General features: G+C 45.3%; 1 protein-coding gene across 3 annotated transcripts; it reads right to left on the reverse strand.

Moving 5' to 3' along the window:
• Positions 1–30,564: 30,564 nt before the first annotated feature.
• On the reverse strand, positions 30,565–106,146 carry slc22a15 (solute carrier family 22 member 15). 3 transcript variants are annotated; one of them, XM_068052426.1, is made up of 12 exons: positions 106,053–106,146; positions 79,165–79,311; positions 74,150–74,282; positions 72,018–72,182; positions 70,702–70,831; positions 63,062–63,283; positions 61,905–62,045; positions 54,946–55,031; positions 54,494–54,617; positions 41,513–41,585; positions 36,364–36,528; positions 30,565–35,504 (listed from the first exon to the last, which is right to left on the reverse strand). In XM_068052426.1, exons 1-12 carry the CDS (start codon positions 106,107–106,109, stop codon positions 35,484–35,486), a joined length of 1,464 nt encoding a protein of 487 aa, XP_067908527.1. In that variant the 5' UTR covers positions 106,110–106,146; the 3' UTR covers positions 30,565–35,483. The 3 variants fall into 3 exon arrangements, with proteins under 3 accessions (XP_067908527.1, XP_067908526.1, XP_067908525.1); XM_068052425.1 differs by having other exon boundaries at positions 54,494–54,614; positions 106,000–106,145; XM_068052424.1 differs by having other exon boundaries at positions 106,000–106,145.
• Positions 106,147–117,301: the final 11,155 nt, after the last annotated feature.

Below are 117,301 nucleotides of genomic sequence, written 5' to 3' on the forward strand. Positions count from 1 at the left end.
TGTGATGTGTATCAGTGTCTGGATAAAGTGTGATGTGTATCAGTGTCTGGGTACAATGTGATGTGTATCAGTGTCTGGATAAAGTGTGATGTGTATCAGTGTCTGGGTACAATGTGATGTGTATCAGTGTCTGGATACAGTGTGATGTTTATCAGTGTCTGGGTACAGTGTGATGTGTATCAGTGTCTGGATAAAGTGTGATGTGTATCAGTGTCTGGGTACAATGTGATGTGTATCAGTGTCTGGATAAAGTGTGATGTGTATCAGTGTCTGGGTACAATGTGATGTGTATCAGTGTCTGGGTACAATGTGATGTGTATCAGTGTCTGGATAAAGTGTGATGTGTATCAGTGTCTGGGTGCAGTGTGATGTGTATCAGTGTCTGGGTACAATGTGATGTGTATCAGTGTCTGGGTACAATGTGATGTGTATCAGTGTCTGGATAAAGTGTGATGTGTATCAGTGTCTGGGTACAATGTGATGTGTATCAGTGTCTGGGTACAATGTGATGTGTATCAGTGTCTGGATAAAGTGTGATGTGTATCAGTGTCTGGGTACAATGTGATGTGTATCAGTGTCTGGGTACAATGTGATGTGTATCAGTGTCTGGATACAGTGTGATGTGTATCAGTGTCTGGATAAAGTGTGATGTGTTTCAGTGTCTGGATAAAGTGTGATGTGTATCAGTGTCTGGATAAAGTGTGATGTGTATCAGTGTCTGGATAAAGTGTGATGTGTATCAGTGTCTGGTTACAGTGTGATGTGTATCAGTGTCTGGTTACAGTGTGATGTGTATCAGTCTCTGGGTACAGTGTGATGTGTATCAGTGTCTGGATAAAGTGTGATGTGTATCAGTGTCTGGGTACAGTGTGATGTGTATCAGTCTCTGGGTACAGTGTGATGTGTATCAGTGTCTGGGTACAGTGTGATGTGTATCAGTGTCTGGATAAAGTGTGATGTGTATCAGTGTCTGGGTACAGTGTGATGTGTATCAGTCTCTGGGTACAGTGTGATGTGTATCAGTGTCTGGGTACAATGTGATGTGTATCAGTCTCTGGGTCCAGTGTGATGTGTATCAGTGTCTGGATAAAGTGTGATGTGTATCTGTCTGGTTACAGTGTGATGTGTATCAGTGTCTGGGTACAGTGTGATGTGTATCAGTCTCTGGGTACAGTGTGATGTGTATCAGTGTCTGGATAAAGTGTGATGTGTATCAGTGTATGGATAAAGTGTGATGTGTTTGGATAAGGAGTTCCGAAGAAGGGTCACTGACCCGAAACATTAACTCTGCTTCTCTTTCCACAGATGCTGCCAGACCTGCTGAGTGAATCCAGCATTTCTTGTTTTTGTTTCAGATTTCCAGCATCCGCAGTATTTTGCTTTTATTATCTGGATAAAGTGTGATCTATATCAGTGTCTGGGTGCAGTGTGATGTGTATCAGTGTCTGGGTACAGTGTGATGTGTATCAGTGTCTGGGTGCAGTGTGATGTGTATCAGTGTCTGGATAAAGTGTGATGTGTATCAGTGTCGGGATAAAGTGTGATGTGTATCAGTGTCTGGGTACAGTGTGATGTGTATCAGTGTCTGGGTGCAGTGTGATGTGTATCAGTGTCTGGATAAAGTGTGATGTGTATCAGTGTCTGGGTGCAGTGTGATGTGCATCAGTGTCTGGGTGCAGTGTGATGTGCATCAGTGTCGGGATACAGTGTGATGTGTATCAGTGTCTGGATAAAGTGTGATGTGTATCAGTCTCTGGGTACAGTGTGATGTGTATCAGTGTCTGGTTACAGTGTGATGTGTATCAGTGTCTGGATAAAGTGTGATGTGTATCAGTGTCTGGGTACAGTGTGATGTGTATCAGTGTCTGGATAAAGTGTGATGTGTATCAGTGTCTGGATAAAGTGTGATGTGTATCAGTGTCTGGTTACAGTGTGATGTATGTCAGTGTCTGGGTACAGTGTGATGTGTATCAGTGTCTGGATAAAGTGTGATGTGTATCAGTCTCTGGGTACAGTGTGATGTGTATCAGTCTCTGGGTACAGTGTGATGTGTATCAGTGTCTGGGTACAGTGTGACGTGTATCAGTGTCTGGATAAAGTGTGATGTGTATCAGTGTCTGGGTACAGTGTGATGTGTATCAGTGTCTGGGTACAGTGTGATGTGTATCAGTCTCTGGGTACAGTGTGATGTGTATCAGTGTCTGGATAAAGTGTGATGTGTATCAGTGTCTGGATAAAGTGTGATGTGTTTGGATAAGGAGTTCCGAAGAAGGGTCACTGACCTGAAACGTTAACTCTGCTTCTCTTTCCACAGATGCTGCCAGACCTGCTGAGTGAATCCAGCATTTCTTGTTTTTGTTTCAGATTTCCAGCATCCGCAGTACTTTGCTTTTATTATCTGGATAAAGTGTGATGTATATCAGTGTCTGGATACAGTGTGATGTGTATCAGTGTCTGGGTACAGTGTGATGTGTATCAGTGTCTGGATAAAGTGTGATGTGTATCAGTGTCGGGTGCAGTGTGATGTGTATCAGTGTCTGGATAAAGTGTGATGTGTATCAGTGTCTGGGTACAGTGTGATGTGTATCAGTGTCTGGGTGCAGTGTGATGTGTATCAGTGTCTGGGTACAGTGTGATGTGTATCAGTGTCTGGATAAACTGTGATGTGTATCAGTGTCTGGATAAAGTGTGATGTGTATCAGTGTCTGGGTACAGTGTGATGTGTATCAGTGTCTGGGTGCAGTGTGATGTGTATCAGTGTCTGGATAAAGTGTAATGTGTATCAGTGTCTGGGTACAGTGTGATGTGTATCAGTGTCTGCATAAAGTGTGATGTGTATCAGTGTCTGGGTGCAGTGTGATGTGTATCAGTGTCTGGATAAAGTGTGATGTGTATCAGTGTCTGGATAAACTGTGATGTGTATCAGTGTCTGGGTGCAGTGTGATGTGTATCAGTGTCGTGATAAAGTGTGATGTGTATCAGTGTCTGGGTGCAGTGTGATGTGTATCAGTGTCGGGTGCAGTGTGATGTGTATCAGTGTCGGGATAAAGTGTGATGTGTATCAGTGTCTGGGTGCAGTGTGATGTGTATCAGTGTCTGCATAAAGTGTGATGTGTATCAGTGTCTGGGTGCAGTGTGATGTGTATCAGTGTCGGGATAAAGTGTGATGTGTATCAGTGTCGGGATACAGTGTGATGTGTATCAGTGTCTGGGTGCAGTGTGATGTGTATCAGTGTCTGGATAAAGTGTGATGTGTATCAGTGTCTGGGTGCAGTGTGATGTGTATCAGTGTCTGGATAAAGTGTGATGTGTATCAGTGTCTGGATAAAGTGTGATGTGTATCAGTGTCTGGATAAAGTGTGATGTGTATCAGTGTCTGGGTGCAGTGTGATGTGTATCAGTGTCTGGATAAAGTGTGATGTGTATCAGTGTCTGGATAAAGTGTGATGTGTATCAGTGTCGGGTACAGTGTGATGTGTATCAGTGTCTGGATAAAGTGTGATGTGTATCAGTGTCTGGATAAAGTGTGATGTGTATCAGTGTCTGGGTGCAGTGTGATGTGTATCAGTGTCTGGATAAAGTGTGATGTGCATCAGTGTCTGGATACAGTGTGATGTGTATCAGTGTCTGGATACAGTGTGATGTGTATCAGTGTCTGGGTACAGTGTGATGTGTATCAGTGTCTGGATAAAGTGTGATGTGTATCAGTGTCTGGGTACAATGTGATGTGTATCAGTGTCTGGATAAAGTGTGATGTGTATCAGTGTCTGGGTACAATGTGATGTGTATCAGTGTCTGGATACAGTGTGATGTTTATCAGTGTCTGGGTACAGTGTGATGTGTATCAGTGTCTGGATAAAGTGTGATGTGTATCAGTGTCTGGGTACAATGTGATGTGTATCAGTGTCTGGATAAAGTGTGATGTGTATCAGTGTCTGGGTACAATGTGATGTGTATCAGTGTCTGGGTACAATGTGATGTGTATCAGTGTCTGGATAAAGTGTGATGTGTATCAGTGTCTGGGTGCAGTGTGATGTGTATCAGTGTCTGGGTACAATGTGATGTGTATCAGTGTCTGGGTACAATGTGATGTGTATCAGTGTCTGGATAAAGTGTGATGTGTATCAGTGTCTGGGTACAATGTGATGTGTATCAGTGTCTGGGTACAATGTGATGTGTATCAGTGTCTGGATAAAGTGTGATGTGTATCAGTGTCTGGGTACAATGTGATGTGTATCAGTGTCTGGGTACAATGTGATGTGTATCAGTGTCTGGATACAGTGTGATGTGTATCAGTGTCTGGATAAAGTGTGATGTGTTTCAGTGTCTGGATAAAGTGTGATGTGTATCAGTGTCTGGATAAAGTGTGATGTGTATCAGTGTCTGGATAAAGTGTGATGTGTATCAGTGTCTGGTTACAGTGTGATGTGTATCAGTGTCTGGTTACAGTGTGATGTGTATCAGTCTCTGGGTACAGTGTGATGTGTATCAGTGTCTGGATAAAGTGTGATGTGTATCAGTGTCTGGGTACAGTGTGATGTGTATCAGTCTCTGGGTACAGTGTGATGTGTATCAGTGTCTGGGTACAGTGTGATGTGTATCAGTGTCTGGATAAAGTGTGATGTGTATCAGTGTCTGGGTACAGTGTGATGTGTATCAGTCTCTGGGTACAGTGTGATGTGTATCAGTGTCTGGGTACAATGTGATGTGTATCAGTCTCTGGGTCCAGTGTGATGTGTATCAGTGTCTGGATAAAGTGTGATGTGTATCTGTCTGGTTACAGTGTGATGTGTATCAGTGTCTGGGTACAGTGTGATGTGTATCAGTCTCTGGGTACAGTGTGATGTGTATCAGTGTCTGGATAAAGTGTGATGTGTATCAGTGTATGGATAAAGTGTGATGTGTTTGGATAAGGAGTTCCGAAGAAGGGTCACTGACCCGAAACATTAACTCTGCTTCTCTTTCCACAGATGCTGCCAGACCTGCTGAGTGAATCCAGCATTTCTTGTTTTTGTTTCAGATTTCCAGCATCCGCAGTATTTTGCTTTTATTATCTGGATAAAGTGTGATCTATATCAGTGTCTGGGTGCAGTGTGATGTGTATCAGTGTCTGGGTACAGTGTGATGTGTATCAGTGTCTGGGTGCAGTGTGATGTGTATCAGTGTCTGGATAAAGTGTGATGTGTATCAGTGTCGGGATAAAGTGTGATGTGTATCAGTGTCTGGGTACAGTGTGATGTGTATCAGTGTCTGGGTGCAGTGTGATGTGTATCAGTGTCTGGATAAAGTGTGATGTGTATCAGTGTCTGGGTGCAGTGTGATGTGCATCAGTGTCTGGGTGCAGTGTGATGTGCATCAGTGTCGGGATACAGTGTGATGTGTATCAGTGTCTGGATAAAGTGTGATGTGTATCAGTCTCTGGGTACAGTGTGATGTGTATCAGTGTCTGGTTACAGTGTGATGTGTATCAGTGTCTGGATAAAGTGTGATGTGTATCAGTGTCTGGGTACAGTGTGATGTGTATCAGTGTCTGGATAAAGTGTGATGTGTATCAGTGTCTGGATAAAGTGTGATGTGTATCAGTGTCTGGTTACAGTGTGATGTATGTCAGTGTCTGGGTACAGTGTGATGTGTATCAGTCTCTGGGTACAGTGTGATGTGTATCAGTCTCTGGGTACAGTGTGATGTGTATCAGTGTCTGGGTACAGTGTGATGTGTATCAGTGTCTGGGTACAGTGTGACGTGTATCAGTGTCTGGATAAAGTGTGATGTGTATCAGTGTCTGGGTACAGTGTGATGTGTATCAGTGTCTGGGTACAGTGTGATGTGTATCAGTCTCTGGGTACAGTGTGATGTGTATCAGTGTCTGGATAAAGTGTGATGTGTATCAGTGTCTGGATAAAGTGTGATGTGTTTGGATAAGGAGTTCCGAAGAAGGGTCACTGACCTGAAACGTTAACTCTGCTTCTCTTTCCACAGATGCTGCCAGACCTGCTGAGTGAATCCAGCATTTCTTGTTTTTGTTTCAGATTTCCAGCATCCGCAGTACTTTGCTTTTATTATCTGGATAAAGTGTGATGTATATCAGTGTCTGGATAAAGTGTGATGTGTATCAGTGTCTGGATAAAGTGTGATCTATATCAGTGTCTGGGTGCAGTGTGATGTGTATCAGTGTCTGGGTGCAGTGTGATGTGTATCAGTGTCTGGATAAAGTGTGATGTGTATCAGTGTCAGGATAAAGTGTGATGTGTATCAGTGTCTGGGTACAGTGTGATGTGTATCAGTGTCTGGATAAAGTGTGATGTGTATCAGTGTCAGGATAAAGTGTGATGTGTATCAGTGTCAGGATACAGTGTGATGTGTATCAGTGTCTGGGTACAGTGTGATGTGTATCAGTGTCTGGATGCAGTGTGATGTGTATCAGTGTCTGGATACAGTGTGATGTGTATCAGTGTCTGGGTACAGTGTGATGTGTATCAGTGTCTGGATAAAGTGTGATGTGTATCAGTGTCAGGATAAAGTGTGATGTGTATCAGTGTCTGGGTGCAGTGTGATGTGCATCAGTGTCTGGATACAGTGTGATGTGTATCAGTGTCTGGGTGCAGTGTGATGTGCATCAGTGTCGGGATACAGTGTGATGTGTATCAGTGTCTGGATGCAGTGTGATGTGTATCAATGTCTGGATACAGTCTGATGTGTATCAGTGTCTGGATACAGTCTGATGTGTATCAGTGTCTGGATACAGTCTGATGTGTATCAGTGTCTGGATACAGTGTGATGTGTATCAGTGTGTGGATACAGTGTGATGTGTATCAGTGTCTGGGTACAGTGTGCTGTGTATCAGTGTCTGGGTACAGTGTGCTGTGTATCAGTGTCTGGGTGCAGTGTGATGTGTATCAGTGTCTGGATAAAGTGTGATGTGTATCAGTGTCAGGATAAAGTGTGATGTGTATCAGTGTCTGGGTACAGTGTGATGTGTATCAGTGTCTGGATGCAGTGTGATGTGTATCAATGTCTGGATACAGTGTGATGTGTATCAGTGTGTGGATACAGTGTGTTGTGTATCAGTGTGTGGATACAGTGTGATGTGCATCAGTGTCTGGGTACCGTGTGATGTGTATCAGTGTCTGGATACAGTGTGATGTGCATCAGTGTCGGGATACAGTGTGATGTGTATCAGTGTCTGGGTACAGTGTGATGTGTATCAGTGTCTGGATGCAGTGTGATGTGTATCAATGTCTGGATACAGTGTGATGTGTATCAGTGTGTGGATACAGTGTGTTGTGTATCAGGTGTGGATACAGTGTGATGTGTATCAGTGTCTGGGTACAGTGTGATGTGTGTCAATGTCTAGGTACAGTGTGATGTGCATCAGTGTCTGGGTACAGTGTGATGTGTATCAATGTCTGGGTACAATGTGATGTGTATCAGTGTCTGGATAAAGTGTGATGTGTTTCAGTGTCTGGGTGCAGTGTGATGTCGCAGCATCTGGGTACAGTGTTGTGTAGCAGTGTCTCGATATCGTGTGATCTATATCAGTGTCTGGGTACAGTGTGGTGTAGCAGCATCTGGGTACAGTGTGATTGAATCATAGAAAGTTTAAGGTACAGAAAGATGCCACTTGGCCCATCATGTCCGTTCTCTTCGAGAAACGATCCACCTATTCTAATTCCACCTTTCAGCATTTGGTCCGTAGCCCTGCAGCTTCCGGCACTTGAGGTGCATATCCAGACTCCTTTTGAATGAGTTGAGCGTTTCTGCCTCAACTACCCTTTCAGAAAGCGGGCTCCAGCCCATCACCACCCTCTCAGTGAAAAAGATTTTCCTCATTTCCCCTCTAATTGATCTACCAATCACTAAATCTATGCCCCCTTGTCACTGACCTCTCTGCGAAGGTGACTAGGCCCTTCACCTGCACTCTGTCTAGGCCCCTCAAAATTTTGTACATTTCAATCAGATCTCCCCTCAGCCTTCTCTGTTCCAAGGAGAACAACCCCAGCCTATCCAATCTTTCCTCGTAGCTGCATTTTTCAAATCCAGGCAACATCCTCGTAAATCTCCTCTGTACCCTCTCTAATGCAATTACATCCTTTCTGTAATGAGGTGACCAGAACTGCACACAGTACTCAACTTGTGGCCTAAGCAATGAGTTCTCCAGTTCCAGTATAACCTCCCTGCTCTTGTATTCTATACCTTGGCTAAGAAAGGAAAGGATTCCATATGCCATCTTAAACACCTTATCGACCTTCAGGGATCTGTGGACATTCACTCCAAGGTCCCTCACTTCCTCTACACTTCTCAGTATTTTCCCATTAATCATGTATTCCTTTGCCTTGTTTGACTTCCCCAAATGCATCACCTCACACTTCTCCAAATTGAAGTCCGCTTGCCACTTTTCTGCCCATCTAACCAGACCATCAATATCTTCCTACAGCTATCCTCGCTATCTACCACATGGCCAATCTTTGTCTAATCCGCAAACTTCTTGACCATGCCCCCTACATTTACATCCAACTCAATAATATACACCACAAAAGGCAGGGGACCCGGTACTGAGTCCTGCAGAACGCCACTGGAAACAGCCCTCCAGTTGCTGAAACAGCAGTCAACAATTACCCTTTGTTTCCTGCCACTGAGCCAATTTAGTAGCCACCTTGCTGCATTTCCCTGGATCCCATGGGATTTTAGTTTTTGAACCAGTCTGCCGTGTGGCACCTTGTCAAAAGCCTTGCTAAAATCCATGTAGACCACATCAATTGCATTACCCTCAACGATCTTCCTTGTTCTCTCTCAAAAAATTCAATCAAGTTCCTTGAACAAATCCATGCTGACTATCCTTGATTAACCTGTGCCTAAGTGACAGTTTATCCTGTCTCAGAATAGATTCCAATAATTTGCCCACTACTGAGGTTAGACTGACTGGCCTGTAATTATTCGGTCTATCCTTCACTCACTTTTTAAACAGAGGTACAGCGTTAGCAATTCTCCAATCCTCCATCACCACACGTATCCAGTGAGGACTGGAAAATGATGGTCAGACCCTCTACTATTTAGAAGAATGAGAGGGGATCTCATAGAAAACTATAAAATTCTAACAGGACTAGACAGGCTCGATGCAGGGAGGATGTTCCCGATGGCTGGGGTGTCCAGAACCAGGGGTCATAGTCTCAGGATATGGGGTATGCCATTTAGAACCAAGATGAGGAGAAATTTCTTCACTCAGAGGGTGGTGAACCTGTGGAATTCTCTACCACAGAAGACAGTGGAGGCCAAATCATTAAATATATTCAAGAAGGAGATAGATATATTTCTTATTGCCAAAGGGATCAAGGGATATGGGGAGAAAACGGGAACAGGGTACTGAATTAGATGATCAGCCATGATCTTTTTGAATGGCGGAGCGGGCCAGAAGGGCCGAATGGCCTACTCCTGCTCCTATTTTCTATGTTTCTATGTTTATTTCCTCTCTTGCTTCTTTTAACAGCCTAGGATATATTTCATCAGTCCCTGGTGATTTATCAACTTTCAAGGATGCTAATCCCATCAATACTTCCTCTCTCCTTATGTTTATCACATCCAATACTTCACACTCCTCCTCCTTAACTACAATATCTGCATCGTCCCCCTCTTTTGTGAGGACAGATGCAAAGTATTCATTAAGAACCATACCAATATCTTCCGCTCCTACACATAGGTTACCTTTTTGGTCTTTTATGGGCCCTATTCTTTCCTTAGTTATCCTCTTACTCTTAATAGAGTCATAGAGAGTCATAGACTTTTACAGCACAGAAACAGGCCCTTTGGCCCAGCGCGCCTGCGCCGACCATATTGCACCCGTCCTAACTGATCCCATTTCCCAGCACTTGGCGCATAGCCTTGTATCCTATGGTGTTTGAAGTGCTCATCTAAATATTTCTTGAATGTCGTGAGTGTTCCTGCCTCTACCACTCCTTCAGACAGTGTGTTCCAGATCTAACCACCCTGTGGGTGAAAAAATTCCTCCTCAACTCCCCTTTAAACCTCCTGCCCCTTAGCTTAAATCTATGCCCTCTAGTTATTGCCCTCTCTGTTAAGGGAAAAAGTTTCTTCCTATCTATCCTATCAATACCCCTCATAATTTTGTATACCTCAATCAGGTCCCCCCTCAGCCTTCTCCGCTCCAAGGAAAACAACCCCAGTCTATCTAGTCAGTCTTCATAACTGAAATGCTCCAGCCCAGGCAACATCCTGGTGAATCACCTCTGCACCCTCTCCATTGCAATCACATCCTTCCTGCAGTGTGGCGATCAGAACTGTGCACAGTACTCCAACTGTGGCCTAACCATCGTTTTATACAGCTCCATCATAACCCCCCTGCTCTTATATTCTATGCCTCAGCTAATAAAGGCAAGTATCCTGGATGCCTTCCTAACCACCTTATCTACCTGTGCTGCTGCCTTCAGTGATCTATGGACAAGCACCCCAAGATCCTTCTGTACTCCCTAGGGTCCTACCATCCATTGTATATTCCATTGCCTTGTTAGACCTCCCAAAGTGCATCATCTCACACTTCTCAGGATTAAACTTCATTTGCCACTACTCCGCCCATCTTACCAGCCCATCTATATCGTCCTGTGGTCTAAGGCTTTCCTCCTCATTATTTACGACACCACCAATTTTCGTGTTGTCTGCGAACTTACTGATCATACCTCTTATATTCACGTCTAAATCATTAATGTACACTACAAACAGCAAGGGTCCCAGCACCGATCCCTGCGGCACACCACTGGTCACAGGCTTCCATTCGCAGAAACAACCCTCTTCCATTACCCTCTGCCTCCTGCCACATTTTGAATCCAATTTGCCAAATTACCCTGGATCCCATGGGCCTTTACTTTCCGAGGAACGTTGTATTTCTCGGAGATACCTATCCGGCCCATTTCCCGTACCTCTACCCTCACTCCTTCCCCTCCACCCTCACTCCTTCCCCTCCCTCCCAGAACCGTAATAGGGTTCCCCTTGTCCTCACTTCCACCCCATCAGCCTTCATATCCAAAGGATCATCCTCCGCCATTTCCGCCACCTCCAACGTGATGCCACTACCAAAGGCATCTTCCCCTCCCTTCCCGTCAGCATTCCGAAGGGATCGTTCCCTCCGCGACACCCTGGTCCACTCTTCCATTACCCCCACCAGCTCGTCACCGTCCCGTGGCACCTTCCCCTGCAATCGCAGGAGGTGTAATACCTGCCCATTTACCTCCTCTCTCCTCACTATCCCAGGCCCCAAACACTCCTTTCAGGTGAAGCAGCGATTTACTTGTACTTCTTTCAATGTAGTATACTGTATTCGCTGCTCACAATGTGGTCTCCTCTACATTGGGGAGACCAAACGCAGACTGGGTGACCGCTTTGCGGAATACCTCGGCTCAGTCCGCAAGCAGGACCCTGAGCTTCCGGTTGCTTGCCATTTCAACACTCCCCCCTGCTGTCATGCTCACATCTCTATCCTGGGCTTGCTGCAGTGTTCCACTGAACATCAACGCAAGCTCGAGGAACAGCATTTCATTTTCCGATTAGGTACACTACAGCCTGCCGGACTGAACATTGAGTTCAATAATTTCAGAGCATGATGGGCCCCCCATTTTACTTTTATTTTTAGTTGTTTTTTCTTCTTTTTTACATTTTTTATAATTTTTTTCTTTTTATTTCTTTTCATTGTAGTTTGTTCAGTTTGCTTACCCACTGGTTTTTTTTCATGTTTGTACTCGCTGCTGTTCAATCTTCAGTTCGTTAACACCCTATCTGTACTTATGCTTTGTCTTTCAACACACCATTAACATATTGTTTGCCTTTGCTCCATGACCTCTTGGTCAGCTATGTGGCCTTGTCCAATCTACACCTTCTCCTTTGTTATCTCTTGCCCCAACCCCAGCTCACTTGCTTATAACCTTTGACATTTCTAATATTTGCTCGTTCCGAAGAAGGGTCACTGACCCGAAACGTTAACTCTGCTTCTCTTTCCACAGATGCTGCCAGACCTGCTGAATGGTTCCAGCATTTCTTGTTTTTATTTACCTCTATATCCCTTGACATCCAGGGTTCCTTGACCTGTTGGTCCTACTCTTCACCTTTACAGGAACATGCTGTGCATGAACCCTCACAATTTTCCTTCGAAATGACTCCCACTGGTCAGATGTGGACTCTCCTGTAAGAAGCTGCTCCCAGTTCACTTTGGCCAGATCCTGTTTCATCATATTGATATCTGCCTTCCCCCAACTCAGTACTCTTATTTCCGGTCCCTCCATGTCCTTTTCCATAACAATCTTAAATCTTAGAGTTATGGTCACTATCTCTGAAATGCTCCCCCACTGCCACTTCTACAACTTGTCCGGCTTCATTCCCTAGGATTAACTCCAGTACCGCTCCTCCTCTTGTAGAACTCTCTACATGCTGGCACAAAAAACTCGCCTGAATGCACTTTAAGAATTCCGCCCCCTTTAAGCTTTTTGCACTAATACTATCCCCTCTAATATAGGGGAAGTTGAAATCCCCTATTACTACCCTATTATTATTGCACCTCTGAGATTTGCCTACATATCTGTTCCTCTATTTCTCCCTGACTGTTTGGAGGCCTGTAGTACACTCCCAGCTAAGTGACTGCCCCCTTTTTGTTTTTAAGTTCTACCCATATGGCCTCATTAGAGGAACCTTCTAAGATATCATCCCTCCTTACTGCAGTAATTGTCTCTTTAATCAACAGTGCAATGCCACCTCTCTTTTACCCCCTCCCCTATCACGTCTGAAGATTCTATACCCTGGAATATTAAGCTGCCAGCCCTGCCCTTCCCTCAACCATGTCTCAGTAATAGCAATAATATTATATTCCCATGTGTTAATCAATGCCCTCAATGCCTTACTATTAAGACTCCTTGCATTAAAATAGATACAATCCAGCCTTGCATTATTTGCCTGAGCCTTAACAGATCTACATTTACTCTGTCCTCTGGACTGACTTAGCTTCACAATAATATTTGATTGTACAACACCCCCTACTGTGCATCCACTCTGTATCCCATCCCCCTGCCAAATTAGTTTAAACCCCACCCCCACCCACCAACAGCACTAGCAAACCTCCCAGCAAGGATGCTGGTGTCCCTTTTTGGTTCAGGTGCAATCCGTTCATCTTATACAGATCCCACCTTCGCCAGAAACAAGCCCAGTGATCCAGGAATCTAAAGCCCTTCCTCTTGCACCATCTCTCCAACTATGCATTCATCTGCTCTCACCTCCTATTCATATACGCACTAGCCCGTGTCACCTGAAGAAACCCAGAGATTACAACCTTTGAGGTCCTACTTTTTAATCTGCTGCCTAGCTCCCTAAATTCTTTTTGCAGGACCTCATCCCTCTTTCTACCTATGTCTTTGGTACCGTGAACCATGACCTCCAGTTGTACACCCTCACCCTCCAGAATACTTTGTAGCCACTCAGTGATATCCAAGACCCTAGCACCAGGGAGGCAACATACCATCCTGGAATCACGTCTGCGACCACAGAAACGCCTATCTGTTCCTCTAACCATAGAATCCCCCACCACTATTGCCCTCTTGTCCCTTTTTTTCCAACCCAGCACAGCCAAGTCAGCCATGACATTCCAGTCATGATTCTCAGTGCAGTCTCCAGAGGAACCCTCTCTCCCATCGATACTCAGAACTGAATACCGGTTAGAAAGTGGGATATCCTCTGGTGTCTCCTGCACTATCTGCCCTGACTTCTTTGTCCGTCCAGCAGCCACCCAGTCCCCTACCGACTGTGCTCGCCTAGGCACCGGCTTGACTACCTCCTGAAACATGCCATCCATGTAGTCCTCCACCTCGCGGATGTGTCACAGTGACTCCAGCCGCCGCTTGAGCTCTGAAACCCGAAGCTCAAGCCTCTGCAACCAGAGACACTTTCTGCAGACATGTTCGCCAAGGTCACATGGCACATCCACGACTTCCCACATTGCACAGGAGGTACATTCCGCTTGGCCAAGCTGCCCTGTCATTACTAACTTAACTTACCAGCTATTTACAATCAACTTTTATCCCCTGTACCTTTGAGGCTGAGAAAGAAAAAGAGCACCTTCCACCGCCCCCAGCCAATGAAAATACCCACACTTAACTTACAGCCTCACCCCATGAAAACAGCACTAGTATAGCCAGTAAATACTAAAAATCTACAAATAACTATCCGAGGGCTTTAATTTAAAAGGAACCTGTTTTTTAACTCCAATCAATCACAGTTTTAACAGCTGCCACCCACCGACCAATCAGTGCACAGAATTACAGTGAAGTCACTTTTTTTTTCACTAAATCCAAATAGACCAGTGCGCAGAAACAGTCAGAGGGCCTAATCCCGACGTCCCCGACTATAGGTTAGTGAAGCGCCTCGAGCCCCGTTCTTTCTTTGAGAGGTTTGACTTCACTCTCCACTCCTTTCAGGTCCGCTGCCGATGTCCCCAACTGCAGGTTAGTCAATGTATTGATAAAATATATTTGGGTTCACCTTGACTTTGCTTGCCAATATTCTTTCATGCCCTCTCTTTGCTTTGCTAATTTCCTTTTTGATTTCACCCCTCCACTTTCTATACTCCTCTCGATGAGGAGAAATTTCTTCTCTCAGAGGATGGTGAACCTGTGGAATTCTCTACCGCAGAAGGCAGTGGAGGCCAAGTCGTTAAATATATTCAAGAAGGAGATAGATATATTTCTGAATGCCAAAGGGACAGAGGGATATGGGGAGAAAACGGGAACAAGGTACTCAAATAGATGATCAGCCATGATCTTTTTTGAATGGCGGAGTAGGCCCGGCCGACTCCTGCTCCTTTTTTCTATGTTTCTATGTTTCTTTCTGTAGTATTGAGACATAAGCTTTTCTTTTCTGCCTTACCTTACCCTGTCGGCTCCTTGACATCCATGGAGCTCTAGATTTGACTGCCTCACCCTTTTTCTTTGTGGGAACATGTTTACCCTGAACCCCTTGCATCTCCTCTTTCATTGCTTTCCACTGTTGTGACACTGATTTACCTTCAAGTAGTTGTTTCCAGTCCACTTTCGCTAAATCACTCCTCAGTTTAGTAAAATTGGCCTTGCCCCAATTGAGAACTCTAACTCCTGTTCTATCTCTGTCATTTTCCATATTTATGTTAAAACTGACTGAATTATGATCACCATCACCAAAATGCTCTCCCACTGCCACTCCTTCCACCTGCCCATCTTCATTTCCTAAAACTAAGTCTAAAACTGCGCCCTCTCTTGTTGGATTTGCTACATACTGGGCAAAAAGATTTTCCTGAATGCACCTCAAGAATTCTGCTCCCTCAATTCCTTTCACACTAAAACTATCCCAGTTAATATTGGGGTAATTAAAATCCCCTATTACTGCCCTATTGTTCTTGCATGTCTCAGAGATTTGCCTACATATCTGCTCTTCTATCTCCCTCTGACTGTTTGGAGGTCGATTGTACACTCCCAGCAGTGCGATTGCCCCTTTTGTGTTCCTTAGCTCAATCTGTATGTCCTCATTTGATGAACCTTCCAACATATCATCCCTCCTCACAGCTGTAATAGTTTCCTTGACCAAAATTGCCACTCCACCTCCTTTCTTATCCCCCTCCCTATTGAGCCTGAAAATCCTGTAACCAGGAACATGGAGCTGCCATTCCTGTCCCTCCTTAAGCCATGTTTCTGAAATAGCTATGATATCACACTGGCATGTGCCTATCTGTGCCCTCAGCTCATCTGCTTTATTTGCTATATGCCTTGCATTGAAATAGATACCCTTGACCACTGCCAAAGTTTTTTTTTTAATTTTCTAACCCTCGTTTCCTCTGTCTTACAGACTCATCCAATAATTTTCTACCTTCCGTTTTAATTTCTGATTTTGTCCCAGCTGAGTCGACCCTCAGGTCCCCATCCCCCGCCAAACTAATTTAAACCCTTCCTAACAGCACTAGCAAAATGCACCAGCAAGGAATCCAGTTCCGGCTCTGTTCAGGTGCAGCCCATCCAGCCGGTATAGGTCCCATCTCCCCCAGCGCCGGTCCCAATATCCCAGGAATCTGAAGACCAGCCTCCTGCACCATCTTTCCAGCCAAGCATTCATCTGTCTTATCTTTCTATTTCTATACTCGCGAGTGGCACTGGGAGTAATCTGGAGATTGCTACTCTTGAGGTCCTGCTTGCCAATTTCTTACCTAGCTCCCTAAATTCTGACTGCAAGACCACATCCCTCTTTCTACCTTTGTTGTTGGTTCCAATGTGGACCACGACTGCTGGCTGTTTACCCTCCCCCATCAGGATGCTCTGCAGCTGCTCAGTGACATCCTTGACCCTGGCACCAGGGAGGCAACACACCATCCTGGATTCACATCTGCAGTTACAGAAACGCCTGTCGGTTCCCCTGACTATTGAATCACCTATCACTATGGCTCTTCCAGTCTTGCCTGTACCCCGCTGTGCAGCTGAGCCACCCGTTGTGCCATGGACTTGGCTCTGGCTGCACTCCCCAGATGAAGCATCACTTTCCTCAGTATTCAGAACTGAATACCTGCTGGAGAGTGAGATGCACTCAGGGGTCTCCTGCACTACTTGCCTGATTCTTTTTGAGTGTCTGGATGTCACCCATTCCCTCGATCCCTGCATACTCTTAAGCTGTGGGGTGACCACATCAATAAGCATGCCATCCACATAGCTCTTATCCTCATGAATGTACTGCAGTGTCGCCAGCTGCCGTTCAAGTTCCAAAACCTGGAGCTCAGTCTGCTTCAATTGACAACACTTACTGCACAAATAGTTCTCCAAGATACGCGAAGCATCCTGCAGCTCTCACAAAGCACAGGAGGTGCACTCTCGAGGTTGAAGCAACCCTGCCATTCCTTTATTTATTAATTGAAGTGATATATCGTGTCTGGGTACGGCGTGATGTGCATCAGTATCTGGGTACGGTGTGATGTGCATCAGTGTCTGGGTACAGTGTGATGTGCATCAGTGTCTGGGTACGGTGTGATGTGCATCAGTATCTGGGTACGGTGTGATGTGCATCAGTATCTGGGTACGGCGTGATGTGCATCAGTGTCTGGGTACAGTGTGATGTGCATCAGTGTCTGGGTACAGCGTAACGTGCATCAGTATCTGGGTACGGTGTGAGGTGCATCAGTGTCTGGGTACAGCGTAACGTGCATCAGTATCTGGGTACGGTGTGATGTGCATCAGTGTCTGGGTACAGCGTAACGTGCATCAGTATCTGGGTACGGTGTGATGTGCATCAGTGTCTGGGTACAGCGTGATGTGCATCAGTATCTGGGTACGGTGTGAGGTGCATCAATGTCTGGGTACGGCGTGATGTGTATCAATGTCTGGGTACGGCGTGATGTGCATCAGTGTCTGGGTACAGTGTGAGGTGCATCAATGTCTGGGTACGGCGTGATGTGCATCAGTATCTGGGTACGGTGTGATGTGCATCAGTGTCTGGGTACAGTATGATGTGCATCAGTGTCTGGGTACAGCGTAACGTGCATCAGTGTCTGGGTACAGTGTGATGTGCATCAGTGTCTGGGTACGGCATGATGTGCATCAGTATCTGGGTACGGTGTGATGTGCATCAGTATCTGGGTACGGCGTGATGTGCATCAGTGTCTGGGTACGGCGTGATGCGCATCAGTATCTGGGTACGGTGTGATGTGCATCAGTATCTGGGTACGGCGTGATGTGCATCAGTGTCTGGGTACGGTGTGATGCGCATCAGTGTCTGGGTACAGTGTGAGGTGCATCAGTGTCGGGGTACTGTCACGGTCCTGTAGTTTTTTTTCCAGAATATGCGGTTTGCCTTTAAATCTTGCAAGGGATCAGTATTGCTTTAAGAGCCGGCAAGCCTCAGGAGTTATAGAAAGGTGCATTTTCGTTGCCTTAGAAACAGCCATTTGGAGACTACGATTCAAATGGTGCAATCTTGACACCATGGAAACAGCCACTGGGAGTGAGCCTGATGCACTACATTTGTTTCAATTCAGTTTGAACTGGCTTTTAGTGAAACAGAACTAACAGAACACACAGACAGCTGTGATGAGCACACCTGAAAAAGAGCTCTCAACCATTTAAACTGAAGGAAGAGGAATTTAGTCTGTTTAATTATTATCTCTCAAAATTCTATGTAAAAGTCAAGCCAAAACAGAGATCTCTGGTAATTTAAATTGAAGAAAGGGAAGTTTGACTGTGACAATCTTTTATCCCTCAAAAACTCTAAAGTCAGATTGATTCCATTGAAAGTATTTGCAAGTTATTAATTGTTGAAATTCGCTGGAGAAGGAAAGCAACATCCTGCGAGGACTTCGAGCAACATTGGACTGTAAATTTGCAAGGAGTCTAATTTTTTCTATTTTAAATGTTGTTTATACCTTCATAATGTTTAAGAATTTAGTTCTTTTAATTAAAGAGTTAATGTATTGATTTAAAGACACCTGGTTTGGTTAGCCTCATTCAGGGGTTAATAGATGGTACAATTTGGCTGGGTCTTTCTTCAATTTGGAAAGTTTTAAATGATATGTTAGCTGATCTGTGGAGCGACGGGATTGAATTACCAGTGCATTGGTCCCACCACAATCAGAATCGTGTATTTTGATTGGAGGTTTTGACAGGAGCAGTCGGTTGTAACAGTACAGTGTGATGTGCAGCAGTGTCTGGGTGCAGTGTGATGTGCAGCAGTGTCTGGGTACAGTGTGATATATATCAGTGAAAGCTTACAATATGCTGTGTGTCAGTGCCATAAGAGCAAAATACTGGAAATCTGAAATAAAAAAACAAAACGTGCTGGAAATACTCAGCAGGTCTGGCAGCATCTGTGGTGGGTACAGAGTTAACGTTTCACGTCAGTGACCTTTCATCAGAACTGGCAAAGATTAGAAATGTAATATGTTTTAAGCAAATAAGGTGGGGGTGGGGCAAAAGAGAACAAAAGGGAAGACATTGATAGGAAAGAGAGTCACAGAGAATAACTGACAAGGAGGTCATGGGGCAAAGGCAAAATGTGTGTTAATGGTGTGGTGAAAGACAAAGCGTTAGTGCAGAGGAGGTGTTAAATGACAGAATAATGAAAGCCCTAGCCAAAAGCACAAACATGAAAAAAAACAGTGGACAGGCACATGGTTAAAAAAAAATTGAATGATGAAACAAATTAAAACAAAATAAAAATAAAAAATAATAAAAAGTGGGGGAACCAGTTATGCTCTGAAGTTATTGAATTCAATGTTCAGTCCAGTAGGCTGTAACGTGCCTGATCGGGAAATGAGATGCTGTTCCTCGAGCGTGCGTTGACATTCACTGAAACACTGCAGCAAGCCCAGGACAGATCTGTCGGCATGAGAGCAGGGGGAGTGTTGAAATGGCAAGCGACAGGATGTTCGGGGTCATGTTTTCGGACTGAGCCGAGGTGTTCCGCAAAGCGGTCACACAATCTGCATTTGGTCTCCCCAGTGTAGAGGAGACCACATTGTGAGCAGCGAATACAGTATACTACATTGAAAGAAGTACAAGTAAATCACTGCTTTACCTGAAATGAGTGTTTGGGGCCTTAGATAGTGAGGAGAGAGGAGGTAAAGGGGCAGGTAGTACACCTCCAGCGATTGCATGGGATGGTGCCTTGGGAAGAGGACGAGGTGTCGGGGGTAATGCAGGAGTGGACCAGGGTGTCGTACAGGGAACGATCCCTTTGGAATGCTGACCGGGGAGGGGAGGGGAAGATGTGTTTGGTTGTGGCATCATGCTGGACATGGCGGAAATGGCAGAGGATGATCCTTTGGATATGGAGGCTGATGAGGTGGAAAGTGAGGACAAGGGGAACCCTGTCACGGTTCTAGGGGGGAGGGGAATGGGTGGAGGCACCGGTGTGGGAAATGGGCCAGGCACGGTTGAGGCCTCTGTCAACCATAGTAGGGGGAAATCCTCGGTTGCGGGAAAAGGAAGACATATCAGAAGCGCTGTTGTGGAAGGCTGCATTATCAGAGTAGATGCGGCGGAGATGTAGAAACTGTGAGAATGGAATGGAGTCTTTACAGGAGGCAGGGTGTGAAGAAGTGTAGTTGAGGTAGCTGTGGGAGTCTGTGGGCTTATAATGAATATTAGTAGACAGCCTATCCCCAGAGATGGAGACAGAGAAGTCGAGGAAGGGAAGTGTCAGAGATGGACCATGTAAAGGTGAGACAAGGGTTGAAATTGGAAGCAAAGTTGATGAGGTTTACTAGTCCGGGGCGGCCGCTGGAAAATGCACCAATACAGTCATCAATGTACCATGTGTCTGCCCTCTTTTTTTTCATGTTTGTGCTTTTGGCTAAGGCTTTCATTATTCTGTCATTTAACACCCTCTCTGCACTAACGCTTTGTCTTTCACCACACCATTAACACACTCTTTGCCTTTGCCTCATGACTACCTTGTCAGTTATTCTCTGTGACCCTCTGTCCTATCAACTTCCCTTTTGTTCTCTTTTGCCCCACCCCCACCTTATTTTTTCAAAACCCATTACATTTCTAATCTTTGCCAGTTCTGAGGAAAGGTCACTGAAGTCTGCTTCTCTCTCCACATGTGATGTGTCTCAGTGTCTGGGCGCGGTGCGACGCGTCTCAGTGTCTGGGCGCGGTGCGACGCGTCTCAGTGTCTGGGCGCGGTGCGACGCGTCTCAGTGTCTGGGCGCGGTGCGACGCGTCTCAGTGTCTGGGCGCGGTGCGACGCGTCTCAGTGTCTGGGCGCGGTGCGACGCGTCTCAGTGTCTGGGCGCGGTGCGACGCGTCTCAGTGTCTGGGTACATAGAAACATAGAAAATAGAAGCAGGAGTAGGCCATTTGGCCTTTCGAGCCTGCTCTGCTATTCAAACAAGGTCATGGCTGATCGTCTATTTGAGTACCTTGTTCCCGCTTTCTCCCCATATCCCTTGATCCCTTTGGCATTAAGAAATATATTTATTTCCTTCTTGAATATATTTAATGAATTGGCTTCCACTGCCTTCTGCAGTAGAAAATTCCACAGGTTCACCACCCTCTTGAGTGAAGAAATTTCTCTTCATCTCAGTTCTAAATGGCATACCCTGTATCCTGAGACTGTGACCCCTGGTTCTGGACTCCCCAGCCATCGGGAACATCCTCCCTGCATCTAGCCTGTCTAGACCTGTTAGAATTTTAATGGTTTCTCTGAGATCCCCTCTTATTCTTCTAAACTCTAGTGAATATAGACCTAGTTGACCCAATCTCTCCTCATATGTCAATCCTGCCATCCCAGGAATCAACCTAGTAAATCTTCTTTGTGCTCCCTCCATGGCAAGAACATCCTTCCTCAGATAAGGAGACCAAAACTGCACAGAATACACCAAATGTGGTCTCACCAAGCCCTGTATAACTGCAGTAAGACATCCTTCCTCCTGGACTCAAATCTTCTTGCAATGAAGTCCAACATACCATTTGCCTTCCGAACTGCTTGCTTTCAGCGACTGGTGTACAAGGACACCCAGGTCTCGCTGCACCTCCCTAGTCCCAATCTATCACCATTCAGATATTAATATGCCTTTCTGTTTTTATAACCAAAGTGGATAACCTCACATTTATCCACGTTATACGGCATCTGCATTTGCCCACTCACCCAACTTGTCCAAATCACATTGGAGCCTCTTTGCATCCTCCTCACAGCTCACATTCCCCCCCCCCCCACCCCCCTCAATCCCATGTGCTTTAATTTTGCAGAATAACCGCTTATGTGGGACCTTATCAAAAGCCTTCTGAAAATTCAAATACACCACATCCACTGATTCTCCCTTATCTATTCTACTAGTTACATCCTCAAAAAACTCCAGTAGATTTGTTAAGTATGACTTCCCTTTCATAAACCCATGCTCACTTTGCCCAATCCCATTTATGCTTTTCAGGTGTTCTGCTATCACATCCTTTTTAATAGACTCTAGCACTTTCCCCACTACTGATATAAGGCTAACTGGTCTGTAGTTCCCAGTTTTCTCTCTCTCCCTCCTTTTTTAAATAGTGGGATTACATTTGCTACCCTCCAATCTGTAGGAACTGCTCCAGGGTCTATAGAATTTTGGAAGATGACCACCAATGCATCCATTATTCCCTGGGCCACTTCCTTTAGTACTCTGGGATGTACATTATCAGGTCTTGGGGAATTTGTCAGCCTTTAACCCCATTAATTTCCCTAGCACTATTTTTTTTTACTAATACTGATTTCCTTTAATTGCTCCCTCTCATTAGACTCTTGGTTCCCTAACATTTCTGGGAGGTTATTTTGTGTCCTCCTTTGTGAAGACAGAACCAAAGTATGTGTTTAATTGTTCTGCCATTTCTTTGTTCCCCATTATAATTTCTGGGTGCAGTGTGATGTGCATCAGTGTCTGGGTGCAGTGTGATGTGTATCAGTGTCTGGGTGCAGTGTGATGCGTCTCAGTGTCTGGGTGCAGTGTGATGCGTCTCAGTGTGTGGGTGCAGTGTGATGCGTCTCAGTGTCTGGGTACAGTGTGATGCGTATCAGTGTCTGGGTACAGTGTGATGCGTATCAGTGTCTGGGTACAGTGTGATGCGTATCAGTGACTGGGTACAGTGTGATGTATCAGTGTCACATATATTGTGATGGGTATCAGTGTCTGGTGCCATGACCAGTAAAGATATATTTCTACTCTTAAGATACAAACTCTATTCAAGGTGGACCCTTAAAAATTGACTTTGACTTTTTAAAATAGGTGGACAATGCTGCAAAAAATGGCCACCGAAGTTTCGATGAGCTGACTTGTGTATTCAAACATTGCCTCACTGTCTCTTAAGGACAAAAAGATACATTCCAGGCTAAGTGGTGTCAATTACACTCATCCAGAAACTTCAACAGACATTCCTGAATTGAATGAGTCTTTCTGAAACAAAGGAGGTGTGAAGTAGACAGATGATAACTGGATTATACACATCCTGCCATTAATGGATAGCCATGGATTTCCACATCCTGATCCATTGTGTGGTCACATCAGGAGAGAGGGCCATGCATCTCCAAACAGAAGCTATTGAGAGACTTTTTTTAACCTTAAAAGATCTTTCTCTGGAAAGAGACTTCACAGCGACATCACAATAGGCAGTCGAGCCAGGGGTTTTGGAAAGATCCAGCCATAACAAGGAAAGAGCCCTGCTGCAAATTCTACACTTCAACCTGTTGCAGCAGAGAACTAAAAGTGACCCGTCACCTCCAATCTGAAATCTTAACCACCAGAAATCTACAACACTTCAAGTCAAGACTACAAACAACCCAGGCCTGCATCTTTAAAAGACTGTTCTACTTAGTAGATTCAACAGGTTTACCGTAAACCACGAACACCTACCATATCCTCAACCCTTACCCTTTGACTTCTATTGAGAGTGCATTTGAAAGTGAATGCATGAGAGTGGTATTGCTAACATTTCAGGGCATGAATATTGTTCAATAATAGTTAATCTTCTGTTTTAACCCTACATGAAAACCTGTCACTGTCTGGTTATTTGACAAGTAAGATACTCGGGGCCTGATATCATTTTAAACAAATTACAATTGCTTTCAGTTGGGAGGTGAACAGTAGGAACCACCCACATTGCTTACCACCTGGCCCTAACACTGGGTACAGTGTGATAGATGTCGGTGTCTCAGTACAGTGCAATGGGCTGTATTTGTCTACTGTTGTGTACAATAGGAGTTGCTCTCCTTCTGTGTGCCATACATTTTTATCCATTGTTCAATTCCATGTTCTGTTTTCTGTAGAAATTGAATTGTGGGAGGCCAGTAATTTACATTAAGCATGTTGATGTTGAGTTTCTGTTTTTGTTTCGTGCTGTATTTGGACCTGGATGGTAATTTTCCAACACCACTCATCCACTGGTGCCTTGCTCACTATTCACATTGATTGATAACCACTCGTCTACTATCTTGGTTTTGCTGACTTACAGTGAGGAAACTTCTGTGTTAGTGTTTATCGTCAATACACGTCCTAATCCTGTGTGCACGCCCTGTCCACATATCCCTTTCAACTCTCTCCTTCAAACACTGATCCAACCCATTCTTAAATGTTGACATGGTCTCTGCTTCTATCATTAACTCCAACAGTGCATTCCACAACCTCATGGTCTTACGTTTAATCCTATATCTACATTCCCTCATTCTGGACCCGAATTATTGGAAACAGTCTGCTTCTCTTTATGCTGTCGGATCCTTTCTAATTTTAAACATCTCTAGGTAAATCATCTCACAATCTTACCTGTTCGAAGGAAAGCAGCCCCAGTCTCCCTATTGTGGGTTTCCATTTGTTGGGATTGTTGACCCGGTTTCTCCTGATTGGGATTATGATCAAGTGGAAATTGGCACTTAATGCATTTATCTCATCAGGCCATTACCCTCGTATGGTTTATATGTAATAACTGGGTCATATTCATGGATACTTGTGCTTTGTCCGTGCGGTTTAACTTTACATTACTGGGCTTTATTATTTTTGTTGATTGTTCAATGGAACAGTGTCAATACCTTGAGTGCAGCAACAAAGTAATTGCTAGATGAAAAAGACCAAGACTTACCCATCTCACCTCTTATCATCCTGGTAGCCACGAGACGTTGACTAAATATGTGTTAGCTGTGATTCGGTGGGTAGTACTCTCGCCTCGGAGTCAGAAAGTTGTAGCTTCAAGTCCACTCCAGGACTGAAGCACAAAAATCTAATCTGACACTTCAGTGCAGTACTGAAGGAGTACTGCACTGTTGGAGGTGCTGTCTTTTGGATAAGACGTTAAACCGAGGCCTTGTCTGCACTTTCAGCTGGAGGTAAAGCATCCCATGGCACTATTTTGAACAAAAGAAGGGGCGTTATGCCCTATGTCATGGATGATATTTATCCCTCAATCAACATTAACAAAAACAGGTTCTCTGGTCATTAACACACTGTTTACAGAAGTTTGCTGTGTGCAAATTAGCTGCTGCGTTTTCTACATTACAGCAATGACAGTATTTCAAAAGTACTTCATTATCTGTAAAACGCTTTCAGACATCCTGTGGTTGTGAAAGGTGCTTTATAAAGTCAAGTTTTTCTTTTGAATTGTGACATCAGTATCACACGCCCCACTTTGTTCACTGACACGCCTCATATTAGAACCATATATGGAGGTTTGCCAGAAACCATTAACATACTGAGCCACATAGGTTCTGCTTGGACAGCAGATCAATGCTTCTTTTAACAATATATTTACAATAATATATTTGCATATTTTGCATGTCTCCCTGTTCAGTTCACATTGTAAAATTATTTACAGGGAACTAGAGTATTTACCAAAGATAAAGGAAAGAAAACTTGCTTCTATTTCGGGCCTTTTCACAACTTCAGTCCATCCCAAAGAGATTAACAGCCAAGTAAGTACTTATGGAGGTACAGTCACTGTTACTATGTAGGCAGCCACAGCAACCTGTTAGTATTTAGCAAGGTCCCACAAAAAAACAATGAAATTAATAACCAGTTGATCAGAGTTGGGGGTGGGGGTGCAGAGATTAAGTGACATTGGTATTGGCCAGGACACCAGCAACATCCCGCTGCTCTTCTTCAAATAGTGGATAAGATCTTTAAACCACCTGAACGCAAACTAGGCCTCATTTTAACATCCAATGTGAAGGACAGCACACCCTCAGTACTGCATACATGTCTCTGGAGTGCAACTTGAATCCACAATCTTCTGATGTAGAGGCAAGAGTGCTACTGAGACAAACTGACAAATTAGGTAGGCTCCTTCACTCTTTGAATCAAGTTCAACCTCTAAATAAGTTGAGGAAATAGCCAATGACCAACTAGGGTTGCTGTCTACTAATTAAAACTCACATTTGGATATTACATTAGCTCTCCCACACTGTTGTTCAATAAGAGATGGGAGGTATAACTAATTATAATGGAAGTGTAAAAATTCTAAGACATGCACAAAATCTCACAACAGCTGTTCGCCACTTCAAATTAGAAATAGAATGAGGCACAGGAGGTCTATATGTAAACGATCTAGTTCACGGAAATTCAGCTGTGTCAATGTGCTTTGCTACTCCGTAACATTAGCCTTCATTTTCACGGCTCAGAAATCCTGCTTCTGCCAGCATTACTGCTGCTGCCAGCATTACTGCTGCTCTGATGGTGTATCTCTCCTTACTGCAATGAAAGACAAGAACTAAACACAACTCACCAGTTAGCCCCAAGATGTAGTCATGTCAGTGTAGTTCTTCAATCGTAAATCATTCAGCTCCTGCTGCCACGTCCTTAAAATGCAGCAGCCACCCACTATAACCTATTCTCATCACTGGCACTTGGCCACGTTACTGCTCCAATGTGCTGAATGGCACTAATGCAGACTGCTTGGTTCATGTTTATCTGTTAGCATTCTTTTCCCTCAAAAACCTTGGAACATTTTTTTGTGACTAAAAAGAGTTGTTCTTGCATTCTCTGATAAGGTCCTTGATCTACACATTCCTCTCGTACAGATCCATTGGTAGCTTCAAGGTTACAACATAAGATATTGCTACTCATCATAGTTCATCCTTCTAGAGAAACACTGAACTTCAATCATCACATGTGGCTACTTCTTAAATTATTCCATCATTGCCCTACCTCTGGGTCTATTCCTGGTTAAACAATCTGAGGGAACAACTTCCTGACATCAGTTCTAGATTAACCTTTTACCACTTTGAACCCGTACCCCTTCTCCCACTGTCAGCTTTAGCAAAGCAGCGTTCTAGATTTACATTTAACATTGTTTTATTTACCTCTCAGCTGCCTCCTCTCAAGGATGTTGAGCCCAGTCTTCCCTCTGATGCTGGTGACCATCCTCGTGGCTCTTCTTTGCACCATCGCCAGGGCCCGAATGTCTCCCTCATGTCTCGGTGACGCGAACTGAATACATTACTCATGATGCGGTCTGACCAGAAAATGCACAAATTTAACTCAGATGCACCGCATTGGCTTTGTTGATTGCTGTTCCACAGTGATTGGACATGTGGAGTATAAAGTCTATTAAAACCCCTAAACTTCACCCATAGCTGTTTCAACACCATTCAGTGAGTACTTATTTCTTCCTACCTTTTCTTCCCATGTGTGGGACTGTTGGCCTTGAGCCATACACATTTAATTGTGTGTGTACTCTTAAGCAAAAATCTGAATCTACTAACGAAACAACAAATTTAACTTCCCCACACCTTTGATTTTAACACATGGTGCTTGGGAAACAAGTGCTCTATTTCCTTGCCCCTTCTAGGAGATTGCCTGTTTGTGGATATGGGTGGATGTAGGAAGTGTTTAGTCATGATGTTCCTGCCATCATGAGTGTAAGGCAAGCTCGATGGACCAGCTGGTGTTTTCCTATTGGTCATTTTCATATTTTTGGAAGTGAAGACTTTTTACTTCATTAGCTAGTCTGATGCAGGGTGCAAAACTTAACTCAGTACTTCTCAAACTGTTTTGGGTCAGACTCCAGAAAAATAATCTCACATCCACTCATACTAGATCACTGATGAGTTTTTGAATTGATCATTTTACAAAGTTTGAAAAACTTGCATTATTATTTTCCCCTCTCCTTCACTTTTGTTCTTTCTTGACAGTTTCATTTCAGTTCTTTCCTCTAGTGAATGGTAGCCAAAATGCTGCTTTGCCACAGATAATGTAATTGGATGAAACAAACTGAGGCCCAGTCTGAATGTTCAGGTGGATGAAAAATTGCCATAGATCTTTAACAAAGAGCAGGAGGCTCCCAGTATCCTGGCCAACATTTATCCCTCAAACAATATCATCACAGATTGGTTGGTCATTTATCTGCAGTTTGTGGGAATACGCTGTGAACAAATTGCCTGCCGTGGTTGTAAATATTTAAGTGACTGCACTTCAAAAGTAATTTATTGGCTGTGAACGCTTCGGTATGCTAAAGACACGAATGGTCCAAATTCATTCTTTATGCATAAATTCCAGTTCTTCATTTTTGCTTTTCTTCATTCACTCCTCTTTCCTCCATTCATTGAGCTCCATCCTCCTCATTCACTTGTGTCTCTCCCTTCTCTTCATTCCCCTTCACTTCCCATATCCAGTTCTTCAAGTTTCAGAATTCCTCCTGCGTTTGCCTTCTCACCTCCCCAATTACATCTTTCCTCCTTTCTTGCGCTCTCTCTGTCCTCTGCTTCTCCCTCGCTTCCTTTTTGATTACTTCTCCCTGTTTCTTTATGTACTGAGTTATGATGATCTGGAATGCCTGCCTGAAAGGTGGTAAAAGCAAATTCAACAGTAACTTTCAAAAGGGAATTGGATAAATACTTGAAAAGGAGGAACGTTCAGTTTTTAAGAGATACAGCACTGAAACAGGCCCTTCGGCCCACCGAGTCTGTGCCGACCATCAACCACCCACTTATACTAATCCTACACTAATCCCATATTCCTACCACATCACCACCTATCTATACGAGGGGCAATTTATAATGGCCAATTTACCTACCAACCTGCAAGTCTTTTGGCTGTGGGAGGAAACCGGAGCACCCGGAGAAAACCCACGCAGACACAGGGAGAACTTGCAAACTCCACACAGGCAGTACCCAGAATCGAACCCGGGTCACTGGAGCTGTGAAGCTGCGGTGCTAACCACTGCGCCACTGTGCCACCCTTTAGGACTGTGAGGAAAGAGCGGAGGAGCAAGCCTAATTGGATAGCTTTTTCAAAGAGCCAGCACAGTTGCATTGGACCAAATGGCTTCCTTCTGTGTTGTATTATATGATTTCTCTCTCTCTTCCTCCCTCCTCCACTTCTCTATCTGCATCCTCTGGATCTGACAGGGTAGCTATGTATTTACAGTACTTTTTCTTTGTTGTAAAGGTAGATAAAGGATCTAAAAGCAGTCCAACACAAGCTTCAGGTTTTCTCCAATAAAGACAAACAATTAAAAAAAAATCTTCAAGCATTTGCTTGTTTCTTAAAATGATGCAGTTTCATAGGTTGAAACCTTTGCTCCTGGTAAACAGAAAGTAGCCTTGAAGTGTACCTTGGGGTAGAGATATTATACATGGTGAATGGGAAGCTTAAATGGTCTTGATTTTATAAATCCAAATGGAATTAAGCCCTTATTATGAAACCACTGAATTATATAATTTAAATATTTAATTCAGCAACTTGCACCTTTAATGTAGTAAAACTGTTTCCACAGGAGCGGTAATCAAACAAAATGTAGCACCAAGCCGCAAAGGAGACAATAGGACAGATGACCAAAATCTTAAAGGAGGAGAGAGGAGGAGGGGTTTAAGGGAGGAAATACCAGAGCTTAGGGCCGAGGTGGCTGAAGACAGGGGAGTCAGTGATGAAGCAATTAAAATCAGGAATGTGCAAGAGGCCAGAATTGGAGGAACGCAGATATCTTGGGGGGCAAAGGGGTTGCAGGGCTGGAGACCTACAACCCCTTTGAAAACAGGGTTTCACAGGACCCTATATTTCAGGTGTTACTAGATTTTGATCGCACATCTACACTTGTAATAAATTAGAGTTATACTGTCTGGTCAAGTGTATTTCGCCATCAATATACTACAGCTGTAAACAGAGGACTGTAATAATAGTGCCATCATTCCGTCTGGCGTATCAATTTAAATTTGTTTTAAAGAAGCTTTTTTTTAATGAAGTTCAAACTGTTACAAATTTACCATCTGCCTTAGTGCAAACCTGCCATGATGGTGGTGTAGAAGGTCCTGGAATACAGAAATACAGGATGGCAGCCTTTTTCAGAGCTGTACACTGAGCCAGTAAGATTACCTCAATCTTCACAATTGGCAGCATGTGTGTGCTGTAAATTGACACACTGCAAACTGTATTGTCACTTCAACAAGACACTGTTTAAACAGACAATGAAAGGACTTACGGTGTTAGCTGTGGCTCAGTGGGTAGCACTCTGACCTGAGTCAGAAGGCCATGGGTTCAATTCTCACTCCAGAGGCACAAGCACAAAAATCTGAGTTGATACTCCAGAGAAGTACAGAGGAAATACTGCACTGCTGGAGCAGCCATCTTTTGGATGAGACGTTAAACCGAGGCTCCGTCTGCACACTCAGGGAGACATACAAGATCCCACTGCAATATTTCAAAGAGCAGGGAAGTTCTCCCAACTGTCCTGGCCAATATTTATTGCTCAACCAAAATCAATGAAATAGATTATCTGCTCATTATCACATTGCTGTTTGTGGGAGCTTGCTGTGTGAAAATTGGCTGATCACATTTACTATAGTAAAACAGTGACGACACTTCAAAAGAAATTCATCATCTGTAAAGCACTTTGGGATGTCCTGGGTCATAAAAAGTACAATACAAATGGAAGTTCTTGCTTTCTTTAACTGTTGATCAACTACAAAGCCTACAGCAGCATTCCAAATTATACTCAGTTCATGTATTTATCATCAGAACATGTGAGTCACATATTACAAATTAATAACAAGAGCTTGTCTCTTTGAAAATACTGACAGAACATATTTTGGACAATGAGAAAATAAGTGAACATAACAGCAGCGCAGCGGGTAATTATTTTATTTGGTGTCACACATCATGGTACAGCTACACACATGGCAGATTTTCACCATATAAAAATGAAGCACAATGCAATCTGGATTGACGGACACCAAGCTCACAAAATTAGCGTGTAAAGACCTCACATTTGCGAGGACTGGCCAAACAAAATAACCCACAATAGCTTTGAAACAGAAGGACATGAAGCTGTCAAGAATGTTCAAATTATTAGCAACGTCAGTGAGAGAACGAGATTCCCAGCTTGCCATCAAAGGATGGTGTCTACAAAGGGTGGCCCTTCCACGACGCCAGTTTAACATCCAGCCAACATTTGAAAGTCCACCCCCACCCTGTTGCAAAGCAAGATCTGAATTGCTGCTTTATTTGGCTAGTAGGGAGGCGTGGAGATCTTTGATGATTAGTTTGGTTAATGTCTCCCTTGCACTGCCACAAAGACCCTACTCAAGGAACAAAAAGTGACAACCCACATTTTGGGTGTAAGTTATCAGGGCCAGTATATACACTGCAAATAACAGTGTGACTGCTTGGATACAGCTGCACATTATAGAGATCAATGGTTAACCGCTGATGGAGTGGAATGCTCTGCTAAACAGCTACAGTACTTCATGCTCTAATTTCAAACAACTAACAAGTTCAGGGAAACCTCCTGCTTCCCTGAAGTGACTTTTTTTTTCATTTTCAGCTCCCACATGGATACTGAAACACAAGTTACAGTAATAAAATCACTAATAGTTTTATTACAGTAACATTTACTCTAAACTACTGAAGCAGATATGTGCAAGATAACATTTGAATAAGAAAACACTTTGCCTGCACTTGTCCAGTTGTTCCCTTTTTCTCCTATTCATATTGTTCTATTTTTATCAAACGTGGCATCATACTCGTTCCTATTAATTCCAACCTGATTCTCCTCCTTGTTTTGACTCCCATTTCCTCCCTATTGCTCTTCTGTCCTATCCTGGAAGTTCTGACTCTTGGACTACAGGGTTGTCAGGTCAAGCAGTCTTCCATCTCCCCACCCAAGTAGCTATCAGGTAAACGATCATCACTGGTAAGCTCAAAAGGTGAACACTGGTCAGCTGTTCAGTCATGAAAGGCTTCACAGTTGCGCCCAATTCCTGTCCACAACCAGTGTCTGCTCGTGCAGTTTTCACCAGGAATCACTGAATAGCATTCAGGATCAGGAACCATGGCTAATTTCCCCTTTCCCTAGACCATTTATCACCACCTATTGTTGCCCTAGCAGAGATTAGCCACATTAGCTCAGGCTGAGATTTTCCACTCTCACATCAGACTCTGCCTCTCGTCACTATCTTTCTACTTTTTTTAAAGATCAAAATCCTTCTTTTGCGAGCTCCCACTCTCTCTTTTCAAGATCATTGTGCCTTTTTAAAAATAAAAGGTTTCATTGGCTCAGAGAGGTTCTTGCCACAGAAAACCCACATAATTCACTGCTAATAACTCAAAGTCTTCCTTGCACCTTAAAAAACAATGTAGCAACCTTGAGTTTTATTTTTAAAAAAAACAAAAATGGAATTATGCAATGGAAATGACAGCAAGCTAGGAGTTTAGTGCAAAGATACTGAATAATCAGTAGGATTGAGTGAAGCAACTTTGAATAATGAGTAGACTGCATCTGTGTTAATACACAGTGTAAAATGAAAGCTACATCCAAAACTACAAAGTCTCGTCATTGCCAAGGCAACTGCAGCCAAGCAACACCTGGATGATCAAATCCATCCATGCAGCTGGGGAAGTGTTAAATTTAAACATAAACTATGTGTGTTTAAATAATCATTTTTTGATTGAACCCCAGCAAAATGCAAAATATCAGGGGTGGGTGGTAATGTGGAGAAATCAGTTCTGCCATGATCTTATTGAACAGCGGAGCAGGCTGAAGGGGCCGAGTGGCCTACTCCTGCTCCTAACTCGTACGTTCGTAAAACATTCAATTTATTTGCATCATCCCTTTGAATAGCGTTTTGTACAGTATTATGATTATTCTAAATAACTACAAACACCTGACAACACTGGCATGAGGGCTCTGGGCCTCACCAGCTATGCAGCAGCGGCCCTTGAACTTTCCTACCATCCAACTGGATCATTCTGCTGGAGTTGATTTTTGGCAGGGGTGGGCAATGGGAGTTTGTTCAACGGCTCCAGAGTTCGGAGGAGGCAGTCTGGTCACTTAAACATCCTGCCAGTTGGCAGGAGAGGGGGACTGGGTCACTGGATCCACCTGCTGGAATGTGGGGAAACTGGATCATCCTGCCAGAGTCGGGATGTGGGCGAGTTTGGTCACTTGATCATCCTGCCAAGGTCGGGACGTGGTGAAGTTTGGTCACTGGATCATCCTGCCAGAGTCGGGATGTGGGGGAGTTTGATCACTGGATCATCCTGCCAGAGTCGGGATGTGGACAAGTTTGGTCACTTGATCATCCTGCCAGAGTCGGGATGTGGGCGAGTTTGGTCACTGGATCATCCTGCCAGAGTCGGGATGTGGGGGAGTTTGGTCACTGGATCATCCTGCCAGAGTCGGGATGTGGGGGAGTTTGGTCACTGGATCATCCTGCCAGAGTCGGGATGTGGGGGAGTTTGGTCACTGGATCAACCTGCCAGAGTCGGGACGTGGGGGAGTTTGGTCACTGGATTATCCTGCCAGAGTCGGGACGTGGGGGAGTTTGGTCACTGGATTATCCTGCCAGAGTCGGGACGTGGGGGAGTTTGGTCACTGGATCATCCTACCAGAGTCGGGATGTGGGCGAGTTTGGTCACTGGATCATCATGCCAGAGTCGGGATGTGGGGGAGTTTGGTCACTGGATCATCCTGCCAGAGTCGGGATGTGGGGGAGTTTGGTCACTGGATCATCATGCCAGAGTCGGGATGTGGGGGAGTTTGGTCACTGGATCATCCTACCAGAGTTGGGATGTGGGGGAGTTTGGTCACTGGATCATCCTACCAGAGTTGGGATGTGGGCGAGTTTGGTCACTGGATCATCCTACCAGAGTTGGGATGTGGGCGAGTTTGGTCACTGGACCATCATGCCAGAGTCGGGATGTGGGGAGTTTGGTCACTGGATCATCCTGCCAGAGTCGGGATGTGGGGGAGTTTGGTCACTGGATCATCCTACCAGAGTTGGGATGTGGGGGAGTTTGGTCACTGGATCATCCTGCCAGAGTCGGGATGTGGGGGAGTTTGGTCACTGGATCATCCTACCAGAGTTGGGATGTGGGCGAGTTTGGTCACTGGATCATCCTGCCAGAGTCGGGATGCAGGGGAGTTTGATCACTGGATCACCCTGCCAGAGTCGGGATGCAGGGGAGTTTGATCACTGGATCATCCTGCCAGAGTCGGGATGTGGGCGAGTTTGGTCACTGGATCATCCTGCCAGAGTCGGGATGCAGGGGAGTTTGATCACTGGATCATCCTGCCAGAGTTGGGATGTGGGGGAGTTTGGTCACTGCGTCTCAGCACACTCTCAAACACAGAATCTGAAATGTTCCACAATGCATCACGAACAAAATGTGTGAGCACAGAACAGGCTTTTCTTTCTGTATAAATAGTTCCGTGCACCGTCCTTGCATGTCTGATGGTTGTAAACCAATCCCACCTGCCATCAATCCTCAAGAAAATTCACAACGCAAAGAACAGGAGCAGAGGAAATGAAAACATATTCAGACAAATCATCGGCAACACTGAAGTGAGTTCGCATCCTGTTGCTGGGTGGTGTTATTCAACTGCAGTTAAATGCTGCAAACTAAACATTTTACATACATTTCCACAATAAATATTGCACATCAAATGTGGACCATTAGCAAATCTATTAAAATACATTCGACATCTAAAGGGACACATGTGAAAAGGCATCACATGTTGGTGTGCACAGCGCACTAAAGGGAAAGTGTAACAATACACAGCCTGAATACAGAAATTTGATGGTTTATGGTTTCAGAGATGAAGTATAGTTGAAAAGATTTCATCTCATCAATAATTGAAGCATTACAGATTTATCTTCTGGTTTTGTTAAAAATGTTGGAACAATAAGTCATTCAAATTGGACATCACAATCCAATCCGCTTGAATCTACACCATTTCTGAGACGCAAACGGCAAAGGAATGAGTAAAATGCCAAGACACACATTGCACCTGCAAGACAAAGTAAATTTTATCCAGGGACGCTCTTCTATAAACTACAGAGCTGTAGCATTTAGGGCTTCTTAATACGAAAGTTCAAGATTGAAGCAGAGCAGAATGAATGGAAACAGAGATCCTTAAAACAACATCCTTTCAGAAATGACGAATGTGTAAACAGGGAGTCTTCAAAGAACAGAGAGATGAAAGTATGTCCAATACACACAACTCATTATAAGGCTCTCAGTCATAATGCAAGTTGTATTAAAAGGTTAATGGAGCTTAGCTCTCAGGTTTCAAAGTTACTTTTTATGTTAAAGGTCATAACTTGTCACCGAAGGTCTTATGAAAGTGAAGGCCTGTGAATAAATCCAATGTATCAAAATTTTGCCGAGAAGATTAAATCACTCAGATAATGCAGCACTATTATACTTTGAACGGTAGGTCGCCAAAGGTAAAAATACTTGTAAAACTGTACAATTAGAAATGTAAATAACAGTAATTCTCAGTTCCTTGTTATCCAAAAAACGTTTGTAAATCTTTCTTGCTTAAGGAAGTTTTCCCTTAGCCAGCAGCTGTGTGCTGTCACCTTGAATAACCAACTAATCTTAAAATGCACCATTTCAAAGCTTCTTTGAACTAGTTACAAATCTCTCATAGCAGCTTCTAAAATTTCGATGTGCAACTCTGAGGACTCATCTCAAAACACTTCCCTTACACCTGTTGGATTATCCTTTTAGCTCCAGCAGTCCTTCGTTAAGCCTCCGATCTTCATGACTGTGATACAACTCCCTGTCAAATTAATGGAAAATATGCCGACAAATCATTCACAAAGCACAATTTGACAAAGTTTAAAATTATTACTTAATTACAATAACTTGCATTCATATTAGATCTTTAACGTAGTAAAATGTCCCAAGGTGCTTCACAGGAGTGTTATCAAACAAATCTAACTTCAAGCCACAAAAGGAGCTATGAGGACAGGTGATGAAAAGGTGGTTTTAAGGGAGGCCTTAAAGGAGGAGAGGGGTAGACAGGCAAAGGGTCTTGGGGAGCACATTTCAGAGCTTAGGGCCTAGGTCTAGAGAACTGAAGGTCGCTAATGGTGGAGCAAAGAAAATCAGAGATGCGCAAGTGGCCAGAAGAGGAGTGCAGAGATCTCGAAGGGCTGTAGGAGAGCTGCAGCTTACAGAGATAGGGAGGGGCAACCCTATAGATGGATGTGAACACAAGGATGACAATTTTAAAATCGAAGCTTTGTTGGACTGGGAGCCACCGTAGGTCAACGATCATAGGGGTGATGCTCAAAGGCCCTTAAACAAGTAAAATTAGTGGAAACGCGCCATGGTGATTAATTCAATTTGGGGCGTGGCCAACTTAGTGGGCGGGGTCTGCTTCTAGCAGGCCATTCTTGAAACCAGCGCAAAAGATCGTGGAAACACGGTATCAGCTGGACATATCTTGCGTTTGATATTCCACAATCTTTTGAGCTGGTTTGAACAATTTTGGGTGAATTTTGTGAGCAGAAACTCTATCCCTCTGTGTTGAGAATAATATGGTTAATAGATTAGATCCAGAGGCAGCTAGAAAAGAAAGTTTCACTTTGTCTAAAATTTGTCAAAATGAAATGTAAGTACAAACTTGAACTCACTTTTTTCCTTTTGTCTTCAAGCCTCTGGTAGGCTGGAGTGTGAAGATCCTCTATTGACTCTGCAATTGGTTTATTTAATGTTTCTGGGAGAAGGAGTCCCAAGAATCCTCCTGACATTCCAGCAATCCCAAATACGATGAATGGCATAGATGGATTCAGAGACCTCTGTAACACAAGAATCCTCACTTCAACATAAGCTTGAATGCATAGTGTTGCAGAAAGACATAGGAATATAGGAACAGAGGTAGGTCATTTAACCTCTCGAGTCTGTTGCACCATTCAGTGATATCAACTGCCATTTGTGGAAGAGTGTTTCAAACTTCCACCACCTTTTGTGCGCAGAAGTGTTTCCCAATTTCACTCCTGAAAGGTCTGGCTCTAATTTGTAGACTATGCTCCCTAGTCCCTGATCCCTAACCAGCAGGAATAGTTTCTATCTACCCTATCTGTTCCAGTTAATCTTGAAAACTTCGTTCATATCACCCCTTAACCTTCTAAATTTCACAGAATACAACCCTGGATGTGTAATCTCTCCTTGTAATTTAACCCTTGGAGTCCAGGTATCAAGATTATGACAGGCTCAGGTGTTAGACAAGGAAAAACTGCTCCCATTAACGAATGGTACAGGACTAGGGGACACAGATTGAAGATTTTGGGCAACAGATACAGCAGAAATATGAGGAAGAACCTTTTTACGCAGCGGGTGGTAATGACCTGAAGCTCAGGATCCACAAGGGTGGTGGAAGCGGAGACAATCAATGACTTCAAAAGGAAATTGGATGGCCACTTGAACAAAATAAACTTACAGGGCTACAGGAATTGAGTGGAGGAGGGGGACTGACTGGATAGCACTGTGGAGAGCCGGCATGGACTCGATGGGCCGTAAATGACTCTATGACTCTAAATCTACACTGTATACCTTCCAAGGCCAATACATCCTTCCTAAGTTGTGGTGCCAGTAACTGTCCTACATTAATGACTTAGACTGTAGCTGTTCCAGTACAGCTTCAACACTGGCATCTACCTGGTAATGTAGAAAATTGCCCAGGTATGTCCTACTGTTTGAAGAGAGTTTCAAACTTCCACCACCCTTTGTGCTCAGAAGTGTTTCCCAATTTCACTCCTGAAAGGTCTGGCTCTAATTTGTAGACTATGCTCCCTAGTCCCTGATCCCTAACCAGCAGGAATAGTTTCTATCTACCCTATCTGTTCCAGTTAATCTTGAAAACTTCGTTCATACCACCCCTTAACCTTCTAAATTTCACAGAATACAACCCTGGATGTGTAATCTCTCCTTGTAATTTAACCCTTGGAGTCCAGGTATCAAGATTATGACAGGCTTAGGTAAGTTAGACAAGGAAAAACCCTCCAGTATTTGGCAGACGTTTACAAATGGTACCTAGTAAACGATAAGCCGCAAGGCAACTTCAGGAGGGGGGGGCTGGCAGGGTGATGGGTATGGGAGGGTTTTACTTTGAGTACCTGTCGCTTGATGATTGGGCAATTGGAATTGAAGTGATTGACATAGAACACTCACCAGCCCCTCGAAATAAAGTATAGAAACAGGGGCTGGTTAGCTCATAAAAACTGAAGCCCCCGAGACCAAAGAGACCACCAACAGTATCGCGTGCCTCATTTGTCGGGAAGACTGTCACCACCGTTCTGCCCCACTATATGATTGGGATCGGTAAACCGTTCAACCTGTCATGGGTCATGTGTCTTTTTTGTCTATTTAGCTTATGCATCATCATATTTAAACTGCTGCTTCTTAATAGACTACTTTAAAACCACCTATGACATCGACCCTCTTCTTTGGGTATCTGTGACTCCCGAACCTAAAACGTACAGTAGCAAGAATAGAAAAGCAGAATTTTGTTTTAAAAAGGCATGAAGTTTCTATATGCGGATGTTCAGAGGGACTTGGGTGTACTCGTACAAGGAACACAGAAAGTTAGCAAGCAATTAGGAAGGCAAATGGCATGCTGGCCTTTATTGCAAGGGGACTGGAGTACAAGAAACGGGAGGTCTTGCCACAGTTGTATCAGGCTTTGGTGACACCACAGCTGAAGTACTTTGCACAGTTTTGGTCTCTATATCTAAGAAAGGATATATGTGCACTGGAGGTGGTACAGCGAAGATTCACTAGATTGGTTCCTGGGATGAGAGGATTGTCCTATGGTGACAGGCTGAGTAAACTGGGCCTGTATTCTCTGGAATTTAGAAGACTAAGAGGTGACCTCGTCGAAACAAAAGATTTTGAAGAGGTTTGACAGAGTAGACAGAGAGATTGTTTGCACTGTCTGGGGAATCTAGAACACGGGGGCACAGTCTCAGGATAAGGAGTTGATCATTTAGGATTGAGATGAAGTGAAATTTCTTCACTCAGAGGGTTGTGAATCTTTGGAATTCTCTACCCCAGAGGGTTGTTGATGTTCCATCTTTGGGAATACATTCAAGGGTGCGATAAATAAATGTTCGATCTCTCAGAGAATCAAGGGATATGGGGAGAAGGTGGGAGAGTAGAGTTGAAGCAGAAGATCGGCCATGATTGTACTGAATGGCGGCACAGGTTCAAAGGGCCGTGTAGTCTACTCCTGCTCTTATTTCTTATGTTCACAGTATTCCGGGTATGGTCTACCCAAGGTTTTTTTTTTATAGCTGAAGCAAGACTTCCACCCCCTTGTATTCTAGTCCTTTAGATATCAGGGCCAGCATTCCGTTCATTTTTTTGATTATTTTACATTCCCGTTCATGACATTTTAATGATTATGTATCAGGAGCCCCAAATCTCGAAAGGCCTCCACCGTTTCTAGCTTTTCACCATTTAGAAAGTACTCTGTTCCATCGTGTTTAGGTCCAAAGTGGATGATCTCAGATTTGCCAACAGTGAAATCCATTTGCCACAGTTTTGGCCATTCATTTAATTGATCAACATTTTTTTGTAATTTTATGCATCCATCTACACTGATTACAATTCTTATCTTAGTGTCATCTGCAAATTTGGACATGTAGCTTTCTATCCCATCTAAGCTGTCAGTGAATACAATGAATAGTTGAAGCCCCAACACAGATCTTTGCAGAATACCACAGTCACATCCTGTCAATTAGAGTACCTGCCCACTATCCCTACTCTCTCCTGTCACTCAGCCAATTTCCAAACCAGGTCAATAATTTGCCCTCAATTCCTTGAGCTTCAACTCCAGCTAACAGTTTCTTATGAGGGACTTTATAAAATGCCTTCTGGAAATCTATATAAATTACATCCACAGACATTCCCCTGTCCACTACTTCAATCACCTCTTCAAAACATTTAATCAAATTTGTCAGCTGTGACCTACCTTATACAAATCCATAATAAAAACAGAAAGTGCTGGAAATGCTCAGCCGGTTTGGCAGTGTCTGTGGAGAGAGAAATAGAGTCTGTGACCTTTCATCAGTTCTGACATTAACTCTGCTTCTCTCTCCACAGATGCTGCCAGACCTGCTGAGTATTCCAGCAATTTCTGTTTTTATTTCAGAATTCCAGCAACCGCAGTATTTTGCTTTTATTTTACAGAGCCATACTGGCTTTCTCTGATCAGCTGAAAGTTTTTAAGGTATTCAGTCACCCTATCTTTAATGATAGACTGTAGCAATTTCCTGACAACAGGTGTTAGGTTAACCGGTCTATAATTTCCTGGTTTCCCTCCGTCACCTTTCTTAGTGGAGCGACATGAGCAATTTTCCATTGTAAAGGAATGGTTCCCGAATCGGGAGAACTTTGGAAGATTATAGTTAGAGTACCTGCAATGTTCTCACCTACTTCCTTTAAAACCCTGGGATGGAAACCATCTGTTCCTGGGTCTGAGATGTTATTAATATAACATGCTGAAGGTCGCAGCTGCTACAATATTTTGTCAGATTACTTCGTATGGTATTAATAGAAAATAATTCTATCACTAATGCTTTAAAGGGGACATTTCTATGACAATGCAACAATGAAATATTACATCAGTGGTGTTACAAAACTCTTTACAAGAAGAATTAAACCAGAGATCACAGAGAAATATTATTGCCCAGTGAGATTAAAATCTAGTAACAATTATAAGACAAATATACCATAAGCATTTATCAGCTGAATGGAACATCCTGCCCAATAATACTGGTCAGGAACACATTGCTGAGATCAGAGAAGGACCTTCTACAGATGGTATGATTCCAGGATTTTTTTTTAAATAAAGCTGTGAGTGGAAGCGAGTACAATGAAATAAATCTGCTGTCAAGCATCATGTTCAGGTGGAAAAAAACTGCTGCAAGTTCACTCAAGCTGTTTACCATGTTATCCAAACCACATGAGATGTACACTGAATTACATTATCTAATTAAATGGCAGCAGTTAACTTACGATTAATTTGTTCTGATTTTAACAGATCTCCAGTAAATAGGAAAATTGCATCAGAATAGCGCACCTCACAAAAGCTACAAAGTCTGTGAAATTACACTGTGGCATAAATGGGTATGAACATAATGCATTTTTATGATATTCTTTGCTACTTCAACAATCATAGAATCACAGAATCTTACAGGAGGCCATTCAGCCCATCATGCATGCACCAGCTCTTTGAAAGCTAACCAATTAGTCCCGCTCCCTTACTCTTTCCCCATAGTCCTGGAAGTTTTTGCACCACCTTTTCAGGCAGCACATTCTGCGTCTCTCTGCTTAACATAACTCTTCCATTATTTCCTTCATGGTTCTTTTGCCAATAAAATCTGTGTCTTCTGGTTATCGACTCTCCTGCAGAGGAATCAGTTTCTCCCTGTCTGCCCTATCAAAGTCTTTCATACTTTTCAACACTTCAATGAAATCTCCCCTTAATCTTCTCTGCCCTAAGGAGAACAACCCCAGCTTATCTATAAGTCTCTCCACATATCTCAAGTCCCTCTACCCAGTACCAATCTAGTAAATCTCCTCTACACCCTTCCCAAGGCCTTGACATCCTTCCCAAAGCGTGGTGCCCAGGATTGAGCATAATACTCCAGCTGAGGCCTAAACACTAATCTATTTATTTTAAAAGGAATTTCATACTGAGTTCAATGCCCATATGCTAAGGTCCCACAGAGCAAGTTCAAGGCAATGTCTGCATAAAAAGAAAAGTTAGTTGAGACTAACCAGCGATGGTACAAATGGAGCCAGAATCCCACCAATTCTGCATGACATTGAGCAGATTCCTAATCCAGCATTCCTGTATGAAAGAAACCACATGTGTTCATTGCAGGCTTAAAAATCAAACTGTACAAAGTTTGAGAGCTCAATTGCAAATCAGATGGTAGAGAGTGCTGCCCTCCCCAACGTCGAAATATCTCAACCTGGAGGACAATACATCAACGTTCTGGCTTCAAAATCTAAGTTAGAAATCTGATCAGTAATTTATGTTCTAACCACACACAGATACTTACTGCAGATCCTGTTTCAGACATCTGGGTTTGGACCTCTGTATGGAATTAAAAGATAACTAACTACCTCCCCTAGCCCGTACACTGCAGAGAAAAACACCAGCTTAAAACCACAGATGGGGAGGGGTTTGTCACATGACAGTCACTCAGTGATTCAAACATAGCAGTTAGCAATATTTCTCTGCTTGCTGAAAAGAACAGGTCATTCCTTTAAACTTCCCGGGTCTTGTTCTTGCTGGGGAATTAAGAGACATTTTGTCTCCCTCCTCACAAGCATTACAGTGTTGAAAATTAGGTAGCCATCTTAAACTGCCAGCAAAATCATCCTTTTAGCTGGTCTTTTAAAATGTGTTTTTAAAAAAAATATAAATTCACATCTCCAGTCAGTGGATTAAAGAAAATTATCATTCAACGAAGCACATTGCCCTAACAACTCTAAGCCTCTTCGAAAATGCGCCCCCCCCCCCCCCCCCCACTTGGAGGGTAGGGTTGACAAATTGGCCATTTAAATCCCATTCCAGTCTCCACATGAAGAAGCCACAGAGTAAACACTGGGGGGGGGGGGGGGGGGGGGGGCGGGGGGGGAATGGGAGGAGAAGGGGTAAAAAATTGTCAGATTGTTCCTTCAAGACCATTAACAAAAGCTCTGTCTATTAGTGAAAACTATGCTGTTTTACCATTTAATACCCTTTTTAAAATTTTCTACAGAATTGTGGGAAACACTGGTTTCTTGCAGTATGCAACCGAGCTAGATCACAGATGCAGCTGAAGAACTGGTTTCCCACTCAAAATTGTTCAGAGAGAGAGAGATCACAGCAGGAGCAGAGCTTTAAAAAGCGCGCCAAAGAGTCGGAGGACAGAGAGAGGGAGGGAGGGAGGGAAGGACAGAGGGGGGAGAGCGGAAGGGAGGGAGGGGGGAGAAGAGAGAGAGAGAGAGAGAGAGAGAGAGAGGGGGAAGGGCAGAGGGGGGAGAGCGGAAGGGAGGGAGGGGGGAGAAGAAAGAGAGAGAGAGAGAGAGAGTCGACAGAGAGAGCAGGGAAACAGAAAGCGGTCGGGGTGAGTTTACCGGTAAGCTTTTCATTTAATTTCATCTAAAGCAATCAAATATAAAATAAGACTTGGTCAATTCAATAGTATATATAAACTAAAATCTAAAGCGGATTTGATAATTTATCATACTGAGTGAGAGAGACCAGGAGGGAGTGTACTTGCTCAAATTCGGACAACTTAATACATAAGCTGCATTAAGTATTATTTGGGTTTATCAGTATCCCTAAGGTTTACTAGTAGTAGTAAGGTTTATTAGAATTGGCAAGCTTTATTAGCATTGGTAAGGTCTATTACCTGTAGGAAGGTCTCCATATCTGTCTAATCAAGAAACGTATAACTTTATTTGAAGGTGGTACTAGCATTTAAAAAGCACAGTAAAATTCTACAATACGTAGGAATTAATCTCAGTTAATTAAGAAAGTAATTAAAGTAAATTAACTAACAACAAAATAAGTAATAATGGTGGGACAGGTGTTATGTTGCAGCTGTGGTACGTGGAAGCTCCCGGATGCCAAGGCCATCCAGGACAAACACATCTGCAGAAAGTATAAGCAGCTAGAGGAATTCCGGATCAGGATTACTGATCTGGAAGCCACACTGCAAACACTGAACATAAGGGAGGGGGAGAAATACCTGGACACTTTGTTCTGGAGGACAGTCACACCTCTTAGAACAGGGTCATCTATTTTGGTCTGCAGTGAGGGACAGGAGGATCTGACCGTCAGTGAGGCAGGTAAAGGGATCCAGTAGTGGAGGAGCCTCGGACTTTACAATTGTCAAACAGTTTTGAGGTGCTCTTAATCTATGTGGATGAAAGCGAGGTCTGCAAGGTAGATGAGCAGACTGGCCATGGCACTGTGGTACGGGAAGCCATTCAAGTAGGGGTGGGGGGGGGGGGGGGGGGGGCAAAAACAAATGTAGTGGTAATAGGGGATAGTATAGTGAGGGGGATTGACACTGTTCTGTGCAGCCGAGAGTGAGAGTCCAGAAGACTGTGTTGTCTGCCAGGTGTCAGGGTTTGGGACATCTGCTCAGGGCTGGACAGGAATTTGGAGTGGGAGGGGGAGGATCCAGTTGCTGTGGTCCGTGTAGGTACCAACGACATAGGTAGGACTAGGAAAGAGGTTCTGCTTAGACAGAATGAGGAGTTAGGCAAGCGAGTTAGAAGAGCAGAACCTCAAGGGGAATAATCTCTGGATTATTACCTGAGCCTTGGTGAGATCGATGAAAGCAACGTATAAGGGCATCTGTTGTTCGCGGCATTTCTCCTGTAGTTGGCGAATGGAGAACAGCATGTCAATGGTGGATCTCTCTGCTCGAAAGCCACACCGTGCCTCAGGGTCGACACACTCAGCCAGCTTCTGGAGCCTGTTTAAAACGACTCGAGCAAAGACTTTCCCCACTATGCTGAGCAGGCAGATTCCACGGTAGTTGTTGCAGTCACCGCGGTCACCCTTGTTCTTGTAGAAGGTGATAATAGCGGCATTGCGCATGTCCTGTGATACTGCTCCCTCATCCCAGCACAGGCAAAGCAGTTCATGGAGTGCTGAGAGTACAGCAGGCTTGGCACTCTTGATTATTTCAGGAGTAATGCCATCCTTCCCAAGGGCTTTCCCACTGGCTAGAGAATCAATGGCATCACTGAGTTCCGATTTTGTTGGCTGTTCGTCCAGCTCATCCATGACTAGCAGAGACTGGGCTGCATTGAGGGCGGTCTCAGTGACAACATTTTCCCTGGAGTACAGTTCTAGGTAGTGCTCCACCCAGTGATCCATTTGCTTGCATTGGTCAGTGATCGTGTCCCAATTTAGACTTGAGGGGGGCGATCTTCCCAATGATTGGCCCAAAAGCTCTCTGAATGCCATCATACATTCCACTGATGTTTCCGGTGTCGGAGGCCAGCTGAATACGACTGCATAGGTGTTGCCAGTAGTCATTTGCGCAGCGCCTGGCTGTTCTTTGTGTAGCGCTTCTGTCTACTTTAAGTGCTACGGATGTTAACTCGCTGGGGGATTTCTTGTAGTTCAACAGTGCAATGCACTTAGCGGCTATGACAGGTTCCAGCTCTTCAAAGTGAGATTGAAACCAGTCTGCATTCTGCTTCTCATGTTTGCCATAGGTGGTCTCTGATGTGGGCCCACTTGGTCTCTGCATCCCCTGCAGGAGTGTTTTGAAGGGCTTTTTCAAGTGAATTTTGAAACTTATGTAACAGCTGTGGATAAGAAATTCTGTTAGTGTTGATGCGTGGGCGGCCCTTCTGCTTGGAGTTATGCAGCTTCTTTGGTTTGAGTCTAACTTTGCTGCACACTAGGGAGTGGTCAGTGTCGCAGTCCGCACTGTGGAAGCTGCGTGTGATTTGAACGCTGTTTAAAGAGGCTCGCCTTGTGACGATGAGGTCCAGCTGGTGCCAACGACGTGATCTTGGGTGTCTCCATGAAACCTGGTAACAGCGTTTAGTATGAAAGAACAAGTTGGTGATGCAGAGGTTGTGATAAGTACACAACTCCAGCAGTCTCTGTCCATTCTCATTCATCCTTCCAATGCCAAAGCGCCCAAGGCAGGAGGGCCATGAGTCATGGTCGGCCCCAACCCTGGTATTAAAGTCCTCCAGCAGGAACAAATGTTCGGTATTGGGAATGCTACTAATGATATTATGGAGTTCCTCGTAGAACTGGTCTTTAACTTCAGGTGGGGAGCACAGTGTTGGAGCATAGATGCTGAGTAGGTGTACTGGACCAGAGGCGGTGAGCAGTCGGATGGGCAGTATGCGTTCCGAGCCATTTGAAGGTGGCTCTATCATGCTGAGCAAAGAGTTTCTGATGGCGAAGCCCACTCCATGCTGTCTTGGTTCTTCAGGATTCCTACCCTGCCAGAAGAAGGTGTAGTCTTGCTCTAATTTTCCTCCACACAAGATCAACCTTGCCCGTCTAAGAACGAAGACCAAAGTACGGAAGGTCACCAGGGAACTCCTCTTTGCTGACGATGCTGCAGTAACATCCCACACAGAAGAGTGTCTGCAGAGACTCATCGACAGGATTGCGGTTGCCTGCCATCAACCTCAAGAAAACGAACATCATGGGACAGGACGTCAGAAATGCTCCATCCATCAATATCGACGACCATGCTCTGGAAGTGGTTCAAGAGTTCACCTACCTAAGCTCAACTATCACCAGTAACCTGTCTCTCGATGCAGAAATTAACAAGCGCATGGGAAAGGCGTCCGCTGCTATGTCCAGACTGGCCAAGAGGGTGTGGGAAAATGGCGCAGTGACAAGGAACACAAAAGTCCAAGCGTATCAAGCCTGTGTTCTCAGTACCTTGCTCTATGGCAGCGAGGCCTGGACAACGTATGTCAGCCAAGAGCGACGTCTCAATTCATCCCATCTTCGCTGCCTCCGGAGAATCCTTGGCATCAGGTGGCAGGACCATATCTCCAACGCAGAAGTCCGCGAGGCGGACAACATCCCCAACATATACAACCGACTGAGCCAGCGGCGCTTGAGATGGCTTGGCCATGTGAGCCGCATGGAAGATGGCAGGATCCCCAAGGACACACTGTACATCAAGCTCGTCACTGGTATCAGACCCACAGGCCGTCCCTGTCTCCACTTTAAAGACGTCTGCAAACGCGACCTGAAGTCCTGTGACATTGATCACAACTCATGGGAGTCAGTTGCCAGTGATCACCAGAGCTTGCGGGCAGTCATAAAGGCGGGGTTAAAGAGTGGCGAGTCGAAGAGACTTAGCTGTTGGCAGGAAAAAAGATAGATGCGCAAGGGGAGAACCGACTGTGTAACAGTCCCGACAACCAATTTTATCTGCAGCACCTGTGGAAGAGTCTGTCACTCTAGAATTGGCCTTTATAGCCACTCCAGGCGCTGCTTCACAAACCACTGACCACCTCCAGGCGCTTACCCATTGTCTCTGAAGACAAGGAGGCCAAAGAAGAAGAAGATTAGCTGAGCCACGTGTCAATTGACAGAGGGCACATAAGATTAATGAAATGAATACGTGGCTCAAAGACTGGTGTGGGAGAAGTGGGTTTAGGTTCATGGGTCTGCACCGTTGGGACCAGTCTTCTAGCAAACCGTATAACTAGGCAAGTAGAGAGGGCTTTACACTAAACAAGGGGGGAGAGGGATCAAGCTTGGGTAGATGTAGCAAATCAAGGAATGGAATCAAGGCAGGAGAGCAGAATAGTTATATGGGAAATAAAGGTCAGAGAATGGCAGGAAGGGACAGAGAGTAAAAAACCTAAGAACACAATAACAGTTAAGACTAGATGTCACAAAGATAACAAAAAGACTAAAGGCTCTGTATCTGAATGCACATAGCATTCATAACAAAGTAGACAAACTGATAGGACACACTGAAGTAAATAAATACGATCTGCTAGCCATTACTGAGACATGGCTTCAGGATGACAAGGATTGGGTCCTCAATACTGAGGGGCATATAACATTTAAGAAGTATAGGAAGCTAGATAAAGGTGGAGGGGTAGCACTGTTAATCAAAGATGGCACTGGTGCAATAGTTAGAGATGACCTTGGTTCAGGAGATCAGGATGTAAAACTGATTTGGGTGGAGATGAGGAATAGTAGAGGAAAGAAGTCACTAGAGGGAATGGTCTACAGGCCCCATAACAGTAACCACAATGTAGGACAAAGTATCCAAGAAGAAATATTGTATGCTTGTGATAAAGGGACGGCAATAATCATGGGTAATTTTAATCTACATATAAACTGGAAAAATCAGATTCGCAATAGTAGCCTGGATGAGGTGTTCAAAGAATGCTTTTGAGATATTTTCTTACAACAGCACGTTCTGGAACAAGAGAGCAGGTTATATTAGATTTGGTATTGTGTAATGTGACAGGATTAATTAATGACCTCAGAGTAAAGTCACCTTTAGGTAGCAGTAACCACAATATGATTGAATTTTACATCCAGTTTGAAAGAGAGAGGAGTGGGTCTAAGACAAGCATTTTAAACTTAAATAAGGGCAACTATGTGGGCTTGAAAGCTGAGCCATCTGAAGTGAACTGGGTTACTACGCTAGGAGATAGGTCATCAGAGAAGCAGTGGTAGACATTTAAGGGGATATTTCAGAATACTCAGAATAAGTATATTCCTACAATAGAGAAAAATCCTAAGGGAAGGATCCACCATCCGTGGTTAACTAAAGAAGTTAAGGAAAGCATCAAACTTAAGGAAAAAGCATATAATTGTGCAATGATGAGTGGCAGGTCAGATGATTGGTCAGAATATCAAGAACGGCAGAGAACAACTAAAAGGTTAATCAGGAGAAAGAAATTTGAGTATGAGAGGAAACTAGCTAGAAATGTAAAAATGGATAGCAAGAGTTTCTATAGGTATTTAAAAAGGAAAAGAGTTAAGTGAGTGTTGGTCCTCTGGAGAGTGAGAATGGGGAGTTAATAGCAGATAAGGAAATGGCAGATGAAATGAATAAACATTTTGCTTCTGTCTTCACTACAGAGGATACAAAAAAAATTCCAGTAATAGCTGTAAATTAGGAGGTGGAAGGAAAAGAGGAACTTGGTGAAATTACAATCACCAGGGAAGTGGTACTGAGCAAACTAATGGAGCTGCGGGCTGACAAGTCCCCAGGTCCTAATGGGCTTCATCGTAGGGTCTTGAGAGGTGACTAATGAGCTAGTAGATGCATTGGTGTTAATTTTTCAAAATTCACTAGATTCTGGAAAGGTTCCATCAGACTGGAAAGTAGCAAATATAACCCCTCTATTCAAGGCGGCAGGGAGGCAGAAAACAGGTAACTATAGGCAAGTTAGCTTGATGTTTGTCATGGGGAAGGTGTTAGAATCGATCATTAAAGAGGCTATAGCTGGGCACTTAGAAAAAATCAAGGTAATAGGGAATAGTCAGCATGGTTTTGTAAAAGGGAAATCATGTTTAACCAATTTATTGGAGTTCTTTGAAGGAGTAACATGCGCTGTGGATAATTGGGGGGCACGTTTGACAAGGTGCCACATAAAAGGTTATTGCGCAAAGTAGGAGCTCATGGTGTAGGGGATAACATATTAGCACGGATAGAAGATTGGCTGGCTGGAAGAAAACAAAGAGTATGCATAAATCCTTTTCTGATTGGCAGGATGTGACAAGTGGAGTCCCGCAAGGGTCTGTGCTGGGGCCTCAACTTTTTACCATTTATATCAATGACTTAGATGAGGGGAGCAATGGCATGGTAGCTAAATTTGCAGATGACACAAAGATAGGCAGGAAAATATGTTGTGACATGGACATAAGGAGCTTGCAGACTGACATAGATAGGTTGAGTGAGTGGGCAAAAATCTGGCAGATGGAGTATAATGTGGGAAAATGTGAAGTTGTTCACTTTGGCAGGAAGAATAAAAAAGCAGAATATTTCTTAAACGGAGAACTACTGCAGAATTCCGAGGTGCAGAGGGATCTAGGTGTTCTACTGCATGAGTCACAAAAGGTTACTTTGCAAGTACAGCAAGTAATAAAGAAGGCTAATGGAATACTATCCTTTATTACGAGAGGAATTGAAAATAAAAGGATGTTATGCTTCAGTTCATTGGTGAGGCCACATTTTGAATACTGTGTGCAGTTTTGGTCTCCTTATTTAAGGAAGGATATAAATGCATTGGATGCGGTTCAGAGGAAGTTTACTAGACTGATACATGGAATGAGGGAGTTGTCTTATGAGGAAAGGTTGGACAGACTGGGCTTATTTTCACTGGAGTTTAGAAGAGTGAGGGGAGACTTGATTGAAGTATAATATATAGTTCAGGATCTTTTATTTATATATATATAAAAATATAGATAAAAGATCCTGAACGGGCTTGAGAGGGTGAATGTGGAAGGGATGTTTCCTCTTGTGGGTGAGTCCAAAACTAGGGGGCACTGTTTGAAAATTAGAGGTCGCCCTTTTAGGGCAGAGACGAGGAGAATCTTTTTTCTCAGAGGGTTGTGCGACTTTGGAATTCTCTGCTTCAGAAGGTGGTGGAGGGAGGGTCATTGAATATTTTTAAGGTGAAGGTAGATAGATTCTTGTTAGGTAAGGGAATCAAAGGCTAGCGGGTGTAGATGGGAGTGTGGAATTCAAGACAGAAACAGATCAGCCATGATCTTATAAATGCCAGAGCAGGCTCGATGGGCTGAATGGCCTACTTCTGCTCCTAGTTCGTATGGTCGTATGGCAGATGCTACACAGTGATGCCACTGAGCTGCTTCAGAAACAAAATGTCCTGATCATCCTAAGACTTTCCGGTTGCCTTCACTTTCTACTTTCTTTGCCTCCACAGTGTGAAGCAGGTGATTGAAGCTCCTTAAGAAATAATCTTACCTATTTACCAGCGACCATGTGTCTGATGAGCTATAAGTTGTGCAGTTACGATTTGTTTAAGAATCAAACCAGCTTGTATTTAGTGCGAATTTGGTCAGTGCACTGTACAATGATTTTGCTGCTTCTATGGATGAGGAGACCTGCCTGGTATAATGGTGAGGTAATTTCTACCTCTGAGCTGATGTGGTGGGAGTGGGAATGTGTATACCTCGTTGTCCTGGGCTGTTTGTGGGATCAGCACACGATGAGTTTAAAGAGCTTTCTGCTGAACAGGGATGCATTATGAAGCAGGTTAAAGCATGGATGAGGAGCTGAAGGAATGCGCAAAGAGCAGTCATCTGTTTTTGGGAGATACTGGTCTGGTCACTGTGCTTATATAATAAAGTGATTAAAAGAGCTTAAATGCAACATATAAACATGGTAACAGAATGATTAGGAGTGATTGAGAAGATCTAAGTGCATTTTGCTGGCTCCGTGGTGTTATCCTGATGTCACTTCTATGTGTCTTTTGATGTATTGTGATTTATTGCTCGTATGCATGGAAGATCAAAGGTAGAATTGGTATAAGAGTTTTGAGTAAACCACTGTATGTTGTAGTCATGTAGGATTGTGGAATGTGATATGCTGAGTACACATGTAATGAAAGTGTAATGAGCTCATTAAAGACCCGATTCTGCATTGTTACAACTGATGTCTGTGTACTCCAATGTTCAAATTCACAAAACAAATTAGAACAAGAAAGCTGTTCCCATAGTGGGAACCCCACCTGTTCTCCAGTAATCACCTGACTATGATTCAGAGCTACGAAAACCCAATCATGGCTAGAACAAAGATGGGTTTTAGTTCACAAAAGACTCAGTCTGCCAGTGGAAAGTATCACCCAGACATCAGGCATCGGTAAAAGCATTGAAAGAAAGTCCAAGTTGGAATGCCCAGAACAGCACAATTCTCTCATTGTTAATCAAGTTCCCTGCTTCAACAAGGGGACAATAAGTTTACTGCCTTTATCTCGCAACAGATACACCTCGAGATTGAATTTTTACTTTTGTTCTTTTGTCATCTTTCTTTGACACAATTTGGCTATATCTCACATGTACCAAGTTAACAAAAAGCGTTAACTGACCTGAAACGTTAGCATCTGTGGAGAGAGAAGGAGAGTTACCAGACACTGAGTATTTCCAGCATTTCTTGTTTTCATACCATAACAAAAAGCAGATTGTCTTCACTTTACTAACACGGTTCTTTAGTGTTGCAAATTGAAAGGTCATTCGGGAGCAAGCACCAAGGTTCACTGATGCCTCCCTGGAGGTTGCACTGTCAGAGGCAAGGGCAAGGAGGAATATTCTTTCCCTCAAGTGGGAAATTTGCCATTACTGACTCCAAACTCCTTGAACATGTTGGCGCCTCCAAAACCCGTGTCCATATTTCCCATTACTGCATGTTTGAACCCCTCTGATCAGGTTTCTGCCATTGCCACGGTACTGAAACAGTCCTTAACAAATGACATCCAATGCGGATGCGAAAAACTATCCCTCCTCATTCTTCTCAACCTGACCTGTCTACAGCCTTTGACACTGTTGACCATACGATACTCCTCCAAAGCCTCTTCTCTGCAATCCAGCTGGGTAGGACTGCACTCACCTGGTTCCATACTTACCTATGCAGTCATATCCAGAGAATCTTCTCACTTCCACACCGTTACCTCGGAAATCCCCCCCCCCCCCCGCCCACCAAAGAATATATCCTTAGCTCCCTCCTATTTCTCATCTACATACTGCCCCTCGGTGATATCATCTGAAGACAAGTCAAGTTTCATATGTATGCCGACGCCACCAAGCTCTACCTCACAACCATCTCTCTCAGCCCCTCCACCATCTCTGGTTTGTCACACTGCTGGTCTGAAATCCAGTACTGATTGAGCAGAAATTTCCTCTAACTAAACATTGCCTTCAGTCCTAGCCACAAACCCCATTCCCTGGCCACTGATTCCATTCCTATCCCTGGCAACTGTCTGAGGCAGAACCACTTTTCGCAACCTTGGTATTGTATTTGACCCCAAATTGATCTTTCGACCACATATCAACTTCATCTCTAAGACTGCCTATTTCGACCTCTAACATCACTCGTCTTCATCCCTACCTCGGCACATCTGTTGCTGAAACCCTCATCCATGCCTTTATAACTTCTAGACTATACTATTCCAATGCTTTCTCAGCTGGTCTCACATCTTTCACCCTCCAGAAACTTAAGCTCAACTGAAACTCTGCTGCCTGTATCCTGACTCCGAATAAATCCCATTCACCCATCAACCCCTATAGTCACTAATGTACAATGGTTTCCAGTCTGACAAAGACTCAATTTTAAAATTCTCATCCTTGTTTCCAAATCCCTCCATGGCCTCACCCATCTCTACCTCTGCAGCATTTTGCAGTCTACGGTGGAACACAAAGCCATCTCCAGCAGGAAGCTGAGGAACCCACAGTTTTGATGCAAGTTCGAGCAGCTGCCATTCTGATCATATAATCCGAACAGCACTGTTGGTGTAACTACACCCCAAGGTCTGCAACAGTTCAAGAAGGCGGCTCACCGCCACCTTCTCAAGGGCAATTTGGGAAGGGCTATAATTGCAGGCCTAGCCAGCAACACCCACATCCCATGAACAAATTTTTAAAAAAACTGAGTTCCTGCACCTGACTATCCCTTGAAATAATGCTCCCAAATGGCCTCTAAAACCAATCCCTTGAGGTGTCACTGACTGTGGGAACTCCAGTTTTTCAAAGTCGGGGTCCTAATAACATCATAGGACCCCCAATTTGCATATATTCCCAAGGTGCCCACTTGCTTTGAGTTTGGGGGATGACAAGGCAGATGGTAGTACAGTGGTAATGTTACTGGACTAGTACTCCAGAGGCCTGGACTAATGCTCCAGAGAAATGAGTTCAAATCCTACCATGACAGCTGGTGGAATTTAAACTCAACTAATTAATAAATCTGGAATAAAATGCTAGTCTCATTAATAACGGTTATGAAATTACCTGATTTTCGTAAAAACCCATCTGGTTCACTAATGTCCTTTAGGAAAGGAAACCTTACCTGTCCTGACCGACAACAATGTGGTTGATTCTTAAGTGCTCTCTGAAATGCCTAGCAGCTTTGCTTTGTACTGAAGGTATGAGAATGACTAAAATTAGGCACCCAAAAGACAGCAACTGCTATAGCTCACCACTGAGGTCCACGTTGCATAACCACAGCTGAAGGACTCTGCAAAAAGGACTAAGGATCTCCAAGCAATCTGGTATGTTGAACACAGCAGAAGGTTTAAAGTTAGGTAATGACTGATTCTTATTTCTACATAATTTTTCGTCTTACAATAAACCTCAACTAGCAGTTTTAGCTACACTACATGACTTGTCAGCTTGATGCCTTTCTGCTGATTCAGCATGGCCAGTATTCTTTATCCCTTACAGTATGAGGGATTTCCATCTAGCATACTATCCCATGTATGGTGTGTGGTCAAGTTTCAATTCAAAGGAAGTGCAGAGTTGTCTGTGTTAACTGACTTGCAGAGAACTTGTATATAAAGTATTGGGGAAAGGAGTTGAGATGTAACAGAGGCTATAGGAGGTAAATACTAGGAGCAGCAAACAAGAAGTTAACCTGGATGGCTATTTGCACAACCATCAATTTTGAAACTAGTCCCACTTCCTCAGTGGAGCCCCATTAGCTCTATAATTCTTCAGAGAGAAGACCGAATGTGCTTTGCAGCGTCCACTAAAAAGGTTTTGCATTGGAATACATCCACTTATCAGTGTTCTCCGGATGGAAATACTGTTTAACTCTCAGTTTTGGCGAGACAAGAAAGCCTCGGTGAAAACTGGGTAACGATAGCAACCTATGATTAGCTGCAAATCAAGATGGATTGCAAAATGTTTCTCTGACATAGCTGATATTCCTGTCAGTAGCCTGAGGCAAATCTTATTTTCTCAAACTCAACAACATTCAACTTATAACCAAAAGGAGTTCTACCCAGTGTCCTGGCCAAAATGCATCCCTGAACCAACATCACTAAAACAGTTATCTGGTCATTTATCTCATTATTTTTTATGGCATCCTACTGTGTGAAAATTGGCCGCCATGTTTTCTACATTACAAGTACTTTAAAGTATTTCACTGGCTGTAAAGCAGTCTAGATCATCAAAGCTCATGCATGAAAAGAGCTATATAAATACAAGTCTTCCTTTTAAGTGACAATGAAAAATAGACTCGATTTGCGCAATCACCAAGAATGAAATGCATTTACCTGATCACAGTTGGGTAAAGCTCTGCAGTAAAAACGTAGACAATATTAAAGGCAGCACTGACAGCCAACTTTCCACACAGTGCTAATGAAGTGACATTCACCAAGAATCCGATGTCAAAGTCTGCTAAGAGAAAAAAATATATATTTAGATATGGGGAAAAGGCAGGTATGTGGAATTAGGTCACAGATCAGTCATGGTCTCATGGAACGGTGGAACAGGCTCAAGGAACTAAATGGCCTACGACTGTTCTGATGTTCATCGTATGACAGTGGTGAATGGAATAATTACATTTATCTTTCAATACAGTACAGCAATACATAATACCTTAAAGACCAGATACAGAATGTCAAACCTATTGGTAAAGTTCTCAAGAGAATCTGATCAAATTTTAATGTTATATTTTATTCTGGCCATTAGATGGAGAGAATGGAAATCATGGATATCCTCTTACCTAGCTGCCTAGGCAAGAACATGGTACTTATGCAGGCAACCCCTGCAAACAACAGGAATGCTGTCATCGTCTTGCGTCTTCCTGACCTTGGAATTGGGGTGGGGGGAGGGAGGGAGAAAGTGGAATTATTATGCTATAATAATCAAGCAATGAAATCATAATGCAGGAGGAGGCTCCTGTAATGGAAAGATGTACACAAGTTTTCACAGTACTAAATATATTACTTCAACTGAAAGCACTGTGCAGCAGTCATACTCAGAACTAAACTTCAATTTTCAACTGGTTCCATCAATCCAAATCCTTTAAAATCTTGGTGCATAGCACAATACAACACAAAATTAGCCACATCGGTCTGACTCTTAGATTAAGCACCTTAACTTTTAATTGGCACAGTTAAAATCATCGACTGGCTCAGTTGGTAGCATTCTCATCTCTGTCAGACTACCGTCGATTCAAGTCCCACTTCAGAGACTTGAGCACAAAATCTAGGCTGACACACCAGTGAAGTACTGAAGGAATGCTGCACTGTCAGAGGGAGCCATCTTTCAATGAGATGTCTAACAAAAGCCTCATCTTCCCTCTCAAGTGGATGGAGAAGATCCCATGCCACTATTTCAAAGAGGAACAGAGAAATTCTCCCTCACAACCTGGCCAATATTTGTCCCTCAATAACAGATCTTATCAGATTATCTGGTCACTATCCAAGTGTACTTGTGGGTACTTGCTGTGCACAAACTGGATACAGCATTTTCTATGCTACAACAAAGTCTACACTTCCAAAATACTTAATTGGCCGTGAAGTGTTTTGGGATGTCCTGAGGCATTGAAAGGTGCTATAGAAATGCAAGTCCTTCTACTCTTCCTTGCTCATATGCGCCAGACATAGTTATTACTCAAAAGGTGGGGGGGGGGGGGTGGTAGTCATGGACAAAATTTTCAGTTCAAAATTCTCTCCCTTATCAAGGAACGAAAAACATAGTCTCACCATTAACTTCTTATACTTTTTTTTTTAAACTGTGAATTTTCTTGCCTACATTACCCCCTTCACCAATCACCCCTATGGTCACTGATGTACACTGTCTTCCGGTCCCTCAATGGCTCCAATTTAAAATTCTCATCCTTATGTTTAAATCCTTCCATGGCCTTACCCCTCATCACTGTAACCTCCTCCAGTTCTACAACCCTCCTACCCCGTGAACCCTCCATTCCTGACTCCAGTCTATTCTGCATCCCCTCTGCTACTTTCATCCACGCACTGGCAACAATGCCTTCAGCCTCCTAGGCCCCACTCTCTGGAGTTCCCTCCCTCCACCTTTCCACCTCCCTCAAACCCAATTCTTTGATCAGGTTTTTGGTCACCACTTCTAAAATCTCAACCTTGGGCTCAGCACCCACGTATCTTTGATTACTCCTCTGTGAAGCACCCTGGGATGCACTTCTTAATAGTGCTGTATGAATATAATTTGTTTGTATACAGAGCCCTTTTTGAGTAGGACCTCCTTCTTGCTCGACTGCTCCAGTGACATTTAAAGGAATAACCCAGAGCAACCCGACTGTTAAAAGCAAAGGCCATGATTGCAAAACCTGTCTTAAGAGCAGTTCAAGCCTTGTATGACCACCCCCTCCACTGAAAATCAAGTGACAGCTTGTAACATTCACAGTTGCAACCACCACTGCTTATGCCAGTCTTATAACTGGTATTGCCAGAGCAACTAATTTAGCATATAGGGAGGGTCTCACACGGTGGTAGCACCCTCATCTCAGTCAGAAGGTCTGGGTTGAGGCCTAAAGAGTATCCATAAACACAGAACCAATTTTATGGCAGGAAGCAGAAATTATGCCTGGTTGCCCACAGTCCTGCTGCACTGCAAAGTAACTGTTCAAGAGCTCCACCATGTGGAAACCAAGATTATTGCTGCTGCAAGACTTGAAAATATAAAACAGCTTCTTGGCAATTAGCTAAAACTGCTGGATATTTTAAAAGTGTACAGTCAATTTCAAACAGATTTCTCTGCATTGTACTCGACTGATAGAAGGATAATCTGAAATATCACCTTGTAGTTCCACCTTTTAACATCCCAAGGCGCTTCACAGAAGCACAATAAGACAAAAACTGACAGAGTCAAAGGAGGAGCTATTAGGAGGGATGACTAAATATTTGGCCAAAAATACAGGTTAAAAGGAAAGAAAGAACTTGTATTTATAAAGCCCCTTTCACAACCTCAAAATACCAAACCACTTCACAAGCAAAGAGATACTTTGAAGTGTAGCCACTTTTGTAATGATAGCTTACAATGAAGGAGCATCTTCGAGGAGAGAGATTGAGATGTTTAGGGAGGAAATTCCAGACATTAGGGCCTAGATGACTGAAGGCACAACTGTCAATGTTAGGGCAAAGTGAGTGGGGGATGCACATGAGGCCAGAATGGAGGAATGCAGGATTTTTGGGGGTTATGGGGCTAAAGATTGTGACAGAGGTGGTTGCATTGTGCCAGTTGGATTTTAATGCAAACTGCTGAATAAGCAACTCATTCCTTTCACTTATAGAAACCAGGAGGAATGTTTATCATTCTTACTGAAACACAACTAGTAAATCACTTGGATTATTGCCCGAGCCATGTGCAAACTGGCATAGGAGCAGACAGATCAGGAGAATTAACATGTCACTAAAGGGCTGGTGTGGGAAAGAGGGATTCCTTTTAATGGGACACCGGTACCAGTTCTGAGACAGGAAGGAACTGTACTGATGGGAGAGGCTTCAACTGAACTGGGATAGAACCTGTTGTCACAAAAAACGTGCTAGGATGATTTTTAAATCCACTGGCTGGAAACCTGATTAAACTGGTGGAGACAATCTACTCAAACTTGCAAGCTTCAAACTCTGTATGCTGACTGTGCTTATTTACTTAAGCCTGAGGAGGAAGCTAGAGAAAGCAAACTTTCCGGAAAGAACAGACAGAGATTTCCCTCGAAGGAACTCAGTCATATTGCTGTCTCCCAGAGAACCACTAAATCAGTGTCCACTGGAAGCTTCAGGACCACCGAATTCAGCCTGAAGCCAGCCGAGTCACAAACCTCCACAGACTGCATACCCCTTTTATTCTCTGGACTCAAATTTGACCAATCTATCCTTCCCCACTCTGTAACCTATTAGTGTGTGTGTGTGTGTGAAAGTTGGAGTGTACCTTATTATTTTACTTAGATTGATTTAAGTACAATATAGTTAAACTCTTTGGCTAAACTTAAGAAAACCTGTCTGATTGGTTCTTATGATCATGGCGCATAAACATGTAAACACTCACTGAATTAGCAAGTGCATCCGCTTAAAAAAGAAACAAATCTGTTGCAGTCAAACAAGTAGAGGAAAAGAGAGGAGCCCTTCAATCCCTCCTCACCTGATCGTAACACCATGTCCTAGTGGAAAGGGTAAACAGGGAGATGGCAAAGGCTTCAAACTAGTAAGATGGGGGGAGGGAGCTACAAGAAACATAAGCAGACTAAATGTAAATAAAACAGGGAAGAAAAGCACAGGAAAGAATAAAGCAAGGCAGGACACTGATGGCAAGAGAACAAATAGTGTTACAGAACAGAAGTCTCAAAAGATGGTTAAATATAAAGTGCAAGTCCTATTAAAAATTAGTTAAAATGTCTACACAGAAATGCACACAGTCTCCAGAATAAAACAGGGGAGCTGGAGGCAATCATGCATTGGAAGGAATCAGATATAATAGGGATCACTGAGACACGACTACAGAAAAATCAGGACTGTGAATTAAACATTGCAGGGTAGAACACATTTAGGAAAAGATAAGGGGGAAAAGAGGAGGTGGAGTAACTTTACTTATTAGTAACAACATAATAACAGTAGAGAAAGGGACACAGCTATCAACAAGACAAAAACAGAATTCATATGGATGGAGATACATTATAGTACTAATCACGCTAATAGTCTACAGACCACTTACTAGTGAAAGGGAGCTGGAGGAAGAAATATGCAGACAAATTAGGGAGTTGAGTAAAAAACATGGAATAATAATCATGGGGTTTTCAACTACCTAATATTAATTGGACAGAAGAGGTAGGTAAAGGGGATAAGGGAATGCAGTTTCCATAATGTGTACAGGACTCCTTTCTAACCCAATATGTAAAATGTCCAACAATGGGGGGGGGAATCACTACTGGGTCTAGTAATGGGGGACTGAACCAGCAGATAAGATAAGTAAAAGTAGGGGCGCATCTAGGCAATAGTGATCATAACATAAAACATATTATGATAAAAAAAACCAGGTGACTAGATTGGGGGAAAAGCTGATTGAGGGGCTGAGAATAGAACTTGGGAAAATAAAATGGGCAACAATACTGGCAAACAATGATGCAGAACAACAATGGGAAACATTTAAAACAATGTTCAACAGAGGGTAAGAAAAATATATTTCACTGAAAAGAACAAACTAAACACGAGTAAGACTGCATGGATCAATAAAGACAAAGAAAAAATTGAGGGTTAGGAAAGAAGCATACATTAAGTACATAGACATCAGAGAGAATACAAAGGGATTAGGAGAGAAGTCCAAAACAAAAATTAGGAAGGCAAAGAGGAACTATGAAATTAAATTATCAAGGAACATAAAACAAAATAGTAAAATATTTTACAGGCACATCAATAAGAAAAAGGGGTCTGGAATGGGAATAGGGCCATAGGCAGGTAACGATAGAGAAATGGCAAAAATATTAAATAATTATTTTGCTTCAGCTTTTACCAGAAAGATAGAACAGGAAGACATGACATTGAATGGTGAGGTGAGCAATGAGAAAAGTGCATTTAAAATAAAAAGGGGCATGAATTGAATTAGATTTAGATTAGAGATACACCACCCATTTATACTAATCCTACACTAATCCCATATTCCTACCAAACATCCCCACCTGTCCCTATATTTCCCTACCACCTACCTATACTAGTGACAATTTATAATGGCCAATTTACCTATCAACCTGCAAGTCTTTTGGCTTGTGGGAGGAAACCGGAGCACCCGGAGAAAACCCACGCAGACACAGGGAGAACTTGCAAACTCCACACAGGCAGTACCCGGAATCGACCCGGGTCCCTGGAGCTGTGAGGCTGCGGTGCTAACCACTGCGCCACTGTGCCGCCCTTTCTAAACTAATCAAACTGAAGCAGGACAAATCCCCTGGTCCAGATGGACTGTACCCATGCATTTTAAAAGGATCCAGGGAAGAGATAGCAGAGGCATTACTACACATATTTCATAATTCGTTATAAAAATTTGTTGTGCCAGATGACCGGCGGATAGCTAATGTGATTTCTATACTTAAGAATGGGGATGGAACATTCCCAGGGAATTATTGGCCAGTCAGCTTAACATGTGGTAGGAAAAATATAGGAATCCCTACTAGAGGGGAGAATAGACCTACATCAAGAAAAGAAAAAATATTATAATGAATAGTCAGCATGGATTTCAAAAGGGAAAACCTTGCATGACTAACTTTATTGAATTTTTTGAGGAGGTAACAGAGAACAGATAATGCCAATGCAGATGATGTAATTTATCTGGATTTTCAAAAGGCCTTTGATAAGGTGCCCCATAATAAACTAATAAATAAGGTTAGAGAATGCAGAGTCGGGGGCCAAGTGGCAGAATGAATTGCAAGTCGACTTCAAGACAAAAAGCCGAGAGTGGGAGTAAAGTGTAGTTATTCAGAGTAGCAGAGGGTGGGAACTGGAGTTCCACAAGGATCAGTACTGGGAGCACTGCTACTCACAATTTACATTAATGATTTGGACTTTAGAAACAAAAACACAATTTCTAAATTTGCGGATGACACCAAATCGGGGGGGGGGGGGGAGGGGTGGAAATAGTCAACACAGAGGAGAACTGCAACAAATTACAGAAGGGCATTAACAAACTTGCAGAATGGGAAAATAATTGGCAAATGAACTTCAACACAGATAAATGTGAGGTTGTACATTTTGGTAGGAAGAATAGGGAGGTCACATATAACTTGGAAAGTGGGGTAGAGGGACAAAGCAATCTCAGAGTATAAAAATACCAATCACTAAAAGTTGCACCATAGGTTAGCAAGGCCATAAAAAAAAATAATTAGGCTTTATTTCTAGAACGATAGAATTGAAAAGTAGGGAAGTTATGCGAAATCCATATCGAACCTTGATTAGACCACACAGAGTACTGCGTGCAGTTCTGGTCGCCATATTATAGGAATGATATAGAGGCACTTGAGAGGGTGCAGAGAAGATTTATAAGGATAATATCAGAAATGCGTGGATATAAATATCAGACTGGGTCTCTTTTCTCTTGAAAAAGGCTGAGGGGTGACCTGATAGAGGTCTTTAAAATTATGAAAAGTTTTGATAGAGTGGATAGAATGTTTCCACTTGTGGGGAAGAGCATAACTAGAAGTCATCAATGTAAAGTAATCACCAAGAACTCCAATAGGGAATTCAGAAGAAACTTCTTTACCCAAAGAGTGCTGAGAATGTGGAACTCGCTACCACAGGAGTGGTTTAAATGAATAGTATAGATACAGTTAAGGGGAAACTATGAGGGAGAATAGAATAGAGGGTTACAAGGATAGATTTAGATGCAGAAAGGTGGAAGGAGGCGCAAGTGGAGCATAATTGCTGGCATGGACTGGTGGGGCCAAATGGCCTCCATCTGTGCCATCCATCATATGTAATCCTATGTATCGTGAACGGCGCTGACATTAACATAAATACCAAGTTTTCACGTTCCTTGTATGTGTGTAAACACAGGGAATTAAAGCCCACTGGGCCCTGCTTTTCCCCCTCACACTACATATATTTACCAAGGCTGTAGAGGATCTGTTCCATTGTTGAAAATTTGATACATGTTGGAGGCAATGAATGGCAAAACTCACAATTAGTAATTCAAAGGTTTGGTGGACTGTTTAATACTTACCAGGATTTGTCAATGAAGTAGAGACAGAGGGGGAACGCTGGCACTTCCACAAGGCCATACAAAGCGATGTTCAGGTAGCGATTGCCTTTCAACTCCCCCGCATTCAATGTTAGGCCATAATACACGAGGCTACAAACATACCTATTCGAAGAACGAACAGAAGCCAATTACTTTCTTTTCTAACAAACGTTGCAAACATTTCAAACACTGGCTTCATTAAAACAGGGGGAAAAAATAACTGACCAAACTACCAGTCAGCATACAGCTGTATGGCTAAGACAGTGGGTTCCAAACTGAGGCCAAGATCAGTGGCAGGCAAACCAACTGGGAGCAAATTCTCCAGTTTTTGACTTGAGGATATGGTGGGAAGGGGGCAGGCCAGCAAGAGGGTGGGGGTGAAGAGGGAGCAGGAAGGGGGGGATGGGAGAGGGAGCAAAGGGGAAAAGATTGAGGTGGCAGAGGAGGTGGCCGGGGAGGGGTTGGAGGGAGCTGGAGAGGGTGGAGCAAGTTGGAGTGGTGAAGAAGGGATGGTTAACACTGAGGTGAGTGACAAGATTGCAGTGGGAGTGAGCATACAGATGTTAAGTGGGTGATTCAGTGGAAGAGGTAGTACAGTCAAGGCATAGAGAATGACAGAGTGGGGGAAGCACAATTAGAAGGGATAGGAAGTGAGCCATTGGGTGTATTTTCTTGCAAGATCCCCCCCTCTTCCACCAAGCACAGTCTGCAGTTGCTCCTTTCCCTCCACAGCACCCCCACCGAAAAGAAAGCAAAGACAAAGAGGCAGAAGTAAGGAAGGAAAGGAGAGAATGTGGAACATGAAATCAGAGACAAGTAGGAGAATGCAATTCCTTTGGTAGGAGAAAGGAATATCCAACAGCATTATTTCTTCCACTGGTTGCAATATGCTGGCAAGACCTTATTTACATTCAATAGAAGATTACTTAGACTTAATGCAACCTTAATGCAATTTTCCCCTGCAACGGTATTTATAAAAATGAAAAAAGAGGGGAAGCTGCAACCTGATAAATGATTCTCTTGAGAACAGTAGATCATGATGCTTTTGCATTTGAAGGGTTTAAGACATACTTCAGATCCACTTGACTGCACAATGAATCTGCAAATCTCTGCACCAAGTCCTTTTAATGATCACTTACCACACATACATCAAGATGGCAGTTCTCCAGCGTAATGTCGGATACCTCACCAGGTCCAGAACTCCATGAGCTGACTGACCAATTTTTGGTATCCCAGCACAAGGTTTTAACTGTATGAAGATCTTCTCGTTTCCATTCCTTTGCGCAATATATTGTAGCACCTCCTCTGCTTCCTGAGTCCTCCCCTGAGAATATAACCACCTTGGCGATTCTGGAAGTGTACTGCAGCAGAAAATTGGCACCATGAAACATGATTCAAATCACTGAATTTTACGTCACTTAGAGCTACTAGGAATCCTGAAGATAAAAATGGAAAATTACAAACAGGATTTACCAGGTCAAAAAAATTTACACTTAACTAAGTGCAAAGCAGCTCAAAAGCAGTTACCGTCCAAATGTACCACCGGGAAATGTGATTACTGCCCTTCATACCCACTTTTTTTTTTAATTCTTTGACAGGATGTGGGTGTCACTGGCTAGGCCAACATTTATTGCCCATCCCTAATTGCCCTTGAGAAGGTGGTGGTGAGCTGCCTTCTTGAACTGTTGCAGTTTGTGGGGTGTAAATACACAAACAGTGCTGTTAGGAAGGGAGTTCCAGGATTTTGACCCAGTGACAGTGAAGGAACAGCAATATAGATTCAAGTCAGGATAATGTGTGGCTTGGAGGGGAATTTGGAGGTGGTGGTGTTCCCATGCATCTGCTGCCCTTGTCCTTCTAGGTGGTAGAAGTCACAGGTTTGGAAGGTGCTGTCAAAGGAGTCTTGGCAAGTTGCTGCAGTGCATCTTGTAAATGGTACACACTTACCACTGTGTGTCGGTGGTAGAGGGAATGAATGTTGAAGGAGGGGGATGGGGTGCCAGTCAAACGGCTGCATTAGTTAGTGTCGAGCTTCTTGAGTGTTGTTGGAACTGCGCAGTCAAATGGAGAGTATTCCATCACACTCCTGACTTGGCCTTCTAGATGGTGAACAGGCTTTGGGGAGTCAGGAGGTGAATTACTCACTGCAGAATTCCCAGCCTCTGACCTGCTCTTGTAACCACAGTACTTACATGGCTGGTCCAGTTCAGTTTCTGGTCAATGGTAACCCTCAGGACGTTGTTAGTGGGGGATTCAATGAGGGTAATGCCATTGAATGTCAAGGGCAGATGGTTGGATTCTCTCTTGTTGGAGATGGTTATTGCCTGGCACTTGTGTGACACAAATGTCACTTGCCATTTATCGTCCTAGCCTGAATGTTATCCAGGTCTTGTTGTATATGGACACGGACTGCTTCAGTATCTGAGGAGTCGGGAACAGTGAACATATATCCCGCTTCTGACCTTATGATGGAGAGAAGGCCATTGATTAAGCAGATGAAGATGGTGGGGCATGGGTCACAACCCTGAAGAACTCCTGTAGTGATGTCCTGGGACTGAGATGATTGGCCTCCAACAACCACAACCATCTTCCTTTGTGCTAGGTATGACTCCAACCAGCGGAGACTTTTCCCCCCCGGTTCCCATTGACTTCAATATTGCTCAGGCTCCTTGATGTCACACTCAGTCAAATGCTGCCTTGAGGTCAAGGGCAGTCGCTCTCACCTCACCTCTTGAGTTCAACTCTTCTGTCCATATTTGGACCAAGGCTGTAACGACATCAGGAGCTGAGTGGCCATGGCGGAACCCAAACTGAGCATCAGTGAGTAGGTTATTGCTGAGCAAGTACTTGATAGCACTGTTGATGACACCTTCCATCACTTTGCTGATGATCGGTCATAGATTGATGGGGCGGTAATTGGCCAGGCTGGATTTGTCCTGCTTTTTGTGTACAGGATATACCTGGGCAATTTTCCACATTGTCGGGTAGATGCCAGTGTTGTAGCTGTACTGGAACAGCTTGGTTAGGGGCACAGCCAGTTCTGGAGCACAGGTCTTCAGTACTATTGCTGGGATGTTGTCAAGGCCCATAGCCTTTCCAGTAGTCAGTGCCTTCAGCCATTTCATGTGGAGTGAATCGAATTGGCTGAAGACTAGCATCTGCGATGCTGGGGACCTCAGGAGAAGGCCAAGATGGTTCATCCACTCGGCACTTCTGGTTGAATATGGCTGCAAATGCTTCAGCCTTGTCTATTGCGCTGATGTGCTGGGCTCCCCCATCATTGAGGATGGGGATATTTGTGGCACCTCCTCCTCAGGTTAGTTGTTTAATTGTTCACCACCTTTCATGACTGGATGTGGCAGGACTGTGGAATTTAGATCTGATCCGTTGGTTGTGGGATCGCTTAGCTCTATCGCATGCTGCTTCCGCTGTTTGGCCCACATGTAGTCTTACGTTGTAGCTTCTATAGGTTGACACCTCATTTTTAGGTGTACCTGGTGCTGTTCCTGGCATGCCCTCCTGCCCTCTTCATTGAACCAGGGTTGATCCCCCAGCTTGATGGTAATGGTAGAGTGGGGGATATGCCAGGCCATGAGATTATAGATTGTGGTTGAATCCAATTCTGCTGCTTGTGATGGCCCACAGCATCTCATGGATGCCCAGTTTTGAGTTGCTAGATCTGTTCAAAATCTATCCCATTTAGCACAGTTATAGTGCCACACAGCACGATGAAGGGTATCCTGAGTGTGAAGACGGGACTTCGTCTCCACAAGGACTGTGCGGTGGTCACTTCTACCAATACTGTCACGGATAGATGCATCTGCAACAGGTAGACTGGAGAGGAAGAGGTCAAATGGGGTTTTCCCTCTTGTTGGTTCCCTCACCAGCAGCTACATCCTTTAGGACTCGGCCAGCTCGGTCAATAGTGGTGCTACCGAGCCACTCTTGGTGATAGACATTGAAGTCTCCCACCCAGAGTACATTTTGTGCCCTTGCTACCCTCAGTGTTTCCTCCAATGTGTTTTTCAACATGGAGCAGTACTGATTCCTCAGCTGAGGGAGGGCAGTAGGTGGTAATCAGCAGGACATTTCCTTGCCCATGTTTGACCTGATGCCATAAGACGTCATGGGGTCCGGAGTCAATATCGAGGACTCCCAGGGGAACTCCCTCCTGACTGTATACCACTGTGCTGCCAACTCTGGTGGGTCTGTCCTGCTGGTGGGACAGGATATACCCAGGAACAGTGGTGGTGCTGGCTGGGACATTATCTGCAAGGTATGATTCCGTGAGTATGACTATGTCAGGCTGTTGCTTGACTTGTCTGTAGGACAGCTCTCCCAATTTTGGCACAAGCCCCCAGAGGTTTGTAAGGAGGACTTTGCATGGTTGACAGGGCTGCATGTGCCGTTGTCGTTTCTGGTGCCTAGTTCAACATTGGGTGGTCCATCCAGTTTCATTCCTTTTAAACCTCTTTCTCGCAGTTTGGTACAACTGAGTGGCATTCAGAGGGCATTTAAGAGTCAGCCACATTGCTGTGGGTCTGGAGTCACATGTAGACCTGGCCAGGTAAGGACAGCAGATTTCCTTTCCTCAAGGACACTGGTGAACCAGATGGGTTTTTACGACAATCAACAAAGGTTTCATGGTCATCATTACTGAGACTAGCTTTTTAATCATCTCCTATTTGGAATAGAGAGACACAAGTGCTGCTGCTGATCATGTTTATTAAAACAAATTGTAATCTGATCATTGACTTCACTGTTTAATAAATCAATAGCAACTTGCATTTATATAGCACCTTTAATGTTGTAAAATGACTCAAGGTAGGCTTCAAGGAGCATCTTTAAGGTAGAGAGGCAGAGGGGTTTAGGATGGAAATTCCAGAGTTTAGAGCCAGACCTAAATGATTGACCCTTTTTCCGGAGTCTGTGCCGCAGCCAAGGGAATCAACCTCTCAGTGTCTAACCTGTCACGTCCCTTCAGAAACTTTTATGTTTCAATTAGACCACCTCTCATTCTTCGAAACACCAAAGTCGAGAGGTTCAATTTACACAGCCTATCATAGGACAACCCTCTCTTTCAAGGAACCCAATATCGTGAACCTTTGCTGTACTGCCTCCAAGACAAGTATATCCTTCCTTAGGTATGGGAGGCCAATACTGCACACAGTACTCCAGGTGTGATCTCACCAAAGCCCTGTGCAATTGTAGCAAGACTTCCTTATTCTAGTACTCCAATCCCTTTGCAATAAAGCCAATATGCCGTTTGGCTTCATAATTGTTTACTGTACCTGCATGCTAACTTTGTGTTCCTTGTATGAGTACACCCAAGATCTCTGAACATCAACATTTAAAAGTTTGTCTTTTGAAAATATTCTGCTTTTCTGTTATGACCAATGTGAATAACCTCACACTTCTCCACATTGTACTCCATCTGCCAACTTGTTGCCCATTCACAACCATCTATATCTTTTTGCAGCCTGTGTCTTCTTCACAACTTACATTCCCACCTGCAAACTTGAATACATTGCTCTCAGTCTCTTCATCTACGTCTTTAATATAGATTGTAAATAGCTGAGGCCCCAGCACTGATCCTTGCGGCACTCCCCTAGTTACAGCCAGCCAACTTGAAAATGCCCCGTTTATCCCTACTCTCTGCTTCCTGTCCGTTAACCAGTCCTCTGTCCATGCTAATTTTTTAACCCCAACTCCAAGCCCTTATTTTGTGTATTAGCCTTTAGTGTAGCCCCTTATTGAACGCCTTTTAGAAATCCAATTATATGGCATTTACTGGTTCCCCTTTATCTACCGTACTAATTGCATCCTTAAAAAACTCTAAACTTTTCTAACACGATGTCCCTTTCATAAAACCATGTTGAACTTTGCCTGATCATATGATTTTCTAACTGTTAAAACTTTCTTCATAATAGATTCTAGCATTTTCCTGACAACTGATGCCAGGCTAACTGGCCTGACCTGACCTGTTTTCTCTCTACCTCCTTTCTTGAATCGCAGTATTACATTTGCTTACTTCCAATCTGCTGGGAGCATTCTAGAATCTGGGAATTTAGGAAAATCATAACCAGTGCGTCCACTGTCTCTGCAGTTACCTCTTTTAGAACCCTAGGATGTCGGCCATCAGGTTCTGGGGATTTGTCGGCTTTTAGTCCCATAAATTTCTCCAATATTTTTTTCTGCTGATGTTAATTACCTTAAGTTCCTCACTCTCACTAGCCCCTTGGTTACCCTTTATTTCTGCTATGTAATTTGGATCTTCTACACAAAATATTTGTTCAACGTCTCTGCCATTTCGAATTCCCCATAATTTTGTCTGTCTATGTCTCTAAGGGGAAAACGTTTATTTCAGCCACTCCTCTTTGTATATACTTGTAAAAGTTCTTATAATCTGTTTTTATATTGCTGGCTAGTGTTACGACCAGGTGAGAAAGAGGTCTAGGGTTCCCTTTCAGTCTTCACCTGGTCTTACTGTAACAGGGTTTATTTTATAAACACACTGTTTTCAGCTCCCCTTTAATGAATCCCTGTTCACCGCTTTCCAATTATGAGGCAAAAGAAACGAGCACAAACAGGGTTTCTTAGGTTTAAAGAAAAGTTGAAATTTATTAAACTTAAACCCTAATTCAGTTGACGGCTACGGATACATGACGTGCCCACGCTAGCATGCATTCGCAATACACACATGCAAATAGAGACAGAAAAGAGCAGAAGAAAAATAAAGTGGAAAAGTATGAGGCAATATCTGAAGAGTTTTTGTTATGGTTCCGCGAGCTCACTGTAGTGTCCTTGATTGTAGGTAGATCTTGCTTTTCGTTGGGGCCCAGTATTCTTCATAAACCTTGTTTTTCTCTCTTGGGGTTCATGTGTCTTCAGTGGATTCAGAGGCTTGTGAGAAAGAGATGGGAGCAGACAGGAGAGCGATCTTCTCAGTCCAGGAGCAAAAAGATACTCTCAGTTCAAACTGTTTGTACAATTCAGAAAAACTCAGGTTGCCAAGCAGGTTAGTCATGTGACTAATTGGTCTGACCACGTCTTGGATTGTATCACTTTAGCAGTCTCGGGAATGCTCCTCTTACACACAATACCTGATCAAGGTCCATTGTGGGTTGAGTGTGTCAGCGAATGGGCCTTTGTCATTTCAATCACCATCTGTTAATATGCAAATGTCTTTTCCAGCCAAGGCTCATCCTTTTCACAAGTCCTTTCTGCACTCCAGTAACAGTTTAAAATCAATGTTCATGACAAAATTAACGTGCCTCATTCTTGGCAGGTGGGGGCCTAGCATGACACTCATTTACTCTCATTCTATTTTTTTCCCTTTATCATTAACTTTTTGGTCCCCCTTTGCTGGTTTCTAAAACACTCCTAATCCTCAGGCTCACTACTATTCTTATCAACATTATAAGCCTCCTTTTTAATCTAACAGTATCCTCAACTCCCCTAGTAAGTCACAGATGGATCTTTCTTGCTGCGTTTTTTGATTTTTTTTTTAATGGAGTGTATTTTTGTTGAACATTTTGCATTGTTTCTTTAAATGTTTCCCACTATTTATTTACTGCCATACCTTTTAGTCTATTTACCCTATTGACCTTAGCCATTTCTCCCCTCATACCTAAGTAATTGGCTTTGTTTTAGTTCAAGATTCTTGTTTGGGAGTGGAGTATGTCACTTTCAAACTTAAAATGGAATTCAACTGTATTATGACTTTTTCCCAAGAGGATCGTTTACTATGAGATTACTAATTAAAACTGCTTCATTGCATAATACTAGATCTAAAATGTCTTTATCCCTAGTTGGCTCGACAACGTATTGATCCAGGAAACTGTCGCAAAAGCATTATACAAACTCATCTTCCAGACTACCTTTGCCAATTTGATTTGTCCAGTCTATATGAAGATTCAAGTCACCCATGATTATTACATTGCCTTTGTGACAAGTTCCAATTATTTCTTGCTTACTGCTCTGTCCAATGGTATGACTACTGTTAAGGGGCCTATAAACTACTCCCACCAGCGTTTTCTAACCCTCTTTATTCCGAATCTCCACCCATACTAATTCTACCTCCTGATCTTCTGAACGAAGACCCTCTTAATTTCTTTTCTTATTTACTCACATTTTTTGAGTCCCAATCTCTGCAAGTCCTCAGCGGAAGGTGCCAAGTTCTTTCCTCTCATCCCCGTTTTGTAAAGGTGGGAAGAGAAAGGAAAACATCAACCAGTCACTTTTTAATCACTGGCTGCAGAGCAGTGCTGGTACAGGCCTCAAAGCAGGTCTTCAGCACTCTGGCCTCCTCTCACACAGATCTTCTCACTTCAGTTTGTTGCTCTTCTTCACATTCTCAAATGTGTCTCAGCATCAATCTTACAGGAGCTGACAAAAGCTAAGAGGCACGGTGAAATCTGATAGTCCTACACTACACACTGCAAATCTCCAATCCGCTGGCTTCAACACCCAATGTTATAGGCAAACCCCTCAATGATACTGTCCCATTAATATAGAGACTTGACTTGGAAAGCAAGCTACCAATTACTTGATGTTCATGATATTGAAACCAGTGCAATCCGAACAAGCATGACACCCATAATTTCCTGAACTGTGCCCAAGATGAGAAATGCCACTTCTTACAAGGACTTTAGGCTGAATTATGTAAATATATTCTACCAAAAATCAAATTTACTCCAATTGTGCTGATATGCAATTCACCAAAGATATACAGAATATTAGCTAGGCTTCTCAGTTTAGGATTTAAATAAGAACTTACATGAAAAGAAGGGAAAACAGCACTCCGGGACAATTGGCTACGGCAGCAAGGGTACGCCAATCTCTTATGTAATAGCCAACAACGGAGAAAGCAGCAATTCCAACTGCGAACACTAAATTGGTGAGGGACCCTGAATAAAAAAACAAAATTTGGAACACAATGAATCATAGAATGGTTACAGAAAAAAAGGGGCCATCCGGCCTGTCATGTCCATGCCAACTCTCTGCAAGAGCAACTCAACTTATTCCACTCCCCTGTCCTTTCCCCTTGGCCCTGAAAATTTTCTCTCTTCAGGTGCTTATTCAATTACTTTTTTAAAGCCAAGACTGAATCTGCCTCCACCACACACTCAGGTAGTGCATTCCAGATCCTAACCACTCACTGCATAAAGAAAGATATTCCTCATGTTGCCATTGGCTCTTTTGCCAGTCACCTTCAGCAAGTATACTCTAGTTCTCAACCCTTCTGCCAATGGGAACAGTTACTCCCTATCTACTGTCTAGTTCATGATTTTGAACACCTGTCAAATCACCTCTGAATCTCCTCTTCTCTAATGAAAACAACCCCAGCTTCTCCAATCTATCCACATAACTGAAGTCCCTCATCCCTGGAACCATTCTTGCAAATTTTTCTGCACTCGCTCTAAAGCCTTCACATCCTTCCTAAAGTGCAGTGTCCAGAATTGGACACAATACTCCATTTGAGGCCGTACCAGTATTTTATAAAGGTTCATCATAACTTCCTTGCTTTTGTACTCTGTGCCTCTATTTATAAAGCCTAGGATCCTATATGCCTCTTAAAGCACTTTCTCAACCTGTCCTGCCACCTTCAGCAATTTACTCACATATACCCACTGCGATTCTTTTCCGATATGAACTATGTACCAAGTCCTTTGGTCACTTTTGATGATTTAAGAACAAATCTATCAGAGCTTCTGCCTTTTACAACATTGCAAAGAAATAATCCTCCCCAATAATTATAAAATAAGAGTGATCTATAGTGACTCATCAAAACATAAATACAACATGGAATGCACTGAGTAAAACAAATTCTTCATCTGTTAGATAACCCAATGTGTTCTCCAGATGTTCAGAGAAAATAGATAATGTCCAACTGCAGCACTGCAGGTCATTTCACATCCACTGCTATAGCATATGTCAGTCTGCACACCTTCTAAGGAGAAAAAGTTAAGCTGTGAGGTAAAAAGCCATCAGCGAGACAGAAATGAGCCACAACAACTTCATCACTTCTACAGTTGAAGGAGATGGTAAGAAGCTAAACTATGGAGGTACAAACTGCGCTGAAAGGGCACCCACCTGTCAAAGCCCAATAGGATTTTCCCACAAATTCCTGCGTTAGTACAAAAGCCACCAGGGACATCCCACCATTCACAAGTCCAACAAGAAGTCGTGTTACAGCAAAGACTTCATAGGTTGGAGCGACTGCTGTAATAAACCCGAACACCACATCAAGAAACAAGCCTGAAAGAAATAAAAAGAAAAATGGTTAGAAACATTTCTTTAAAGGAGACCAGACCATTCAAGAATCAAGGAACCCATTATTATGCCACCGGTCCAATTACCCTCCAGCTGTAGATGGTTGTATTGACCTGTGCTCAGTACATCATTTCCCAATGTGTGCCCGCAGAGGGTGTAATGGCTGAACCTAGTCTTGGACATTGTGAGTAGATCAATGGAGTGATGGGCAGCAGAAAAGGAGTCTAGCAGCACGTCACCCACTCCTGACTTCTTGTGAAAGGAGCACTGGTTGTAATTAACTCAACATTATGCAATCATCAATAAACCTGCATTTTTTATATGCTTCCAGCGGATGTGGGCATCGCTGGCTCGGCCAGCATTTATTGGCCATCCCCAATTGCCAGTGAGAAGGTGGTGGTGAGATGATTTCTTGAACCGCTGCAGTCCATGTGGTGTGGGTATACCCACTGTGCTATTAGGGAGGGATCTTTGGTCTCTCAGGGAATCAAGGAGCAGGCAGGAAAGTGGAATTGAAGCCCGAGATCAGCCATGTTCTTATTGAATGGTGGAGCAGGCTCGATGGGCCATGTCATCTACTTCTGATTAAGTTTAATTGGATAGATGTGTATCGGTGTACAAATTTCAGAATAATCCAAGACAGATCTCAATCCATCCCTCTAACTCACTAATATCAAGAAATGTGAGACAACTCTCAAGAACATATTAAATATTTTTTTTTAAATTTAGACAGCTAGCATGGGATTCCTCCTCCTTCTCACATACCTACAATCCAAAAAGTTAGATATTGTATGTAAAATGCTTTGGTATGCATGAGACACGTGACCAGGTGCAGCACAATCCAAATCTTACTTTCCTTTTTCATTAACAGATAGCAGAACTCTTCAGAGCAAGCAGACTTATTTTCATATCCGTAATATCGCCCATCTCCAACCCTGCCTCAGCCCATCTGCTGCTGAGAAACTCATCCATGCTTCTGTTACCTTTAGACTTGACTATTCCAACACGGTCCTGGTCAGTCACCCACATCCTACCTTCCGTAAACCTCACCTCATCCAAAATGCTGCTGCCCAAATCCTAATTTGTACTAAGTCCTGCTCACCCGTCACCCCTGTGCTGGCTGATCTATATTGGCTCCTGGTTAAGCAATGCCACAATTTTAAAATTTTCATCCTTGTTTTCAAATTCTTCCATGGCCTCACCTCTCCCTATCTATGTAGCCTTCTCTAAACCTACAATCCTCAGATATCTGCGCTCCTCTAATTCTGGCCTCTTGAGGATCCCCAATTTAATCACTCCACTGTTGGTTGTTGTGCCTTCAATTGCCAAGCCCTAAGCTCTGGAATTCCCTTCCTAAATCTCTCCACTTCTCTCTCCTCCTTTAAGATGCTCGTTAAAACCTACCGCTTTGACTAAGTTTTTGGTTCTAATGTCTCAGAATCAGAGAATCACACAATGGTTACAGCAAAGGTGGCTGCCACTTGGCCAGTTGTGTCCATGCTAGCGCTCTGCAAGAGCAACTCAGCCAGTCCCACTCCCCCACCCTTTCCCCATAACACTGAAAAATTTTCCTCTTTAAGTAGTTATCCATTCCAGATCCTAACTATTTGTTGTATAAAAAGGTTTCCTGACCCAACTGTCAAATTGTTCTGGCTAACACTCCTGTAAAGTGCCTTGGGACATTTTATGTTAAATGCGCTTCATAAATGCAAGTTGTTGTTGAAATCCTAGTCCTTACATTTAATTAAATTGATTGAGTAGTACAAGTGAAAAAAATCTCATTTGTATACTCCTACATGGTATAAATTAAAATATTAGGTTTTAATGTGGTTGACTCTTAGGGCAATTAGGGATGGGCAACAGATGCTGGCCTTGCCAGCGTTGCCCATATCCCATGAAAGAATCAGAAAAAAAAATTAGGACATATTTAATACAATGACATTAATGCTTACCTGTAAGGAAAATTGGCTTCCTGCCAAATTGGTCAGACAAGGGACCAAACAAGATGTTTCCAATGAGCAGTCCCACGAAGAACAAGGATCCAGCCAAATTCACTTTGTATGCTTCCTGTCCAATTAAGTACCACTATTGATATACAAAAAGAACTGCAAGTTATTCTTCTTGAAAGTAATCGGTTTATCAGCAATTTAAATCATGAATTCCTAAGTTACTCCAAAAAGGATTGTAGCAGCGGGGAGGAAACAGTCACAAAAGCAAACAGCAGCCTATCTCAGCAGAAATGTAAAATTACCGAGAGATTCCTAGAATGTGCCTCACACAAGGATGTAAGTGCTATGTAGACTCAAACAGGCTTATTTAACCATCCCCATCCACCCATTCTTGCCAGCAGAAGGCTTGAGATATTTAGAGACCCAGGCAGCACCTATGTTGCCTTGGCAACTTTTGGGTGCCAAAGAGCACCCCACTGCTGCTCGCACATTCAACACTGCTCCAACCTTAGTGTGACAAAGGCACATGTAGCATTGCAAAGGACAAGTGAACACAACACATCACTGGACACGCCATAAGAGAACCAGAAAGTTCAGCAACACGCAGACAGTAGCATTCGATGATCAGACTTTTATCTGCACGGCCCGAAGCTATTGGAAAAACATCAATGCCACCACTGACCTTCAGCAGCAAAGGTATTTAACTCTTTAGGAACACAGGAATAGGGGTAGACAATTCAGCCTCACGAACACGTTCTATCAATCAATTAAATGATAGCTGATCTGCATCTCAACTCCTTAGCTCTATAATCCCTCGATACCCTTAGATAACAAAAATCCATCCCTTTCAGTCTTGATGGCTCCTACTGCCACAGCCTTTTGGGAAATTGAGTTTCAGATTTCCACTACCTTTTTTGTGATGAGGTGCTTTTTTAATTTTAGGATTGTGCGCCCTTGTCTTAGAGTCCTGCACCAGAAAAAATAGTATTTGTAGCTACCCTATCAAATTTTATAATCATCACCTCAATCAGAACACCCGTTAATCTTCTATACGCAAGGGAATACAAGCCTCGTCCATGCAACTTCCTCATAATTTAATCCTCTAAGCTCCAGTTTCACTCTGGTGATTCTGCACAGTATTCCCTCCAAGGCCAATATAACCCAGAACTGAACAGAGTACTCTCAATGAGGTTTAACCAGAGATTTATACAACTGAAGTATCACTGTGTAAAAGCTTAAAAATTAGCGTTTAAAGTTAGGATGGAAAATGCTAAACCATAAGAGTAAATCTCTGCCTTGACCAGTGTTCAGCCAAGCTACAGAACAACTGGTAGCCCACAGCTTTAAGTCTCACATCCTGCCCACCAGTTGCGAGTGGAACCAGCTGTGACACCTGGTGGTGGGAGGAAGCAGTGCAACACCAAAGCACCTGCACCACCTCAGTCAGTCCAGAATATATCCTCCACAATCTGGTTTCATTAATCTCGTACATCATGTTGCTCCCTCCTTTTTCTGCCATTTGTCTCTCCCCCTACCCTCTGATTGGATGCTGATTCCATAAATAATTTTTAAAAGGAGTTGGACAGGTACTTGAGGATGAGGCACTTACACAGTTACGGACAAACAGCAGGGATTTGGGACTAAGCATAGCTGCTTTTTCAAAGAGCCAGCACAGGCAAAATGGGCTGAATGGCCTCCTTCTGTGCAACAAGTCTCTGATTTTATTACAAGTTTTATCTACTTATATATCTTACTTCATTTTATAATCATTCCTGTGAAGCACCTTGGGCAGCATTACTATGTTAAAAGCGATATATAAATGCAAGTTGTTGTTGTTGCCGATGGAGATGAAAAAGAACGTTGACAGTCCTACAAGTGTCACTCTCCTACTTATTGAAAAATAATCCTGCTTTCGTGAATAACATATCGGGCTAGAACTTGCTGTCAAATAACAGTGAGGCTAATGGCAGTCACAGTTATTTATGTGCAAATCATGCAACAACTTCAGACAAGATCAGATGTGTGGTTCAACACAAAAATCTGGAAGTTGCTATCTTGTTGCCGCTCCACTATTAGCTTCCCGAAAACAGCATCTCGTTCTGTGACTCACCATTCAAATATCAAGAAAAACTGTTCGCATTAGGTGATAGTACAAGGACTAGGGGACACGGATTTATGGTTTTGGGCAAGAGGAAGAACTTTTGTAAGCATCGAGTGGTAATGATCTGGAACCATCAACGATTTCAAAGGGAAATTGGATGGGCACTTGAAGGAAATAAAATTGCAGAACAATGAGGATAGAACGAGGGAAAGGGACTGATTAGATTGGGTTATGGAGAGCTGGCATGGACTCAATGGGCCGAATGGCCTCCTTCTGTGCCATAAACGACTATGACTTTATGACTCTATGATTGAAGGCACTCACTCCACACTACGGTTCAGCCGCAAAGATCTGTTTGGCACTAACACCTCACTCAGGAGTCAGATGGTCATGGTTCAAGCCCCACTCCAGAGACCTGAGTACATCATCTAGATGAACATTCCCAGTGCAGTACTGAGGCAATATTACATCGTCAGAGGTGCTATCTTTCAGGTGAGACATTACACCAAGGTCCCAGCTGCCTTATCAGGTAGATCCCATGGCACTATTTCAAAGAGGAGGTGGGGAGTTCTCCCTGGTGTTCTGTTCAATATTTATCCCTCAACAAACATCACTAAAACCAGATTATTTGGTCATTTATTTCATTGTTGTTTGAGAGACGTTGCTGTTTGCAAATTGTCTGCTACGTTCCCCACATTACAATGACTGTATTTTAAAAGTATTTCACTGGCTGTAAAACACTTTGGGATGTTGTGAGGTTGTGAAAGAGGCTACATTAGTACATGCTTCACTTCCTGTATAAGCCCACAACATGGAGTGTTGGAAGACAACACAGCCCAGCCTGATGCTGTCTACACCTGTGCATGTGCGCACACTTTTCACTAACGGTGGGAAGTCTGGACAATTCTGTGCCTCCACCCCTTAGCCCAAAGGCACAAATTGAACCTGGGACATTCTGCGTTGTATATCTTTGTGCTTCACCTGGTCATCGCGGGGGTACTCTAACATGATGATTCCCAAAGCCACAAGCATTCCTCCTAACTGTTCCAGGACGTTATGAAAAGTGGAGCTTCCCTCACGCCCGCTGATTGGTTAAAAAACCTGCCAATCAGGATTGAAAAACTGAAGAAACAACCAACCAAGCATGCTAGAGAGGCAGAAGCTGCAAGGGCCCAAAAATTCAGATCAGATAGGAGTTGCTTTATGCGTGACATGGACCTTGCACATAGCAACTTTGCATTCAAGAAAGGATCACATCATTCAATGTAATATAATTCAAATGATTATGCAAACTTTTCAGGGCTGGTTTGGAAGTTGGTGGGGGGGGGGGGGGGGGCAAGGGACGAGTGCTGAAGGTTGAGGGTGCATAAAGAAATAGGAGTACCTTCTGCTTAACCCCATTGGTCTAATTACCCTTTGGGTGTATAACTGCCTCTGACCAGCTGACTGCCTGTATTTCTACTTCATGTACATCGTCCCTCTGCATTCACCCACCGATTGCTCATCTCCGTACAGAAACCACACATGTACACACCAAAACAAACATAACAAACTAACAGATCAGGAATGCCCAGTTTCAATCTCTAGTCTGCGTTCAGTCCACTAATCTCAAATGTCAGGACTGTGCAGTCAGCTCCAGAGTCTTGGAGCTGAGGAAGAGGAAATTTCTAAAAAGCAGCCAACGTTCCCACTGTCTCTTCCTGAAGATGAACACAGCCAAGTCCAGGATCGGGCCAAGTCCAGGATCGGGCCTGCTTGCAATACACTTTAGAAAGAGCTACTGACACTCACTATCCTGGCTCATAAAGAGATAGAAACATACTTCAATACAGATCATTGCCTCACGAAATGTGGGGGTGGGGGTAGGCCACCAAACAGAGCTGACTTGACTTACTGCGGTACATTACGTTACATGTAAAACAGCAGAAGTCAATGACTGCTTCTGCCAAGGTAATTAGGATAGAATTCATACAAAGACTGAACCTCCATGGCCACGTTTCCATATGGAAATCGTTACAACTATGGAAAGATTAAAGACAACCTTGTAGAGACACTTGCCCAAATCTCCAATCCTCTCAAGCCCATGGAATATCACATTCTGCCAAACATCCCATTATTCAAACATATTAACAAAAACCAGACTCACTCACAAAAGACCCAATGAACTCAAAGTGGCCTCCCCGTGCCTCAGCAGACCTACATGGTCAGAAGTTGAGCTGTACAGGCCAGTAACCATAGATTTGATCCCAGTCTGTGCTATGATTAGTCTCAGTACCCCTGCGTTAGGTAGATGATCAGCCATGGTTCCTGTCTGTTGGTTATTCAGTTAGCCCCTACTGGAAATTACATTGAGTGCACAACACAGAAACAGGTCATTTCGTCCAAATTGCGTGTGCCAGTGTTTAAGCTCCACATGAGCCTCTTCCTACGCTACTTCATCTCACCATATTAGCACATCCTTCTATTCCTTTCTCCCACATGCACTGGGGGGCGGGGAGGGTGGGGGAGGGCGGGGGAGACGAGGAGAAAAGAAAAGACTTGCCTTTATATAGTACATTGCAGGACCACCAGACTTCTCAAAGCCCTTTACAGCAAATAAGTACTTTTTGGTGTGTAGTCACTGTTGTAATGTAGGAAACACTGTTGTTAAATGAGCTTTTGGACAACACATGAGGACAGGTTCTGGCTCAGCTACAACCCCTCTGCAGCCAACTGGCCATCTGGCACTCATTGAAAAGGAATAATGGACCACTGGGAGGCATACCGGAGGATGGCTCTCAGATGTGAACTGCATCCCTGGCAAACGAGGAGTGGGGGGGTGGGGAAGCTGGTGAGGAATTAACATCTCTGATAAATCACTCAACAGGAGGCTCAACGATGAAACACAGAACTAGCATAGGTCACACTGCTCACTTACCTCAGTTGCAATGGAGGTGAAATCTTCCTCAAATATGACATGTTTGACGAGCTCTTCGTGCGTGCTTGGCACTTCCTGTGTGTTTATCCTGTACTCAGGCTGCGCTCCCACTAGTACAATCAACATTGACTGACAGGCCACGTAAATCTGCAAAGTAAACATTTTACGTCAACTCATTATATCAATCGTAATTAATGTTGCCACCCATTAACCCTCCGCCCCACCCCCACCAGGGGAAGCCATTCAATATCCATCTGGTAATGCAGCATCTCATGCTTGACAAGTGGCAGGAGGTCAGTAACAGAATACAGCCACATGATTTTACTACTGAAATAACTCACTACAAAGTAATGGGTTTAGATGGTTGAAGGGTGATTTAACAGGGTTAAAAATGACAAAGGAATCGCTTAGATACAGGGAAACTAAATGATTAAGTTATGAGGATAAGTAGCATAAACTTAGCTTGTATTCCCTAGAGTATAGGAGATTAAGGGATCTGAGTCAGGTTTTTAAAATGTTAAAACTATTCGATAGGGTAGATACAGAGAAGCTATTTCCTTTTCTGGGGAAATCCACAAGGTGGCATAAACTTAAAATTAGAGGTAGGCCATTAAGGGGTGATGTAAGGAATCATTTCTTCACACAAAGGTAGCAGAAATCTGGAACTTTTGAAGTGTCGTCACTGTTCTAATGTAGGAAACGCAGCAGCCAATTTGCACATAGCAAGCTCCAACAAACAGAACTGAGATAATGACCAGATTATCTGTTTTCATTAAGGGATAAATACTGGCCATACACCTCATTAAATAATTGAATCAGAGTACCTGAAATCCCATTCAGTCTACCAGAAAAAGCCTCTCCTGCCAGTGTCCACTGCAGGGTGTTGGCGAGCCACTATATCAATCTTGGCAACAAGAACAGGCCAGCTGTCCAATTCTCCCTTTAAACGTGGCGCAGTTCTTTCAGTTATGAGTACGTTCCAAAAAAAAGGGCCAATTCAAAAATATTTCCCACTTGGAACAGAAGATCCCAACAGCTGTTACCAATTTATGATCTCAAGTCTCCACCCTCAAGGTCACACTAGCTGCCAGATCATTTTCTGTAGCGCTGGAGTAAAATGTGCCCTGTATAGGATATTAGATTGTAATAAGTTCAAGTGGGCACCTGCAATGATGGGAATTTATATTCAGACCCTCCCTCCTATACATTTCTCAATCATACGGCAACGCCCAACGACATACTCTCAGAATGGATATTTATTCAAATTCTCCTCATAGATAGATACTTATGCCTCAGCAGTTGCATTAATAAAATCACAATTCTACAGTAAAGATACAGGTCATTGAGCCCAACAAAGCCTAGGCTGGTGTTTTCCTCCACAATCCACCTAGTCTAATCTCATTCTCCAGCTTATCTGCATACTCTTCACTTTTTCAAGTAACTATTTATTTCTGGCCTTTTCTTGTTTTTTGCCTGTAGCTGTGCGGGTGGTTAGGTGTGTGGAAGGGGGAATGTTTAGTCATGCTGATCCGGCCATCATAAGTGTGGTGCAAGCTTGATAGACTGGATGGTCTTTTCCCGCCAATCAACTTCATAAATTCCTCTTCAAAAAAAACATAAGGAATCTGCTTCAACAGTGGATGGCAGAGAATTCCACACTTCATCTGCTCCCTTTAATTTTATGAATACCTTTAATTTGTGACCTTCTGTTACTGCCTTCCTGACCAATATAAATCATCCATCAATATTTACCTTTTGTATTCTTGACAATTGCTATCATCGCCCCTTAACCTTCTAAGCTCTCTTGAAAAAAAAAGCTCACGTTTTTAAGTTTTTCTTCATAATGGTAATTCCTCATCCCTAATATCAGAGTGTCTCTACACTGCGATTTCTCTATTGCTTTTATCCCATTCCTATATGAGGTGTGCAACATGGCACACAAGTTATCTTCTAACCTATTGTCTTGCATGCCTCCAGAACAAAAACCAAGGATTTATTCACTTTTATAGGGTCATTTAAGATGAGGAATTATACTGAGGCCCTGCCTGCTCTCTCTGGTGGGTGTAAAAGATCGTGAGGCATTCCCCTAGTGTCCTGACTAATATTTATCCCTCAATCAATGTCTGGTCTTTTATCTCATAGTTGTTTGTTGGAGCTTGCTGTGCTCAAACTAGCTGCTGACAGTCCTACATTATAACAGTAACTACATTTCAAAAGTCCTGAGATTGTGAAAGGTGCTAAAGAAATACGATTTATTTATTTCTTTTTGCTGCCAGTTTGAACAACCCACGTGTGTGAGCACCAAAGCCCCTCTGCTTCTCCATTTATAATGTTGCTGCTTAAGGTATACTCCTGTCACCCACTCTTACTTCCAAAATGTATTATATCAATTTTTTTTTACATTGAACTGCATCAGGCACAGAGTTGCTCATCTTGCTAGTCTATCTAGATCTCCTGCAGTCTTCCATAGTCCAAGCCACAATTGCTATACTGCCTCAATTTGATGCCAGCAGCAAATTTCCACTGTCCCTCATAAGTCAAGATGATTTACATATATACAAACGAAATAGCAGCCCTAACACAGATGCCTACAGAGCACTATTCACCTCTTTCCAGACACAGAAACTCCCTCATCCCCCAACCCTCACTATTTTTTTACCCCCCAATCATTTCTTTATCTATACCAACAAGCAAGTTAGGAGAAGTGAGGGGATGCAGTTGCCTGAGTGAGACATTTGCCAGAGTGAATTTGGAAATTTGGTGCACGTGGGAATTTGGTGCAGAGGGGGATAGAGGGGCTCCTTTTTCAGCCTCCAGCAGTTGGTCAGTCTTCGTCCTCGAACTCCAAGATAGGTGAGTGCAACTTTCCATTACTTCAGCTTGAATTATTAACTAATTAACTAAAGAAAAAATTGTACAGAGATGGCAGGGCTGGTGGTGTACTGCAACTGCAGCATGTGGGAATCTGTGGAATGCACTGCAGACAACCATGTCTGCAGTGTCTGCAGCTTTCACGACTTCAGCTCAGAATTGCTGAGCTGGAGACTGAGTTGCAGGCATTGTGGAGCATCAGGGAGGTGGAGTGTTACCTGGACACTTTGTTCCAGGAGGTAGTCACACCCCTTAGAGTAGGGAGAACAACAGAGATGGCCAATGGTCAGGGACAGGAGGATGTGACTGCATGTCAGTCAGGTAGTGGAAATCAGCATGTAGTGATGAAGGAACCTCAACCTTGTCCAATAGGTATGATGTCCTTGCTACCTGTGTGGATGAAGAGAAGAACTGCAAGGTGGATGAGCGGACTGACCATGGCACCATGGTGAAAGACACCATTCCAGTGGAGGGAGGGAAGAGGAATGTGGTAGTGATCGGAGACAGTATAGTCAGAGGGATAGGTACTGTTCTCTGTAGCCATGACCGGGAGCTCCGACGGCTGTGTTGCCTGCCCAGTGCCAGGGTTAAGGACATGTGGCTGGAGAGGAACCTGGAGTGGAAGGATCCAGTTGTTGTGGTTCATGTGAGAACCAATGACATAGGCAGAACCAGAAATGATGTTCTGCTTCGAGAATTTAAGGTGAGAGTCCAAACTAAAACACAGAACATCAAAGATGATCATCTCCAGATTGTATCTGAGCCATGTGCAAATTGGCACAGGGTCAAGCAGATTAGAGAACTAAATGCATGGCTCAAAGAGTGGTGTGGGAAGAAGGGGTTTCAATTCTTGGGGCACTGGCATCAGTGGTCAGGGAAGAGGGAGTTATTCTGTTCGGATGGGCTTCACTTGAACCGGGCTGGCCCCCCGCAGTGCCCTGGCCAATTGCATAACGAGGGCTGTGGACAGGGCTTTAACCTAATGGGGGGCAGTGGGGGTGAGGGGAGAGCAGGGAGGTTGGGTAAAGGGAAATTTAGAAATCCAAAAAGAGGGGTCAGGGCATCAGAGCAGGATAGTGATGTGGGTAACTCCCAACAGAATGGGACAGAAAGGGACAGAGTGTTTAACGAAAATTGTACATTGGCAAATAAGGTTATTGCAGGGAATAGAGGTAAAACAATGAAATTGAACTTCCTTTATCTGAATACACGTAGCATCTGTAATAAAATAGATGTAGATGAACTAGTGGCACAAATAGAGGTAAATCTAGATCTAATTGCCATTACCAAGACATGGTTACAAGGAGATCAAGGTTGGTAAATGAATATTCCAGGGTATACAATATTTCTTGAGACAGAATGGCAAGGGAGGAGGGGTAGCCCTGATAGTAAAGGATGGCATAAGGACATTAATAAGGGATCTGGCCTCAGAAGATCATGAAGTAGAATCAGTTTGGGTGGAAATTAGAAATAGCAGGAGTCAGAAAACATTGGTGGGGGTAATTTGAGGCCCCATAATATTATTAGACAGAACATTAAACGGGTAATTATTGGAGCATGTAAAAAAAGGTAATGTATTAAAGAAGACTTTAATCTGCATATAGACTGGGACAATTGAATTGGCAACAGTTGTCTAGATGATGAATTTGTAGAATGCTTTCCTGACAGTTTCTTGGAGCAATATGTTGTAGAACTAACTATGGATAAAGCTATCTTAGATCTCGTATTGTGGAATGAAGCAGGGTTAATAAGCAATGTCATAGTAAAAGATCCACAGGGAAATAGTGATCATAATACCATTGAACTTCATGTTAAGTTTGAAAGTGGCACATTTCAATCACAAACAAGAATCTTAAACATAAACAAAGCCAATTACAAAGGTATGAGGGGAGAACTGGCTAAGGTTAACTGGGTAAGTAGACTGGTAGGTATGGCAGTAAATTAACAGTGGGAAACATTTAAAGAAGCAATTCAAAGGGTTCAACAGAAGTACATTTCATTCAAAAACAAAAACTCATCCAGAAAGACCCACCAGTGGCTCACTCAGGTAGTTAAGGAGAGTATTAGACTAAAAGAAGAGACTTACAATGTTGCAAAAAATAGGAGCAAGTCTGAGGATTGGGATATTTTAGAAACCAGCAAAGGGCCACCACAAAGTTGATAAAAAGGGAAAAAATGGAATACAAGAGTAAACTAGCCCACAATATAAAAACAGATTGTAAAAGCTTTGACAAGTACATAAAAAGCAAGAGAGTAGCTAAAGTAGACGTTGGTCCCTTAGAGGCAGAGACAAGAGAAATTATCATGGGGAATGAGGAAATGGCAGAGGCATTGAACAAATATTTTGTGTCTGTCTTCACAGTAGAAGATACAAGTTCCATACCAGAAATAGGCAGTAACCTAGGGGCTAAAAAGAGTGAGGAAATTAAGGATATTGATCAGTCGAGAAAAAGTATTGGAGAAACCTGAGGGACTAAAATCTGACAAGTGCCTGGGACCAGATGGCCTACATCCTGGGGTTCTAAAAGAGAAAGCTGCAGAGATAGTGGATGTGCTGGCTATGATTTTCCAGAATTCCTTAGATTCAGGAATGGACCCGATTCAGGAATCGGCAGATTGGAAGCTGGCAAATGTTACACTGCTTTTCAAGAAAGGAGGTAGAGAAAAAAACAGAGAACTACAGGCCAGTTAGCCCATTAGTCATTGGGAAGATGCTGGAAACTATTGTTCAAGAAGTCTTAACGTTGCACTTGGAAAAGCATGGTATGATTAGAACAAGTCAGCATTGTATTACTAAAGGGAGATCCTGTTTGACAAATTTATTAGCATTTTTTGAGGATGTAACTAGTAGGGCAGATAAAGCAGAACCAGTAGATGTAGTATACCTGGATTTTCAAAAGGCATTCGATAAGGTGCCATATAAAAGATTAATGGGCAAGATAAGGGCTCATGTTGGGGGTAATATATTAGTGTGGATAGAGGTTTGGTTATCAGACAGGAAGTAGAGTGTGAACATAAATGGGACATTTTCAAGTTGGCAGGCAGTGAACAGTGAGGTGCCGCAAAGATCAGGGCTGGGGCCTCAGCTGTTTACGCTCTATATTAATGACTTGGATGAAGAGACAGAGAGTAATGTATTTTTTGCTGATGATACAAAGCTCGGTAGAAAGGTAAGCTGCGGGGAAGATGTAGAGAGGCTGCAAAGAGATATAGACAGGTTAAATGAGTGGACAACAAGATGGCAAATGGAGTATAATGTAGAGAAGTGTAAAGTTGTTCACTTTGGTGGTAAAAATAGAAAAGCAGAATATGTTTTAAAAGGTGTGAAACTGGTAAGTGCTGATGTTCAGAGAGACTTGGGGGCACTCGTACAAGGAATGCACAAAGTTAACATGCAGGTGCAGCAGGCTATTTGGAAGGCAAATGACATGTTGGCCTTTATTGCAAGGGGATTGGAGTATAGGAATAAAGAAGTCTTACTAAGATTGTACATGGCTTTGGTAAGACTGCACCTGGGATACTGTGTGCAGTTTTGGTCTCCACATTTAAGAAAGGATATATTTGCACTGGAGGCAGTGCAGTGAAGATTTACTAAATTGGTCCCTGAGGAAGTTGTCCTATGATGAGAGGCTGAGTAAATTGGGCCTATATTCTCTGGAGTTTAGAAGAATGAGAGACGATCTAATTGAGACATACAAGATTCTGAAAGGGCTTGATAGGGTAGAAGCTGAGAGATTGTTCCCACAGATTGGGGAATCTAGAACACAGGGCAGAGTCTCAGGATAAGGGGCCAATCATTCAGGACTGAGATGAGAAGATACTTCACTCAAAGGGTTATAAATCTTTGGAATTCTCTACCCCAGAGGGTTGTGGATGCTCCATAATTGAATACATTTAAGGCTGGGATAGATAGATTTTTGGTCTTGCAGGGAATCAAGGAATATGGGGAGCGGGCAAGAAAGTGGAATTGATGACCAGTGTCAGCCATGATTGTATTGAATGGCAGTGCAGGCTCGATGGGCCATGTGGTCTACTGCTGATCCTATTTCTTGTGTTCAGAAGTAGGTCATTCAGCCTCTCTAGCCTGGCTCCACCATTCAATAAGATCATGGCTGATCTATTTGTGTTTCGAATTCCACACTCCCATCTACCCCACGATAACCTTTGATTCCCTTGCCTAACAAGAATCTATCTACCTCTGTCTTAAAAATATTCAATGATCCGCCTCCACTATCACCTGAGGCAGTGAGTTCCAAAGTCACACAATCCTCAGAAAAAATTTCTCTTCAACTCTGTCCTAAAAAGGTGAACTCTAATTTTAAAACAGTGCCCCCTAGTTCCAGACTCCCCCACAAGAGGAAACATCCTTTCCACATCCACCTTGTCAAGAACGTTCAGGATCTTATATACTTCAGTCAAGTCTCCCCTCACTCTTCTAAACTCCAGTGAAAACAAGCCCAGTCTGTCCAACCTTTGCTCATAAGACAATCCGCTCATTCCAGGTATCAATCTAGTAAATCTCCTCTGAACTGCCTCCAATGCATTTACATTGTTCCTTAATTAAGGAGACCAAAACTACACACAGTATTCGAGATGCAGTTTCACCAATGCCCTGTATAACTGAAGCATAACATCCTTACTATTATTTTCAATTCCCCTTGTAATAAAGGATAACATTCCATTAGCCCTCTTTATTACCTGCTGTAACTGAATACCAACGTTTTGTGACTCATGCACTAGAACATCTAGATCCATCTGCCCCTCGGAATTCTGCAGTCGTTCCCCGTTTAAGTAATACTTTTTTATTCTTCCTGCCAAAGTGAACAACTTCACATTTTCCCACATTATACTCTATCTGCCAGATTTTTGCCCACTCACTCAACCTATCAGTCTGCAACCTCTTCACAACATACCTTCCTTGTGTCTTGGTGTCATTTGTCAATTTAGCTACCATGCCATTGCTCCCCTCATCTAAGTCACTGATGTAAATTGTAAAAAGTTGAAGCCCCAGCACAGACACCTGCGTGACTCCACTCGTCACATCCTGCCAATCAGAAAAGGATCCATTTATGCATACTCTCTGTTTTCTGCCAGCCAGCCAATTTTCTGTCCATGCTAATATGTTACCCCCTACACCATGAGCTCCTCCCTTGCACAATAACCTTTTATGTAGCACCTTGTCAAATGCCTTCTGGAAAACCAAGTACAGTACATCACCAGGCTCCCCTTTATCCTTCAAAGAACTCCAATAAATTGGTTAAACATGATTTCCCTTTCACAAAACCATGCTGACTATTCCCAATTACCTTGAATTTTTCTAAGTGCCCAGCTATAGCCTCCTTAATGATCAATTCTACCACTTTCCCCGTGTCAGACATCAAGTTAACTGGCCTATAGTTACCCGTTTTCTGCCTCCCCCGCTTCTTGAATAGAGGGGTTATATTTGCTACTTTCCAGTCTGATGGAACCTTTCCAGAATCTAACAAATTTTGAAAAATTAATACCAACACATCTACTACCTCAAAAGCCACCTCTTAAGACCCTACGATGAACCCCATAAAACCCGGGGATGTATCAGCCCGTAGCTCCATCAGTTTGCTCAGTACCACTTCCCTAGTTATTGTAATTTCACCAAGTTCCTCTCTTCCATCCATCTCCTGATTTACAGCTATTACTGGAATCTTTCTTGCATCCTCTGTAGTGAAGACAGCAGCAAAATATTTGTTAATTTCATCTGCCATTTCCTTATTATCTACTATTAACTCCCCATTTTCACTCTCTGGAGAACTAACACTCATTTTACTTACTCTTTTCCTTTTTAAATACTTGTTGAAACTTTTGCTATCCGTTTTTACATTTCCAGCTAGCTTCCTCTCATACTCTAACTTCTTTCTCCTGATTAACCTTTTAGTCCTTCTCTGCTGTTCTTTATATTCTGACCAAACATCTGACCTGCCACTCATCTTTGCACAATTAGCATAAAATGAGTGGAAGTTTTATCAGGCCACTTTTTTGAAAAAAGAGCATTTTCCACATTGTCCAGAAGGTGAAGATTCTGACCTGGTCCAAGATGATAACTTGCTCTTCCAGGGCATCTTCCGAAATCAACAATGGAGTCTAACAAGCACACGTAGAATCAGAGCTCACGACTGGTGCATCTACTCATTTCAACGGCTGAGGATAACAATTCCACTCAGTCAGTGTAATGAAGGAGAGTAAACTGGATGGGGATGCCTCCCCTCAGTCTGTGTAATGGAGAGTAAACTAGACTGGGATCCCTCCCCTTCGTCAGTGCAATGATGTTCAGAAGCAGAACACAACAGTTCCCTTTGGTTGAAATGTCTGATTCGGGAATGTAAAAACTAATAGATAAGTACGAGGGAGCTATAAACCTGTAATCAATCCCAGACTGCTAGAGCAATCTGAAGCCTTGCGCTCTATTACGCTGTCATAATTAAAAGTCAGCTATATAATCTGCTTTTGAGGATCTTAAAACAATTTACTTCCTTGTCAAAGGGTTGTCCAAGATTAGAAGGTTTACTAGACTAATATTTGGAATGGACAGGTTGTCGTACGAGGAACAATTGGAGAGGCTAGGCTTATATCCTCTGCAGTTTAGAATAGGAAGAGGCGACTTGATTGAAACATACAAGATCCGGAGGGGTCTTGACAGGGTGGATGTGGAAAGGATGTTTCCCTTTGTGGGAGAATCTAAATTTCAGAGATGAGAAATGTTTTCTCTGAAGGTCATGAGTCTTGGAACACTCTTCCTCAAAAGGCAGTGGAAGCAGAGACTTTGAATATGTTGAAGACAGAGGTAGATAGATTCTTGATAAGCAAGGTTATTGGGGGTAGGAGGGAATGTGGAGTCGAGGTTACAATCAAGTCAGCTAAGATCTTATTGAATGGCGGAGCAAGTTCAAGGGGTCGAGTAGCCTACTCCTAATTAGTATGTTCAGATGTCAAAGTACATCGTTTTTATAAATCGTAACCTATTGTTCTCTGTAAAATCCCTCAAGTGTTTTCTTGTGACATCACTGTAGAAACGCAGAATCATACAGCACAGAAGGAGGCCATTCAGACCATTGTGCCTTTGCTGGCTCTTTGAAAGAGCTATTCCAATTAGTCCCAGTCGCTTTTCTTTCCCCAAAGACCTGCAACGTTCTTCCCTTCAAGTATTCATCTAACTCCCTCTTGAAAGTTATCGCTTCTACTTCCAACAGCCTCTCAGACACTTGCTGCTTCAAAAAATCTCATCTCACTGCCAGTTCTTTCACAAATTACCTTAATTCTACACCTACCGGTTACCCATCCTTCTGTCGCTGGAAACAGTTTCTCCTTATTTACTCTGTCAAGTGTGATAAGGTATGGTTCCCAGAATTAAACACAATACTCCAGCTGGGCCCTAACCAATGTTTTATGAAGGTTGAGTTAAACTTTCTCGCTTCCATACTGTATACCTCTATTTATAAATTCAGGGATCCTGTATGCTCAACAGCCTTCTCAACTTGTCCTGCCACCTTCAAAGATTTGTATACATACATTCCAGGTCTCTCAGTTCCAGCACCCCCTTTAAAATTGTACCATTTAGTTTATATTGCCTCTGCTCATTCTTCCTACCAAAATGAATCACTTTACACATTTCTGTATTTGATTTGCCATGTGTCTGCCATTTCACCAACCTCTCTTTGTCCTTCTGAAGCCTGTTACTATCCTCCTTATTGTTTCCGACATTTCAGAGTTTGGTGTCATCTGCAAACTTTGGAATTATGCTTCATATACCCAAATCCATGTCATTAATATATATCAAATACACAAACCATGTACAGGAATCTCACCCAAGAATAGGAATATAGGAGCAGGAGTAGGCCATTCAGCCCATCGAGCCTGCTCCACCATTCAATACAATCATGGCTGATCACCCACTTCAATGCCTTTTCCCCACACTTTCCTCATATCCCTTTATGTCATTGATATTTAGAAATCTGTCAATCTCTGCTTTAAACATACTCAACGACTGAGCTTCCACAGCCCTCTGGGGTCGAGACGTCCAAAGATTCACAACCCTCTGAGGAAAGAAATCTCTCATCTCTGTCCTAAGTGGCTTCTCCCTTATTCTGAAATTGTGTCCCCTGGTTCTAGACTCCCCAACCAGGGGAAACATCTTACCTGCATCAACTCTGTCTATTCCTTTAAGTATATTGTAGGTTTCAATGAGATCACCTCTCATTCTTCAAAACGCTAGAGAATACAGGCCCAGTTTCCCCAATCTCTCTTCAAAGGAAAATGCTGCCATCCCAGGAACAAGTCAGGTAAATCTTCACTGCACTCCCTCAGTGGCAATAATGTCCTTCCAAAGGGAAGGGGACCAAAACTGCACACAGTACTCCAGGTGCAGTCTAACCAGGGTTCTATATAATTGAAGCAAGACTTCGCTAATCCTATACTCAAATCCTCTTGCAATAAAGGCTATCATACTATTAGCCACCTTAATTGCTTGCTGCACCTGCATGCTAGCTTTCAGTGACTTATTGATAAGCACACCCAGGTCCCTTTGTACATCTACACTTTCTAATCTATCATTTAAGAAATACTCTGCACATCTATTCCTCCTACCAAAATGGATAACCTCACATTTTTCCATATTACATTCCATCTGCCACGTTCTTGCCCACTCACTAAGTCTGTCCAAATCCCCTCGAAGCCGCTTTGCATCTTCCTCACAACACACATTCCCACCTAGTTTTGTGTCACCTGCGAACTTGGAACTATGACATTTGGTCTCCACATCCAAATCATTGAGATATATATATTATATACATTGTGAGCAGCAGGGGCCCAAGTATCGATCCTTGCAGTACCCCACTAGTCACAGCCTGCCAATGTGAGAATGACCCGTTTATTCCCACTCTCTGTTTTCTGCCCGTTAACCAATCCTTAATCCATTTCAGTATATTACCTCCTATCCCACGTGCTGTACTTTTGCTTCCAACCTCCTATGGGGGACTTTATCAAAAGCCTTCTGAAAATCCAGGAATGAAAGAGGACGGACCACCTGGCATCGACCGAGGCACTGGAAACCACAACGGCAAACCCAGCCCTGTCGACCCTGCAAAGTCCTCCTTACTAACATCTGGGGGCTTGTGCCAAAGTTGGGAGAGCTGTCCCACAGACTAATCAAGCAACAGCCTGACATAGTCATACTCACGGAATCATACCTTAGAGACAATGTCCCAGACACTGCTATCGTCATCCCCAGGTATGTCCTGTCCCACCAGCAGGATAGACCCACCAGAGGTGGCAGCACAGTGGTATACAGTCGGGAGGGAATTACCCTGGGAGTCCTCAACATCGACTCCGGGCCTCATGAAGTGTCATGGCATCAGGTCAAACATGGGCAAGGAAACCTCCTGCTGATTACCACCTACCGCCTTCCCTCAGCTGATCAATCAGTACTCCACCATGTTGATCACCACTTGGAAGAAGCACTGAGGGCGGCAAGGGTGCAGACTGTGCAGGGCGGCACAGTGGCGCAGTGGTTAGCACCGCAGCCTCACAGCTCCAGCGACCCGGGTTCAATTCTGGGTACTGCCTGTGTGGAGTTTGCAAGTCCTCCGTGTCTGCGTGGGTTTCCTCCGGGTGCTCCGGTTTCCTCCCACATGCCAAAGACTTGCAGGTTGATAGGTAAATTGGCCATTAGTAATTGTCCCTAGTATAGGTAGGTGGTAGGGAAATATAGGGACAGGTGGGGATGTGGTAATAATATGGAATTAGTGTAAGATTAGTATAAATGGGTGGTTGATGGTCGGCACAGACTCGGTGGGCCGAAGGGCCTGTTTCAGTGCTGTATCTCTAAACTAAACTAAACTGTACTCGAGGTGTGGGACTTCAATGTCCATCACCAAGAGTAGCTCAGTAGCACCACTACTGACCGAGCTGGTCAAGTCCTAAAGGACATAGCTGCTAGACTGGGTATGCGGCAGGTGGTGAGGGAAGCAACAAGAGGGAAAAACATACTTGACCTCATTCTCACCAATCTGCCTGCCGCAGATGCATCTGTCCATGGTAATATTGGTAGGAGTGACCACCGCACAGTCCTTGTGTCTCGCCTTCACATTGAGGATACCCTCCATCATGTTGTGTGGCACCACCACAGTGCTAAATGGGATAGATTTCGAACAGATCTAGCAATGCAAAACTGGGCATCCATGAGGCGCTGTGGGTCATCAGCAGCAGAATTGTACTCAACCATAATCTGTAACCTCATGGCCCAGCATATCCCCCACTCTACCATTACCATCAAAACAGGAGACCAACCCTGGTTCAATGAAGAGTGCAGGAGGGCATTTCAGGAGCAGCACCAGGCATACCTCAAAATGAGGTGTCAACCTGGTGAAGCTACAACACAGGACTACGTGCGTGCCAACCTGCGTAAGCAGCATGAGATCGACGGAGCTAAGCGATCCCATAGCCAACAGATCAGATCTGTCCTGCCTCATCCAGCCGTGAATGGTGGTGAACAATTAAACAACTAACTGGAGGAGGTGGCTCCACAAATATCCCCATTCTCAATGATGGGGGAGCCCAGCACATCAGTGCAAAAGATAAGGCTGAAGCATTTGCAACCATCTGCAGCCAGAAGTGCTGAACTGATGATCCATCTCGACCTCCTCCTGAAGTCCCCAGTATCACGGATGCCAGACTTCAGCCAATTCAATTCACTCCGTGTGATATCAAGAAACGACTGAAGGCACTGGATACTGCAAAGGCTATGGGTCCTGACAATATTCCGGCAATAGCACTGAAGACCCGTGCTCCAGAACTTGCCTCACCCCTAGCCAAGCTGTTCCAGTACAGCTACAACACTGGCATCTACCCGACAATGTGGAAAATTGCCCAGGTAAGTCCTGAACACAAAAAGCAGGACAAGACCAACCCGGCCAATTACTGACCCATCAGTCTACTCTCAATCATCAGTAAAGTGATGGAAGGTTTCATCAACAGTGCCATCAAGCGGCACTTGCTTAGCAATAGCCTGCTCACTGATGCTCAGTTTGGGTTCCGCCAGGGCCACTCAGCTCCTGACCTCATTACAGCCTTGGTTCAAACATGGACAAAAGAGCTAAGGTGAGAGTGACTGCCCTTGACATCAAGGCAGCATTTCACCGAGTATGGCATCAAGGAGTCCCAGAAAAACTGAAGTCAATGGGAATCGGGGGGAAACTCTCCACTAGTTGGAGTCATACCTAGCGCAAAGGAAGATGGTTGTGATTGTTGGAGGTCAATCATCTGAGCTCCAGGACATCACTGCAGGAGTTCCTCAGGATAGTGTCCTAGGCCCAACCATCTTCAGTTGCTTCATCACTGACCTTCCTTCAATCATAAGGTCAGAAGTGGGGATATTCGCTGATGATTGCACAATGTTCAGCACCATTCGCAACTCCTCAGATACTGAAGCAGTGCACGTTGAGTGAGCTGATTGAGTTCGGAAGGCGCTTAAGGTCACGGGTTAGACTCAAGGCTACACAGCCGAGCAAGTGAGTGAGGTAAACGGGTGGAAGGCCCGGGGCAGAGAGCCCGGCTCCTTGAGTACACAGGGCTCGGCTCCAGGACCACACGGAGCCCGGTGTGACGGTGCCCAAAGTCCATTTGTCTAAAGGATGAATCTTGATACAGACCCGTTGATGATGTTTTCCCGGTGGTTCTATCAAGGCCGTCAAAATCTGAAAAAGGAACTGGGGGGGGGGGGGGTGGGGTGAGTGGCAGCGATTCAGCTCACAAAATATCTCTCAGAGCGGCAAGAAGAGGAGGTTTAAAGAGGCGACTTTAAACAGTAGGTGTGTTGTCAATGGGTAACAGGTTCATCACATGAATAAACCATTTTGAGTTTTGCTGTAGTCTGTGACATTATCTGAACCCACTCTGTTGTATTTGTCTTTGAATCATTGCTACATATCTAATATCTATTTAAGGTGCCACATCAAAGGTTATTGCAGAAAATAAAAGCTCATGGTGTAGGGGGTAACGTATTGGCATGGATAGAAGATTGGTTAGCTAACAGGAAAGAGAGTAGGCATAAATGGGTCATTTTTCGGTAGGCAAGCTGTACAAGTGGTGTGCCACAGGGATCTTTTTACAATTTATATAAACGACTTAGATGAAGGGACCGAAGATTTGTTTGCTAAATTTGCTGATGACACAAAAATTGGTAGGAAAGTAAGTTGTGAAGGGGTCATAAGGAGGCTACAAAGGGATATAGATATGTTAAGTGAGTGGACAAAGACCTGGCAAATGGAGTATAATGTGGGAAAGTGGGAAATTGTCCACTTTGGCAGGAAGAATAAAAAAGAATCAAATTATCTAAATGGTGAGAGATTGCAGAGCTCTGAGATGCAGAGTGATCTGGGTGTCCCAGTGCATGAATCGCAAAAGGGTAGTATGCAGGTACAGCACGTAATTAGGAAAGCTAATAGAATGTTATCGTTTATCGCGAGGGGAATTGAATACAAAAGAAGGGAGGTTATGCTTCAGCAATACAAGGCATTGGTGAGACCACATCTGGAGTACTGTGTACAGTACTGGTCTCCTTATTTAAGGAAGGATGTAAATGCATTGGAGGCAGTACAGAGAACGTTGACTAGACTAGACCTGGAATGAGTAGGCTGTCTTATGAGGAAACACTGGACAGGCTAGGCATGTATCCACTGGACTTTAGAAGAGTAAGAGGTGACTTGATTGAAATATATAAGATCCTGAGGGGTCTTGACAGGGTGCATGTGGAAAGGATGTTTCCCCTTGTGGGAGAATCTCAACCTTAGAGGTCACTGTTTAAAAATACAGGGTCGCCCATTTAAGATGAGGAGAAATTTTTTTCTCTCTAAGGGTCGTGAGTCTTTGGAATTCTCTTCCTCAAAGGGCAGTGGAGGCAGAGTCTTTGAATATTTTTAAAGCAGAGGTAGATAGCTTCTTGATAAGGGGGTGGAACGTTATCGGGGGTAGGTGGAAATGTGGAGTAATGAGTTCAGCCATGAACTTATTGAATGGCGCAGCAGACTCGAGGGGTCAAGTGGCCTACTCCTGCTCCTAATTCGTATGTTCGTATGTAGAAATGCAGCAAGACCTAGACAATATCCAGGCTTGGATAAATGGCAAGTAACATTCATGCCACACAAGTGCAAGGCAACAACCATCTCCAACAAGCGAGAATCTAACCATCTCCCCTTGACATTCAATGGCATTATCATTGCTGAATCCCCCACTATCAACATTCTCGGGGCTACCATTGACCAGAAACTGAACTGGAGTAGCCATATAAATACCGTGGCTACAAGAGCAGGTCAGAGGCTAGGAATCCTGTGGCGAGTAACTCACCCCGACTCCCAAAGCCTGTCCACCATCTACAAGGCACAAGTCAGGAGTGTGATGGAATACTGTTCACTTGCCTGGATGAGTGCAGCTCCAATAACACTCAAGAAGCTCAACACCATCCAGATCAAAGCAGCCCACTTGATTGGCACCCCATCTACAAACATTCACTCCCTCCACCACCGACGCACAGTGGCAGCAGTGTGTACCATCTGCAAGATGCACTGCAGCAACGCACCAAGGCTCCTTAGACAGCATCCTTAGACTCATCCCTACAAGTTCTTTTACAACAAGATTATTAATTAGCCCTTTCTCATTACATAATACTGGATCTAAAATAGCCTGTTCTCCTGTCGGTTCCTCAACATACTGCTCTAGAAAACCATCCCGAACCCATTCCAGAAACTCACCCTCCACAGCATTAGTGTTCATTCGGTTTACCCAGTCTATGTACAGATTGACGTCACCCATAAATACTGTACAAATTAAGCTAACATGTGGGTGCGAAAGAGTTGCCTTTAAACAGTGTGGTTAGGTACTTGCATGGAAGTAGTCATTTCTGATGAGATGAGTGAACGTCGAAAGTTCAACTAAAATGGCATTAAAAACAAAATGTCCCTGAACACCTTCTGGGTACACAGATTTCTACAAGCACAGAATACTCTGAACAGAAACCGAGTCACCTCATGGTCCCTTACTTTTAATTGTTTTAAGTCCAAAGCCTGTCAGTTTAATAACCAAATGCATCATCCAGTGTCATAGAGAAACATTACAGGCCAGAAGGTCCCCAGTTCAATCTCCAATCGGTGCTGGGTTAGCAGATCTTAGCAGATGACAAATGAGGGCACTGCAATCACCCTCACTCCCCCTAGGTCAGTGAAGGAAATAAAATGATCACCCAGGGATCGCTCTTGTTCCTGATAGTTAGTAGATCATGCACTCCACTGAAAACTGCCAGATAAACATATGAGTGTTCTTACATTAAACGTATACGGCATTCCTAGGTTAAGCAGCTTGGTGCCCTGTATCCCTCAAATCCATTGCCACAGGTGCATCTGCTTTGTTAACTTGCAAGCAGTTTTTTTTCTTTTAAAGTGAAAAATAGTAAAATATTTAAAAATATATATGAACAAGAAGAATTAGGAAAATATGAACAGGAATAGGCTATTCAGCCCTTGAGCCTGCTTTGCCATTCAATTCATCATGGCTGATCTGTACCTGAACTCTATTTACCTGCCTTTACTCCATATCCCTAGATACCTTTACCTAACTACCATCGAGCAAACTCAGTCTTGAAAGCTCCGATTACGCCCCAGCGTTACTTCAAATTTCTTCAAGCTTTTGGTTTCCACCCCACCTCCAGCCGCAACCACTGGCCTCGGCCATTAAGTGGGGCATGGCCGCTGTTTCAAACTGTATATTTTTATGTTGCAATTTAATTCATTAGGCCTTCGGTTGGTCAAAATCAGTTGTCCCCCTCAGTCTGTGCTGAACTAGGTCGCAGCCCAATATCTACCACTCTGCTGACTGGTTCGGACTGGGCTGTGACGTATCTTCATCAGCTGCCACCTGAAGTGATCATCACTTGGAATCCAGTACATGATGTAGCTGAGGAATAAGTGGAATTATTGAACAAGGTAGGGAAGACCTCTGAATGACCTAGCTCTAGAATCATATAATCATAGAATGGTTACAGCACAGGAGGCTGCCATTCGGCCCGTTGTGTCCCTGCCAGTTCTGTGCGAGAACGCGCCTCATCTCACTCCAGTATTTTTCTCCGTTGCCCTGCAAATCTTTTCTCTTCAGATAATTAGTCTCCACCACACTCGCAGGCAGTGCATTCCCGAGCCTAACCACTCACTGTTGCTGCTTTTGTTAACCACCTTAAAATCGGTGTCCTCTGATTCTGGATCCTTCGACCAATGGGATCAATTTCTCCCTATCGACTCTGTCAAGACCCCTCATGATTTTGAACACCTCCATCAAATCACCGCTTAATGCTCTCTTCTCCAAAAGGAAAAGACCCAGCTTCTCCAACCTATCCATGTAACAGACATTCCTCGCACCTGGAACCATTCTCATGAAGCTTTTCTTCACCCTCTCTAATGCCTTAACATCCTTCCATAAGCATGGTGCCCAGAAGTGGACACAATATTCAGTTGAGGCCGAACCAGTGTTTTATACATGTTAATCAAAACTTCCTTGCTTTTAACCTTCTGAATACCAGCATCGCTCTGGTGAATCTGTCCACCTAATTGCACTTACAATTTGCTAGTTTTATTCTTTGTTATGTACACTTGTGTGCAGATCTAATTTGGTTAACTGTCCCCAACCTGCCAAATGTGTTGATGGCACTTTTCTCACAGTTTTACTGATTTACGAAGTACTCAATCTTTGTTGATCTTGAGATTGTTTGAATGCAGCTGGTCCAGTCACACAACACATTGGCACAGATCTATCATTGCACTACTCTTTCTCACACATGCAGCCAAACTACAAATGCAACAGAGGGTGTGCAGGAGAGAGGGGGGATGTGGGGGGGGAAGTAGAGAGGGGGGGGGAAAAGAGAGGGGGGGGGAAAAGAGAGGGGGGGGGAAAAGAGAGGGGGGGGGAAAAGAGAGGGGGGGGGAAAAGAGAGGGGGGGGGAAAAGAGAGGGGGGGGGAAAAGAGAGGGGGGGGGAAAAGAGAGGGGGGGGGAAAAGAGAGGGGGGGGAAAAGAGAGGGGGGGGGAAAAGAGAGGGGGGGGGAAAAGAGAGGGGGGGGGAAAGAGAGGGGGGGGGAAAGAGAGGGGGGGGGGAAAGAGAGGGGGGGGAAAGAGAGGGGGGGAAAGAGAGGGGGGGGGGAAAGAGAGGGGGGGGAAAGAGAGGGGGGGGGAAAGAGAGGGGGGGGGAAAGAGAGGGGGGGGGAAAGAGAGGGGGGGGGAAAGAGAGGGGGGGGAAAGAGAGGGGGGGGAAAAGAGAGGGGGGGGAAAGAGAGGGGGGGGAAAGAGAGGGGGGGGGAAAGAGAGGGGGGGGGAAAGAGAGGGGGGGGAAAGAGAGGGGGGGGGAAAGAGAGGGGGGGGAAAGAGAGGGGGGGGGAAAGAGAGGGGGGGGGAAAGAGAGGGGGGGGGAAAGAGAGGGGGGGGGGAAAGAGAGGGGGGGGGGAAAGAGAGGGGGGGGGAAAGAGAGGGGGGGGGAAAGAGAGGGGGGGGGAAAGAGAGGGGGGGGGGAAAGAGAGGGGGGGGGAAAGAGAGGGGGGGGGAAAGAGAGGGGGGGGGGAAAGAGAGGGGGGGGGAAAGAGAGGGGGGGGGGAAAGAGAGGGGGGGGGAAAGAGAGGGGGGGGGGAAAGAGAGGGGGGGGGGAAAGAGAGGGGGGGGGAAAGAGAGGGGGGGGGAAAGAGAGGGGGGGGGAAAGAGAGGGGGGGGGAAAGAGAGGGGGGGGAAAGAGAGGGGGGGGGAAAAGAGAGGGGGGGGGAAAAGAGAGGGGGGGGGAAAAGAGAGGGGGGGGGAAAAGAGAGGGGGGGGGAAAAGAGAGGGGGGGGGAAAAGAGAGGGGGGGGGAAAAGAGAGGGGGGGGAAAAGAGAGGGGGGGGGAAAAGAGAGGGGGGGGGAAAAGAGAGGGGGGGGAAAAGAGAGGGGGGGGAAAAGAGAGGGGGGGAAAGAGAGGGGGGGGAAAAGAGAGGGGGGGGAAAAGAGAGGGGGGGGAAAAGAGAGGGGGGGGAAAAGAGAGGGGGGGGAAAAGAGAGGGGGGGGGAAAGAGAGGGGGGGGGAAAGAGAGGGGGGGGGAAAGAGAGGGGGGGGGAAAGAGAGGGGGGGGGAAAGAGAGGGGGGGGAAAAGAGAGGGGGGGGAAAAGAGAGGGGGGGGAAAAGAGAGGGGGGGGAAAAGAGAGGGGGGGGAAAAGAGAGGGGGGGGAAAAGAGAGGGGGGGGAAAAGAGAGGGGGGGGAAAAGAGAGGGGGGGAAAAGAGATGGGGGGAAAAGAGAGGGGGGGAAAAGAGAGGGGGGGAAAAGAGAGGGGGGGAAAAGAGAGGGGGGAAAAGAGAGGGGGGGAAAAGAGAGGGGGGGAAAAGAGAGGGGGGGAAAAGAGAGGGGGGGAAAGAGGGGGGGGGAAAGAGGGGGGGAAAGAGGGGGGGGAAAGAGGGGGGGAAAGAGGGGGGGAAAAGAGAGGGGGGGAAAGAGAGGGGGGGAAAAGAGAGGGGGGGAAAGAGAGGGGGGGAAGAGAGGGGGATGTGGGGGGGGGAAGAGAGGGGGATGTGGGGGGGGAAGAGAGGGGGATGTGGGGGGGGGAAGAGAGGGGGATGTGGGGGGGGGAAGAGAGGGGGATGTGGGGGGGGGAAGAGAGGGGGATGTGGGGGGGGGAAGAGAGGGGGATGTGGGGGGGGGAAGAGAGGGGGATGTGGGGGGGGAAGAGAGGGGGATGTGGGGGGGGAAGAGAGGGGGATGTGGGGGGGGGAAGAGAGGGGGATGTGGGGGGGGGAAGAGAGGGGGATGTGGGGGGGGGAAGAGAGGGGGATGTGGGGGGGGGGGAAAGAGAGGGGGATGTGGGGGGGGGGGAAAGAGAGGGGGATGTGGGGGGGGGGGAAGAGAGGGGGATGTGGGGGGGGGGGAAGAGAGGGGGATGTGGGGGGGGGGGGAAGAGAGGGGGATGTGGGGGGGGGGGAAGAGAGGGGGATGTGGGGGGGGGGGAAGAGAGGGGGATGTGGGGGGGGGGGAAGAGAGGGGGATGTGGGGGGGGGGGAAGAGAGGGGGATGTGGGGGGGGGAAGAGAGGGGGATGTGGGGGGGGGAAGAGAGGGGGATGTGGGGGGGGGAAGAGAGGGGGATGTGGGGGGGGGAAGAGAGGGGGATGTGGGGGGGGGAAGAGAGCGGGATGTGGGGGGGGGAAGAGAGGGGGATGTGGGGGGGGGAAGAGAGGGGGATGTGGGGGGGGGAAGAGAGGGGGATGTGGGGGGGGGAAGAGAGGGGGATGTGGGGGGGGGAAGAGAGGGGGATGTGGGGGGGGGAAGAGAGGGGGATGTGGGGGGGGGAAGAGAGGGGGATGTGGGGGGGGAAGAGAGGGGGATGTGGGGGGGGGGAAGAGAGGGGGATGTGGGGGGGGAAGAGAGGGGGATGTGGGGGGGGGAAGAGAGGGGGATGTGGGGGGGGGAAGAGAGGGGGATGTGGGGGGGGGAAGAGAGGGGGATGTGGGGGGGGGAAGAGAGGGGGATGTGGGGGGGGAAGAGAGGGGGATGTGGGGGGGGGGAAGAGAGGGGGATGTGGGGGGGGGGAAGAGAGGGGGATGTGGGGGGGGGAAGAGAGGGGGATGTGGGGGGGGGAAGAGAGGGGGGGGAAGAGAGGGGGGGGAAGAGAGAGGGGGGGGGAAGAGAGAGGGGGGGGAAGAGAGAGGGGGGGGGAAGAGAGAGGGGGGGGGAAAAGAGAGGGGGGGGGAAAAGAGAGGGGGGGGGAAAAGAGAGGGGGGGGGAAAAGAGAGGGGGGGGGAAAAGAGAGGGGGGGGGAAAAGAGAGGGGGGGGGAAAGAGAGGGGGGGGGAAAAGAGAGGGGGGGGGAAAAGAGAGGGGGGGGGAAAAGAGAGGGGGGGGGAAAAGAGAGGGGGGGGGAAAAGAGAGGGGGGGGGAAAAGAGAGGGGGGGGGAAAAGAGAGGGGGGGGGAAAAGAGAGGGGGGGGGAAAAGAGAGGGGGGGGAAAAGAGAGGGGGGGGGAAAAGAGAGGGGGGGGGAAAAGAGAGGGGGGGGAAAAGAGAGGGGGGGGAAAAGAGAGGGGGGGGAAAAGAGAGGGGGGGGGAAAAGAGAGGGGGGGGAAAAGAGAGGGGGGGGAAAAGAGAGGGGGGGGAAAAGAGAGGGGGGGGGAAAAGAGAGGGGGGGGAAAAGAGGGGGGGGGAAAGAGGGGGGGGGAAAAGAGAGGGGGGGGGAAAAGAGAGGGGGGGGGAAAAGAGAGGGGGGGGGAAAAGAGAGGGGGGGAAAAGAGAGGGGGGGGAAAAGAGAGGGGGGGGAAAAGAGAGGGGGGGGGAAAAGAGAGGGGGGGGGAAAAGAGAGGGGGGGGGAAAAGAGAGGGGGGGGGAAAAGAGAGGGGGGGGGAAAAGAGAGGGGGGGGGAAAAGAGAGGGGGGGAAAAGAGAGGGGGGGGGAAAAGAGAGGGGGGGGAAAAGAGAGGGGGGGGGAAAAGAGAGGGGGGGGGAAAAGAGAGGGGGGGGAAAAGAGAGGGGGGGGGAAAAGAGAGGGGGGGGGAAAAGAGAGGGGGGGGAAAAGAGAGGGGGGGGGAAAAGAGAGGGGGGGGAAAGAGAGGGGGGGGGAAAAGAGAGGGGGGGGGAAAGAGAGGGGGGGGAAAGAGAGGGGGATGTGGGGGGGGAAGTGGGGGGGGAAGTGGGGGGGAAGTGGGGGGGGAAGTTGGGGGGGGAAGTTGGGGGGGAAGTTGGGGGGGGAAGTGGGGGGGAAGTGGGGGGGGAAAGAGAGGGGGGGGAAAGAGAGGGGGGGGGAAAGAGAGGGGGGGGAAAGAGAGGGGGGGGGAAAGAGAGGGGGGGGGAAAGAGAGGGGGGGGAAAGAGAGGGGGGGGAAAGAGAGGGGGGGGGAAAGAGAGGGGGGGGGAAAGAGAGGGGGATGTGGGGGGGGAAGAGAGGGGGAAGTGGGGGGGAAGAGAGGGGGAAGTGGGGGGGGAAGAGAGGGGGAAGTGGGGGGGGAAAGAGAGGGGGGGGAAAGAGAGGGGGGGGAAAGAGAGGGGGATGTGGGGGGGAAGAGAGGGGGAAGTGGGGGGGGAAAGAGAGGGGGGGGGAAAGAGAGGGGGGGGGAAAGAGAGGGGGGGGGAGAAAAGAGAGGGGGGGGAGAAAAGAGAGGGGGGGGGAGAAAAGAGAGGGGGGGGGAGAAAAGAGAGGGGGGGGGAGAAAAGAGAGGGGGGGGGAGAAAAGAGAGGGGGGGGGAGAAAAGAGAGGGGGGGGAGAAAAGAGAGGGGGGGAGAAAAGAGAGGGGGGGAGTAAAGAGAGGAGGGGGGGAAAGAGAGGAGGGGGGGAAAGAGAGGAGGGGGGGGAAAGAGAGGAGGGGGGGGAAAGAGAGGAGGGGGGGGAAAGAGAGGAGGGGGGGAAAGAGAGGAGGGGGGGGAAGAAAAAAAAGAGACCTTAGGCAAAGTAGTGAACTAGAGGAGGGGGGGAAAGAGAGGAGGGGGGGAAAGAGAGGAGGGGGGGGAAAGAGAGGAGGGGGGGGAAAGGGAGGGGGGGGAAAGAGAGGAGGGGGGGGAAAGGAGGGGGAAGAGAGGGGGGGGAAAGAGAGAGGGGGGGGAAAGAGAGGAGGGGGGGAAAGAGAGGAGGGGGGGAAAGAGAGGAGGGGGGGGAAAGAGAGGAGGGGGGGGAAAGAGAGGAGGGGGGGGAAAGAGAGGAGGGGGGGGAAAGAGAGGAGGGGGGGGAAAGAGAGGAGGGGGGGGAAAGAGAGGAGGGGGGGAAAGAGAGGAGGGGGGGAAAGAGAGGAGGGGGGGGAAAGAGAGGAGGGGGGGGAAAGAGAGGAGGGGGGGGAAAGAGAGGAGGGGGGGAAAGAGAGGAGGGGGGGAAAGAGAGGAGGGGGGGAAGAGAGGAGGGGGGGAAAGAGAGGAGGGGGGGGAAGAGAGGAGGGGGGGGAAAGAGAGGAGGGGGGGGAAAGAGAGGAGGGGGGGAAAGAGAGGAGGGGGGGAAAGAGAGGAGGGGGGGAAAGAGAGGAGGGGGGGAAAGAGAGGAGGGGGGGGAAAGAGAGGAGGGGGGGGAAAGAGAGGAGGGGGGGGAAAGAGAGGAGGGGGGGAAAGAGAGGAGGGGGGGGAAAGTGAGGAGGGGGGGGAAAGAGAGGAGGGGGGGGAAAGAGAGGAGGGGGGGGAAAGAGAGGAGGGGGGGGAAAGAGAGGGGGGGGGGAAAGAGAGGGGGGGGGGAAAGAGAGGGGGGGGGGAAAGAGAGGGGGGGGGGAAAGAGAGGGGGGGGGGGAAAGAGAGGGGGGGGGGAAAGAGAGGGGGGGGGGAAAGAGAGGGGGGGGGGGAAAGAGAGGGGGGGGGGAAAGAGAGGGGGGGGGGAAAGAGAGGGGGGGGGGGAAAGAGAGGGGGGGGGGGAAAGAGAGGGGGGGGGGGAAAGAGAGGGGGGGGGGGAAAGAGAGGGGGGGGGGAAAGAGAGGGGGGGGGGGAAAGAGAGGGGGGGGGGGAAAGAGAGGGGGGGGGGGAAAGAGAGGGGGGGGGGGAAAGAGAGGGGGGGGGGGAAAGAGAGGGGGGGGGGAAAGAGAGGGGGGGGGGAAAGAGAGGGGGGGGGGAAAGAGAGGGGGGGGGGAAAGAGAGGGGGGGGGGAAAGAGAGGGGGGGGGGAAAGAGAGGGGGGGGGGAAAGAGAGGGGGGGGGGGAAAGAGAGGGGGGGGAAAGAGAGGAGGGGGGAAAGAGAGGAGGGGGGGGGGGAAAGAGAGGAGGGGGGGGGGAAAGAGAGGAGGGGGGGGGAAAGAGAGGAGGGGGGGGGGAAAGAGAGGAGGGGGGGGGGAAAGAGAGGAGGGGGGGGGGAAGAGAGGAGGGGGGGGGAAAGAGAGGAGGGGGGGGGGAAAGAGAGGAGGGGGGGGGGGAAAGAGAGGAGGGGGGGGGGGGAAAGAGAGGAGGGGGGGGGAGGAAAGAGAGGAGGGGGGGGGGAAAGAGAGGAGGGGGGGGGGGAAAGAGAGGAGGGGGGGGGGGAAAGAGAGGAGGGGGGGGGGAAAGAGAGGAGGGGGGGGGGGAAAGAGAGGAGGGGGGGGGGGGAAAGAGAGGAGGGGGGGGGGGAAAGAGAGGAGGGGGGGGGGGAAAGAGAGGAGGGGGGGGGGGAAAGAGAGGAGGGGGGGGGGGAAAGAGAGGAGGGGGGGGGGGAAAGAGAGGAGGGGGGGGGGGAAAGAGAGGAGGGGGGGGGGAAAGAGAGGAGGGGGGGAGGGGGGGGGAAAGAGAGGAGGGGGGGAGGGGGGGAAAGAGAGGAGGGGGGGGAAAGAGAGGAGGGGGGGAAAGAGAGGAGGGAGGGGGGGGGAAAGAGAGGAGGGAGGGGGGGGGAAAGAGAGGAGGGAGGGGGGGGAAAGAGAGGAGGGAGGGGGGGGGAAAGAGAGGAGGGAGGGGGGGGAAAGAGAGGAGGGAGGGGGGGGGAAAGAGAGGAGGGAGGGGGGGGGAAAGAGAGGAGGGAGGGGGGGGGAAGAGAGGGGGATGTGGGGGGGGAAGAGAGGGGGATGTGGGGGGGGAAGAGAGGGGGATGTGGGGGGGGAAGAGAGGGGGATGTGGGGGGGGAAGAGAGGGGGATGTGGGGGGGGGAAGAGAGGGGGATGTGGGGGGGGGAAGAGAGGGGATGTGGGGGGGGGAAGAGAGGGGGATGGGGGGGGGAAGAGAGGGGGATGTGGGGGGGGAAGAGAGGGGGATGTGGGGGGGGGAAGAGAGGGGGATGTGGGGGGGGGAAGAGAGGGGGATGTGGGGGGGGGAAGAGAGGGGGATGTGGGGGGGGGAAGAGAGGGGGATGTGGGGGGGGAAGAGAGGGGGATGTGGGGGGGGAAGAGAGGGGGATGTGGGGGGGGAAGAGAGGGGGATGTGGGGGGGGGAAGAGAGGGGGATGTGGGGGGGGAAGAGAGGGGGATGTGGGGGGAAGAGAGGGGGATGTGGGGGGAAGAGAGGGGGATGTGGGGGGGAAGAGAGGGGGATGTGGGGGGGATGTGGGGGGGAAGAGAGGGGGATGTGGGGGGAAGAGAGGGGGATGTGGGGGGGAAGAGAGGGGATGTGGGGGGGAAGAGAGGGGGATGTGGGGGGGAAGAGAGGGGGATGTGGGGGGGAAGAGAGGGGGATGTGGGGGGGAAGAGAGGGGGATGTGGGGGGAAGAGAGGGGGATGTGGGGGGGAAGAGAGGGGGATGTGGGGGGGAAGAGAGGGGGATGTGGGGGGGAAGAGAGGGGGATGTGGGGGGGAAGAGAGGGGGATGTGGGGGGGAAGAGAGGGGGATGTGGGGGGGAAGAGAGGGGGATGTGGGGGGGAAGAGAGGGGGATGTGGGGGGAAGAGAGGGGGATGTGGGGGGGATGTGGGGGGGGATGTGGGGGGGGATGTGGGGGGGGATGTGGGGGGGGGATGTGGGGGGGGATGTGGGGGGGGATGTGGGGGGGATGTGGGGGGGGGATGTGGGGGGGATGTGGGGGGGGATGTGGGGGGGGGTGTGGGGGGGGGTGTGGGGGGGATGTGGGGGGGGGTGTGGGGGGGGAGGAGGGTGAGAGGGAGAGGGGGGAGGAGGGTGAGAGGGAGAGGGGGGGAGGAGGGTGAGAGGGAGAGGGGGGAGGAGGGTGTAAGGCAGAGGGAGTGCAGGAGGGTGTACGGGATGGGGGGGGGGGAAAGAGGGTGTACGGGATGGGGGGGGGAAAGAGGGTGTACGGGATGGGGGCGGGGGGGAAGAGGGTGTGCGGGAGGGGCGGATGGAGGGGGGGAGTTCGGAGGAGCGGTCGGGAGGGGAGTCTGGCCCGGGGTGGGGAGGAAGGGAGGGCGATCGGCCCGGGGTGGGGAGCAAGGGAGGGCGATCGGCCCGGGGTGGGGAGCAAGGGAGGGCGCTCGGCCCGGGGTGGGGAGGAAGGGAAGGCGATCGGCCAGGGAAGGGAAGCTGCTCTTCAGTCTGAATTACCAGCTGCTGCTTCGACCCCCACCATTTCTGGAGTCTAGCTGCACCACCTGCAGCAGAACGAAGGTGACTGTCAGTCTCTTCTGATACCTCCCGAACTCACCGATCGACAACAGCGCAGCATCCACATCCATCGCGAACAGAGGGGCGGGAGGCCCATCCGCCCCAACCCATGACCCCAGCACAGCGCCACCTCCGACCGGTCTCGGTATCACACCTCCGGCACAGCGCCACCACCGGCCGGATACGGTACCACACCTCCGGCACAGCGCCACCTCCGGCCGCTCCAGGTATCAAACCTCCCGCACAGTGCCACCACCGGCCGGATACGGTATCACACCTCCCGCACAGCGCCAACTCCGACCGGTCTCGGTATCACACCTCCGGCACAGCGCCAACTCCGGCTGGATACGGTATCACACCTCCGGCACAGCGCCAACTCCGGCTGGATACGGTATCACACCTCCGGCACAGCGCCAACTCCGGCTGGATACGGTATCACACCTCCGGCACAGCGCCACCACCGGCCGGATACGGTATCACAGCTCCGGCACAGCGCCACCACCGGCCGGATACGGTATCACACTTCCGGCACAGCGCCACCACCGGCCGGATACGGTATCACACCTCCGGCACAGCGCCGCCTCCGGCTGGATCCGGTAGTTGTCACGGTCAGGAACAGGGCTGCAGTTACATATTCAGTTAAACCAGCAGAGACCCGCAAGACATTTGCAGTGAAATTAGTATCTTTACACAATGCTGCTGACCGGGGTGTGGTGGAGGCTGGGGGCCAGTTCGGGAGGCCCGGGAACTGCGAGGCCTAGGAGGTAGTAAAGGAGGCCGGGGAGCGGCGGGCTGGGGACTAGTCAGGGAGACACACGCACCAAGTTCTTGTCACCAAACCACCGATCTGTCATGAAATTCAAACAGACAGAAACTGTATTTTTATTATTATAGATATATTTTACCTCTCTCTCACATATATTACATTGATTAAATTGTACCTCAATTTTACAGTCTCACAAGTGCATTCATTCATGGCTGGGCCAGGATTTATTGCCCATCCCTAATTGCCCTTCAGAAGGTGGTGGTGAGTTGCCTTCTTGAACCGCTGCAGTCCATGTGAGGTAGGTACACCCACAGTCATGTTAGGAAGGGAGTTCCAGAATTTTGATCCAGCGACAAAATATTAAACTCACCTCTCACCGTACGTGTGAAAACTTTGAACATGCCTACTGTGGACCTGATCTCTTTATTTGGAGCTGAATCTAAATGCCAAAAATGTATTCATTTACACCTCAGTCTTCCTCTATTTTAAATTACATTGATTACATATCACCTCAGTCTCTCCCAATTTTACATTATACTGATTATATCTCACCTTAATCTTCCAATTCTTCTCTTTAAATACTACAATGTCAAACCTATTTTATCCCAATCTGCCTCTTTCCGGTACTAATCACCATAGTCTGCTCCCCATGCACCTTCGCATGCACCAGGCACCGTCCACAAAGATGTGACTTCCGCATTCATCAAATTCCTTGCATAGAATCAATCAAAAACTCACTTAATACACACTGTACTTTAATGTTACAACAAATGTTACAATATTTAATGAACCAGCTGTCAGCTGGTATTTAATGAACCAGCCAGCTGCCAAAAAATAGAAGATGCTGGAAATACCCAGCAGATGACACAGCCTCTGGGAAGAGAGAAATGGAGTTAACATTTCATTCAGTGGCCTTTCATCAGAATTGGAAAATGTTCGAGATGGAATATTTTTTAAGCAAGTACAGAGGCACGGAAAGGGGGCAGGGACACGGAAGAACGAAAGGGAAAGTAGGGTGATAGGGTGGAAGGCAGGAGAGTTTAAATGGCAAAAGGGAGAGATGGGTCTTTTGTTTTTTTACTTCTTCCATTATGCCTTACACCATCATCCCTTTTGTCATTTAATCACTCCTGCCTTCCACCCTGAAACATTAATGTTGTTTCTCTCTTTATAAACGCTGCCTGACCTGTTAAGTATTTCCATCATTTTCTGTTTTTATTTCAGATTTCCAGCATCTGCAGTATTTTGCTTTTGTATAGGTAAAACCCAATTGCTTGGCCTAAATAAATTGGCTGGCAGAATAGTGTTCCTCACATGCTGGTTTGAGGCAATGAGATTTGCTAATACAATCTAGAGATATTCAAAGAAGTAATGTTGGAATGACACCATTTATTTGAATACAGCAGGAGGTGGCTGCCAGGGGAAATATACCCAGGAGGGTGGTTGTCTGGATTTTCAGATTAACTAAATGTAGCAAAACCTAACTCAAAACTGAAGGGTCAGAATTCAAATCCTCGGTCTCCTGTGCAGCTGGAACTTAAGACAGTCTGCAAAAGTTTCTTGTCAACTAGTTTCAGGGATTTACTGATATACAAAATGAATGTAGCCCATTAAGTGGGGGTAGAGTGACCAAACCTGTAGGCATGTAGGATCTTATTGTTACATCTCTAGGTCACACTAGCTTGTGTCGAGATGTTGGGCAGCAGTAGTAAATTTCTAACATGGAGTTTTAACAGAAGTGTCCAATGACAGTGAGCCCAAGAGAAGAGAAGAGCCCAAGTGAACCCAACATTTTTAACAACTTCATATACCTCAGAATAAGTAGGTACTCAGACTAGTAGATGGTGAGAAATAATGTTCCACAGAGATCGATGGTGGGACCACTGTTCTTCAAAATTTGCAGATAACACCAAGTTAGAGAGTATTGTTAACAGACTGAGACAAAATACTTGCAGAATGGGCGTGTAAATGGCAAATTAGTTTCAATATAGAAAAGTGTGAATTGGTGCACTTTGTTAGGAGGAATAAGGAGGAATAACATACTCCTTAGAAAATAAGAGTCTAAACGGAGTAGAGGAGCAAAGGGATCTCAGGTCACAATTCATTCAAGTAGCAACAGAGGTTAACAAGGCCATAAAAATGGAAAATAGAACTGTGGTTCATTTCCAGAAGAATAGATTTGAAAAGCAGAAAGGTTATGTGAAATAAAAACAGGAAGTGTTGGAAATACTCAGCAGGTCTGGCAGCATCTGTGGAGAGAGAAGCAAAGTTAACATTTCAGGTCTGTGACCTTTCATCAGAGCTGGCAAGGGTTAGAAATGTAATAGGTTTTAAGCAAGTAAAGTGGGGGTTGGGGGGAAAGAGAACAAAAGGGAAGGCTTGTGATTGGACAGAGGGCCAGAGAGATTAAATGACAAGGAGGTCATGGGGAAAAGGCAAACAGAGTGTGCTAATGGTGTGGTGAAAGACAAAGCATTAATGCAGAGGCAGAATAATGAACAGCCCTAGCCAAAAGCACAAATATGAAAACCCAGTTTAAGGCAGGCACCAAGTAAAAAAAAAAGATAAAACAGAATAAAATAAATTAATAATAAAAAAAGGGCCCAGTTGTGCTCTGAAATTATTGAACTCACGTTCAGTCTGGAAGGCTGTAGCGTGCCTAATCGAAAAATGAGGTGCTATTCCTCAAGCTTGCATTGATGTTCACTGGAACACTGGAGCAGGCCAAGGGCAGACATGTGGGCATGACAGCAAGGGGCTGTATTGAAATGGCAAGCAACCGGAAGCTCGAGGTCATGCTTGCAAACTGAGTGGAGGTGTTCCGCAAAGCGGTTACCCAATCTGCGTTTGGTCTCCCCAATGTAGAGGAGACCACATTGTGAGCAGCGAATACAGTATACTAAATTGAAACAAGTACAAGTAAATCACTGCTTCACCTGAGAGGAGTGTTTGGGGTCCTGGATGGTGAGGAGAGAGGAGGTAAAAGGACAGGTATTACACCTACTGTGATTGCATGGGAAGGTGCCGTGGGAAGGGGATGAGATGTCAGGGGTAATGAAGGAATGGATCTGGGTATCGCGTAGGGAACGATCCCTTCGGAATGCTGACAGGGGAATCATATCTTACAGACAATGTCCCAGACACTGCCATCACCATCCCTGGGTATGCCCTTTCCACCGGCAGGCCAGACCAGCAGAGGTGGTGGCAAAGTAGTATACAGTCGGGAGGGAGTTGCCCTGGGAGACCACATCATCGACTCCAGACCCCATGAAGTCTCATGGCATCAGGTCAAACATGAGCAAGGAAACATCCTACTGATTACCACCGACCAGCCCCCCTCAGCTGATGAGTCAGTGCAGAACACCATTTGGAAAAAGCACTGATGGTAACAAGGCACAGAGTGCACGCTGGGTGGGAGATTTCAATGCCGATCATGAAGAGCTGCTCTGTAGCACCAGTGCTGGATGAGTCCTAAAGGACATATCTGCCAGACTGGGCCAGTGGCAGGTGGTGAGAGAACCAACAAGAGGGAAAAACCGACTTGAACTTGTCCTCACTAATCTACCTGTCGCAGATGCATCTGTCCATGACAGTATTGGTTGGAGTCAACACTGCACAGTCCTTGTGGAGACAAAGTCCTGTCTTCACACTGAGGACATACTCCATCGTGTCCTGTGGCACTACCACCATGCTAAATGGGATAGATTCATAACATATTTGGTTAGCATCTCAAAACTGGGCATCCATGAGGCATTGTGGGCCATCAGCAGCAGCAGAATTGTATTCAACCACAATCTGTAACCGCATGTCCTGGCATATCCCCCACTCTACCATTACCATCAAACTGGAGGACCAATACTGGTTCAATGAGGAGTGTAGGAGAGCATGCCAGGAGCAGCATCAGGCATACCTAACAATAAGGTGCCAACCAAGTGAAGCTACAACCCAGGACTACATGCATGCTAAACATCGGAAGCAGCATGAGATAGTGCTAGACGATCCCACAACCAACCGATCAGATCAAAGCTCTGCAGTTCTGCCACATCCGGTCATGAATAACAGTGGTCAATTAAACAACTAACTGAAGGATGAGGTTCCACATACATCCCCATCCTCAATGGTGGGGGAGCCAAGCACATCAGTGCAGAAGACAAGGCCAAAGCATTTGCATCCATCTTCAGCCAAAAGTGCCAAGTGGGTGATCCATCTCAGCCTCCTCCTGAGGGTCCCAGCATCACAGACGCCAGTCTTCAGACAATTCGATTCACCACGTGATAGCAAGAAACGGCTAAAGGCACTGGGTACAGAAAAGGCTATGGGACCTGACAACATTAGATTCAGAGTTAGGTAGGAAACAAGGATTGGTACATTTTTGAGCAGAGGATATGAATACAATGAGCTCTCTCTTATTCAGATGTGTTCGGTCTCCTTTCAAATCCTCCATCGCCAAAAGAGTTTCACAATGTATAAAGCCCCAATATGCAAACACCAAGTGTCACTTCATGCTGAGGTTCTATCTGTCCCCAGTGTTGCGAAGGAAGGGTCTAGTCACATTGCCACAGAACGCTCCATCCAGTTGGACCGTGCCGTACCACCTATCCTTCGTGGAAAAGTTTGTGCAGAAAATCACCTTTGACCACAATCCATCAGGCAGTGGTTTGCACAGAATGTCCTCGAGGCCCTACGGGAAAAGGAGATGGTGGATCCTGTCGGATAGTTCCCCGAGCAGACTGCAAAAGTCATTTGGCAGAATGCCTGAACACCAGAACTTTCAAACAAGCACCAAGACATAGCTTGGCTGGTGATGAGAAGGGCCCTTCCCGTCACATCCTTCCTGCAAGCATGGAATCTCGCTGCCCTTGAAGTGGCTGTGGTGGGTAAGAGACTGTTGCCCACCTTCTTCTGGAATGTGTCTTTGCAAAGCAGGTGTGGAAAGAGATGTTCCGAAGAAGGGGCACTAACCCGAAATGTTAACTCTGCTTCTGTCTCCACAGATGCTGCCAGATCTGCTGAGTATTTCTTGTTTTTATTTCAGATTTCCAGCATCTGCAGTATTTTGCTTTTATTATTATGTGGAAAGAGATGCAGTGTTTTTTGTCGAGGTTCATCTCAAGCAGCTCTGTAACACAGGAGTCTGCGCTCGACGGGCTGTTCCCAGGGATGCACACCGAGATAAAAATCAACTGCTGCTGGAGGACCATCAATTCAGTGAAAGACACTCTTTGGTCTGCCTGAAACTTGCTGGTCTTCCGGCGCAAAGAGTTGTCCACGACCAAGTATTGCAAACTGGCACATTCCAAGGTCCAGGACTACGTGCTGAAGCTTGGGGCAGCAGCCGCAAAGGCTCAATGGGGAAAAACCACAGTGTAAGATCCTCCCACCATAGTGAACTGAGGGGCTGGACCCATGGGAAACCCCTCGGACTGTATACACCAAATATGGGTTTGCTGTAAAATGTACATGGCATGTAAAACGGAATGGAAGGGTTGTAAGGCAACTCACTCCTGTATTGAAGAAAACTAATTTCCTTTGCACTTTCTGAAAGGTCAACTTGGTACCGTTTTGAAATGTATTTTTTTACAGATTTTTATGAATAAAGTATATTTTTGGGGGAAAAAAGTGTCACTTTTGAAGTATAGTCACAGTGTGGGAAATACAGCAGCCAATTTCTGCAGAGCAAAGTACCAAGTTTGGTATTGTTGGCCAGGACACCTGAGAGATCTCTTGCTTTTCTTTGAATAGTACTGTGGGATCATTTACATCCAGCTGAGCAGGCAGACAAGGCATTGGTTTAACCTCTCATTCAAAAAAATTTGATACCTGACAGTGCCACACTCTGTACTAAACTCATCAGTTTAGACTACGTACTGAGGTCCTTGACTGGGTCTTCAATCTATGACCTCTGACTCACAGACAAGATTGCTACTGTAAGGGGAGGCTGGCATATGGGGATCATGGGATACTTGACGTAACTTAGATCCCTGTAACATGAGAAAGCTTGCCTGCTAGATACCTGACTTATATGAATACCTAATCAGAAGGTAACGAGCTCAGGAGAGTGAACACCCGAATTATAGGAATACCTAGGAATCCTATGAATAGAGTAATCAAGAGGTTGACAAGGTGAATAATATAAGCAAGGCAGGATGAGATCAGGGAAGGCAATAGATGGGAGATGATGTAATTAGGAAACAATTTATCAAGTAAACCTCCTGCAAAACTGTAAAATGACAACTGGAACAATGTATTAGCAGAACCCCTACAATCATTCGTGAGAGTAGGACTTCTCCTTGCATACTCGTAAATAAAGATCGCTCATTTGTACAAGACATCCAACTCTCGAGGCGTTTTTGGGCATCAAGGCAAGCCCTCACCTTACATTTGGCATCGTCTGCAGGATACACCACATTGGGACCGCGACAGTGAGGAGACCAATCAAGGGGTGAGTACCTTTTATTTTATCACCCTTAGTTAGGAAAGGTCTACCTCACAGTCGCAGGACTGGTACTTTAAGTGGGTATCAAAAAACCAATGCCTGGAGACTCGAGTGCCGAACGATCAAAGCATGCCCCAGGGCAGTAGGTCACGAGTTGAGAGAACCAGGCAGAGAGCCGCACTGTGAAAGGTGCAACACAGAGCCCCATAGTAGGTGAAGCCGCACAGGGGATTTAGAGATATCCCGAAGGCCGTTACCGCGCAGGGGACCACACTGAAAGAGACCGCAAGGCAGACCTTCACAAAAGGTCGAGCTGAGCAGGGGATTTAAAGGGTATCCCGTAGGTCAATACCACTTGGGCAGACCACACCCTAACAGAATGACCAATGGTGCAGAAGGTCTAAAACACAAACAAGAAATGCTGGAAATACTCAGGAGGTGTGGCAGCATCTATGGAGAGAGAAGCAGAGTTAATGTTTCAGGTCAGTGACCCTTCATCAGTATAGTATTGAACTGTTAACTCTGCTTCTTTCTCCACAGATGCTGCCAGACCTAAGTATTTCCAGCATTTCTTGTTTTTATTTCAGATTTCCAGCATCTGCAGTATTTTGCTTTTATTTTAGTGCAGAAGACCTAGATTGGGGACCTGAGGGGTCTCTTACCAAGTTTATAGCAGATGAAAACTTGACCAGTAAAATGAAAAAGGATGGGTGGAAATCGAATGACTCCCCAGAAGTACAAAGAGCATGGTGAGTGGAAGGGCCAAAAGAAAGGTCTGAAGGATAAGGCGATTAGGATCAGAAGCAATTCTTATATGGGACTCTGCCAGCAAGTCCAAAACATTTCCAAAAGCAGCAACAAATTAACAGCCAGACCAGAAACAAGTCCAGAGACAGAAACAAGTTTCAGGAAATGATAGGTAGAAATTACATTGGAAGTACCACAATAGTATAAAATGCTGTTGAAAGGACAAAAGAAGAAAAACTTGTGTTTGTGTGTGTGTGTAAGTCTATGTTGGTGTTTGGTCTCTTTGTGTGTTCACAAATTGTTGAATGGTGAATGTGTGTGAAGCATCTGAGTGAAGTTGTATTAAATTGGTTTAACTTAAAAGCTAGAAGAAGCTACGATAAAGAGGAATGTTTAAGTTATTAGAAGCATTGTTTTCTAACTTGCTTTGTTTGGTGGTAGTGAAATTTATAGGTGGGTCTGGGTTGTACAGATTTTAGATGATCCTGTCAGTGAGGCAGAACGATAGATGCAGGGGTCCACATGTAAAGACAGACAAATGAAAGCAGTCTGGCTATTGGTGTATTTGGTTAAGTGTAAGCAGCAGGAGGAAAACCGTAGACAGTCGGAGTTAGAATTGAGTAAATTAAGGAAAGATAAGATAGGTGTGCCACAGTTGACAGGACAAAGAGTCAATTACAGAAAGAACGGGATAAACGAGAGGAGGAACAACCCAGACATATAAAAGAGAAAACACAGTGGGCCAGGAAAATGGAGTTCCGGAAGGCATATTGTGTAGATATATCAAGGGAAAGGGAAAAGAGGGAAGCAGACGAGAGATTCTTGAAGCAGAGGTGTAGTGAAGCTGAGCAGGAGTGAGATTTACTGAGCCTGACCAGAGGAAGGGAGAATGGCTCAAGGCACCTGGGACAAAATGAAGACTTGGGTAACTAGGGCTATGAACCTCAGAAAAAGGAACACATATCGGCTAGTTCAGAATACTCATCAAAACTGTGACAGGCTGCTGCATAACCTCTTGCAGTTTGTCTGCTTGTGAGAGTTTATCTTTTTCCTTTAGTTTCTAATTATAGCTGTTGAAAGACATTTGAAGAGAGAATTGGGATAGTTGATGTAATTGATTTATTTCTGTCTCCGTTCCTTTAAATGCATGTGCGACTCTTTTCTGTCTGTGGGTGTGTGCGGATTTATTTATTTTATTTGGGCGCATGACGTTTGTGTGCTTGAATTTGAGATTTTCAGTACAATTTTAAAACTGACACATACTGGCACAAACGATTGGCAACTGGGGATGAAACTCCAGTTTGTTTTCCAAATATAAAGAGAAGTCCAAAGCCTTGTAAAAGTCTGGCAGAAACCCAGTTTTAGCCCTTCAAACGTTTGAAGCAAGTTAAAGACGCAATTCAAATGTGGTTAAGTAGAGAACATCAGAACTTGGAAATTATTCTAAAGAACAGGGAAAAGTTGCCAGGAGTAGGGGATCAAGTGATTGTTAGGGTCCTACGTGCAAAACCAGACTTAGCATCTCACTAGTAAAGGCCAGTGGAAACACTGGACATAGATCAAGGAGTATGGAAATGCAAGGAATAATAAGGACTAACCAGTGACAACCGGCATCCAATATGTTCCCTCTGTACAGGACTATGGAAACTACAGTACTGCTGATATGTCCAACAACCACAAACGCGGAAGAACCAAGTCGGCTGACTGGGGGACTCAACAAGGTCTGTTCTATAAGAACTCAAGCGATGTCAATTGCCATCGTGTGCAGGGAACGTTAAATGTCACGGTTAACAAACTAGTATGCCTAAGGAGTAGCTCAGGGCTGTTGGGAATGAGGAACAGCAGTGCCTGAAGTTGCAAAGCGCGGCAATGAAGGTTCCCTTTATACTTAAAGCTGTCATGCATAAATCTAGCGTATCACCCACTGTAGTTCTAACTTTAGAACCCCTATTCTATTTGTTGGGTTAAGTTCTGTTCAAGTTATTTGTTATTAAATTGTCTATGTGAAAGTTGACTGCAGGGTCCCATTTTGGGTAATCTGTTCATTATTTGCATCCTGAAGGAGAGAGGTTGTTGGATTCCATTAAGTGTACATGAGCACATTGGCTAGCTTCGCAGCTGAACTGCATAGCCAGATTCACTGATTCAAATATAACTCAATTTTTAAAAATTGAATTGCGAGCATAATTGTGTACAGCAAGTTGGTATTTATTAATGAATTACAGCTGTTCGCTGTAACGAGCTTGCTGACTTCTATTGAGCAATGTTTAAATGGAATTTTAAGTTAGATTTAAATTTAACCAACATGCTAGCAAAACACTAAAGAACCAAAGGCATCCAAATCCTTCTCGGGGTAGAGAATGCAGGGATCATGGAAGATAGCAATTGGCCAAAGTACTACCTTGTACCCAAATACATGACCCAGAGAGATTTCCTCCTTACGGGATCTCGCTGGCTGGGTATAGGGAATAATGTTGTCTGTCCACATCCTATAGGGATAGGGACGAGAGTTGTGCATGGTTTTAATATCACCCTAAACTGTACCCTTGAAATTTCCAGTGCCTGCCATGAACCGACACAGGTGGCATATCGTGGAGAAGGGGAATACTACGTGACCACCAGCAAACTTTAATACCAGTATAGTAACATCCGCTGTCCAGTGATCAACTTGAGTTTCTGCTTCCACCCCCGGGCCCCAATGACAATTGGACATTCGACAATAGCTCACACTGGCCTCCCCGTAGGGAGTGAAGATAACCGATGATCTAACGGAGGACTTGTTGAGATACCTGCTTGCTGAGGGGAACAGAATCCCTAAACTGCTGGAACATCTACTGAAGGTGAGGAAAGTGGCCCGGACAGCTTTGAAGCAGTATCACCGAATCCAACAGGTCAAGCAACTGGGAGAGGATGTGGCAGCTGAACTGGAGGATGCATCGTGGTGGGAGGCAGTTTGGGACTGGGGTATTAGGGTGGACTTTCACTCCTGGGTAGAATTGATTCCCATGTACTGGTAGTTGCTAATAAGCTATCGGACTTATGGTTGAAAGTTGTACCTGGGCATCTAAATTGAGATGTTAGACATAATTTAGAAAATGTAACTGTGCAAATCGAACCACCAGTCTGCCCAACAGTGATGGAGCAAGGAGCACTTAGCATTAGTTGGCCATCTTGATAGTAGCCTAGGGCCAAAAGGGGGAACTGAAGTGGTGTATCCGGGAGTACTGCAGGCTTGACTACAATTGTTGTAATTTATCTAACACAATACAAATTATCAATACCAGACTAAGCCTGGTCACTAAGACATGTGAGGTTGTAAGAGGATGCTAGGGAAGCTCAT

The sequence above is a fragment of the Heterodontus francisci genome, chromosome 20 (assembly GCF_036365525.1).
Source record: "Heterodontus francisci isolate sHetFra1 chromosome 20, sHetFra1.hap1, whole genome shotgun sequence".
Taxonomy (NCBI): domain Eukaryota; kingdom Metazoa; phylum Chordata; class Chondrichthyes; order Heterodontiformes; family Heterodontidae; genus Heterodontus; species Heterodontus francisci.

Excerpts from the sequence above, each read along its gene's own strand:
- slc22a15 (XM_068052424.1), bottom strand. The coding sequence starts at position 106,083 with ATGGATGTGGATGCTGCGCTGTTGTCGATCGGTGAGTTCGGGAGGTAT. Across the intron at positions 79,312-105,999 it reads TCACCTTCGTTCTGCTGCAG|ATTTACGTGGCCTGTCAGTC; the intron begins GTGGTGCAGCTA and ends TTTACTTTGCAG. Across the intron at positions 62,046-63,061 it reads GCCATCTTGATGTATGTGTG|GTATGTTTGTAGCCTCGTGT; the intron begins GTAAGTGATCAT and ends TTCTTCGAATAG.